This window comes from Carya illinoinensis, chromosome 7 (genome assembly GCF_018687715.1).
Source record: "Carya illinoinensis cultivar Pawnee chromosome 7, C.illinoinensisPawnee_v1, whole genome shotgun sequence".
Classification (NCBI taxonomy): domain Eukaryota; kingdom Viridiplantae; phylum Streptophyta; class Magnoliopsida; order Fagales; family Juglandaceae; genus Carya; species Carya illinoinensis.
Genome location: NC_056758.1, coordinates 38,525,667 through 38,666,779, shown reverse-complemented (window position 1 = coordinate 38,666,779; position 141,113 = coordinate 38,525,667). Strand labels below are relative to the sequence as shown.

The window sequence follows — 141,113 nt, the reverse complement described above, 5'->3', positions numbered from 1 at the left end:
AAAAGAAGAAACTGAAGGCTAGGATCTCATGTTGAAATCAGAATAATTAAACGACTCATGTGTTTTCTGATCAAATGCACTTTTATTTTTTCCATGAATATGCTAAAGTTGCCTCACTTGATTACGTAATTATTGACATCTAGATATTAATTGGTGAATTTATTACTTTTCGGTTCATAGAAATTTACAGAATATTTGACCGTACCACACAAAATCAGCCATTAACCTTCAAAAAGTGCAAGAATCAGCCGACAAAGTGAGAAAATAAATAAATAAATAAATAAAAATTCAGGCGGTAATTAACTGGATCAAAGAAAACACACGTGGCTATCTGAATCATATACCCTTTTCACCGGCCCATGATCAACTAGCCAGTACGCTCATTTTCAGTATATACTTCCCGAGAAATATGCTTTAATTTGCGGGAAAAAGATTAAAGAAGAATTAGTGAATGGAAAAAGAAGTGCTTTTGCTTTGCCATGTTTCAATGCCTGCATTTTATATCGAAGAATGGTTTTAAATTTAAAGTATTTATTTAAATTGAAATTATTTTTTATAAATACTTTTAATTTATAAATATATAAAATTGAAACTGGTTAAGATTGGAGTATTAGAAAGAGAATGTTCCCCCGTCATTAAACCCTAATTAAATTTTTATTATTTTTTTATATTTACATTCATGATGCTATGATAGCCTTCCGAGTATCTCTACTGGAAGGGGAGCCGCTGATGTATAAGAAAATCCACGGCCCCTTCAAGTTTAAAGCTTTATTCGGATTCTTCCTCACATGATGAAAGGAAGTATCAATTTAATAAAGGAAAATATTCTAATCACAAATAGATTAAATAAAAGTAAGAAAAACATTATTTTTCTAGAAATTTCCACCAAAATTTTATGCTGAATTTCATTTTATTTCATTTTTAATTATTTTTACTAATTAATGATTAATGAAGTATTTTTAAATGAATTTGTGATTTTTTTTATTTTTAAAAAATATTTAAGTAGTTTAAAAAATGTTTGAAAAAAAAGTAAAAAAAAAAAAAGTGAATTCTCTGTAAATGTAGCAATATTGCCCGGCCTAAAATTAATCGAACAAATTGATGTGGCATATTGAATTATTGATATAGTTTATCAAATTATAAAATTATTTTTATTATGTAGAAAATTTAACAGATTACTACATGAAACTCATTTAATTTATAAAATTATTTTTATGTAAGTTTTTTTTAAGCTGTAGTGTACTTTTTAACAAATGCATCTACCTACTTAAAGAGAACCCCCGGCTTTTTCCTTTTCGAGAACATGCAATACCATCCTAATACGATACCCAAAACCAACTTCTAGTACGTAGCTTGTCAGATTCCTTTTTCACGAAATTTTTTTGCTTGGGCGAAGAACGATGAAGAAGGATATGTTGTCCCAATAATAGAGAGGCGAAGAAAGTGTATGATGCGCTAGCTGCTATATAGAAAGTTGTTCGATCCCTTTTCCTGGGGTTGGGTTCTATGATCTTTCTTTTAGCTAGCAAGCCTAACTCTTCTCTTTTTTGACAAGTTTTAGCTAGCTAACTCGACTTTGAAATACCTCTCTATCACGTGGCATTGGCTTCGATCGATGCATCTCCCAGGCCCCTGGTTTCGACTGTATATGGTAAACCAATTATTCGTAGGAATTGAAAAGAGCAATCTAAGAAAAATCTTCTTTTGACCAAAAGGAAAGAGATGGTTATATATATATATACATATAAAACTTGGTCGGTCAATTAATTCGGTGGGTCTTAAGTCACTTGTGGTCTCAGGCCTCCCTTGGAGAAGAACAATCTCCATGCACGAAGCCAACTACAATTGATTTATAATTTTTCAATAAAATAATACATTTTTAAAATTTAAATACATCAAGTTAAAATCAAAATTAAAATAAATATTTTGAAAGAGTTGTTGTTTTGTCATTCCTCAAAGAAAAATTGCATGGAAGCTTCGGCTATATATCTTTGATTCTTTCTTCGTGCACCTAAAGCACTTTTCCCCCAACATAATCATGTGCAAAGCGTAAGAAAGATGAACGAAAACAAGTTAAAAAACTATTCTTAATAATTTTCAAACAGTAAGTATTCGCCCTTCATCTTTATGTGCAGAATCATTCATTTCAACAATGTCGACTCGCCGTTATTTATTTATATAGTTCAAAAGCTGTAATATTACACGAGCAAGTACTTGGACAACGACAAAAAGCTTGATTTAGTGAATCAATCAGTAAATAATTATTAATGCTTTAATGCCATTTAGTGAATCAACATGAAGTACTGCATCATGTCAAGGCAAGTACTTTGGTCCGTATGGCATAAAGTTTAATTGGCCGATCTTTAAATAAGAGAACCAAGTTCGAACTCGCACGCCCTATATATATAAAAAATAATAATTACCTTCCCTCCCTTGTTATTAATAAAATCATTTCAGAACATTCATTTCACGTATACCTACACGTACACTTCATCCCGAAATCTGTCACAGATACCTGTAAGTCATGAGGATCTGTTATTTTCATGTGATTATATATAAACTTGATTCAATCATGCATACACAATTAAACTCTATTTGCTGGCATTAATATATAAATATATAAATGGTAAAAGCTCGACATGCATGCCAAGAGGAAAAGGCTAGACTTTTCAGTAAACAATGCAGCCACGAAAGTTTAATGACAAAGCTATTAGACAAATTAAGCGAACGCTCCTGGTTTTGTTGCAGACTTTGTAAGGGTTAGGTTGGAGCTGCTAGTTTCACTGAACTTTACAAGGGGCGGTGTGGGAAGATTTTGCTATCATTGGCTTACTACCTGCATACCAACTCTTTTATTGCATGCATGGGGCCTCAATTCTAAAGATCACGTGCTTGTGAACGAGTCTTTTCTTGTCCAATAACACCTTCCTAGCTAGCTAGCTACGTTCTATATAGACATATATAAAAATTTTATATACAGTCATTTTAACATATTTTTTATACACTCTATTGATGTGATTGATTATTTATTCAAAAAAATTGATGCCGTCAATCACATCACTAGAGTGCGTAAAAAATACGCAAAAGTGACTGTATATAACATTATTCATACATATAACATCTACCTAGACCCAAAAATGGACCAGAAAAGAAAAAGAAAAGCCTAATGGATGTTTAAGGCTTCTTTGAACTATCAAATTTTAGCTCTTCCCCCCTCATTTTGATGGCTGATAGATTATTTTGCCACTGATCTGCTTCCTAATGCCGGCTTTACCAATGATATTCTATATCTATGTGCCCGTAAATGTGAGTGGTTAGTTTAATTGCACGTTAAATATTGATAGTCACTAAAATAAACAGTTGGTATAATGCAGTTGAGCTACAAACCATAAACAATTCTACACGTTTGCTTTTCCTCAAGAAGTGGTATTAGAGACAGTGAAGTACGGCAAATCGGTTAACAGTAGTTGTATTTTTTTTCCCGGTTGAAGTGAAACAGTACCCATAAACTTGAACTTTTAGACTAAGGATCCGAATTCAGTGAAAAAATAGCCTAAACTTGCAGAATAATAGATGCCTTTTACCTTCAAAACCACAGTATAACCTAAATTGACACGTCATTGAATCGTTAATGTGTGACAATTGGTAAAATGAATAAGCCCAACACATTAATTACCAAACATGTAGGAGTGGGGTTCAAGTAGTCATTTCCCATTCTACTTTTCAATGACGGCACCAGAACATCTTACCCCCCCAACAATGCAGAAAATTCACTTGGGTTTGGGTAGTAGGGGAATGGGGGATCTTGTATCAGATTTATTATTCCCATTGCATACTGCACTCTGTTTTCAAAATGACGGACTCACAAAAAGTGATCTCCTTTTCACCTCTTGCCTTGCTTCAAGAATAAATGCGTTGAGTGACAAAAAAAGGAAAATTAAAAAGAAAAACGAGAAAGGACATTGCGAGTGGGATTCAGAATATTTTACGAATCGGAAATTTGTCATTGGTTAAGATTGAATGAAAATATGCGTAGAACTATTATCCCGATAGTGATGATTTTGTCCGATATTAAGGATTAGTGACAAGTGTATACTAAATTATGGAAGCTCATTGCATAGGTTGGATCATAGTACAACATATTGGCAATAGCCACTGATAATATTCTGTCCAGTGAGTGTCACTGTGATCCCGAGTCTTCCATTTATATCAAAGAGTAATCTTAGATTTAATAATTAGTGTAATTATTGTTTATTTTTTTTAAATAAAAAGAATTATGAGATATATATAAATAAAAATTAATTTTTAATAATAGATATTACTCTTTTTATAAAAAAAAGTGCATGATGTTGGTACAATCCATATCAATATAACTATATATATATAAATATCATTAGTATTATATTGATGGGTCGAAAAGTACATGGTGGCAACGGAATGGAAGGGTGGGGGCCTGCATCGGTTAGTGCGTGAAAACAAGTTCTATATTGACTAGATAGCCTTTAAGTTGTGACTTGTGAGCGTGAGTGCGCGTGTGGATTTCAACTTTTTTGATTGATTTCTTTTTCTTATTGAGGCGATCTCTAGACTCTATATAAGATCTCTGTTTCACCTCAAGAACTCACACATTGGTATCTCTGTTTTTCCTCTGTTCCATTCTCTCTGTTAGCCTTTTCCTCCCCTACTCCGTTTTTCCTGAAACTGTTAAAAACCTCCAGGTATTTATCATAGCACTCTTCATTTGGTTTGGTCCAACCTTTTCAATGGGATTTTCCATTGATTTCTATATTCTGATTGTGCTCTGAAGATAACAGTGTTTTGGCGTTTATGCAGGGCTGAGGATAGAGGAAAAATGACTAAGCAGAATGTGGTGGTTTCTGATTGCACGTCGCCTATCGGAAAGGTTAGACTTGCCGCGTCGAATTCAGGACTGTTCTCACCCATCCCGGAAACTCTGGCTTCCCTTGATGGCCGGCTCATTGCCATATCCAAAAAGAAACCCATCAAGAGGCTTGAAACTGGAGGAGCCAGGGTCAATGCCTGGGTTGATTCCATGAGAGACTCCTCGCCTACCCGAACCAAATCCACGCCTTCTCTGCCTGAAAGAGAAGGAAAAAGCTCCTGGATTGTAAGTGTCAGCCTCTTTCTACATGCTCCTTAACTTTCTCTCATTAATAATGGTGTGTTATTTACGAATAATCTCTTCGGATTTTAACTGTTTGAACAACAGCTCCGGCATCCATCGGCGTTAGAAAATTTCGAGCAGATTATATCAGCTTCCAAGGGAAAGCAGATTGTGATGTTTCTGGATTATGATGGCACCCTCTCTCCTATTGTCGAAGATCCAGATCAAGCGTTCATGTCCATGGAGGTTCGTTATCCCTTGCACCAACTTCGTTTCCAACAATTTTATAACAAAAACTCTAGTTGTAACACAATTGCATACTAATATGTATATTAATTTAACGTGATTAGTTAAAAAGTAGATTTTATTAAAAATATTGTTAATTTAAATTTTGAAAATAAAGGCATCAATATCGATGCGTAGATTAATACGAGAGTTTACTTATACATAACAAAAACTCATTTTATAATAATGTTTTCCCTCAAGTTCATGCATCTTCTCTTAGGTTTCAGATTTTGGTAAACATGACTGTCATTCACATTTTTCTTCCATGCTTCTTTAAAGCAGATGAGAGAAGCTGTAAGAGATGTGGCTAGATACTTCCCCACAGCCATAGTGAGTGGGAGGTGCAGGGATAAGGTGCATTCCCAGAACCATAAAATTGCTACTACAGTACATTTGTTCCTTTTTTTTTTTAATATTTTTTTTTTGGTTATCAAATTTGCAGGTTTATAATTTTGTAAGGTTAGAAGAACTATTCTATGCGGGCAGCCACGGGATGGATATCAAGGGACCATCCAAACATCCAAAAAGCGACAAAGTGAGTCCTAGCTGCATGTACAAAAAAGGAAAAATAACAAACACTTCGTCAATTGATCTTCGTTTTGTTGCATGTTCTTAGAATTTTTTCTTCACTCTTCTGATGATTCAGGGAAATCAAGAACTCATCTTTGAAGCTGCTTCTGAGTTTCTAACCATGATCGATGAGGTTTTTTTTTTTTTTTTCCCATTTTAATTGCACTAAAAGTCAAACCAAATATCGGAAAGATGCATGTACGAGGGACTGACAGTGAACTCTCTTACCTTTTTATTTTCAGGTGTACAAAGCCTTGATAAACGAAATCAGTTCTATCCCAGGAGCAAAGGTGGAAAACAACAAGTTTTGCCTAGCCGTACACTTCCGCTGCGTCGATGAAAAGGTGACCGAAACCTCTTAATTTGTTCGATTGTTTTTCCTCGTATATAACATGGAAGACTAATATAAGCTTATTTTGTTTTTTCGGTTGTATTTTTGTGGATCAGAGATGGGCTGCATTAGCAAAGCAAGTAAGGGTGGTGATCAGTGTGTATCCAAAACTTAAACTGACACAAGGGAGGAAGGTACTTCCAGATCTTCTATCTACTTCACATGTTTCTATATCTGAAAGAAGAGGAAATTCAATATATCTAGAAGATTCTCGTGTGTATTTTAGTAATGGGTCAAAAGTTCTTTATTTAGTTTGTTAGTATGCTTGACCCATGCGTCGTTTGAAACAGGTTTTGGAGATCCGTCCAACCGTCAAATGGGACAAGGGCAAAGCCCTAGAATTCTTGTTGGAATCACTAGGTAAGTGTTGCTGCAATTTCTCTGCTCACAACAGCCTGGAATCTTCCTTTGTTGACTCAATAAAATAAGTGTCATATTTTTCACTTCTAATCATCGTCTTTTTATGATGTCTTTCCTCAGGATATGCCAATTCTAATGATGTTTTGCCGATCTATATTGGAGATGATCAGACTGATGAGGATGCGTTCAAGGTAGCTTGCTGATTTTCTTTACTGGCTAGCATCATCATCTAGATCTCCTCCTAATAATAATTAGTTGTCCAATATTTCTCTGAATTAGGAGTCAACAGATGTTAACGATTTTGTTACGTACCATAATTTAGGTTCTGCGCCATAACGGAAAAGGATTTGGGATCCTTGTCTCTAGAGTTGCAAAGGAAACAAACGCATCTTATTCTTTGCAAGAACCATCGGAGGTAGGATTTTTCACTCAAATTGATATATATATATATGATATCTAACATTATGGAAACATAATTATTTTGAATTTTGCATGCCAGGTTAATATAGATTTCGTTATGTTTTCAGGTTAAGGAATTTTTGCGGCTTTTGGTGGAGCATGAGAGAGGGTTACAGTAAGGACAGCCGGGGATCGAGAAGAGGAAAAAGAGAGAAGGGAGGGGGTGGTAGGGTGGTCGTAAACTATAAAACATATACAGCAATTATTGGCCCTATAGTTTTTGAATGGGATCTCAATTTTTGCTGTATGTTATCTTTTTGCCTATAGAATTATGTATGTGTTTTCTTGGTCAGGTTGTAATTAATCAAATATGAGAAAGATTTCTCCCCGTTTTGAAAATCTCTCTCTCTCTCTCTCTCTCTCTCTCTCTCTCTACATATATATATATATATATATATATATATATATATATATATATGTTTTGAAGTAGAGTTCTACCGCCTATGAATTAACGTGTAAACACGCTATTAATTATTACCAGATCCAATATAATTATAAATAAATTAAAATATAAACACTTTTACATACTAGTTGATGTTACTTCTATTTTAGCAATATATTTGCTATTTTAATAATGATAAATAATATTTATAATTTTAGAGTGTAGATTTTACACATTTCTTAATAAAAATAAATAAATAAGTTTGAGATCCACGTAAAAAATAAAATAAAAAAATTTCGAAGACGTGGATCGTACATTTTTTCAAATAGAATATGTAAAACTTGTCCATGCTAAAATTGTATTTAGCATTATTATTTAATAATGAAGCTTTAAAATAGATTTATTTTTTCAAGTGCATACACACCGGCACATATGCCATGCCCATTTTTTTAAAGTCGCTTTATGGTAGAAACACGTATCTGCAGATGCCCGCCTGCGTGCATTCGTTTTCTGCAAAGCAACCTAATGGTAATAATCGGGGCTTCTCTTAAAGCTCTCACGAGATGAAGTGTCATTTTTAACATAAAAAACAGATCTCTTGATTAATCTTAACGGCAATTAAGAACCAGTTGGAGTGTCCTAATTTCCGTTTTAAAAACGAAAGTTTTATATAAAGGAAAATGATAGTATAATTATTTAAATAGAACCGCTTTGTAGCGGTCATTACCGTTCTGACCTGTAGACCAGCATCCAATGACTTATGGACATTGTCAGCAAGTTATATTGTAAGACAATGTAGATGACTACATCAAAACATTTGAAAAATCCTGTCTTTCCCTTCATTTCCTGGAAAGTGTCCCGCGTGCACCCATTCTCCTGCAGCCCGCTGCTGCCCACCCACATCTCAACCTCGATGATACAACACCAGCAGCCTGACGCAGCCCCACATCTCAACCCTGACGTCGTGAGCGGTGACAATTTGTGCATTTCAGTCCATGACACCATTTTTTAGGCAAGCCTTCAAAAAGCTCGAGCTTGTTACAGTTTGTGCATTTTTTTTCATCTCAATATTTTATGATACCGTTAGATTGGATAATATTCGTTCCTACTGGCCAACTTTCTCAAGTCCTTATAGCCATTTCCTTCCACCTTTATTGTCTATTTCTAGTTATGTTGCTTAGATCTTTCATTTCTGGTAGTGGATGCGTCATAAAGGTTTAGGTTGCAAGTTAAATGGTTTCTTAATTTTTTTGTAAGTAGCTTATTATTATTATTATTATTATTATTTTAGCATCTCCAATGTCACATCACTTCCTACAAATTTCTAGAGTGAGGGAGTCGATGATGCTATGATGAGAGGGAGAAACTAGAGAGAGAGTGTCGATGGGTATTTGAAACCAGTGAGAGAGAACTTTTTTGCACCGATGCCAGAGAGAGGCCGGGAGTCGATGATGCTCTAATGAGAGGGAGAAACCAGAGAGGGAGTCGATGATGCTTTGATAAGAAGGAGAGACGAGTAATGAGTTTCTACTGATTTGACGAGAGAGAGACACACAGAGAGGAGAGTCTATGCTTCGGTGCAGTGGCATCTCATTCCTTCAATAATGGATGGGTTAGGTGGACTTATTTTATTGAAGGTTGTTCTCGGCCTTCCTTCGAAGGGACCTATAAGAAGATATTCTCTTATTTGAATATGTTCATTAAATGTATTTATTTATATATTTTTATTTTTTTAATAATTAAAAAAATAACTATTAGTAAATTTGTATTGTTTTAATAATTAAAAATATTTAATTCACACATTTAAAAGCTGATCTTCCGTGCCCTAATTAAAAAGAAAAGTCAATAAACTACTACGGTTTAGAGTCTATACTCATTTTGTTCTCACTGGTGGCTACCACCAAAAGGACACTTCAAGAAGGAAAACCAATTATTGAGCTCTCTCTTTGTCAAAAATAATTATTGAGCTCTATCATGGGTCTTGTCTTCTCCATTCGTACTTTTATCACTGTTATCAGTAACATGTTTTATTTTTCATTATAATAAGAAGAAGTGTTATATCAATTTTACATAAATAAATTAATAATTTTATAATTTAACGTTAAATTTATAAATTTCTTTTTATAAAAAACATTTATAATTAAAACATTTTTAAAAAAACAAATAGAAGTAATGAAACACTTTTCTTAAGCATTTTCACCTTTTCATACGAGCATCTTTGCACTCTAACTCATGAACTTTAAACATTAATTTACAATAATGTTGCGAGTAGTGCGATTCTTCAAATGAAGATGCTCTCGTATTAGTAATAACTGATTGCACTCTTACCTTATCAGCTTATAAAACTTGAGTGATAACACGGATTAGGAATGCTTCATTCCCTTGAATTTGCTCTCGATTTCTAATGTAACACTCCAATACAAAGCATAATTAGTTACATGACTTATATACTAAAATGATTAATTAATGGTATAATTAAATTTTTAATAGAATATTATAAAGAATAAAAACTTTTATTTCTCAAATAATATGAGATTTTATACACCGCTTATCTTTACCACTTATCATAATGAAATATCACATCTAAATTAAGTTTGATTTTTCCAGAAAATGATCAGAAGCGATCTATCTAATTAAGTTAGGGGCTCCAAATATGGTGCCCCGCCGTATTTCTTATCTCCGATAACTAACTTGCAGAATGTCCCGGGGTACTAGAAGTGAGTCTCTGTCCAAAATTGAGGCTATCCTCTCTCCATATCAGTGACTTCCAAAGTTGCCTGTAGAGCTGCACAAACAGTACTACTGTGTGCTTAAATTCATGGCCAAGTTTATGCCTTCATGTTTTTGTTCTTATCATAGAATATGGCACACGTGCACACTCTGTGTAGTATGTACGCACTGGCAGTCATCTTCTAGGAGGAAGCCATATGATTTCCCGATCGACCAGATTGGGGGGCATTAACTATTTCTTTACCAGTCAGCTTTTAGTAGTAAGGACACAATCTCCCAAAAGATGAAAGAAGATTAATTAGATTAAAACCTGAGGCTTGAGATACATTGAACAAACATTGATATTGCTTTCTTTCAATGATGTCATTTTTCTGTGGAGTTTCAATCTAAGTGCGTTGATGAATAACCCCCACGGGAAAAAAATGTCATGTTGAATTCAACGGCATTGGTAGTTCCAATTTGTGGCTATTTTTTCAAAAGACAAGCTCACGTGCATAGACTGAAAACATCTAAAATTGTGAAGTAATGGTAGACAATGTTGTTTTCCAAGAGAACAGACAATGCAACGAGAGTTATTCATAGCTTTCGTTTCTGGAAAGAGATCGTACAACAACCTGAGGTGATCAATTAATCATGCAAGTCGTGAACAGTGCAAGAACAGTATTTATTATTTGGCCTCCAATTTTTTTGATCTCCCGTGTGGATTTTCGATCCCATGTATCAAACATTTTTTAATCAATGTACCACTGAACTCTGCTTTCTTTATGGGAAAATCAACCAAGCCTAACGGACCTAAAAAAGCTATTCGGGTTCGCTATCAATTAGGTATCAGTGAGAGAAACATATCGATTAGGACCATTCATTACAAAGTACATAAAATGGGGGAACTGGTACCAAACTTATTTAAATCTTGCAAGAGGTAATAGATGTGCTCGATCTTCCTTTACGCTACTCGCTCCACTCATCTTCCAAACATGATAAGCATGTGTAAAAAGGTAACCAAAAACAAAGATTAGACAACAAAAAGATGCGTATCAATTCACAAGCAGTGGCTCGGGAAAAAGACACTAACTAGCAGAACTGATAATTTTGAAAAGGAAAAGATGGGATCAAGACACGAAACATCTGTTCAGATGAAAGAATCTGACCATTTAATAGTTCTTACAGGTATGACTTTTACCACATACAATTACAACTCGTACAAATGTGTCCTCTAGTGTTCCTAGTGCATTTGAATTTTTTTTACTTGTTTAAGTAAGTTAAGTTATCACTAATAAATCTTAAGTGTGTATGTGTTTTTTAACATTTAAAAAACAATCATAATGCACTGGGGCACTTTGGGGGCACATCTGGGGATAACCTAGCATCAACCTTTCTCTTTGCCTCTTTGGCAGCAATTTCTTTGGAGAGAGAGTTCATCAACAAGTGAAAAACCATGAAAAAGTACGTTGTTGATTGGGTCCCTGTGAAATCATTCTCTCCCATTGCAAAACCAACAGTGAACCAGGACTGTCTTCCATCGTACGTGTAGGATAAAATAGGGATGGGAAGGATCATCTGCCATGAAAGAAAATCATATTTACTCTAAAAGCATCGACATATACAGGTATATGCTAGCCAAGAAATCGGTTAATTGAGTGACAGTATTTCAATATGGTACTCCAAAGTCTTCCCATACAAGCAATATGGGGGTACCCGTACAAAACAAGCTCCTGAAATATGTCGATGCGCATTAGTCGTGAGGACAATATTTTCGTGCATTTCCTACTATTGAGGGAAAAATGAGCGTATTGGCATATTCTTGTGAAAACCTGTGTAAAATAATGTTGTAATAAGTGTTGTTGCGGAAAGGCTTGGAAATTGGTCAAAGAAGTCAACTTCGCTCGACCCTCGCTCGATGGAGCGCTCGAGCGAACTTGGGCAAATTGCACCGCTCGACCTTCGCTCGACATATAGCTCGAGTGAACTCAGGAAGATTCAACCGCTCGACCCTCGCTCGACATACAGCTCGAGCGAACTCAGGCAGGTTCAACCGCTCGACTCTCGCTCGACACTGAGCTCGAGCGAACTCAGGCGGAGTCGACCGCTCGATACTCGCTCGACAGGTCGCTCGAGCGAACTTTGGCAGATAGTTTCGCTCGACCTTCGCTCGAGCCAATGTTCCAGATCACTAGGGTTTTGAACGCCTCATTTGATGGGAACTATAAATAGAACATGTTAACTTCTGTTCTTGGGGGTGGAGAATCAGAGCAAAAACCCTAAAGGCCTCCAAGAACTTCTTAGTGCAACCTCTCCCCCATTTGGTTGATTCTTTCTTGAATAAATATTTCTCTATCACAACACATACAAAATCAACTCTTACTTGAGTCCATTGAAGTGGACATTTTTGTTGGCCGGAAGAGTCCGGAGCTGCCGTTGATGCAGAGATCGAGAGGTTCTCATGGGAAGCTATAGGAAGGGAGTTCCGACACTACATGCGTGTAGAGATCGAGTGGGTCACTCGTGGTGTTGCAAGCCAAGTTTAGCTACTACAAAGGTTTTGTGAGTGTTTCTAAATTGGTTGTAACAAACTAAAGTTTCTATAGTGGATTTGAGGTGGTGTCTTACACCCGGAGTGGTTTTAGATTTTGAAGATGTTCTTCAAATGAGTTTCCACTCCGTGAATAAAATCATGTGTTGATTATTTTTGTTATTTGATTTATTTATTAACTGCTTGTTTGATTAATTTTCAAAAGGCCATAAAAATTAGATTACACCTATTCATCCCCCCTCTAGGTGTAGTGTTGTGTAGAACCACTGCTTTTTCAATTGGTATCAGAGCGGGTTCACTCCGCTAGGATTTAGTTCCTGAGTGTGATCCTGCTGTAGTGGTTTAAATGGATAGGTCTCAATCACTCACATCTCCACCATTTTTTGATGGAAGTAACTATGCGTATTGGAAGGTTCGAATGAGAGCTTTCCTTAAGTCTGTGGATGAACGAGTGTGGACCTCCGTAACAAAGGGATGGAAACAACCGGTTGTATTCATTGAGGGAGTCGAAACCACTAAGGGTGTGGAAAGTTACTCTAGGGATGAAGTCAACGAGTGTAGTTGGAATAGCAGAGGCCTGAATGCGATATTCATGGCCGTGTCCCAGGAGGAGTTCAAGAGAATCTCCATGTGTGAAAATTGCAAAGAGGCATGGGACATTCTTGAGGTTACCCATGAAGGTACCAAGGCTGTAAAGAATTCTAAACTTCAAATGCTGACCACCAACTTTGAAGAACTTAGGATGAAGGATGATGAAACTTTTGATGACTTCTATAGCAAACTTAATGATATTGTCAATTCTCGTTTTAATTTAGGGAATAGAATTCCTGAGGACAGAATTGTGAGAAAAGTCCTTAGATCTCTTCCTGAGAGGTTTCGTCCCAAAGTCACTGCTATAGAAGAAAGCAAAGACTTGGACAACATGAGAATTGAAGAGTTGGTGGGTTCCTTACAAACCTATGAACATACTCTTCCTATGGATAAGAAAAACAAGTCCATAGCCCTCAAAGCTATTAGAGAAGAGTCTGGTGAATCTTCTGACAAACTTGCCATGAGTGACAAGGAGATAGCATTTTATGCTAAAAAATTCAGGAAGATGTTTGCCCAGAAAAACTCAAGACAAGAGAAGAGAAGGTTCAAGGGTATCAATGGAGGTTCTAGTTCAGAAAACCGAGAAGGGAGGTATAAGCGAGAAACTAGAGCTGTCAATGACAATATTCAGTGCCATGAATGTCATGGTTTTGGTCACATTCGACTTGAGTGTGCGAATTACAAAAAGGCCAAAGAGAAAGCTAATGCTACTTCCTTGACTGATAGTGAGTCTGAGTCAAGTGACTCACAAGAGAGTTCTCCCAAGAAGAAAAATTTCAACTACATGGCTTTCACTTCCTCTGTTGCAGGAAAAAGTCATAGCAGTGAATCTGTGGTTGAAATTGAGAGTGTTTCTGAAAATGAATCCGGGGATGAAGATGACTTGCAGGAAATCTATGAGAAGTTGTATAAGGAATGTGTGAAATTGAGGAAACTCAATAAAGCACATATTGAGGAAATAGATTTATGCAAAAGAGAAAATGAAGGACTTCAGGGCAAACTAAGAGAAGCCATTGGTCTAACAGATGAGTTGCAAAAGAGGAATGTGACTTTGGAAGATAAAGTGACAACTCATGAAAATGAGCTAACTTTGTTAAATACTAAGTTGCAGAAATTCTTCATTGAGACAAACCAGCTTGACAAACTCCTAAGTTTAGGAAAGTCTTCTAGTGATAAAAGTGGTTTAGGCTATTTTGAAGAGAATCCTGATGCTCCTTCAAGCTCAAAAGCCTTCGGTAAAAATGTGAGAACCACAGTGTTTGTTCCTGAAATGACTGAGAAAAGGAAGGCTCATCCATCTGAAAATGGTAAGAAGCCTGTGCAAGTGCAAAAGTCTGTTCCTCCTCTCAAAAGACAAGGAGCTCGCAACATGAGCCCCATATGTCATCATTGTGGGAAGCTAGGCCATATTAGACCAAACTGTTTTAAATTAATGAGTCACTTTGTGCATGCTCTTACATTTGTTAATAGTAGAACTGCTTATCCTTCTGGAAGGGGTAAGAATTACATGAATGACTCTAAGAATGTCTCAACCTTCTTGAGACAAAGAGCTCACAAAGCAAGCCCCGTGTGTCATCATTGTGGTAAGATTAGTCACATCCGACCAAACTGTTTTGAGCTTAAGAGGCACACCAAGAGAATTGAAAAGCCCTTCTCAAGAAAATGGATACCAAGGTGGATCATCCAAAAGGGACAGACTCGAGCCACACATGGTTTTGGTGCTGTAGACTAACAGGTATACATTACATGCATTACATACATTACATGCATTTTTGTTTTACTTTGTTGATTGTTTTCCATTCTTTTGGGTTATTAAGGCTCATATGGAGTCATTTTTGGGTGTTTAAGTGTAATTAGGAGGCTTTTGAAACTGCCATGGGTCTATACTCGAGTTTCACACTTGGATGCACTCCAAGTGTTCGGTAAAATGCCTCAATGAAGTGTCTTTTCTCTTTTTCATCATGCATTGGCTTAGTATTGTTCTCATATCTATTTCATGTCTATCCTAGGTTTTGGACATCGTTTAACTAGGATTGCATTATGTTTTGAAGGTGTTTTGGTTTAGAATTGGCATTGACTTGCCAATGGCTTGGCATTGTCTTTGCATAAGAGTCATGCACATGGGTCATGCATGAGGGTTGGCTTTCGCTTGCCGATGGGTTGGCATTGGCTTGTAAATGGCTTGGCATTGGCTTACATGTGGGTTGTTATTGCATATGTGTCATGCACATGAATTGGCTTGAAAATGGTTGACATTAGCATGCATATTTTGTCATACACATGAGTTGGCATTGGCATGCCTATGGGACACTTTGGTTGGCATTGTTGTGTCAGCATGCATGCATTCATCACGTTGTTTCATTTGCCTTAACCTTGTCTAACGTCGTTGACTCTGTCTACAGCTGAAACCATGTCTCGACGAGTTCGTCCTCGCCAAAACCCCCCTGCACCCACTCAAACTCACTTCTTTAGTGCCCGAGCCCAAGAGTTATACTCTCAGAACTTCTCGCATCGTACTCCCATAGTCGAGCGTGAAGTGACATTAGGTGAGCTTACCGAGACTATAATTTCCCGTATTTTTGAGTCTCGTCAGTGGCAGGCATTCACCACTAGTCATCCCGCTCCTTCTGTGGAGTTGGTTAGGGAGTTTTACTCCAATATTCATGACGTGTCTGTTGACGACTCGTTTGAAGTCAGTCTCAGGAACGTTGTTTTTCGAGTAACTCCGGGCATGATAGCGACTCTGCTAAATGCCCCTCGTGTGTCCTATCCTGAGTTTCCCTACTCATGGACATCTCCTCCAAGTCCACAAGTCATTGCTACTTGTCTTTGTGGTCGACCTAGTAGTTGGGAAGGGACAACCCCTATTTCAACTGCTCGTTTTACCCCCGATCACCTCATTCTTAGTAGGATTGTTCTTACGAACTTAGATCCTACTGGTCATAATAGTGATGTGGGTCTTGACCGTGCCCGTCTGCTGTATGCCTTGATCAATGGTGTCTCCATTGATCTAGGAAGTCTTTTGTGTCAGGTTATTATTGAGGCGTATCGGTCCTCCAAAACACGGACTGGTTTGCCCTTACCGTGTTTAATCACCCGACTAGCTCTCTCCCAATCTGTTGCTTTCCATCCTCAGGAGCCTAGAATTGCACTTAAGGCTCCTATTGGTCGTAGGACGGTCCAGCTGAGTCGTGCTCACACAACTCCACAGCCTATCCGTGTTGAGCACCCTCCTGCTCCCTCCTCTCAGCCTTCGAGCTCTCGACCATCTAGTTCTCAGCCGTCTACCTCGGCCCCATCCAGCTCTCAGCCATCTTCCTCAGCCTCCGGTTCGTCGGAGCCCAGTCTTCAGCAGGTACTTGAGTATCTAGCTCGCCTTGGCGCCCGGTTCGACAGCCTTGAGGTAAAAGTTGATAACCTGCAACAACTTGTGACTCAACGCTTCAACGACATCGAGAGGCAGCTCAATGAGGATGATGAGGATGCCGATGGTGATGATTGAGACCCTTGGCCTCTTGTGACAAAAAGGGCGAGATTGATTGTTGAAGGGGAGATATTGTTGAGGGGGAGTAGTACAGTATTAACTCAGGGGGAGTTTACTTGTACTAACATTTTTGTTTTGGGGGAACAGCAGCTTTTGGTTATGTCTGTTGATTTATATCTCTTGTTAGCTGCTGATTGTTTGACTAATGTTTCTTGAACTCAATCTATGATTTGTTGTTTAATGAAATATTTCTCTTCTAAAACCTGTACTTGACATGAATTATGATTTGAGAATTGCAAATACGTTTTTGTGCATATGTGAATGGGTGTGTTTAACCGTTTGCTAAGCGTGTGCAGAAATATTTCAACATGTTCAAGAATATGGATCTAGTTGGGTGTGCTAGGATTAAGTCATATGTATAGGTTAGAGGTTTTGTCACAGAAATGCCAAAGGGAGAGATTGTTGAGGGAAAAATGAGCGTATTGGCATATTCTTGTGAAAACCTGTGTAAAATAATGTTGTAATAAGTGTTGTTGCGGAAAGGCTTGGAAATTGGTCAAAGAAGTCAACTTCGCTCGACCCTCGCTCGATGGAGCGCTCGAGCAAACTTGGGCAGATTGCACCGCTCGACCTTCGCTCGACATACAGTTCGAGCGAACTCAGGCAGATTCAATCGCTCGACCCTCGCTCGACATACAGCTCGAGCGAACTCAGGCAGGTTCAACCGCTCGACCCTCGCTCGACACTGAGCTCGAGCGAACTCAGGCGGAGTCGACCGCTCGATACTCGCTCGAGCGAACTTTGGCAGATAGTTTCGCTCGACCTTTGCTCGACACTTCGCTCGAGCCAATGTTCCAGATCACTAGGGTTTTGAACGCCTCATTTGATGGGAACTATAAATAGAACATGTTAACTTCTGTTCTTGGGGGTGGAGAATCTGAGCAAAAACCCTAAAGGCCTCCAAGAGCTTCTTAGTGCAACCTCTCCCCCATTTGGTTGATTCTTTCTTGGATAAATATTTCTCCATCACAACACATACAAAATCAACTCTTACTTGAGTCCATTGAAGTGGACATTTTTGTTGGCCGGAAGAGTCCAGAACTGCCGTTGATGCAGAGATCGAGAGGTTCTCGTGGGAAGCTATAGGAAGGTCGGAGTTCCGACACTACATGCGTGTAGAGATCGAGTGGGTCACTCGTGGTGTTGCAAGCCAAGTTTAGCTACTACAAAGGTTTTGTGAGTATTTCTAAATTGGTTGTAACAAACTAAAGTTTCTATAGTGGATTTGAGGTGGTGTCTTACACCTGGAGTGGTTTTAGATTTTGAAGATGTTCTTCAAATGAGTTTCCACTCCGTGAACAAAATTATGTGTTGATTATTTTTGTTATTTGATTTATTTATTAACTGCTTGTTTGATTAATTTTTAAAAAGCCATAAAAATTAGATTACACCTATTTACCTTCTCTAGATATAGTGTTATATAGAACCACTACTTTTTCACCTACTATGGTTAGTCTTACAGTTTCTAAAAACGTGGATTGACTGTTTGCAGTCAAAGAACATGTTCTGTCTGCACTGTGTTAAAATCTCAATAATGGGAAAGCATCTCTAATAGTTTATGCAGAGGGACTTGAAGCATATATAAGATGCAATGCCACACACTGGTTTTTAATATATATATATATATATATATATATTCCCTCACTTGAAGGCTTTTGACTCTGTCCATCTGACTCTGTCCATCAATTAAAGAAGCAGGCTAAGGAACCGGTTCACATACAGTTAGCTGTACAAAATGAATAAAAAAAATTATAATTTTTTTTTATATTTAAGAAAATTTACATGAATTATAAAAAATTATAAAAATAATTTTTTTTTATGTAGCTCCTATATTAATTTTTTTTTACAACCGACTGCACGCCGACTGCATCTGTCGATTGCAAAAAGTATTTCTCTTACTACAAACACCGTTGATGTTACCCTCTCCGTATACAATCGCTTGGAGCTCGGTTAGGACATTTCTAAGTGTCTTTTTAAAAAAAAATTTATATGTATTTTTATAGTACTTTTAAATATATTTAAAAAAAATTACAACATCATTAAAAATTATTTTTTTAATCACAAAGTTATTAGAAAAAAAAAAATTCCCAGCGGGAAGCTAGCATTTTCTATACAATAAATATGCAGCATGCAGTTGTCTTTCTCAAGAAGCTGCTCGATCACCTAAATTTGGCACTTGTCTCTAAATTAAAAAGCAGTTCACCTAAATTTGGCAAGAATGCTTGGCGTGTATAATCCAACTGAATGCAAAAACTCCAAAGTCGTCTTAGCTGTAGTTCATGCACACTCGCGCCAACTTTTGACAAATATGCATCATATACATTATTTAATCGCAATCTTAAACGCTAAATCCTAGTTCCTGAGTTATCAAATACATTTGAGGTTTGGACTGAAAAAAAAAATTAAAATACGTAGTTGCATGGAATCCTTGATTATTGGTTAATTACCAACATATTCGATCAAGGTAATTAAGCTGACATTTTCACTTTATAGCACAGATTCCAGCTCAAATAATTGCTGAAATTAGGAACGTCTTAAAATTGATTGATCTGGTAACTCATAATTTATATATTTGCATATATTTTCATAATTTTTTAACTCCTAGCCCCATCTTAATGCTTCCTTCTTTGCATACCATAAATCTTCACCCTATTCTCAGACAAGAATAGAGACACCACCATGTGGGTTGCAATTAATAATGCTCAGAGAGAGAGTGTATGCAAGTGTGCGTGAAAGAGAGATGGGACCAATATAGAGTGCAGAGGACATTGATTAATATAAGTGCCGTACGAGATAGTGGCAGATCTAGATATCTCTTAAATTAATAAAAAGCTTCGGGAGTTTATAAGTGAGAATAAGACCATTGCCCACAAACGGATACGGAGGCTACTCCATTGGGCACCTGGATTTGAGAGAGCCCCCACTTTGAAAGATTTTAAAAAAATGGATCAGCTGCTTTTTAAAGGAATCAATTTCAAGATTAATCGAGTTATTTTTCAGATGGTTAGGTTGGTGAAAGAGAAAGAAACCCACTACTGGGTGAAGAGGAATGCATGCTTGTGTAGGAGTTGGAATCCACTTGAAGTGCTTGAATTAAAGTAGACAAGGGTTCTTTTAATTGGAACATCAACCATGCTTCAAATCCGTGGAAAATTCCTGCCTCCTTTAGACGTGTAAAGAAAGGTTCCACTGGATTCAATCCATCATTGGTTTGGTGCCCTGAAACAAAAATAAATTATCCCCCCAAACTCCAATGATTGGTCGTAAGGTGGGCACTTCCTAACTACATTTCACCCTCTCCCCACACTACTCAGATCTCGTTCAACTCCTCGAAAACTTATAGATGATATTGCAAAATTAATCTTCAGAATCGTCATAGACTCATACAAAATAACTCATGGATTAATGCCAAAACTACATTATCCTGAATATCATGAACCATGATACGAAGTTGATATTAATATCACCCTCAATGTTGTGTACCATCAATATTTGTAAGGAGCACTAGCGATATTTAATTCTATACCCATACCCATCATACAGTCTCTAAAATTACGTACAGTTTGTTTTATCTTTTTATTTTTTATTTTATTGTTTTTGAAATTTTCGATACTTCCAAGTAATCTGGTCGAATCTGCTGTAACGTACCCATTTATTGTACCCCCAGCTAGAGATGCTTCTGCGGCTAGCACATTTTCAGTGCTATGAAACTTGATAACGAATTAATGGTGATACACGTGTGTGTTGCTGGAGGAAACTAGTCTCAGCTGTAACCGGCCCCAATAAGACTACACTTGTTACCCTAGCTGTAACCGGCCCCCCAAGAGAGTCATGCACGTTCCATTTTCCTGGGGGTGGAACCCTGTCCAAGGAATTATGGAAGAAGCTGCGGCCTATTTGTTTTTGGAAATGGAAAAATATAATGGTAAGTATAATTATGTATTAATTTGTGTATTAATATAATATGATTGATTAAAAAGTAGATTTTATTAAAAATAATATTAATTTAAATTTTAAGTATAAATAAATCAATATTGATACATATATTAATGTGCGATTGTAGTTGTATCTAACAAAACTCTTTGAGAATTGCTTCTCCCATCGTTAGTGATGGAGCCTACCTATTGAATTATTTATTTATTTATTCATTATTATCTTTTTTTACCAGTAAAGTAAATATTTTTTAATGAATTTGAGATTTTTATTTTATTTTTTAAAATTAATGAGTTTAAAAAAATATTTGAAAAATAAAATAAAAAGAACACAACTTTTTTACCTATTCCGTGACTTTGTGGCCTACCTGCGTTGGAGTAGCACCACCCTTCGTTTTTATATGAGAGGCGGAGTCGAGTGAGTATACACCCGCCCATATGTTTCATTCTATTATTTCTAAAAATGCAGCTAAAAAAAAAATCCTAAATTTCAAAACTACAGCCGTCGAACAACAGAAATTCTTTCTCCTCTCCGCCCACCGCCAGGTTTATCTCCTTCTCCTCACAGACCCCATGACCACGACATCCCTTCCTAGTTCTGAAATTTAAGATTTTTTACTTTTATTGGGTGAACAAGACGGGTGGAGTACCCACCCAATCCCGGCCCCGCATATAAAAACATGAAATGGGCAGTCTGCCCGCCCGCTCGCTGGCATGAAGCGAGCTGGCCGGATGCGGGAGCCGCCCAACGGGCCAACAGGCCTCACTTATTTTCTTGTTATACGTTGCAGTTCTTATTTTTGCCGTGAAATTAGCGCGCTATTATTTCTGGAAATAAAAAACGAGGACGGTGACTTGCGAGACAGAATAGACGACTCCTTAATTTCAAATGTACTACAAGCTAACATTACGCTTGCAGATTTAAGAACTTGAAAATGCCAGCACATAATTAATTTAAAATCAAATAAGAATAATGAAAGTGTTATATCTTTTTACGGAAGACCTTTATTAGATATCTGGCACATACATATATATTATAATATATATATATGATAATATCATTATTGGTTAGTAGAATTTATTTTCCCCTTCATTCGTCTGTAGTACTTCACTATTAGCCATGTACAAAAAAAATGATCCCTGCAGGATTTAAAGCCGATCAAGAAAAATATGTACAAGTTCAAACCACAAATAGCCAATCCATGGACAAAAGGCAGCCACCAGGGTGAAAGATATATATTTCAGAACTCAGAAGTACTACATGGCACAAAAAAATAAATTAAAGTAAAACAAATTAACAAAACAAAAATGAGCTCCTCCAATCGAGCTAGGCATGCATGCAGTACTTCTTGTCACACTGCTGTGTGCGTATATTTCCGAACCAAACGAGCTAGATCAGGAGAACTTCTCCCAATGATGAAAAAGAAGAAATGGTTGATGTATCAATAATGATAATATGCTTGTAATTAGCAGAAGTAGTACTTCTACCACCACCGTACGTACTGCTATCACCGTCAACTCATTCCTATATATATACCAATGCCCTTTAGAGTCATCGTTGTGTATGACATTTCCAGGAAAGGATATGGGTATCCTTAGCCAATGTATCCACCGTGAAATAGCAAGCAACAACGAACTTGATGGTCCCCCTGTTCAATAAGCCAACATTCCCAAATCGTGCCGGGACATCCATCTTTAAAGAGAATGTAACCTGAACCTTCTGCATTTGGCTATTCATGCTTTTCTCAATCTCCGTAGGTAACCCGACGTTGTTAGAGCCGTGAAAAATGATGCCAAATACTGTTGAATCCGTATGGTCTTGGAAAAATGTGGGGTAATTTCCCGTACCTATTTCTCGTTGCCTAAAAGAAAGCGAGGCAACGCCACCTTCCTTGTACAAAATGCCCACGTTTCCATTCGGATTTTTGGCTCTTAACGTGATGTTGTACGCTGGATTGGAATGCAGTTGATTGCGAGAATGGGAATTATTCTTCACAGCAACCCGTTCGACATCAAACGTAGGATTCTTAGGGTTGATCAAGACAAGTTGAAATGTGGCAACTATCGCGCCAATAACAATTACAACAAGAAGGAACGAGATACAAACACACAAGCAACAAGAAGAACATTGCCACTGCTTCTTGTTACGGAGGTCCGGGTTTCGATAGCGTTCGGCTATAACAGCATTCTCGGGAGGTGGAATGCGGTAGATTTGGTCTTTAGGGACCTGAACGACGTAGGTGCCGGGGCCGAAAGCAGGTTGATCATCAGGTTGGGCTGATAATTGACTTTGTTCCGAAGGAGGTGGATCGTGATCATGATCAGAAGATGGGGCCCGCTCCGCCATGGAAAGATGGGGAGCGGCAGTGAGGAAATGGAGGGAGAGCTGTGTATCAATATTGTCCAATCAAATGAATCAGATCGAGAAGGCTTGCATGCATGCATGGGAAAAGTGGATGGCTCAAAGGGAGAGAAGGACACATTCAGAGAGAGAGAGAGAGAGAATGCCGTAAGTTTGGACGTCCAATACTGATAGATGATAGATCTCCAATATTAAAGGAGATTTACAGGGTCAAATATTGAATTCATGACCTAGCGGTTCTCAGAGTACTCTGATTTTAATTTATAATCAATATAATGGCACTTTGGAATTAGTATTCTTCGGACCAAACAGCACATACATCGATCATGCACTTCGAATTTCAGCTTCACTTCTTTCTCCTTTACTGATGATCAGATCAAATATATCCTTGCCATAAAATTTGTACGCGAGTGTTTCGTGATGATCTCTTCTCATCAAGCGTTACTATTGTCCACGGTCCAAGACCACAAATAATAAATTAATTTTATATATGCTATAAAACTAGCTAATAGGTATACGTTACCGGAAAACATGTAGATCAGAGAGTTTCAACGTAAAGAAATGATTTAAATAGATAAATTTCATAAAAGACTTTGTAAAAAAGTGAACCCCATCTTAAAAAATTATATATATATATAACTTTTTTTTTTTTGTGAAATCCAATTTTTTATAAAAATTTATACGAAACAAATATATTTAAGATTTATACCTAAGATTACCCATCAACATATGACCTCCCTCCTTTGCTCTTATGTACACTGGTCTTTAGGCTATGGGCTTGGATCCCAATATTTAGTTTAGCGTGGATACCCATCCGCGTCGAACTCCCTATACTCTCACATACTCTTTCAGAAACTCTACGGGTGCTTAGTGGACTTTTGGCATTCATTACATTGCTTCATTAAGGATCATTGATTCCAAGATGGCCCGTCAACTGGCCCTGACAATAAAGCAATCGACCATGGGCTCGTGTGCTGCAAACGTCCTTAAGGCTAAGTGCAATTTTCTCGACTGTACCGGTACTGCATCGTTCGCCATTTTTATTAGGAAAAAAAATTGGAATCATTATTGGTTAAATAAAACTGGGAACGTAGATGCCAATTATCAAGGCCTCATTAAATATTGAGACTAGATGAAAAATTTATGAATAATAATAAAATTAATTGTAAATAATAATAAAATATTTTGAATTAAGATGTTTGATTGAATTTTAAAATTAAATAAATCATCCAAAATGTACAACGGCTGTAAATATTCTAATTATTCTTTTTTTTATTATTATTATTATTATTTTTTGGCAACTGAGTTTAAGGGATTCAAACCTGGACGGTAGGACTGGTACACGACGACACGTACAAGTATGACAAGTCTTCCATTCCTCTCATTAGCAGGCTGCGTCCTAGTACTTTTGTGGCTCATAATTTTGTCCCATTTTTAGCCGACTGGCCTCTAATGAGTTATGGCAAAACGAGCTATACCATGCATGCACTACACACTAAATTTAATTTTTTTTTATTTTATTCTTGCTAAACTAAAGAAATTCTTCTACTTATTATACATACCACACATTTAGTAAGAAAAATAAAATAAAATAAAAAATCAGATGCGAGTGAGTGAATAAAAAGAAATGATATTTACAATCGTTGAGTGCATAAATACCGTGTAATTTTTTTATAAAGAGTGAATAAATATGAGATCCACATGAAAAAAAAATTAATTTTTCAATAGTATATTCTACTTTTTTTTAAAACGATTACACGGAATTTTATACACTCCATAACTGTATGTAACATTACTCAAAGATAAAATATCTCAAGTCCATAATGAGTTCTAGGCCTAACTCAAAGGGGAGGGTTTATTTAAAAGAGAAGAAAGAATGAATGAATGAGGAGACAAAAGACTGAAAATGAGAAAGGTGTATGGGAAAAAGTGAAGATGTGACATAAAAGAGAGGAGATGTGACGTATACTAAGCTAGGGGCAGAGAATAAAAAGAAGAGACCATACCACTTCATAGGGGACACGTGTAGATGATTTTTGGGGGGATTTCAATACCTTCGATTTCTTCAACCTCATGACAGAGACTCTATCGACGAGATCTTCACCTGAAGATAGAGCTCCAATCTCCATTGTATAGTAAAGAAGAGAGATAAAAAGAGATTGTAAAATAATCATATTTTAGTAGATTCTCCTCTTCCCAAAACCCATATGGACGTAGGTATTATGCTTAATCATGTAAATTTGTGTGTTACCGTCTCTTTATTTTTTATGCATTTATTTACGGCTCACTGTCATAGATGTATGTGCAGACACCGTACGTCACGCCAAACTATTATCAATGGCTCTACACAACACTGATAAAGGCTTGAATAGTCTCCACGGGTCGGGAATGAGTCTTTCTCCCATTCCGGCCTGTTGCACTATTTTTAAGCATTAGTATGTAATGTGCGGCCTGAACTCCAAAGGTAGCAAGACTGTTTGTTAAAACACTCATTTCCTTGCACACAATATATATACTAGAAGGAAAAACATTTTTGAGATGTAAAATATCATCCCATATATCATCATAAATTCAATGGGGTTTGAAATTATTATTAAACCAATTCATAGCAAGAAGAGAAACTATATCCACAATGAAGTCCTGAATACTAAGCTGGTAGCTCGATCTTGAGAGCTGAGAATTGTGCAAAATTGTCAGTATCTATACCAAGAAAATAGGAAAAATCAGTAATAATGGAACAATTATAGAACTGAATGATGCCTCCACATAAGGATTTCTTTTAGAAAGCACCATAAATATTGAGCTTAAGGGACCTTTAGAAGGGGCATTAATCCTCTGGGTGGAACAAACACGTTGGCATTAATTCTTGAAAACCATGCGATAGCTTAATTTAATGCTTCGCAGTCATGGACAAAATAGGAAAGTGCCGTGTTTACTTGTGTGATGAAGGGAGATCATGATTAAATATCAACAAAATTGACATTCGACGGTTGCTTCTACTACTTGCAGCTTGTTCAGTGCGTTTCGGTCTATGGGTTTTTTCTGATTTGGGGTCGGGTTTGAGGTTCTTAATTTTTGCTGTTTGGTCAAAGGTTCGCTGGTGGTTCTATGCGGCTAAAGACGTTCTATATGGTTTGTGATGTGGCGAATGTTATACAATATATTAATGGTCGTCCAAATGGGAACCGTAGTGGAGAAATTCGGGCGAATTCATGTGAACGATACCAGAGAGAGTGATTGCAGGATCGAGTAGAGGGATTAAAGTACTAAAGCGTTGAAATATAGAGGGAGTTATGAAGTGATCGAGACATGAGAATCGTGACGGAAACTCCGTTATGGATAGGATCATCCCTCACTTAAGTCAATGTCATAATTCTACCAAACCAACTTGGCTTAAAAAAACATCAAAATAATTTAAGAAAAAGATGTTCAATTATCAACTGTACCTAACATAACTTCAGAGAGAAAAGAAGAAGAAGAAGAATACTGTACCTAACATAAACTAATGATTTACTCAATGTAGAGGCATGCATTGCCAATATTCCCTCTTATATTGTGGAGTTTTTCCTTAATTAAAGAACGTGACGAAAGAAGTAAAAAACTTTGATTAAAGTTTGATTTTGTTAAAATATAAAATAAATAATAAAATTAACCTATTAAGATAAGTGATGATTTTATATAATATTTAAATAGAGGTTATGAGTTTGAATACTGACTATATATTTCATTTAATTAAATATTATACGTATTAAGTCCACTCAATAATTTGATCCGTCGTTAAGAGCTGCTCGAGTTTGAATCTTTTGTTTTTTCTCTCTCTTTCCTTTCGTTTTTGGCATATCTATATCACTGTATTATCGATCACGTTGGGTTAGAAATAGAATGTTGCATCTTTAAATTTTCAGTCCCGCTACAGGTACCTGTCATTGTGTACCTTTTGCGGAATCGGCCAATTTTCACGTTGGGTTATGCTACGTACAACCACCCTTGCGGAATCGTGTGTAATCGGATGATGTGGCTCTGACAGAATTTAAGATCTCAGCTAAATCACTGTCACTCTCTCTCTCCTCTCTCTATTCTCTAAGAAACCAGGGTATTTCTAGACTCAGGAAACGGAAATGGAAACGAACAGTAGTGAACCCACTATGTTATGTCTGAGACCAAACCATTCATTTTTTCTTCTTCTTTCTTTGTCTGTACATGCTATGTAGTCCAGGTGATTTTAATGGCAATTATTTCATTTTTTGTTTCCTGAAACTTGTATTTCTTCTTTACAACAATTTGTTTTGTAAAGGTGACTGTTTTTTGTATGTGCGTGGTTTTGGACGTTATAGAGATTTTTGTTGAGAAAGAATATGGTGGGGTGGTGCATTGGAACACAAAGAAGTTTGTTGCGGAGAAGAGTGCAGGGGTTTAACCGGATGCAATGCGTCGTTTGGTGAATATGAAATGCGTCGTTTCATTTGTACACGTGGATGGACGTGTAGGTGAGAGTTCCTCAACCCGGATGCAAATAGAGTTTTTGTTCATTTTTATACCATTTTATTTGTCAGACAGGACTGCTACAAGCAACTAAGGTTAGAGACCTTTGGGGGAATTGGCTGACATGGCTGATATATTAAAAAAAAAAAAATGCACAAAATGAGACAAAAAACACAAATCAAACCCAGAAGAAAAAGTCTCTTAAGAGTCGAGATTGCCGTTGCTCAAAAAACACAAAATCAAACTCAACTGAAGAAAGCTAGCGTGAGAGAGAGAGATAGAGAGAGAGAGCCATCGTTCGTGGAAGAAAGGTCAGACATTCTGATTAGGGCTTGAAGTGAATAAAAGGTGTAGTCTGGTGAAACCCCTAGTAATTTTTTGGCTGTCTCTATTTGTAGTCAATTAGTGACTATGGGTATCATTCATTAGTTTATATTATATGGGACATTCTTTCTGCTAGGATTTTCTTTCCACAAATTTGTCTGCAACTTGACTCTAAGGCCATGTTTATGAAGGGTCAACGATTACACCTTGTTCAAGCACTTTGGCTTTGGGAAATTTTTTATTTTAAATTGAAGTAAAAGCATTAGTTGATAGGCAGCTTGGGTGCATTCAAAATGGTGCTGAGTCAGATGTATGGTACCAAAAAATAAAACTGATCTGGTAAATAATCAACCTTGGTCTAAGAAAAAAAGTATACCGTGTTGGGAATTTGGACCTCCCAAATTCACCCCCCCTAGGATCTACCCTTTGTAGGAATAACAAGAAAAATAGAGAAATAATAACAACACAAGAAATTTATGTGGAAACTCCAAAACAGGAGAAAAACCACCGAACCCAGAGAAGAAAATTTACTATGTGAAAAATTGTTAAAATCACACAATTTTTCTCCTCACCACACCCACAAAGCTACCCCACTAGTAAATCTTTAACTCTACACCTCTTCCCCTATTATAAGGGGCTAATAGAGGAATTTAACTAAAGTCAAAAGTTATTAGATAAGCTTTCAACTGGTGCACTTAAACTAAGAGGTTAAGCCTCTTATTTATAACTCATGAGTCTTGTCTCTTCCTCACTCACTACCAATGTGGGACTCCAAAGAGCAAAACTCAACAATCTCCACCTTGCGACTTTGACTGGTCCCACAGCCAAGCTCCAGCTCAATGAATATCTTCATAGCTTCCGCTATCATGCTTCACCATAAAAGCATACCCACTCAATAAACCAATTCCAATCATTTCACTTCGGCTCATGTCGAAAAACAATCTTGTTGAAAATTATGGTGTAACTTCCACGTTTGGCTCTCCTGAAAGTTCATCAGCCATCGACATGAATTTCCACCACACACCCTGCATCAATGCCAAACCAATGCCTGTGTGCAAACTTGTGGACCAGCTAACATTAACACATCCTCTATCATGGCAACTTTGGGAATTAGCGACATGCCATGAGGATATACATGTCTCTTTTTTTATGGAGAGAGACACAACATTAGCATCAATACCAGTATCTCCATTTACTGACTTGGAGCCACTTGCCGAACCAGCTCCTTGTACTAGCCGTTTCACCAGTCGCTAGAATCACTGCTGACTTCAGGGGGTGATCTGCCCTTCCACACCTTGTGTAAACCAATTTCTCCACCTCAAATCTGACAAGATTTGAAGTCCTACTTCCTGATATTGCTTTGATGAATTTACCGTAGAAATGAATAGTACCTCACTAAGTTAGTTCCCAGAAAGATTGGAGGGTCACAATGGACACACTTAAAATTTCCAATCTCCTAGACAGAACCTCCTTAGACTGTACGTATCCACACTACCACACCAACGTTCCACCCCACAAAAAGAACCTAGTGGCTCTGATACCAATTGTTGGAAATTTGGACCTCCCAAATTCACCCCCCCTAGGATCTACCCTTTGCAGGAATAACAAGAAAAATAGAGAAATAATAACAACACAAGAAATTTATGTAGAAACTCCAAAACAGGAGAAAAACCACCAGACCCAGAGAAGAAAATTTACTATGTGAAAAATTGTTACAATCACACAATTTTTCTCCTCACCACACCCACAAAGCTACCCCACTAGTAAATCTTTAACTCTACACCTCTTCCCCTATTATAAGGGGCTAATAGAGGAATTTAACTAAAGTCAAAAGTTATTAGATAAGCTTTCAACTGGTGCACTTAAACTAAGAGGTTAAGCCTCTTATTTATAACCCATGAGTCTTGTCTCTTCCTCACTCACTACCAATGTGGGACTCCAAAGAGCAAAACTCAACAATCTCCACCTTGCGACTTTGACTGGTCCCACAGCCAAGCTCCAGCTCAATGAAGATCTTCATAGCTTCCGCTATCATGCTTCACCATAAAAGCATACCCACTCAATAAACCAATTCCAATCATTTCACTTCGGCTCATGTCGAAAAACAATCTTGTTGAAAATTATGGTGTAACTTCCACGTTTGGCTCTCCTGAAAGTTCATCAGCCATCGACATGAATTTCCACCACACACCCTGCATCAATGCCAAACCAATGCCTGTGTGCAAACTTGTAGACCCGCTAACATTAACACATCCTCTATCATGGCAACTTTGGGAATTAGCGATGTTGCCCAGATGACTAACACAAGAGGGGGGTGAATTGAGTTGTATTAAAAAAAAATAACAATTATAAATCAAATATATAATATAAAATATAAACAAAATATGAAATAACAATAAATATAAGGAGTAAGGGTAAGAGAGAAGCAAACTCAGTATGTTAACGAGGTTCGGCCCCACTGCCTACGTCCTCGCCTCAAGCTACCCCTTGAGGATTCCCAAATTCACTATTCAACCTCCTTCAGGTGGAGATAGAAACCTATTACACCTTTGAACAACACCGCTACAAAGGATCCGTGTAGAACACCCTCTACACTTGCAATCACCTTACACGTGGTGATTCAACTATTCCCTGTGTAGAATACTTTCTACACACACAAGGGTTATACACACCATTTTTCTGATACAAAAGCTGATAGTGGGTAGGTTATCAGAAAACACTCCTCAACGAGTGAAATAAGAACAATACAGCGCAAGCTATATCTCTCAAAATGAACAAGGATTAAGGCTCAATGTTTAGAGAAGAGAGAATGAAAGCTTTGAATGAATGTTGTATGCTCTTGGTGTTGTAAATGTGAAGCTCTCAAATGATCTATTTATAGGCATATGAGACTTCATATTCAAATTTAAAAAGATTCACATGTCAAAGACAACATCATTCACTTTTTCAAAAAATTCAAATAAAAGGTTCTTCTTTTTCAATTGTCAAAGACAACATCATTCACTTTTTCAAAGAATTCAAATAAAAGGTTCTTCTTTCTCAATTGTCAAAGACAACATCATTCACTTTTTCAAAAAAATCAAACCTAATCTTTTACTTTTGGCATATGACAAAATGAGCACACTTTCATTTTCAAAAAATTCAAACCTAATCTTTTACTTTTTGTATAAGTCTAAAAAAGCATCAATCACTTTTGAAAATATTCAAATAAAACATGCACATGTGAAAGATGACAATCAATCATCTTTAATATTTTCAAAGTTCAACCATTTAATCAAGGCATGCACATGCAAAAGATGACAATCAATCATCTTTCAAAATTTTCAAATTTAATTTTCAAAAATATTCATGCACATGTGGAAAATGTATTTTAATGCTTTATGATAAAATATTAATTTTGAGCATTAATCCTAATTTCGAATTTTGAAGAGATTTACAACATTACTCTATAATTTTAATGTGAACTTGTTCCCTTCTTGCTCATGCTTGTTTCCTTGATGTGCTTGACTCCATTGTGTAGACAACTTGAGCTTGAGACTTCTTTATTCTTTGAATTCATTTGTTATCATCAAAATCCATGTGTAGATTTATAATCACATGAAACTTGAAATCTTGAGTTCAACAATCTCCCCCTTTTTGATGATGACAAATATTTGATAGAACTTGAAACCTATATTAATACTTAAGCTCCCCCTGAAAATATGCGTTAGTTTTTCAAGCAAAAGTATAAATATAATTCCAAGCATATATAACAAGTTTAGCAATTTAAACAATGTTAATGTTCTAGTCTAACACTTCTCCCCCTTTTGGCATCATTAAAAAGGATCCGCAACAAGAAAATGGACTGAAGAAAACGATGCGTTTAATAGTCACTGTAGATAGTTGAAAAATGGAGCCGTCCGTGACCCGACAAGTGCTGCAAAGCCTCGAGGCCTAACTCTATGAATTTAATACGGCTGAAGATTTAAACAATCGCCTGATGTTGTTGACAAACGGGATTGAAGGCTCCGAGTTTCTATAAAAAAATGATCATTTTCATCTATCGGATGCCAAAAAAATAATCACTTTTTGACCTGAGTTCTGTTTTTCCACAACGATAGAATGGCTGAGCAATTCTCTTCCACTAATGTTCCAGACTTGAATCAGGAACCCTTGACGCATCAATCATCAATCTTCTCTCCTGAGGCCGTCAATACCATGATAGGAGCAGTGAACCGTTTTTCTAGTAAGGCTGATTCTGAGATTATTGCAGAATCAAGAATGCTCAGTAATCAATATGCTGCCTCTGTTACGATCATGTCTCGAAGGTTAATGGCGAGGGTGAGTGAGATTGATCATCTTAACATGCAAATATCTGAGTTACGACAGAAGCTTGCTAACAAGGATAGTGAGAATAAAAGGCTAAAGCAAGAAAACCAAGAGTTGAAAAAATTTGCAGATTGGTATGCTCATGATCTGCAACCACGAATAGAAGAGCTGGAACGAGAAAGGGTTCAGATACAAGGTCAACATCGGCAGATAACAGCAGAGGTTCACCGTTTACTAGAAAAATAGGGACAATCTACTGTTAATCTCGCTGGCTTAGTAAGAAAACTTTTGACAATGTGTGTCCAGCATATCTTGTATTTCTTTTGACTAAATAAGATTTGAAGAGAAAATAGTTTGTCTTATTCTTTATGCTATCTCTATAAAATCAGTCCTGAAGTTCATCTAATCCGCATCAAGTTTTCATCTCATCTCTATAACTCATCTGCATTCCTTCAGCATTCTCGTTTTAAGCCTTCTATTCTTTTCTCAATGGCTCATTCTTCTAACATTTCTTTAGATCCATCCATGAGGCATTCTGCATCCCAACCTCCTGTTCTTTCTGCAGCTACCATTGGTGCCATGTTGCAGCAAGAAAATAATAATCTGACTAATAAGTCAGATTCTGATGCTATTTATGACTTGGTGAGTCTTGGGACTCGCTACTCTTCCTCTATTGTGGCTTTTTCTCAGCGGCTACAAGCCAAAAATCACGAAGTTGAAAAGCTCAAAGAACAAATTGTTGTACTTCAACAAATTGTTCAAGAGTCTCACACAAGGGAAGGAATCATTCGGCAGAAGAATAAACAGTTGAAATCTTTATTAGATTCTTCATTCCGCTTGCCGGTTCCCATGAATAAGAATGACATGATATTGTATGAAGAGAATGAGCGTCTCAAACATGAGGCTAAGAATCTCAAATTTATGTAAAAGTATTAAAAAAAATCTATCTCTATTTTTATTGACTCTGGTCTATCTTTTAAGAGATATTCATAGCATGCATCATACCTATTTCTCTTCTGATCATACATAATCTATCTTCTGGTAAAGGTTTTGTGAAAATATCTGCTAACTGATCGTGTGTGTTTGTGAACTCTAACATTATATCACCTTTTTGCACATGATCTCGAAGAAAATGATACCTTATTTCAATATGCTTAGTTCTAGAATGTTGTATTGGGTTCTTTGAAAGATTTATAGCACTTGTATTATCACATTTGATTGGAATGTGATTATACATGAGTTTAAAATCTTCAAGTTGTTGCTTCATGTAGAGAACTTGAGCACAACAACTACCCGCAGCAACATATTCTGCCTCAGCAGTAGATAGTGCAACAGAATTTTGTTTTTTACTAAACCAGGAAACTAATGCATGACCTAAGAAATGGCATGCTCCACTAGTGCTTTTTCGATCTATTTTACAGCCAGCATAATCTGCATCTGTGTAGCTGATTAGATCGAAAGATGTGTGCTTAGGGTACCATAACCCTAGGTTAATTGTACCACTAAGATATCTAAGAATGCGCTTAACTGCAATTAAATGTGATTCTTTTGGAGATGATTGAAAACGTGCACATAAGCACACACTAAACATAATATCTGGTCTACTGGCTGTTAAATATAATAAGCTACCAATCATACCTCGATATATCTTCGAGTCAACTGGCTTACCGGATTCATCTTTATCAAGTTTAGTTGATGGGCTCATTGGTGTTCCAATTTCCTTAGCATTTTCCATCCCAAACTTCTTCAGTAATTCCTTAATATATTTTGATTGATTGATGAATGTCCCACTTTTTGCTTGCTTAATTTGCAATCCGAGAAAGAATGTAAGTTCACCCATCATGCTCATCTCAAATTCTTCCTGCATAGTCTTAGCAAAAACTTGACACATATTTTCATTAGTAGCACCGAATATTATATCATCAACATAAATCTGAATCAAAAGAATATCATCATTTTCATATTTAATGAAAAGAGTTGTGTCGATTTTTCCTCTTGAAAAACCTTTTTCAATCAAGAAACCACTGAGTCTCTCGTACCAAGCTCTAGGAGCTTGTTTAAGTCCATATAGTGCTTTTGTGAGTTTGAAAACATGATTTGGGGAAATATGATTTTCAAAACCTGGAGGTTGCTCAACATATACCTCTTCATTTATAAAACCATTTAAGAAAGCACTTTTAACATCCATTTGAAAAAGTTTGAAATCTTTATAACAAGCATATGCAAGTAGCATTCGAATAGCTTCTAATCTTGCGACAGGTGCATATGTCTCATCATAATCGATTCCTTCTTCTTGATTAAAACCTTGGGCTACAAGTCGAGCCTTATTTCTAGTAATGACTCCAGACTCATCTTTCTTGTTTCTAAAAACCCATTTTGTTCCAATAATAGTATAATTTTTGGGTCTAGGAACAAGTGTCCAAACATCATTTCTTTCAAATTGATTCAACTCTTCTTGCATAGCTAGAATCCAAGATTCATCAAGAAGTGCGTCATCAATATTTTTGGGTTCAATTTGAGATAGAAAAGCAGTATGATTACAAATATTTCTAAGAGATGATCGAGTACTTACACCTTGTGAAGGTTCTCCCAAAATTTGTTCCACTGGATGATCTTTCACAAATTTCCACTGTTTGGTTGCATCTTGTATTAAATTTTGATGATCTTTCCTGATGGCTCCATGTTGAACTTCCTCTATTGCTTTCTCTTTGTTGAGATTGAGACTTTCTGTGTTATTTATACCTTCTATTTCTTCATCAATAGATTTCTTGGAGAGTGGAGAATTAGATTCATCAAATACTACATGCATAGATTCTTGTACAGTTAAAGTCTTTTTGTTGAATACTCTATAAGCTTTACTATTAGTAGAATACCCGAGAAAAATACCTTCATCAGATTTTGCATCAAACTTGCCTAAATTATCTCTGTCATTCAAAATAAAACATTTGCATCCAAATACATGAAAGTAACCAATGTTGGGCTTTTTCTCATTCCAAAGCTCATAGGGGGTTTTATCTAATTTAGACCTTAACATAACTCTATTTATAACATAACATGCAGTACTTACCGCTTCGGCCCAAAAATAACTAGGCAAGTTGTTCTCATTGAGCATTGTTCTTGCCATCTCTTGAAGAGATCTATTTTTCCTCTCTACTACCCCATTTTGTTGAGGAGTTCGAGGAGCAGAAAAATTATGAATAAAACCGTTTTCATCACAAAATGTTTCAATATTTTTATTAACAAACTCTTTTCCCCTATCACTTCGGATACTTGAAATAGTATAGCCCTTTTCATTTTGAATTCTCTTGCATAACTTGGTAAAGGCATTATGTGCCTCATCTTTATGAGCAAGAAAGATGACCCAAGTATATCTAGAGAAATCATCAACAATAACAAATGCATAATATTTTCCTCCTAGACTTGCAACTCTATTTGGTCCAAAAAGATCCATGTGTATCAGTTGCAATGGTCTAGTAGTGGAAATATGTTTCTTAGTTTTAAAAGAAGTTTTTGTTTGTTTACCAAATTGACATGCATCACAAATTTTGTCTTTAAGAAAATATGTTTTTGGTAAACCTCTCACAAGATTATTTTTTGAAAGTTTGGAAATAAGTTCCATGTTGGCATGACCTAATCTTCTATGCCATAACCAACTAGTTTCATTTTGAGCTGACAAGCAAATAGCATCTTGTGAGGTAATTTCTTCAAAATCAATTGTATAAACATTATTGTTTCTAAAAGCAATAAAACAAATATTACAATCATGATCATTCAAAATAATGCATTTATCCATTTTAAAAGTAACTGTAAATCCTTTATCACATAATTGACTTATGCTCAAAAGATTATGTTTTAAACCTTCAACAAGTAGAACATCTTCAATTATGAGAGAAGATTCATTACCAATTTTACCTATTCCCACGATCTTCCCTTTCGAATTGTCTCCAAATGTCACGTGTCCTTCTTCTTTAGATCTAAGATCAAAGAACTTAGTCTTGTCTCCCGTCATGTGTCTTGAACATCCACTATCTAAAAACCACTTATTTTTGCTTGTGGATGACTTCATGCATACCTATAAAAACAATTAAAATGATTTTTCTTGGTACCCAAGTTCTTTGGGTCCTTTATTTATTAGTATTAGAAGAAACAAGATTTTTAGGTACCCATATGGCCCTAATAGTCATTGTATGATTTCTTCTAATAGGACAAGTATGATAATTATGACCATTTCTATTACAAAAATTACAAATAGCATGTGACATATATGAAAAACTTGAATGATTATAATAATATCCTTTTTTGACAAAATTATTTTTATGAAAAGAATTTTGAATATTAGTCTTTGAGGTAGAATGATTATCAAAGAAATTTTTATAAGGTTTGTATTTTTGTTTTGGCATATATCCCAAACCTGCCTTGTCAAAAACACATCTTTGACTACCAAGAAGTTTTTCAAAATTTCTTTTTCCATTCGTAAAGTTTTCAACAATATTTTCTAAATCGGTTTTCTTCTTATTCAATTCAAGATTTTCATCTTTCAAAATGATACTTTCTTTTCTTAAAATTTCAATTTCGTTTGTTAAAGAAGAATTTTTCTTTTTCAAAGCAGTATACTTTATACCCAATTTTTCAAATTCCTCATAAATCTCTTCTAAAACATTTTGCAATTCTTCATATGAAGGATTTTCAATATTATCAAGATTTGTTACCTCAATGTCATCTTTAGCCATAAGACAAAGATTTACTGATTCTTCATTGCTTGCTTCACTATTTGAGCTACTTGAATCATCATCCCATGTAGCTTTCATTGCTTTCTTGCCCTTGTTTCGATCTTTCTTTAGCAGAGGACAATCTGGCTTGATATGACCAGGTTTATTGCATTTATAACAAATTAAAGTGTCGTTTTTACCTGAATCTTTCTTGGAAAACTTTTTGAAAGATTTCCTCGGAGGAGTTCTATTTTTCTTCAAGAACCTCTGAATTCTTCTTGTTATCATCGCAACTTCTTCATCTTTATCGTCATTTTCCTCATCTTCATCACTTTCACTTTCATGAGGAACAGCTTTAAGTGCTAAGCTCTTCTTTGGCTTTCCTTCTTCTTCTCCTCTTTTCAATGTGTACTCATGGGTGATAAGTGACCCGATGAGTTCATTGACTTCGAGCTTCTTGAGGTCTCTAGCTTCAAGAATCGCTGTAACTTTTGATTCCCAACGTTTTGGTAAAGAGTTGAGAATTTTTCTTACTATCTCCACCTTGGAATAAACTTTGCCAAGAGCTGTCAAGCTGTTTATGATGTTAGTAAAACGAGTGTGCATACTAGAAATAGATTCATCATCATTCATCTTAAACATTTCATATTCATGAGTAAGAATATAAATTTTTGATTCCTTGACTTGCGAAGTTCCTTCATAAGTTACTTCCAAGTTATCCCAAATTTCCTTTGCCGTAGCGCAATTCATTATTCTATTAAACTCATTTCCATTAAGAGCATTATATAATAAATTCATAGCAGTTAAATTTAAAGTATAAAGTCTATCGTTTTCACGATCAAACTCTTCTTCTTCCTTTTTGACCTTTACTCCACCAACCACTTTTGTTGGAATATAAGGTCCATTTACAATACATTTCCATATTTCTCTACCTTGAGCTTGAAGAAATATTCTCATTCTAACTTTCCAGAATGAGTAATTATCTCCACAAAAGAGTGGAGGCCGACTACTAGATTGACCTTCACCAAATGAAGCTGCAATGTTAGCCATAAGATCTTAACTCAAAAGATAGTTAATCTTATAATAGAGCTCTTAGCTCTGATACCAATTGTTGCCCAGATGACTAACACAAGAGGGGGGTGAATTGAGTTGTATTAAAAAAAAATAACAATTATAAATCAAATATATAATATAAAATATAAACAAAATATGAAATAACAATAAATATAAGGAGTAAGGGTAAGAGAGAAGCAAACTCAGTATGTTAACGAGGTTCGGCCCCACTGCCTACGTCCTCGCCTCAAGCTACCCCTTGAGGATTCCCAAATTCACTATTCAACCTCCTTCAGGTGGAGATAGAAACCTATTACACCTTTGAACAACACCGCTACAAAGGATCCGTGTAGAACACCCTCTACACTTGCAATCACCTTACACGTGGTGATTCAACTATTCCCTGTGTAGAATACTTTCTACACACACAAGGGTTATACACACCCTTTTTCTGATACAAAAGCTGATAGTGGGTAGGTTATCAGAAAACACTCCTCAACGAGTGAAATAAGAACAATACAGCGCAAGCTATATCTCTCAAAATGAACAAGGATTAAGGCTCAATGTTTAGAGAAGAGAGAATGAAAGCTTTGAATGAATGTTGTATGCTCTTGGTGTTGTAAATGTGAAGCTCTCAAATGATCTATTTATAGGCATATGAGACTTCATATTCAAATTTAAAAAGATTCACATGTCAAAGACAACATCATTCACTTTTTCAAAAAATTCAAATAAAAGGTTCTTCTTTTTCAATTGTCAAAGACAACATCATTCACTTTTTCAAAGAATTCAAATAAAAGGTTCTTCTTTCTCAATTGTCAAAGACAACATCATTCACTTTTTCAAAAAAATCAAACCTAATCTTTTACTTTTGGCATATGACAAAATGAGCACACTTTCATTTTCAAAAAATTCAAACCTAATCTTTTACTTTTTGTATAAGTCTAAAAAAGCATCAATCACTTTTGAAAATATTCAAATAAAACATGCACATGTGAAAGATGACAATCAATCATCTTTAATATTTTCAAAGTTCAACCATTTAATCAAGGCATGCACATGCAAAAGATGACAATCAATCATCTTTCAAAATTTTCAAATTTAATTTTCAAAAATATTCATGCACATGTGGAAAATGTATTTTAATGCTTTATGATAAAATATTAATTTTGAGCATTAATCCTAATTTCGAATTTTGAAGAGATTTACAACATTACTCTATAATTTTAATGTGAACTTGTTCCCTTCTTGCTCATGCTTGTTTCCTTGATGTGCTTGACTCCATTGTGTAGACAACTTGAGCTTGAGACTTCTTTATTCTTTGAATTCATTTGTTATCATCAAAATCCATGTGTAGATTTATAATCACATGAAACTTGAAATCTTGAGTTCAACAAGCGACATGCCATGAGGATATACATGTCTCTTTTTTTCATGGAGAGAGACACAACATTAGCATCAATACCAGTATCTCCATTTACTGACTTGGAGCCACTTGCCGAACCAGCTCCTTGTACTAGCCGTTTCACCAGTCGCTAGAATCACTGCTGACTTCAGGGGGTGATCTGCCCTTCCACACCTTGTGTAAACCAATTTCTCCACCTCAAATCTGACAAGATTTGAAGTCCTACTTCCTGATATTGCTTTGATGAATTTACCGTAGAAATGAATAGTACCTCACTAAGTCAGTTCCCAGAAAGATTGGAGGGTCACAATGGACACACTTAAAATTTCCAATCTCCTAGACAGAACCTCCTTAGACTGTACGTATCCACACTACCACACCAAAGCTCCACCCCACAAAAAGAACATAGTGGCTCTGATACCAATTGTTGGAAATTTGGACCTCCCAAATTCACCCCCCCTATGATCTACCATTTGCAGGAATAACAAGAAAAATAGAGAAATAATAACAACACAAGAAATTTATGTGGAAACTCCAAAACAGGAGAAAAACCACCAGATCCAGAGAAGAAAATTTACTATGTGAAAAATTGTTACAATCACACAATTTTTCTCCTCACCACACCCACAAAGCTACCCCACTAGTAAATCTTTAACTCTACACCTCTTCCCCTATTATAAGGGCTAATAGAGGAATTTAACTAAAGTCAAAAGTTACTAGATAAGCTTTCAACTGGTGCACTTAAACTAAGAGGTTAAGCCTCTTATTTATAACCCATGAGTCTTGCCTCTTCCTCACTCACTACCAATGTGGGACTTCAAAGAGCAAAACTCAACATATCGTACCTTATTAACTTTTGTAGAAAAATTGGAGTTGTCAATAATCTCTGCTTGTTATTATTCCTTATGCAATCTACCATGAAAGCAGGCCTACAAAGTGTTCTTGTTGAAGTTGATATTTTTACCTGAATTGCAAAGCTTTTTGCAAATGTGAAGATGAATTTGCTCTATTCTATGGGTAGACGAAGGGAATGGAGGATTGCTCTGTTTTGTGATAGACGAAGGGAAGTGTGGGAGAGATGATATGTGGTCGTTTGGTATATGAAATGCACCGTTTCATTTGACTAATGTGGATGTCGGATATGTGTTGGTTCCCTAATCGGTTGCAGGTAGACTTCTTTTTACTCAAAATTCTACACTAACCGACATATGGGTTCCGATTAATTTTTTTAATTTAATGATTAAAGACATATTTTTTAGTGATGTTATGAATTTAAAAAAAAAAAATTAATATTTAAAAATATAAAAATTAAATAAATAATTCAAAAAAATTAAATAAACTTTTTATTCTTCTCCGGACCGAGATCTTGCTATCCACTGCTCTTTATTTATTAGAAAAGCCTCGCGTGGTCAAACTACCATATATGTACAATTTTCCCTTATTTTAATTTTCCTGACATTATTTTATATTTATGAAAGTCAGTGGATAAGCTTCAAGAATCTTGTCCAACATTATATTACGGACTGCACCTTCCTCGTGTTTCAGGAAATCAAGAGCCTCTCCAGGCTCCAATAATGCGATATGTAATTTATATCGAGTGTGTTTTGTATAATTATTTTTATATATTTTATTAATATAATTTATCTAAATATTTATTTATATTAAAAAATAACACAATTAATCAATAGATTTAGTAAAAAATACATAAAAGTCATTGCAATTAAAGTTTTTATATTTAAAAACATCCCACGTCGGATTAATGCGAAAAACGAAATGGTCCTAAATCGCCTTGGTCCAATGCCAACTCACCGTACTAACGTTTTAACATAAGGTTAATATTTTGGTACGAAAAGTTATATTTATTAGAAATAAAATTATTTAAATGACATAAATAATATACTCTACATACTAATTTAAGAATAAAATAACATAAAATACTAAGTTGCCCCATGTTGTTATCTCCTTAATTTGACCGTATATTTTATTTTACTAAATAGGTAAAAAAGTGATTACTAATAATTTTATTTACTTTTTAAAAAAAATGCTTAAAAATAGTTTAAAACATTTTTAAAAATATATATAATTGCACTAAAGATTAAACATTTAAAAGAAATCCCACTCTTATCAAGTAGATGGTCAATCCAACTTTTTGAATTTGCGTATTATTTATTGGTGTTATTTAGATCTTTAAATAGTATTAAATATTTAATAATTAAGATAAAATAATATTTAATAGATGTTATAAAAATTATTTTATAAGTCTTATTTTTTTCATTCTAGAATTCGGTCAAACTCTTGAAAAAAAATTGCAAAAAAAAGTTAGGTCTAATAGTAAAAATTAATTGTAAAATATTTAATAAATAAATAATATTTATTATTGTTAATATATAATCGTCGTATAATTATTTTAATAAAAATAATACATATAAAATTTATATAAAAAAAATTAAATTTTTTAATAATGTATCTCCATTTTAAGTGTTGCTCCACGTATTACTTTATCCGACATTACTCTGATTTCTCGTCTCCCAAGTCCTGCTACTTAAAGGCTAAAACAGAACACACAAACGTTTCTACGTTTCCAATCTCTATCCTTTGAGAGCAGCTTTCTGACCCATTTCATAAAATGGACGGATTCGATCGAATCCCCGATGCGCTCGTCCTCTTCATCTTCAACTCCGTCTCCGACATCAAGACCCTGATCCGCTGCCGGGCAGTCTCCAAACGATTCAATTCGCTCGTCCCTCATACCGAGTCGCTCCTGCTGAAAGTCGACCGTGTCGTTTCTTCTGAATCTGGCAACACCGACGCGGCTCTCCTCACCTTCCTCCGATCGATCCTCAAGTCCTTGCACAACCTCCTGTCGCCAAAGCCCCACCCGATCCAGACCCGTTCCCTTCCGAACTCGCCCGCCGAAATCCTCCGCGGGTTCGAGAAGATAAAAAACCTCGAGATCGAGCTTCCGTCCGGCGACCTCAAGCTGGAGAAAAAAGCCGTCGTCATGTGGAGGGCCGAGTTCGGGAGTACTCTCAGGAGCTGCATCATCTTCGGGTTTCGCGAAATACGAACTTCGCAGTCGCCGATGACGCGGATACCAGCTGACTTCTTCGACGTGGACTTCGCGGGAGGGCTTAAGCTGAGAGTGGTATGGACAATAAGCGCACTGATAGCGGCGTCGGTAAGGCACTATTTGCTGAGGGAGGTGGTTAAGGAGCACGACGAGTTGGAGAGGGTGGTTTTGAAAGACAGGGAAGGAGAGGGGATGGTGTTGATGGACAAGGAGGGGCTAAGAGAGTTTGCGGAAGGAGCGGAGCCGCAGGTAACCGACAACACGGAGGGAATGGCGGCGGCGCAGGATGGGTTGGTGGGCGGAGAGGCGGAGGGGGAGGGGATTTGGGAAAGAATTAATAGCGGCAGGACAACGGTGCCGAGCGTCAGGATGAGAATGAGACACATGCAGAAGCTGGAGCTGAAAGGAGGAGCATGGATGGACGGCGCGACACTTGTGATGGTAAGGCCCACGAATTCAAACAAAGCGGTGGAGGAGGATGAGGTGGACAAGATGGATGCCGAATTGGCTTTGGAGGCTTTCGGGGGAGGGGTGTATGGAGAAGCTGTACAATCTCTGCTCAATACTCGTGGCTACCTCTTGGAAATGAACTCCTTTTAATTTTTATATTTTAAGAGTTTTGAAACGAGCAATTTTTAATCGTCTTTGGTAATACGTTTTGTTAATTAACTAAATAAATAAAAATATTTAAAATATAACAAATTAAGTAGTACGACAGAGATGATAAATTGGGAAGGAAGATCATAGTCTTTAATTTGTTCGTTTCTTATATATGTTCGTTTCTTATTTTGTATATGCATTTGCATAAACAATGTGGATGCTTTTTATTATGTTTGAAATGAAGACGTCCCCAGTGCTATTCATCAAAATGGATTCAATCCCTCGCAATTTTTATCTGCGAAGTTTGCCCCAACAGGTGGTAGGAGTAGGACCCCACAAGGGTTTGAGAGTCTGAGACCCACCCACCCCACCCACGTCGCGCTTTCCTAATTTGAACGGGGAAGATTCCTACCAACTACCGAATGGATCACATGCCCAACGTTAATAATAGAATCTGAAGGAAGAGACACAGTTTACATTCAAGTTGACTGAGATTGGCTTGGTCAAACGAGGATGTTGATCAAAATTTAAATTATTTGTATAAAAATGACCTATATTAGATTGGATAAATTTAAAACATTTTAGATTTTTACTATATTGATTGGCTAAATATAGAAAATCACTTTTATTTATTAAAAATTAAAATATTATTTTCTCACTCCTATACTTTCATTTCACAAATTAAAATATTAAAATATTCTACACTTTCATTTCACTAATTAAATATTAAAATATTCTATACTTTCATTTCAAATGATTAAATGACCTTTGAAAATAGGTTTTTTTTAATATTAATTTATAATTATTAATAATATTAATTTGTAGCATTATAAAATGTGATAAAAATAAATTTTTTAAAAAAATATTAATCTAATAATATTTTATTATTATATAGAGAATGAATGACTGACTTAATGTAGGGATTGAATTTAAATGAAATAAGTAAATGTAAAAAGGTATTAATATTAATTAAATTTGAAGATGAATTTGACCAAGCCAATAAGGATGTTACGAAGGAGAAACCTTTTTTTCCCCTAACAAACCGACGAAGGAGCCAGTCCAAGGAGTTCAATACACTGCGTTTTACTTGCTTAACATCAAGGAAGCATTTGTTGACATACAAATGAAGTTATCTTGCACATGGGGACGATGAGGCTTTCATATCCCTGAACCAAAATCAGATAAACAAACATGTGGCGGCGATATCTTGTAAGACAAGAAGGCTATTAGCCACGTCCAAATGCATAATTTGGAATGTATGGTCTTCCAATTAGAGAAGGCAGTGATGTGTAAATAATTGAGATGAAACAATATGGATGAGCTGAGCTCCAAAGTACATGGAGTACACTACAACTAATGCTCTCGGACTCCATACACTACCTGTGAAGCCTTGGGACGACAAGCAGGAGAGATTAAGATGAAGGCTGCAAACATTTGGAGTTGAATCAGGAAACAAATAGCGAATCTAGTTGCTACTTAAGGAGGAAATATTGGTTCTGATATCGAACTGGATACCAAAATTAACTGAGTTCATCCCAATGAGAATTGATTTATACAAGGAATTTTATTTCTAGATTCATTATACACCATCTACCTATCCCCTCCAGCAGCGTAGATATTACTCCCAAAATTTGGTGCATATGGTCCCGATTGAATGCAGAGTCAAGGTTGTAAACTGTAATGGTAATAGCACACAAGTCATTTGAGATATCGATAAGGTAGTAAGATAATGATGGAAAGGGGCAAATGAAGGAACAATCCAACTTGTACGGAAGATGGATCACCTTTGAACAGAAACATAGAAGTATATCAAGACAGTAAGCTCACAGAGAACGACAACAATTTAGCAAAAGAATCATCCCTAGTTAGAGGAGATCTCATTCAGTACAAGGACAGTTCTCCTAGTTGCCAACTTGCCACGTTGTAATCCTCTATAATCCTACAAGAAAAAAGCATTAAATATCAAACAACTGAAAATTGCTCTTCCTCATGAAAGTGCCCAAATTGAAACTTCAAGACTAGAGTATTTTCTTAATTCTCGTGTGTTTGCTCATAATAAAGCCACAGCCTCTCAAAACAGCTCACCGAGTCACCAGCATCTATTCATACAGCGAATGATAATTACATTAATGGGCTTTCTAAATGTTTACACACCCTGTGCTTCAGTTAAATGCTCGCTATAGGGGTCGCATGAATAATGAGTGTTCTGTACCATACATATGGCATTATATAAATAAGAAAATTTTGCATCCTGCAGTACACATTTCATTTGGTGAAATTTGTTTATATAAAAATCATAGAGACAAATGCAAACAAAATAAAATGAAATAACGTATAAAGTAACCAACTATATAGATGCCCTCCTCGTGCAGCGATAGCTCTATTTGAACATAGGGCCCATATTGAAGAAATTGCAGAAAACTAAGCATCTATTTATAACTGAAATTGACCAAAAGAGATTATGAAAGTTATCTCGTCGTCTTTCAGCTTAAAATAAAATTATAGAGAACAAGGCAGAGATACTGCTTAAAAGAGGATACCTAATTACACATCATCATTCTAATCTTTGTTGTTTACCGATCAACAAAAAATTATTCTAATTTTTTTTATGGCTCTTCCAAAACTGAACTCGCCATGCATGCCAATTATAAGCATTACTAAATGAATTAGCCAAGACATCAAAGATCATACATTGATTTGAATAGCGCCCTCCTGAAGATGTTCATCACTGTAGGCATCCAATTGTGTATGAACCCCCACCAGCCTCATTTAGCTCCGCAAGTTCTTTTGAATAAGGAAGTACAAATTTGTTTAAGAAATTCTTCTCGGGGATTTTGCAGACTGTAGTTAAACGAGGTTTCCTTTTAAGCACATTTTTCTTTTCCAGAATCTCCAAAACTCGTAGACGGGGTTTTAACCTGCGCTCAACGCTGCAAATAAGCAATTCTGGATGGTCAACAATATACGAGATATCTACGTTCCGGGCGCTAAACAGGAGCCCAGTTACCTCCTTAATTTTCCTCTCGGATATGGCAAAAACCTGAGGCACCCTCCTAAACACATCAAGAATATCTTTTTCCGAAAACCCCAAACTTCGGAAAAGTTCCAGCTTGAGCTCCCAATTCTCTTCTGACATTGAACTCACTGTCCGAATGGCAGAAAGAAACATCTTAGATTTTCTATCAAACCCCATTCCATCAACCGTTTTAACGAAAGCCTGAATGCTCTCCGGCTTATGCAGAAAAAACCTCGGGAAATTAAACAAATATTTTACGATCTGCGAAGAACTAATTTCGCAATGCATCAGAAATTCAATATTGGGCATCATAGTCTTATCCAAATCATGCTTCAAAAACCACCCTGAAGACTTTAAGACCCTAACGATGTCTTCATTGGAACCCAGAATACTCTTCAACACCAAAATTGAGGGTCCAATCTGATTACCGGCACTCCGAGTGAGAATCCACGGGTCACCGTATACAATCTCGGCAATGTCATCGGGTGCAAAGCCCAAATCCTGGAAAATTTTGATTTTGGGTTTGATGGTAACGGCAAGTTTGGCAGAGAGAACCTTGGGTATTCTCTTAACCACATGCTCGATATGGGTCTGGGAGAAACCGCACTCCTTGAAGAACGAAAGAACGGAATCCGCCTTTTCTGGATTTCTCAGGTAAGTAAAGGCTGATGAAGCTTTCAGAGCAGCTTCAGGGGAGAATTGGTGCTGATTGATCAAGTAGTCCAGTACTGTTACAGTGGATGTTGATTTCTTGGGTTTAGAGGAGGAGAAATATAACACAGAGATTGAGCAGGAGAGAGTTGGGGTTTTGTGGAGATGCGGCAGAGGGTTTTGTAGAGAGAGTGAGACAAGGCTTTTGCAGATTCTTATTAGTCTCATCTCTACTCCTAACAATTCTTTAGTGAAGGGAGTGTTGAAGAAGAAATCATAGGCATCTGATAGTAAAATTGTAGTATTTAGAACTCGAACAATCCAAGCTCACCTCTTACACTTACAGCAATGCGAACCCCGATAAGCTTTTCCCTCCATACTAAGACGAACCACTTCGTTGACATTAGGGTTTTGGAGCCGACACCGCAGCGCCATTTTCAGAGCTGTTGTCTTTAACTCGAGCTGTTGTTGTGATGGGCGGTGCCTCAATCAACACGTTATCGATTCAAAATGGGGCTCCACAAGGCTTCGCCCCATCCCATGAATCCGCTCGAACAAAGGACCAAAATTAACGGGCCTAATTTACTGGGCCGAACATGACTTTTCTTCCTTCGGCTAACTGAATTGGGCCTAAATATCTACATCTTTTCGTATAGAAATATTGTGTTGGTGTATAAATTTATAAAAAAAAAATGATAATATGAATTGTAAATAGGTTTACTAAATGTGATCGGTTATAAATTTTTATTTTTTCAATATTTAAGAATGATTAAAAAAAGGAAAAACAAAAAAATTCTATAGCCTAGCACTGCTTCAATTCACTCAAAAGATTTTTCTTGATCGATGCTCAAGAGATCAAGCAATCAACGGTGAAAGAGTGTGAAGAGCTTACAAGGAAGATTCTTAGAAGCCGAGGTTGAATTTGGAAACTTAACCGAGGTTGAATTTGGAAACTTCCCCGATTGCTAAGAAAAGTATAAGGCAGTTGCCTGGTTTTAATTTCCTTTTAACAGTTTCATCTCTGATGATGATTCTATCCTATGAGCTATTGATTGTATTTGTTGATAGAAAATAACGTATTAAATAAAAGGAGACCGGGAAGGGAGAAAAATGAGATTTTGTGAGTTTGTGAAAATCAAACCAAAATAATAATAAAATTAAATTCTTGGTTTAATATTATTTTTAACAAATTTTCTATTATGTAGTTTTACAATTAGTACCTATTTTTATTTATTTTTTATTTTTTTATCTCGACAAGTGTATAATGTTAGACTAATGAACAAAAGAATTCTACTTCTTTTCAAACCTAAGCACTGTTGGGGTTATTACACATCGGTTGTGGAAGAGATTAGTAGTCATTGGTCAGTTTATAAGTATGAGATAAAGTCTCATCTCTTGAGTTTTGTATTTGGGGTTGAGAAAGACCCAAGACCACCTAACACTGGTATTAAAGTTTAAATTTATTAAAAACCTCAGGCTAACTCAACAGTCTATAGGAGAAACAGATTATAACTGCTCCAATCCGGTGCTTAATGTGTAAGGGGGAGATTGTTGAAGTTATTCCATATTCGTTATGGAAATGGCTGGTGGTCAGTTTATAAATGTGAGAAAAAGTCTCACCTCTTGAACTACTTTTTTCGATTAAGAAAAGTTCAAGACCACCGACAGACACTTCACATAATAGATATAGATAAAATAAAAATTATTATCATTATTAAATTATGGAGGCATGCAGTATCTTTTTTTTTTTTTTTTTAGGCATGCAGTAACTTAATTCATTAAAAAAAAATGATCTCAAGAAACCGTACTATAACTAAGATTTAAAAAGGAAAATGATGGGACATTTAGCATCTGGGTCTCGAAATCATATGTTAACAATGGGCTGCATAAAGAGGCAATGAGCAAAGAATATTGGTTCCTTTAATTGTGGATGATCAATGCAAAATGGGTAAAGCTGGGATTGTCGATGTTATACGTTAGGATAATTGAAACACGTTATTTCCTTTAATTATTACTTTTTCCTATTAATTTCTTCAACGCCACCAAGAGTCCAAGACATCATCAGCTTTATGCAACGGTTAGGCAAAGTGTATTGTTTTTGGTGTGTAGGTGGGAGCTTTTGACCATATTTGCAAACTGATTCCCATCATTTTATATTTAGCTGAAAGAAATTTGATTGAAATTCAAATGAATTAGGCCCTGTTAATTTCAGCTACTTTTCTTTAAGGACTATTGAGTGCATTGGGCAGATTCACTTTTGACAAAATGGTCCCATGAACCTAATAGTGAAGAGACTAGGAATAGGGCTGCAGCGCCAAATCATAGAATGGAATCCTTTGTCTTTGATGTCATCTACTCAGCTTCATATACTATAACACTTCTATTATTTAAAACTGAACTTGTCGTTTCATTGGCAGGGCTTCTCCCCGCCCAACGTATCTCTTATATATAATCGTAAAATTATAAATATCATCCAATCACTTTAAAAAATAATAAAATTTATAATTAAAAAATTAATTTTTTTATAAAATAAAATAAATAATTTAATTTTTTAAAATTTTAATATAAAAAAATATTAAAATAATATATTTTAATATATTTATTCAATTTTTAATTTTAATCTCAATTCATCTTATCTCATTTTTAAAACTAAACAAGATGCAGTGCAAGTACAAACTTACATTTCATTCTATAAAAATATATGGAACAAAATAAATAAACAAATAAACAATAGATTAATGGTCCATGCCATCCATATTTCTTGACGAAGTCAAGGAGGAACAGTTAAATAAAATGACTTAAGCATAGCAAATTAAGCAGAAAAAATTGATATTTGTAAATTTAAAGTGTGTAAGTTTTGTTAACTCTATTTAAAAATAAATAAATAAATTTAAAACTAATATGAAAAAATTATTTTTTTTACAAAAAATAAAAATAAAACTTAAAACTTGTGTAATGTAAGATTATATCTAATATTCCTTCAAAGTAGAGTTGTGGTTGGTAGCGACAACAGTAAAGAATGTTGTTGTCGACAATTTTTGCTGTTTTAATGAAGTTATTCACTTTTACTGCCTTCAGATCCATATTTTGGCATGATCAGAGGATGGAAGCTTTGTTGGCACACGAACTTAAATGTATCAGCTGTGCCAATGCGCATTAATGGCATTGAAGGGTGCAGTATTTTTTTTTTTTTTTTAGTAAAGCATTTTATAGATAAATTAAGGGGTTATAAAATTAAGTGAGATGGAAGTCTCTGGCAGTCATACCAAAATAAGCAGGAGTATAACTAAAAAAAAGAACAACAAAATAAATTATCTCGTCAAAAGATTGGCTCTAACTTATTCTCACATAGAAAAGCCGCTTAAAAGTGGTTTTAATATAGCTTGAAAACACAAACTATATATCTTTAATTATCGCAGTCAAGAAGGGAGCACTACATTTTGTTGATCTGGTTCAATTGTAGAAGACTATCACAATTACTTCGTCTTGATCGCCGGTTAAAGAAAGGAAGAAAATAGAAAAATAACAACTCAAAAATAATCCAATACACTGGCGAAGAACCACTACCAATGGTGGTGGCGCGTGTGGCTGCAGATTGGATCTAAAACATCTGAGACTAGAAAGTTTATTAGAGTTATGCGTTAGCTATATATAGCAGAGTCATACCATACCGACATTTGAGCTTAATTTACGAGCCAATCAAATTGCAGTGCTGCTTATTTAGCTTGAATATCAATGACAAGGGAACCTACGCACGTTTATTGACTATAAGGTTCGCCTAACTATGTTTTAGACCCTGGCTACTATGGAAGAGGGCTATAAAAAAACTGTACATATATATATAGCGACTGCAATGGCTTGTACTTTCAACAATTTGAGCAAACCCCATCAATTTACAATTATCTTTGAGGGTTTTCTAAACGTTTTAGGGAAATTTACAAGCAATTGTATATGTACATATGTGATCAAAGGCTTAGCAGAAGTTTAGTTTAAATTAATTTCTGCCTTAGTTTCTTGTAGTTATATGGCAATTTAACATCAAACTCGATTTCCATACATTAAAATTTAAACAAAAGAGAAACTACGTAGAAATTTTTGATGCTATGTGTGTGTGTGTGTGTGTATATTTATATTATAGGTCCCCAGAAAGCAATATCTCTCGCAATCTCTTACACAAACATAATCCATCATATGATAATAACGAATATAAATCATAGACAAGAGAGTGGGAGTACCCAATGAGACTTCCCTCGTGGAAGGTCCCAAACAAAAGTAAAGAAGTTTAATCCTAAAGCAACGTGTAGTGGAGGTCTTGGGGGGTGGGGGGCCCATATCTCCCGTGCTCTCGAGTGCATTACTCCCCCCCCTTTCATTATGGCATCCTTACACTTTAGTTACGAGTTTTCCCCTTTCAGGACTTTCGGTGTGCCTTTTATGTCCTTGTATTCGCATCTACATTTATTAAATAGTCTCCAACTTTTACCCATCTTATAATTTAGGATTATACCCTCTCATCAATTACAGAAAAACTTAATGTATTATTTCGCTAATAATATGATTAAAAATAACAAAAATTTACTACGAAGAGTAATATTGCTTTATCAATTATGCTAGCTCTGATATTCCAATCGATAGGCATTGACCTCAGCACTCCCCCCCGGCTAGCCCAATTTTTTGCTAACTCAGGAAGCAAATATGGTGGGTTCCATACGAGGGACGATTCGATCGGTAGTTGCAGCCCGCAGGCATACATGTGGGTACCAGGAATAGGGCATGAGCATCACTGGCATGGGCTCCCAACTTGAGAGTATGATTGGATTATGAAACATGGCTCGTGGTTCAACTTTCCCCCTACTCCTTTCTTTATATATTTTTTAGTATGTTTCAGCAAGCATTTCAGAAGAAAGTATAGGGAAGAAAGCTAGCCCTCCTGTGACCCCATTTTAAAGGAGAGCGAAAAGGAGTGCTAGAAAAATGAACAGACAGATGGTAAAGAGAAGCACACAACATAAAGGCAAAAGCAAAAGAAAGCTGTCAGCCTCTCTTCCCCTGTCCCTTCTTTCTTTTAAAAGCCATTTCACCCTCGATACAAAAATACCCAAAAGACATATGCAGTTCATCAAGCTGGAGGTCTAATTACAAAAGAAAGAGACAGCTAGGGGACAGAAAAGAAAGAAGAAGAAGAAACGAAGAAAGAAGGAAAAGAAGAAAGGAGTTGCCATGAAGGGGAGAGAAGCCAAAGCAGCTCCTTCGGCAGATCTTTTAGTATGTTTTCCTTCTCGTGCCCATCTAACCCTAATGCCCAAGCCACTATGCAGCCCAGCAAGACATTCAGAGCCGAACAAGCGCCACCACAGCCACCATCATCACCACCACCATCACGTTAAGAAAGCGAGCACCAGAGGTGGTGGCCAAGCTAGTCCTCTGCTATGGGCCAAAACAAAGCCAATGGGCTCGGAGATCTCCGAACCTACTTCCCCGAAAGTCACCTGTGCCGGGCAGATCAAGGTCAGGCCCAAGACGAGTTCATGCAAAAGCTGGCAATCAGTCATGGAAGAAATTGAAAGAATTCACAACAATAGAAAACATAAAAAGCGACCCGGTTGGCTTGAAGCTCTTGGGTTAAAGAAAGATATTATGCAATTCTTGACGTGTTTACGAAGCATAAGATTTGATTTTCGGTGCTTTGGGAGCTTTCCTGAGTCAGATATCACTACCGAGGATGAAGATGATGAAGAAGAGATTGGAGAATGCCAAGACAATCACTTGGGCACTGAGGGAAGTGATGGCAATGAGACTTCGAGAACTGCCTTCTCGAAATGGTTCATGGTTTTACAGGAAAATCAAAACAATAAGTTGTGCAAACAAGTGAAAAGAGAGACAAAGAGGACGTATGATGATGAATCTATTGCTGCATCTGCTGTTCCTCCGCCAAATGCTCTGATGCTTATGCGCTGTAGATCTGCTCCAGAAAAAGGCTGGTTGGTAGAGAAAGAAAACGAGGAGGAGGAGGAAGATGAAGATGAAGATGAAGAAGGTACTGGAAAAGAAGTAAGAAAAGCAAAGAGTTTAAAGTGTTTAATGGAGGAAGAGAAGAGAACGAAGAAAGAAAACACGGTTGTGATGAAATACGATACCGATTTCTACAAAATTTCGTCCGATATAGCAAAGGAGACATGGGTTGGTGGTGGAATGAGAGATCCATTTTCAAGGAGTCGAAGTTGGAAAAGATGATAATCTTGGTGACTTAATTATCTATTTTAGCTATAGTTCTTTCCCAAGTTTTATTCTATCCTGCTCAATATTAATATTTGTGTGGGTTGTTTTTACTTCTTTATTTTTTTCCTGTTCCTATGAGATCATGTGTGGGAACTTGGAAAATCCAACGACCAGTCCCCATTTGCAGTAACCTTTGTTATCTTTATTCCTGCTGTGATATATGAAACTTGTATCAGATTTGTACAGCTTTTTCTTTCCTCTTTCCCAGAGAAGATTTTGCTTCCTTGTACATTCTCTGTCACTTTGTGTTTAAATTCTCTTTACAGAGTAAGAATATTTTTATTATAAATCTTCAAGCTGTAGTGCTTTTCTAGTCTCAGAGTTGATTAATTTTGTTAGCTTCGCTATGAAGTGCATAAATTAGGGTTTTTATTTTTAGTTTTTGAGTATATAACTTAGGATTCTTAAGACTTCGAAAAAAAAAAATGGAAATGAAAGACCTAAAGTTTTGTTATTTATGTTTCTAATTGGCGTCCGGTAGCAATGTGAACCCGTCATTTCAAGTCCATTCGAGCCCAACATAGGTCTTACCCAGAACCCAATGGTTCATAATATTGGCCTTTAAGCCCAAAAACGTTGAACCCGTCCTTTCAAGCCCATTCGAGTCTAATGAAGGTCTTACCTAGCAGCAAATTGTTCTGAATGTCGGCCTCCAAGCCCATAGCTGCGAAATGGACACTATAATCGACTGCTTTACATTGGATAATGGAGTCTCTCTTGTAAATTGGAATTCTATACAACCATAGAATGGAAATAAAGAAATTATGTTTATTTTAAATCTCAAAGTTTGGATCAAAATAAAAGAATCGTCCAATATTATTATAGGGATGATGCTCCGTTGATCTTCAAAAGTTATTAGATAATTTGAAGGTATGGACGACAGAGGTTTACATTCATAAATATGAAAAATAATATTTACAATCATAAGTGCATAAGTATCGTGTAATCATTTTGAAAAAAGTAAATTCTTGTAGGACTCATATGAAAGAAAAAAATTTAACTTTTTAATATAATAGACCCTACTCTTTTTAAAATATTGTATATAGCATTACTCATCATTTATCTTCATGCATATGCTAGGAGTATAATAATATAATAATTGCCAAGCTCCATCAAACCACTAATTACTAGCAAATTAGCAATATTTATTTTCACACGTGAATAGAAATTTAATTGGCCAAAGAAAATCTCATTTGCTATGGGGCGAAACATATGGGGGTAGGGAGAGTATATATAGGGCTGCATACACATGATTCAAAAGCGAGAAGATAAAATAACTGAAATTCGAAGAATGCTCTTAAATTTTCTCCTCCATGCATCTTAGTTTATCGCCGAGCCGATTCCCTAATTTTACTTTGTGTGCAATGCCCAGCAAAATAATGCTATGTTTCATGTCCCAATTTATTTCAACACGATGGGGGTCTCGGCTTTCCTTCCTTCATTGTAAAATGCTATGTTTCATGTCCCATGCATGCCTGTCCACAAAATTATATATCTTCAACTGCTGTACAATTTGACTGAAGTTTCTAACATTTCGCGGTCATTGCCTGGAACTTCTTTCACCTTTGCTCCATTCTTATATATTCTAAAAGCCGGAATGGAGACCACACACTCTAATTTTGCTAGATAGGGATGGTCTTCGATCTCAACCTGGATTTATCAACAAACGCATATATAATTGAGTTGAAAATCAGAAAGAAGAAAAAAAAAATAAAAGGGAAAAGAGGAGTTGGGCTATCTTGGACAAACCTTGAGGAAATGAATAGATGGGAATTTCTTGCAAACTTCCTCCAGGACATGCAACACTTGCTTGTGGTTTGTTTTCTTGCAAAACAGCACCACGGACATCCCTGTCATTTACATGACAGGTCTACTTTTATGGTCTAGAACGCTTATATCTCCAAAACCAAATAAAGCTATATTTAATGGAAAATAAACAAGACCAGATGCTTTACCGGGTGAGGTTATGAAGTGTCTGAACCGTTCATTACTTGTGATGAAAATCAAATTTGAACCAAATTTTAGGTCTTTAATGTCTTCACCTCTTCGCTTCTTAAGCTGAACCTGTGCCTCGAACAGAGCCCTGCCCACCTCCTCATTCCCAGGAGTCTCTCTTATCAACATCTCATAGTCTTGAACCGAAACTTCCCATCTTTCCAACTAATTTCACAGACAAGAAAAGATCACAGCAAGTTCTAGCTAGTAAGTATTGATCCAGCAAGCAAGCATGGCTAGCAAAACAGCATGAACTCTTCTTATATATGAGAGAGAATAAGTCACCTTGGCATTGCAGTCTGCCCTTCGTAGCCTGGCCTTTATGTAAGAAGGCCACACGTTAAGAGCTGATGTGCAATCTTCAACGGCTTTCTCGTATTGACCTAGCTTGGATCGACAGGCTGCTCGGTTACATAGCAGAATCGAGTTATACGGATCATTTTCTAGTCCTTCACTGTATACGAGACATGCTTCTGAGAATTTTGATGCTCTGAAGAGCAGGTTACCACTCAATCGAGCTGATGTCACTGCTCTAGCCCTCTTTACCACGGCATTCACCTCCTTGCTGCTTGGATCAAGTCTAGCTGCATGTTGAGATGCTGCCACAGCATCCTCAAACCTGTCAATACATAAACTTACACTTTAGATTAATATAGATTCTGTGTTGTTTAGATTATGATTGGTGCTCGTGCAATTTTGACTGAGTTGAGGTTCAGCCAAATTGTTTGGACGTGGCTCATTACATTTTCAATAGATTTACTTTAAAACCAAACTACAATCATTCTTCCTTGATCAGAGAAGTGTCTCCGAGAATTCTCTTACTACAACAGTAATTTACATAACCTTGATAAGAAAAACAAACCAAGCATTTCAATGGTGCATATAAGTAGAGAGGAAAACTCGCGTTGCCGTAATCAGGTTCACATCATATATGAGTCAACACTGATCGACTAATTTAATTACAATGGTTGAGGCGTCAACGACTACCCCCTAATTTTGTATTTAATTCTTGTTAAGTTGGCTCATTGAGTAAAAAATTATTGATTTTGAATGCGGCGTGTTAAGTTTAGGTTGTGTCAACTTGAATTCGAATTGTAAATAGGTAAATCCAAATCCAAGTAATGTAATTAAATGGGTCAAACGCCTCAATCTTACTTTGCTAATTTTAAATTGGGTTTGTACCACGTGTCAAATATTGCCCGGGGAACATATAAGACTTATAAATATTCCCAATCTAAAGGGAACAAGTTGATATCATTTCCTTTGCGTATTCTTTACTTGGTAATTAAGACGTACCACTGTAAAGAAAAGATGGAACAGCTTGTGTCCCTGGTCAGGTTAAAGGCACAAGTTCAACCCTTCAAAGGCGGGCAGATTTCTCGCACTAATTGCACAGTTAATTAAAATGCCCGGGAGAAAAGGTAAAGAAAAAGAGAAAGAAAAAGATGTATCTAGCAACATTAAGATTCCATTAGAACCAATTTCTCAGTGTAATTTACTTCAACTAACCTGCCAGCTGCCAAGAAAACCCGTGCCTCAATCATCATGATGTAAGCACTGTACGAGGGCCCGAATAATTTGATACAAAAATCAGTCTTGAAGTTCGGTCCTTTCTGGTAGGTAGCCTGGGCCTCTTCGTGTCTACAGAGGCTTAGCAATGCCTCTGCTTGTAGAGCGTAGACCTTCGTGCGTATTTTGATAATAAATTAGAATACCAAAGGTGGGGATTATAGCATTTATATTAGCAAAAATATCATCCAAATTTTGGGAAATAATGATCTCCAGGAAGAGAGCTAACCTGTGGTGCTGAGTCAGCACCGTAAGATATTGCAGACCGGGTGCCGTTTAGCAGAGTACTCCACTCTTTTAACTCGGCAGCCTCCGTGCACCTGCTGAGGTGCTTTCGAACAGTCTCAGCTTGGGCCATGTCTTCTAAGTCAGCATAGGCGCCTGAATGTTTGTAGTGATGTATCGCTTTCTCTGTTTCTCCTACTCTGCATGACGCACAAATTCATATTCTTTTCTATTTGATGAATTCTCTTACAGGATTTTTTACACTTACACTCGTAAAAAATGGTGCCCTCAATTAATATCCATTGAATACCTGAGATATAGTTTTGCCAGACGATGATGAGCTCTGTGATATGAAGGCTCGATTAGAATAGCTTCTTTGCATTCGAAGATGGCCTCCACAATCCGGCCTAGACCTATCAAAGCGGCACTCCTGTTGCAATGATAGGATGACTTGTTTGAATCGAGAGCGATTGCTCGATCATATAAAGCTAACGCCTCTTCAAATCTGCCCAGCTTATATGCCTCGTTTCCAATGGCCTTGAACGCCTCAGGATCGAATTTATTCACCACACCTCCAAACTGTCTAAATTCGTCACTATTCTTCCTTACAATGTTGCCCATAATTGCATTGCCGCCGATTTTCCCGAACCCATTTTTGGGGTTAGTCATGGAGCTTCTCTCTTGAAGATTTCTAGAAAGGTAACCCTCGGTCTTGGCAGTGGCATTCGATTTGGGACTGTTATTTCCTTGCGACTTCAATGGCCCTGTTTGCCTCAAGTTGCCCACGTGGCCTAAAAGCATTACATTGCTTGAGGTTGCTCGAACGAGGGCTTTGCTTTCACATAATTGCAGGGAATCAGTTGTGATCATCCTAGTAATCTCCGTAGAGTTGCCAGAGGACTCTCTCGTTGGCTTTCTTTCATCGCCCGAGTCCGGGGACTTGGACATCTTTCTCTGGCTTAAACTAGTGGAAGATGATGTCGAACTTCTTGCAGCATCGGAAAGTCTTCGACCTTGAACTCTTCTGTGAGAAGTTGAAGGCCTGGGATGGACCGAGACACAGTTCGTCGAGGCTTTTTCATTGATTTTTGGTGCAGTGTCGCTTGAATTGGATGCTATGCGAGCAGACTCGCCGGAGCTGCTTCTCTGCCTCTTGGAATTATCAGTACTTGGAACCCTCAATATATCGTTGCCACTGATCGGCGGTAATGAATGCACAGAAGTTCTTCTCGGCCAGAAGCTCAGGCGTTGGAAGATCCCTCCCATAAAACCACAACCGACTTCACCATTCACCCTGTGCTTTGCCATTTCTGCCATGGCGCTCTAGAATTGGCTAACAAACTCGTAAACACAAGCAGGAATCAAGATACTGTAAAATTCATTAATCTAACATGAAGGTTGTACACAAGTGAAAGAAGAATCATTGAAGAATGGATAATCACAAAAGAAATCGATGGAATCCGGAAAGAATGATAAAACAGAGAAGATAATCAAAAGAAGGCTTGTATGGGAAGGATGGTTTATGGAAGGCAGAGTCTGAATAACGTGTATATATATAAATTCACAGCCTCATGGAGTGGCTTCCAAGAAACCAACTTGATAACTTTGGGATTTTTGAGAGGGAAAGGGAGGTTCAAGATTTTAAAGGAAGAGTAACAAAAACATAATAATAATAATACTCCCTCTATAAATAAAAAGATGCATAAAGCATAATCTCAAGGAATTTTATAATGTCCACATCATATAGAAGGAAAAATTGGAAGTTTTACAGCTAAGAGTGATATATGTAAAAGACTACAATATTATGTGGTCAGTAGTAATAAGATGCCTCACTGCGCCTACTGATGGGTGCCATTTGCTTGTTTTGCTGGGTTTTTATTAATAGAAGTAGACTTTGTTTGAAAAAAAAAAAAAAAAAAAAAAAAAAAGCCTCTCAAGCCTTATGGTGTCTTCAATAACTTGCATAGGTTCGTTAATGCATGCCAATTCTTCCACATACAAGATTACTTGGATTAAACAAATGATAAATACTTTAGTTATGAAGAAATTCTATAAAAGTAAACTCAGCATGACTTCGTATGATACGTTATTTATAATTTAACATGTCACGTTAAGTAATATATTAATTAAGTCATGGCAATTTGTGAGGTCGACGTCACTTTTCAAAAGAAAATCGCCCACCCAAAGAAGAAAAGCATGCATTTGTCAATTGTCATTGATTATGAATTTTGTTTTTGACATAGCCGACCTGCCTACAGACATCATACAAGAGTTGGTGCTTAGCAAAAATATAGAAAACGATGGTGTTTTTAGTTGTCTATAGTGGCGGTCTCTTTCAGAAAAACTTGTCACAGCCATTCATTTGAAAGAAGAAAATTTGCTGAGAAAAAGTTGGAAGAAAACTACGTATAGACTTTATAGCAGATATATTCTCCAAAACTCGGAAACTTCTAAGCCCCGAAGATTAAAAAAACGATGAATGATAGCTGATAACAATTGGTTTTTACCAAGTATATGGGTAATTCCGGGCATGCAATATTTAATTTATCCATGAACTGACGGTCACCCAGATTCCAGTCTAGTCGGAGGACATCATTCATGCATATGGTAGTTCCATTACCCAAAACACCAAAAACTCAAAAACAGTAAAACGGTATACAGTCTTGTCCCCCAAGAGGATAATTTATCTTCTTGATGAGCACTTTTTTGTGAAAGATGAAAACAGCTTTTTCCTATTGGTTTGAAGGGGTAAATATTCGGAAAACTCCGGATTACGAGGCTATTATTAGCAACAGTTAAGAGTCTAAGACACCGCTTTTAAGGGGCTGTTTGACCTGGACCCCAACGGAACAATGACCACCAGCTGTATGCCATAATGTACCAGTTTCTTCCCCTGCTTCCCCCATCACCTTACGTTTTCCCTCAACCGCCGCATTGCTCAAGTCCCCAACTAAACATGAGCTAGCCCTCCCCATTGGAAATTAGGAACAAAGAGACACCTAAAATTATTAGCATCGATAATGACTTTAATTAGGTGATAAAATAATTGATTACACAATATGCATCGATCAAACATTGCTTTTGATGTAGGTACATGACTCGTTTGGAAACACAACTATTCTATTTTCTCAAAATATTTCACTATTAAGTCAGCTTTTTCACATGGATATTGAAGCTGCTGCATGATTCTGGAATTTTTGTATAAGACAGTGTCGGCTTCCGAATTGAACAGGCCTTACCCACACCTCTTCTGCTCTGTTATATATGGGGGTTGTTAGCAGTTCTTTTATTTGTTCTTGTAGTACTAAAGTGAGAAGTCTATGGGTTGGTAGCAGTTTTTTTAGGTGTCGTTTTGTGCGGTAGGATTGTGCTTTACATTATAGTTTTGCGAATGATGGACAACAAAATACAATGTTTTAGGACTACTGACGCAAAAGATGTTCGATCGAACTGTTTAGTAGACTATTTGTCCATGGATCTGCCTACATGCAGTACGTCCGGTTCGCTGTTAGTCGGTGCCGGATTGTAACGTCCCCCAACTCACAATTAACTCTTGAATTCTAAAACCATATATCCAGCTCCAGATGGCACCATGCATAAATTTCATCTTCTTCAATTATCAGGTTTAAGGTACGAAGCACGCATGCTCTGATTCGGTGATCGGCTGCATGTATCTCATTCCATGAGCTAGTTTGGCCTTCCAGGCTATAACATATATATTACACGATAACGAGGAAAGATGAGTTAAAATTAAATAAAAGTTAAAAATTAAATAAAATATTATTATAATATTATTTTTATTTTTAAAATTTTAAAAAGTTAAATTCTTTATTATATTTTATTTAGTAATTTAAAAAAATTATAAAAATTAAATAAGATAAAATTAGTTGAAATACTTTCTAAACCCAACCAAACCCTCTTATTTAATTTCTATAAATCGCACTCTACTGACTATGAATATAAGTTATCACACTCTTCTGAAAAATAAAAACTAATTTAATGATTAATAGATTTTTTATTTTTTAATATAATATGACAGCGTGCTTTCTCATTATTTTGAATGCGAACGCTTATGAAATAATTGAAAAATAATCTTTACAGTACGTAAATGTCACGTACTCTTTTTTAAAAAATTAATAAATTTAAAATCTACATAAAAAGTAATTTGTGTTCATAATGAACGTTATATTTTAAAATAAATACACAAAATATAGTCATTAATATTGTATCTAGTATTTACTTTATCAATATCGCATGCAATCAGAATTTGGTTGCAGAAATACGGACGGGCTGAGCAACTTGGTGCCAACTGGCAAATCTCCAGCAGAATCATATATTATGTATGCTCACCTTGCTAAAAGCTAAAAATTAGTCAAAGTTTACAACTTGCAGAGAGAGAGAGAGAGAGAGAGTATCTAATCAGATTTTTTTCTTTTTTTCCTAACTTTTAATTATGGGGTGTTGGCCTTTGTTTTTCTAGGAAATTGGACAAGACAGTTGCAGATTGATTTCTTAAATCTCGCATCGTCGGTTGTTTGCACTCAGAAGCCTGACCTCCCATTTAGGTTAATGATCAGAAAAATAACGCAGTAAATTAAGGAGACCCATTTCCACTTCAATTGGAAATTTTTGTCCGCACAGAAAATGTAGAGAATAGGTTCTCAAGTATCTAAACCAAACTTGTCACATCTATACTTGAAAAAATAAAAAAGAAAAAGAAAAAAAATTCCATACATGAATTCTTTGCATCCAGTCAGTTTCTCATAGGGACCCGTTCACCCTGCCTCTACATGGGTGGGGCAGGCAACCCGTCCCCATACTCACTTATATATTCATATATATAAATATATTCTTTTATATATATATATATATATATATATATATATATTACAAATTGTATATATAATAAAAATATATATTACAATTTATTAGATTTATTCATAAGATTTTACATGTATTGCATTAGGAGTCTCATTTTATTCAAGTAAGACTCTTGTATTGTCTTAACCTCTTATATAAAAATTGGTCTAAGAGAAGAATGCAATACATATACAATCATATGAACAAGTCTACCACTCTTGTAAAAAAATATAATAAATTTAAAAATTAATTTTAAATTATTTTAATATTTATAATTTAAATTATATAATAATTTGAGTCCACATAAATAATTTTTAGGTCTAATAAAGTATCAATAACACCCTTGAAGTGGGCGAAAGGTGGGGCAGATAAGATGTCTGCCCTGCCTCCCTCTAGCACTGGGGCTGGAAAAGGGTGACCCTGCTTCCGCATGTGCAAATATCACCCTTCTCAATGATTTTGTATATTCACTTTCTAACTAAAATATTTCTCATAAAACTTTGCTTCCTATATAAGACGAAGTCAGGAGCGAAAGTGCCCAGATAAATTAAGGTGTCATGGATGCAGGAAACTCATCCCCTCTACTATGATTGTACGTTGACCAAAATGACAGATGCTTTCGGTATTAATTGCACTGTCTATATATATAGAATGCACGTGAATATTGAGCACATGAAGCAAGAGCCAGTACCTGAGACATGTTTCAGTCACAAGTAGTCCTGATCTTCTATGAAATATGATTATTATGTGTCTTCACAAGCTTTGATATCACGCAACTCTCTAATCTTCATTCATATTATATATTAACCATTGGACTGAAAATTTGCATCCACGAATCGATTTTACCGCAAATTTATTCTTCTATCCCCAGAAAACTTGCACATGTAAGTTTATAGAGATCAACCTTCTCTTGCATCTAATTAATATAATGATAACCCAATTCAATCCACAGCGAGCAGTGCATGCATGGCAAAAAAAGCACAAATTATATTGATATATGGTTGTTCTAGATGGCAATATTGTATCAGCTAGCAGTACAATCATAAGCACCAATGCAGAATAACCAAGAGAGGAAGATAATAATATCTCCGTAAGCCAACAAATTAAAGAAGAGAAAAATCGATCTCTATGGTTATTATTATACTAGAACGCGTTGAAATTTTTCTTGGAGGAGCTTCATATATACGCCGGAATCGGGGAAAAAGGATCACAAAGAACGTGCATGGAAATGCATGTGGGCAGGCTTGAGGATGAAAGGCGTAAATAAAGAGGGGCAAGTGCAAGCAATACGCATATCATGATGTGCAAAGTGAGGCACATGAAACCGTGTGGCCGGGGGCAAGGCTGCTTGGGACTCAAGGCTTAAGGGGGAGAAAAGTGATAATTAGCATGTATCACGGGAAAGGATCGCACGTGCATTTTACGTAAAGGAAAAAAAAAAAAAAAAAGGGTGCTCACTTGATCCAAGGCCCCTTGAAAGCTGCATCCCCTGCCAAGCTTCAGTTCCAAGCTTTGTGTCTTTTGTATTGGTTTTTGGTATTCACATCTGGGGATCAACCTCAACAAGACATTCTTAGCCTGCCATCACTGATCCTAGCTCCTCCCAATAATTCCCTCAAATCGGTAACAAAGATCATCGTACAATTAACCATGACAAACAAACCAAAGGCAACAAACATCATCTTACATGTGAGAGACTTATTGAAAGTAATGCAATTATCTTCAATCATATTATAATGCTCATGTGGAGCATAGGTTGCAAAATTCAGTCTTATCTCCTCGGGCTCTCGGCCATTATATATCCTAGAGTCCAGGGTGATATATATATATTTAAGATGTGTCCTACGTACTCAAAACAGAATAATGAAGCAGGAGAACTAGGTGGAGCTGTGTCCATGTGCTTCCACATTTCTAGTTGATTTAACTTGTCGGAGAATACTAAGAACAAAGTACAAACACCTTGAGGTCACCATGGGTAAATTTATATATGCCTTATCCACAGCTAGTTGTTTGGGTTGATTTTGATTCGCTAGTTAATTTGTGATTCGTAAAAGTTTTTCTTTGACCACCCATCTGTTAGCTGGTATTATATATAGGATGGTGCTCGCGAATAGTTGGGTGTAGGGTATACCGCTAGCACAAATGTAGAGCTTAATTTTTTTTTTTTATAAGTATTTTTTTAACATCCTTTATTATTAAGAAAAAAATAAAAATATATATAATTTTACTAATAATCACTTTCTTATAGGGTTGTAAATGAACCAGTCTATTCGATAGCTCGCTCGGTACTCGTTCGGTTAAACTCGAATTGAACTCGACTTGTGAAAAAAAAAAAATTGTTCGTTAAAGCAAATACTCGCTTGATTTATAAATGATACATACTCGACAAAAATCGACTCGACTCGACTAAGGCTCGCTCATTTATACTTGAGTTGACTCGTTAGCTCGACTCGTTAGCTCGACTTGATTAAAACTTATTCATATATTAATAAATATATACATACACCTATGCATATATATATGTATTAACTAATAATATAAGCATATCACTTTTATAATTAAATATATAATATGTATTCTAATTACTTATGTCTATATAGTAAATATACTTCATAGGTATATTTTATAATTTGTATAATAATTAGTTGATAAAATTTAATAATTTCATATACTAGTATGTGGAAATCATATATAAAATAAATATATTATATCATATTAAGTATATGTATTAATAATATATGTAGGCATATAATATATTGTTATTTTGGATAAATATCAACTAGTTAGATATTAATTATTTATAAATTTTTTAAAATTTTATAATTTAATATAGGTTCTACTTGTTAGTTGTATAAATTTAATATTAGTTATTTTTTATTTATTTATTTAATTTATTAATTATTAAATCTTATTAAAAAATAATAATTCAAGCTCGAGCTCGACTCGACTTGAACTTTTTTGTGGGACGAGTTCGAACTCGAGCTCGAGTCGAGATTTTAGCTTATCGAGTCGAACTCGAACAAAAAATTAAAAAAAATCTCGAACTCGAGCTCGAGCTCGAGCTCGAGTATTTTGAGTCGAGCCGAGCTCGGCAAGCCAAAACTCGACTCGGCTCGGCTCGGCTCGATTACAGCCTTACTTTCTTAATTATTAAGTAAAATTAGATAAATTAAAAAAATTAAAATACATAAGCGGTAACATTCAAGGGCTCCACTAGTATTTTCCATATATATATATATATATCTTAATTTCTTCCTTCCCACGTACGGGATCGAGCGAGTACGTACCTTAATGTTCTTTAATGGATCGCCATTGATATGGGAATGAAAACGATGATACCTTTAATAAAATACTAACTACAGATATTAACCATATGGCTAAGAAGATACATCTGCTGCTTTGAATACCAATTAATTATTCAGAAAGATTATCGAGGGATCGGATCCTTGCAAGTGAAGAGACCTCCAGACGGCATTTATGATTAACGAGACCTTAGAGAGCAGAATGCAAACTCCGTATACCCATAAACACCGCCCAGCCCATTGGGCCTTCTAAAAGCCCCAAATGTTCACTGGGGCTAAAAATGCAAAAGAAAGAAAAAAAATAACTAGAAAAATGATTTTTGTATCTAATGCTGATGGGCCCTAATGAGCACCCATGGACATGGACTTTGTGTTTGGGCTGGCGTCTAATTCGGGATAAGTATTTGTGCTCTTTCAAATTCCGTATCCAAATCTTCAACTACCCCTAGCAGCGGGCTGCTTCTTCAGATGCTAGCCCTATTTTTCTACTAATCTTTTGTGCATATGATTTTTCTTGAAAAAAGAAAAAAGAAAAAAAAAATTAGGATAATTCAAAAAAAAAAAAAATTGATATTATATAAAAAAGAGAGACTAAGAACCGAGAATATGGTGTAAAAAGGGGATTTACACCCTCTAATAATAGGAAGGCACATTACTAATCTAGGAAGCTTAGAATGTAACTGGCCTCATCTAATCCAGTCTCCAGCCCATCCCATCGCTTTCTTCCTTCTCTCTCTCTCAAGTGATCACGTACAACATCTCCAAAACCAAAAGGCTTGAAATTAACAAAAACAAAAAATCTTAAAAACCTAAGAATTGAAATTTCCAGAAAGCCAGAAGAAATGAATTTTGATAACCCAGAACTTCAAACAACAGTTATATTCTAACACTATTTTTGACAAGGCTTGCAGTCCGACACATAACAGTTGAAGGATTTGTGGTATTCAAAAATTAAGGACATTTTGGCCCAATAATTATATCCCAACCAAAAAATACAAGCAAAGTATAAACCAAAATTAAATAAACAAGAAAACAAACATATCGGACTAAAAGAGAGTAGCATGAATAATAGAAGCAGACTTTTGGCTTGAGAGAGAGTAGGATTATAAATGAACCAGTCTGTTTGATAGCTTGCTCAGTACTCGCTCGGTTAAACTCGATTTGAATTCGACTAGTGGAAAAAAAAAAAAAAAAAAAAAAAAAAAAAAAAAAAAAAACCTCGCTCGTGAAAGTAGATACCCGCTCGATTTGTAAATGATATATATCCGACAAAACTCAACTCAACTTGACTAAGGCTCATTTAAACTCACTCGTTTATACTCGAGTCGACTCGTTAGCTCGACTCGATTAAAAATCATTTATATATTGATAAATATACACATACACCTATGCATGTATATATATATTAGCTAATAATATAAGCATACCACTTTTATAATTAAATATATAATATGTATTCTAATTACTTATATTTATATGGTGAATATACTCCATAGGTATATTTTATAATTTGTATAATAATTAGTCGATAAAATTTAATAATTTCATATACTAGCATGTGGAAACCATATATGAAATAGATATATGTTATCATATTAAGTGTATGTATTTATAATATATGCAAGCATATAATATATTGTTATTTTAGATAAATATTAACTAATTAGATATTAATTATTTATAAATTTTTTAAAATTTTATAATTTAATAGAGGTTGTACTTGTTAGTTGTATAAATTCAATATTAGTTCTTTTATTTATTTACTTAATTTATTAATTATTAAATCTTATTAAAAAAAACAATTTAAGTTCGAGCTCGATTCGAACTCGTTTGTACGACAAGCTCGAGTTGAGATTTTAACTTATCGAGTCAAACTCGAATAAAGATTTAAAAAAAATCTCGAACTCGAACTCGAGTATTTTGAGTCGAGCTAAGTCAAAAATTGGCTTGGCTCGACTCAATTACAACCCTGAGAGAGAGACAGAGAGGAGAAAAAGAGAGTGAAACAGAATGTGCTGAATTAGATGAAATCAATTGTATTCTAAATTTTTTTAATTGATGACATGTTGTCGATTTATTGGAGGGTTTAAACCCCCACCTAACACCACAACCTATTTGAAGTTAAACTCTATATAAAATAAGAGAAATAATATATGTAGTCATAGAATGTGCATGTATCATGTATTTTTTTAGAAAAAATGAGTAAATATGAGTTTTACATGAAAAAATTAATTTTTTAATAATAAATCACATTCTTTTAAAATAAATAAATATTCAATATTTACGCAATTCATATTGTATAAGAAGTACTCATAAAATAAAGTTTTTAAATACATGTTACTAGTCAACGTGTATAGAGAAACGACAAGCAGTCACTCTTTTGTGCTACAAATTAACATTTAAGTTGGCCAGCTGTTTTTTGTTGTTGTTGTTGTGTGCATGCATATAAATAGTCATGTAAGAACATATCTTAAAAGTATAAATTTTTTATAAAAAAGCATATCCATTATAAAAAATAAAATAAAATTTTCATTTTTTTTATAATATTCTTTATATATATATATAAATCATGTTCTTTTAAAATTATATATATCATTATTCGTATGCATTGATAGTTAGAATAATAATACCCATGTAATTATTTTTACAACCCAATATCGATTTAAATTTGGTCTGCGGTGGTGCTGGACGTTTTGTTTACATCATGTTTGGGCCCAATTTTGCTGTAAGCTAGCCCACTTTTATATTCACTTTATACTATTCTACTTTTACGATTCTTTCCTTCCCCCTCCATCTTTCGTTGTTGTTAGGTACTGCTTTAAATCTCACATCCTTTTCTTCGTTTCCTACTCCTAACGTATATCAGCCGGCCCGCTCTCTCTCTCTCTCTCTCTCTCTCAAACACAGAGACACTTTGAGTTTGACCCGTTGCCAGCCACCGGCACCTATCTTCTCTCTACTCAAATGGCGACCCCACCCTGCACTCTCTAGAGGATCTTTCCTTTGTTGAGCCCTCTTTTTCTGAGCATAAAGGTTAAATAACATTTCCTCTCCTTTCATTTCTCTCTCTTTCCTACTCTGGAACCCTAGTTCAGAACATCGGGCAAAGAAAGCGAGAAGAATCACAGAACAAACTGAGGGATCATCTCATGTCTCCATACCTTCACCCTAGCTTCACCTTCGTCCGTCATAATTAACATCTACCCGCATATTCTCTCGTCTTTTTATGGAAACTTTTGCTGCATGTGAAAGACAAGGAAAAGATCTGCTTCCATTGCAGATCCGGGATTCAAAGATATGGGCTTTCATGTAAAGCTGGTTCAGAAGATGTCTCTATTCATTCACTTCATCGATTCTTTTGCAGCACACTCATAATTTGCTGTCTCTCTCTCTCTCTCTCTCTCTCTCTCTCTCTGTGCAGCTTTCCCAACATCAATCACCTTCTCCTTCCAGGTTTCTTTATTTGTAAGCTTTCACATTGATTTTCTTTGCCATTTACTACCCTACTTTGTCTTTCTTTAATTTTCAAGTTAGTTATGGATTCTGGTAGTAGTGGAAGTATGCAATCTTCTAGTGGTGGTGATGATCAAGAGTATGATTCACGGGCAGGGTCAGCCCCGGTCTTCATGAATCCTCCAAGTCACTATGGTTCTATGTCAAATCTACAGCCTTTGATTTTTTCTCCCCACCAAAACCACCAATCCAATTTGTTGGATCTTTCATCTAATTATACCCATGCTTTCTCTCAATCTCAAGCAAACTCCCATCCCAATTCTATGCTACATAATATTGATGCGGTTCAATCTAGAGGCCCCAGATCTGAAGCCAATTGCACTGGCCTTGGAAACGTACCACCCTCATCATCATCATCAAGCCAATCCATCTTAGCGGCTCGTGGACTTGACCGGGGTTCAAGTCCATCATCGATGCAAATACGACCTGTTCATGACAATGGCGCACGAGCTACAGCACAACCCAACGTAGTCCGCAACTCCAAGAAGCGAACTAGAGCTACAAGGAGAGCACCCACCACTGTTCTCTCCACCGACACCTCGAATTTCAGGGCAATGGTGCAAGAATTCACTGGGATTCCCTCACCACCCTTTTCAGGTTCATCAGTACCCTACTTTCGCCGGTTTGATCTCTTCGGCAATAGCTCGGCCTTGCGGCCTGGTAATTTGGAACCGGCTGGAGTTCTTCACCCTTTACGTCCTTCTGCCCAAAAGGTCCACTCATCACCATTTGTGTCTTCTTCTCCTTCTTCTTCAGCGTTCAACAATACCATGGGCGATATTGCTACCAACACCAATACCTTAAATAATTTATACCCGCAAGTCCCGTCCAATCTAGGCTTTCCAAGACAGACTCGAAATATGCTGAATGTGCAAAACCCAATTCTCACATTCCAGTCTCTCCCCCAGCCATCTGTTCACCCTTCATTCAATGTGTCAGGATTTGGTGCACCCCCTCCAGGAAGTGTAGGAATACCATCCCTTGAGGAGTTGGGTATGAGCCATGGACATGTCAATGTAAACCTTAGTGGGCTCCCAAATCATGAAGCTGGATCGAACGATGGGAACGAAGATCGTCATTTTAGGTCTTTGGATGGGAATTATGGAAGTAATTCGGCGCGTGTTGGTGGCTGTAAGTTGAACTACTCAACATCTTCATCATCGGATTTCAACCATGAGAAAGCTTTAGGGAATGTGTCTACGAGGGGGAGTACTGAAGGTACATTTGATTCGTGGATTTGTCCGTCAGATTAATTTAGGATCTATAATACTACACGAATCACAGTAGTGTTTAAGTACGATATGAATAGGGTTTTGGTGCTGCGATAAATGAAACTAGTATTGGTGGTGTTGATTATTGAATAATTTATGATATTGTGATATAAAGCTGATGAATTAGCCACCACGCCATAGCCAGTAGTTTAATTGGGGCATCATGTTATCTTTTCTTTTAATGTTTTTTTCTCTTTTCTTTTTCTATTTAAACAATCATGAATAAGTAATTTGGTCAAAGATGTGAGGCATGCATCATTTGATTTCAATTTTGTGTAGATATCAAGATAGATATTATTTCTTTTATTTTATGTATTAATTTAGATTAGACTTCCGAATAGGATGAATATAAAACTTGGTTAATTTCCTTTATCGCTCTGTTTTGTTTTTTCCACTTTTCTTGGCTTTACTGCATGCTATATATAGATGCTCGCTGGCTATGCTATCAACAAATGATCATATGCGACTTAAGAACCGCAATGATCACTGCTGGAAGGGATTGAGATATTGATCTTGTGAATATATATATTAAGTGGGATTTGGGAGGTGCCGTGCATTAAAAGACTTCATGATGTAAATTTTTATGTCAGTCACTCAAAATGTCCCTATCTCATGTTGGCCTGAAAAGAGTTGCTAATTAAACATCAAGAGTACTGGTCGACCAACGTGAGTTTTTCTTGCACGGCTCTTGAGTTTATGGCTCGGGGTTATATATATGAGTGTTGTGCCCATGTCCCTACGTGCTCTTTTTTTCTTTTTCTTTTTTTCTTTTTTTAATTTTCTTTGATTTGAGATAGAACAAGAGTCTTGCCGGCCACAACCCTAGCTAGCTATACATCCGGTGCAGATTTTTCTTTTTTGCACAAATTTGAGCTTCTTGTTCCCATTCATGTACATGATGTCGTTATTGCATGAATATGTAATGTCAATATACTGCATGGGTCGATATATAGTTCCATGGTTGGAGTACTGAGTTGTTCATGCTTTAATAAGTACTTAATTAGGTCCGAACTAGTTTAAGGACGCGTCGAGGCAGCATGGATTCTTATTTTGAACTCGTTCTTGCAATTGAAGATCATTTTCCATTAGAGATTTAAAATATTTGACCATCACAAACTGCATGCCCATTATATCACACAATAAATAAATATCGATATGTCACACGTGTATACACACACACACACACACATATATATCTCACTGAACTTGAGACAAAAACCTCAGTTTTCTAGGTTTTTCTGCATTCTGCACCACAGCACACGGTTGTTTACTATTTGGATAAAATTAACTAATCAATAGGAAACTTAATACCTACTCTATATATATATATTAATATATCAAAAGACTAAATGGGCATAAAATCATTATATTATCTGTGTACGGAGTCTCTAAATTATGTTTATATTAGCTTGTCATCCACACGCAAACCAGTCAATTGATCAATGAAGAGTAGAATCTCTTCGATCTGTGAATGTATGATCGATTCAATTATAATATAGGTGCTACGCATTGGTAGACCAAACATATTTCAAGAGATGCTTCATGTCATTAAGTGTACGGATCAGTAATTTTCTAATACAACAATTGACAAAATATCAAGCTACTAGCTTAACCCAGAAGTCAATGATCGATTGATGATCTTTTTCTTTCTTTCTTTTAGAAATATTGATTGGGGTATCGATCGAGAAAAAGAGGGAGGCTGCAAGGAGATAGGCTGGAGACGTTATGTTGATAACCTTTCACGATTTTTTTCCCCAAAAGATTTGAAGATTTAAGCATGAAAATTAGGGAAAATTATATTAACTTGAGTAAGAGGAAAGAGATGTTAACTATATCCGAGAAACATTATGATGATGATGATGAGGAGGGACTATTGGGCCATGGAATTTTGGTAGATGAGGACGCATTGAGAGGATGTGGGACATGTGAATAATCTTTGGAATCGTACTGGTGGCCCCATGCCAGGGAATAATCTGGTTTTTAGCAATGATGGATTTTATCGCTATGCATCTCTCTATCTATCTTGCTCGTTCGATTGTCCCGTCTCCCCGGGGCTGAGGCTCGTATCAGGACAAGAGAGACACAGCCCACAAACTTAACATTATTCTTGCACTGAAAATGCAGCCCTAGCTAAGTACTCTCTGTTCCTTTGCATGTGTCTCCAAACGATAAATATATATATATATATATATATATGATCTTGAGCCAACCCCGGCCTAAATATAGAAGAAAGCCCTTGTCCAGTTGTCCTCGATCGCTCGCTCCCTGATCCCTCAAAGGAAGCACTTATATTCTTATGCATATAGAAATCTCTCTCTCTCTCTCTCTCTCTCTCTCTCTCTCTCTCTCTCTCTCTATATATATATATATAAATATATATCCCATGATGTTATAGTTAAGGATGCGTAGAATATGAATACTTGGTTCTATATATAGATGATACATATGTAGCTGAGCTGAGGTTGAAACTGGAAATAAAAAAATGGGAGATTCATACATGATCATGATCATTTGTAAGCTGTAATATTAGCTCGGCTGTCATTAAGTAGGTAACAGTTTGATATTATTTTATAATTCTTCAAATTCGATTATATATCCTCTCAACTTATGAGCCGTTGATTGGCTTTTTCCCCCCCACTTGTACGCACTATTCTTTTCCTTTTACATTTTCGTCGTTTTAAATCATATGGCTTTCGTAAGCGATGATGAAAGTAGAGTGCAAGCTGACGCATGCAAAGCTGTGTCTTCGAAACCAAAAACACCGCGGCTTTTGGACTGCTGCTGCGTTAATGTTAGACCACTGGCGGCGCGTCCAAAGAGAATATAAACACCGCGGTTTATATATATAGAGAATTTGCTGCTCATTATTTCAAGATTTTTCCGAATTGGCCTAGTCCCTTTTTTTTGGAGAAAGAGGAGGCGGGGGGTGGTGGTGGTGTGTAAAAAGCCAGCAAAGTAGAGTTAGGTACTCTATCCCTTTGGATGAAAAGCTCTAGCTACATAAAGAGCTAGCATACCCACCATTCCAGTACTGGAAAATCTTCATTAATAATCACCGAATTTTTTGGTTATATTCCTAGCTAGCTAAGATTTTCTGATCGAGTGGACAAAAAGTGTCACGTTTTAAGATTCATTTATCAAAACTGTTAGAAATTCATTGCTGGCTAGCTTGCCTAGCTATCTTTTAATTTCTTTTTTCCTGGCCCATTGCTTACCTATCAATACACAGTTTATATATCCTCGTTTTCATCGCCTAGATTGCTCCCATGTAGCGCTATGGACAGATGAGTCGATAGAAGATATCACTTTCATCGATTCTCCTTCCTTTATAGGAGAAGTTTGTCTCTACGTTTAATTTGGAAAGAGATTGCATGATACAATACGGGATAGATATTTTTTTAAACAAAACAAAACAAAAAAATAAAAAATAAAAAACTCTTTTTTGAGCTAAATGACGTGATTTCGTGGTGTTCATGAGCCTAGCTACATAAATATTAATATTTTATATTGTTCTCTTCGAATTAAATCATTTAAATATTGTATCGATTTTCCTTCATCATATGAGATAAAATAATATAACTTAATTCAAATACCACCCTCATGATGATTTGATATCAATTCATCCATTCACAATTTTCTTGGTCAGAAAGTAAAAGCTTGTTATGAATAACTAAAGAATCCAATAAACAAGCTGTATGTAACAAATTTCTAATATTTAAAAAATACTGAGGAAAAATAATGTGTCATACTGATGAAACCTTGGCCCTAAGATCACCTTTTTCATCCAAATATTTTGGTATTTATGTTTGTAAATAATCTTAAAAAAAGAAACTAAGGTTCGGTTTGGTAGTGTACAATTTTAAGATAAGAATTTGAATTTTAAGATAAAATATATTTTATTTTAATATTATTATTATTTAAAAAATTAAAATAAATTAAATTATTTATTATATTTTATATAAAAATTTTAAAAAATTATAATAATGTGATAACATCGTAGTTACGTGCGAAATCGAAACTAAAGTGATGTAGCTTCGATCTCAATCGGTAACGCTTCACATGACTTGATTATAAAAAGTATAGGATTGATGTCTTGACCAACAATAGAGCGTGAAATAAGGATGGAAAGTCCACGTGGACGAAATAGGAGGACAACCACGTGTTAAGCGATCAGCTAGCTAGCTAGGTGTTAGATGGTGGTTGGGTCCACGTCAAGTAAATGATCAGGAATGTGATTCTCCGTCAATACTCATGCAAAGAGATGATGAGTAGTGTCTGATAGCTACCAACGGTAGCTGTGGCATTTCATTAATATTAATGAGTACCATCACTCATGAGTTACAAGCCTTCAATACAAAAAAAATTTGTACAATTATTATTATTATTATTTTTTTAAATTAGGTTTTACTAATAGTAACGGATACCATCTATTCCTCTTTAACTGACTTGACTGTATTTTGATTGCAATATTATTAGTTTTATAACTACAATAATAATTGCATTTATGTGATTTATTATTGGATGAAAGGGGTGATGATGCTGTCTGAATCATGAGTGACTATTAGGTAGGTCCGAAGACATAATAATAATAATAACAATTTTTCAAATAATAAATTATATAAAGAAAGTAGGAGTTGTGTGGGTGATAATTCATAAAAGTCGGTGACCAATGCTTGGGAGGGAGGGAGCATAAAGTAAATGATTATTATCATAGTAATAATAAGGGCAATATCTAGTTTGGCAGTGACTGACTATATATAAATATACTAGAGAGAATTTTTCAGATAATTTTTCACTCCACCATATTATATATATATATATTGCTAAGACCTGATTTGGTGCGAGGTTAGGAAGGAGCTCCATAAATTAATCTCTCTCTCTCTCTAGACATGCTGACGTGTATATTTTAAGTGATTTTGATATTTGACCTACAAAATATCCAAATGAAACTCTTGAGGCATTGTTTTTGGGCCCCGGCATAAAATTTTTTTTATAGAAAAATATAGTTATAAGTATAATTATGTACTCATCTGTGTATTAATATAATGTGATTAGTTAAAAAATAGATTTTATTAAAAATAATATTAATTTAAATTTTAAATATAAATAAATTAATATTAATATACAAATTAATACACAGCTACATTTATATATAGCAAAACTCTTTTTTCATTAGCCCTTTTACTCCTTGTTTAAGCTCACTCTTACCAATTGGACGTGAATTATCTGAGTCTGATCAAAACTATTTCCCGCTTGAGCCGCCTAACTTGACTTTTGACATAAACAACGTTGTGTTAAGTATACTACTATTCCACGTGTACGACTCTTTACTATTCTTTTCTTTTTTCCTCTGCTATTAAAATATCACTGCACTGTTTTTAAACTACTTATACTATTCGAATTTATACCCTCGTTTACCTAACCTTGTACGAATAATTAAACTTTATCAGCAATGACTGCCGACTGGTATTAAAAAACAAAACCTCTCTAATTAACTTCATGGAATATGAGACAAAGACTAGTCGTGATTTGTTGGCTACCCTTAAACCTTAATACTACACACGATTTGTTTAGGCATGGTCATGGACATTGCGACCCAACAAATATTGGGCTTGGCCCATGATCTTCAACAGGTTTGATTACAGCACAAACCCGTTTAGTTTAGGCTTCGGCTCTCTTCTGCGAGCCCGGGTCCATACTTCTCAGTTGAGCCTAATCTTTGAATATCGAAGAGTGACCCATCTCCCGATTTATTGCACTCGTCAACCGTTTTGAGAGAATTGAGGCCACAAAGTTGCAGTCTCTAGTAAGGCTCCAAGCACCCATTAAGACCCTTCTTCAGAGTTTCATGGACATTTTTTATTAAAAAAAAAAATTATACTCACCATATATAATTTTTTATTTTTTAAAAATTTTCTTTTGTTAAATATGTAGTGTATAAAAAATGAGCAGAATAATTCAAATAGTTTAGAAAGAATTAAAAAATAAATAAATTATGGTATGGTGTGTGAAGATGGTAAATAGCTGAACTTTTTTTTTTTTGAAGATAATATAAGTTAACATCAACGCCACGGATTTAAAAATATATTATATTAAAAATCCAATTCGAGTACAAGCTACAATGAATTGAAAGTTTTAATGCATAAAATAATAATGCCCTGATTGAGAAGTTATAAGCAGCTTACTCTATCACAAAGTAGACTTAAAATATTCGATAAGACAAAGATCCTTTACCCTTCACGATCGCGGGAGGATATGATAAAATATATATCTTCTATATATAAAAAAATATCTAGGAAACGGGAAATTGTTGTTTTAATAAAAAATCTTGTTTTTCCTTTAATTTCTTTATTTCCCGTTAAGTCCCCGTTTAGTCTCCATTTGTATTCTATTATAGTTCGCTTTCCCCAGATCAAACCAGTTCCGTTTGAAGTCCTTGCCGCCAGCAACCGTTGCAAGCCTTTCTGTTCTGATGAAAATGAAACGAAAATAAACTCATTATGTTCCGATTTGGTCATTAGCCAGAGTTAGAAGAAAGAAAAAAATATGGTGAGAAACTTCGCAAGTGAAGTCCAGTGAAAGAACTTAGGCTAAACCCCACTTAAGACCCACATATCTAATTTCCAAGACAAAAAAAATAAATAAATGAATAAAAAATAAAAAAAAAACACCTTTTAGAACATGTATGGACGATTTTTTTTTTAAAAGATCATGAATAAATACCAGATCAGTCTTGTTCTTAATCTACTCGATAAAATTATAAGAAACTAAGAAAATGAGGGTCTTAGAAAGAAATATTTGTGTAAAGATAAAACCAACGCTGCAGAAAATCACAACATGCAAGGGGAAAACAAATCTAAACTCATTTATTAAACTGATTTTAGTGGGAAACTGCATATAACTTTGCACCAAAAAAAGATTAACTTGAATAAATTAACACATAAAAAAGGGAAAGAGAAACTAAGTCAGAGCTAGGCTTCTCTAGCCATGAACGGTGGAGAGAGAGAGAGAGAGAGAGAGAGAGAGCTACTATAACCACTATTTTATAAAGTGCATGGAGGAAATTGAGAAGAGAAGCAGTAGATCTGGCTGGAAATTACACAGGTTGAGGTTGAGATGAAGTTGGAAATGAGAGATCATGTGGTCTAAAATTCTTTGGAAAAAATTTTACTGATACAATGTCATATCACAGGATGTAAAGACTAAAATACCTGCATATAAACGGATACAAAACTGAAAACAGAAGGATATAGAAGATAAAATACACAAAACGCCTATGGTCAGACGAATGAAAAACACAATAATATTTTTTTTGTCAAATATCAAGTAGACCAGTAGAAGAATGCCAAGTGTCAGACTCAACGTTCACCCATACTGCTGTAAATTGTAATGCATCGATAAATATTAGGGAAATCTACACCCTTCTTTTCATCAAGGCTTGCAAGGTGTTAATAAAGTTAGTTTCCTTAGTTAGTAAGCATTATTCCCGATTGTTATTGTAAGGATGCCCTTGTTCCCTTTTTCATTCTAAACTTTTGAAGGGTCCAATTTGAAAAAGAAGATCCAATAAAATAAAAAAGCACAATAAAATAGATAAAAGATCAATAAAAACATTACAATTGAATATTAATAAAATAGAACTATAAAATCTAACAATGAAATAATTTAAACTATAGAGTAATTTAAAAAATGAACAATAATTAATATAAAAAAAATGAAGAAATCAAGAAAGAGAGGAGAAGAAGCTTTTGAAATGTGTTTTTTAGAAGAGAGAGAGAGAGGTGAGGAGGGCTAATTTCGGGCCTTGGTGACTTGGACAATTTTTTTTTTATTTCTTAGTGGTTTCAAATGAGAAAAAAATACATTGTTATGTGTTTGTGGATCTCGCTTCTAGTACATGGTTAATTTAAATTTTTTCACTTTGTATATGAATTGTACATAAAATTTTAATAAGAATTTAAAATATAAAAAAAAATAAAATTTACATTACGCTCAAATATTTGCTAGAATTTATATATTTTTTTTCCTATGTCTTAAAATATTAATTGAAATCATCTTTTTTTATGAAATATATATTATTTTTTTAAAAATAATTATTTTATCCAACTAGTCAAATGTATATTGCATGTTAATCCTGTCTTAGTGTATATATATATATATATATATATCGAATTGCTCTTCAAAAGTTTGGTCCTCAACTGCAAACGATGGAGCGAAAAATGTGACACGAGAACCGATGCATTGCCACGAATTTCCAAATACGATAAATGCAAAAAATCAATTTTACAAGATTCAATTAGGACCATGGCTCAGATAACGCGAGATCCATTCTTTATAAATGAAATCCTGATTGCATCTCCTTTTCCAAATCTTTGAATATAAAAAAAATAAAAATTTTATGTGCAGTCATTTTTGTGCATTCCAGTGATATGATTAGTTGGATATTAAAAAAAATTAATATAGTCAATTATATTAATAGAGTGTATAAAAAATATGTAAAAGTAACTGTATGGATCAATTGAGGTTGGAAGTTTCGATTCAAAGTCAAGCCCACCGCATTACGCCATCCACACGGCACACCCCCAGCACCCATCGATGATCGAACACGTTCCAAGCGCGGCCTTTCTTGCTGGGAAAGGCCCTTCCCACTTTGAATCCAAGCCACTTGTCTAAGCGCCTCACTTTGACTCCTTCCTCATAGTCGACTCGGAAAAACCCGTAGAAAAATTCCTAGTACAACACCAAACTCGATATAGGAACAGTGGAAGGAAACAAACGTGTGTTGTGAGTGCTAACCCAGAAGAGAGGAAGAGATGAAGGCGGAGATGTGGACTCTGATTCTTGTGAATCTGGCGGGGATCATGGAGAGGGCCGACGAGTCTTTGCTGCCGGGTGTTTACATAGAGGTGGGTGCGGCTTTGCACACCGATCCCACGGGTCTCGGCTCCCTCACTCTTTTTAGGTCCATTGTACAGGCCTCTTGCTACCCAGTAGCCGCCTACCTGGCTACCCGCCACAATCGTGCCCACGTCATTGCCCTCGGTGCCTTCCTCTGGGCCGCCGCTACTTTCCTCGTCGCCTTTTCCTCCACTTTCTCTCAGGTATTTAAAACACACCACAAAATTACCTCTTTTCTCATTTCTCTTTCTTATTTTGTTAATTTTCCATCATTCGATTGGCTTGTAAGTATGGTCAGCAAATTATTTGCGAGGGATGCAATGTGATATGGGGACTTTCTTTCGCAATAAAAGTCGAGGTGGTCAATCAAATAATGTAAAGTTTTGTAGGGTTTCAGCTAATACTGGAAATAAATTTTTGAGAGGAAAACGTTGGTTAAATTTTTTTTAAAAAGGGAATTTGAAATATGCCTTTCTCGAATAGCATATTCTATTCTAGTGTCTGGGACTCTGGGTCCTATCGGATTGAAATTTTGATATTTCACTAGCAATTAAAGTAGTTGCAACACTATAGTGGATGAGTTGGTGATGGGGGCGGGGCATTTTCCTCCATCGAAGGGCTGCTATTGTTTGAAAGCTTAAGAATGATTTCACTTTCTCCGACTCACGAGATAAATATGGACAGCAGAAGAAAATAGAGTTGTGGATTTGGTTTCTATGAACGATATACTTGTATCTAATACGCCAACTTGTTTTCTGAATGTGGCTTTTGCGTTCTGGGGCCCGAAAGAATGGAAAACTTTCATCATGGAAGGCTTGGAAACTTGTTTCTCTGTTTCTGTGTCTGTCTTATTCATGATTTATTAGCAAAATAGCTCATTGAGATATGAATCTAAGTTTTTTCTCACACATAGATGCAAGAGGTTGTTGGCGGAAATGTGAACGGAGTAGGAATCTTTGAACAACAGGAAAGTGAAATAAGTTTTCCCGAGCAATTTATAACATAAGCTTTGGGTTAGTCTGAGGTTCTGAACAAAAATTGCAAAAAATCTGAATAAACAGTTTTTTTCCTAATCTTCTTGATAATTTTGAAGTTTTAAATTATCATCTTGCTGTCATGCATAGCAGACCAATGGTTCCCTCTCGTCCAACCGTTGACGGCTTATCAAATCAAACATGAAGAGCAGCAGTGATGAAATAATGAATGAGAACGAGATTCACCACTTTTTATAGCTGTTGAGGCTTGTGCCATAGTATATAAATTCTGCTGTGAAATGGAGTTTCAACAAGTTCATGATACCACAAGTCCAAGTTTAAAACATATTCTACGTCTACTTCCCAATTATTGTTTGAATGTTATATTAACAGAATAAAATTTTTAGTGTATTTGGCAGATAGTTTTTGAGCTAATCAAGTAAAAGTAATATCATGCTTTGCATGCCAACTGATTGTATCCACTTTAAAAGGCATTTCTCATCTGTTAAACAGGTGGCCATATCCAGAGGTTTGAATGGGATTGGCCTGGCACTAGTTGCACCTGCAATCCAGTCCCTTGTGGCTGACTCAACTAATGATAGCAACCGTGGTATGGCCTTTGGATGGCTTCAACTAACAGGCAACCTTGGTTCAATTATTGGTGGACTCTTTTCAGTATTGATAGCTCCGATAACCTTCATGGGAATCCCTGGTTGGAGAATTTCCTTTCACCTAGTTGGGATAATCAGTGTCATAGTAGGTGTTTTGGTCGCTCTTTTTGCTCATGATCCACACTTTTCAGAGAGTTTTACAGAAGCTAGAGATCCAGTTCCAAGTAAATCTTTTTTTTCAAAAGTGAAGGACCTGATTCAGGAAGCAAGGTCAGTTATCAATATTCCATCTTTCCAGATTATTGTGGCACAAGGTGTCACTGGTTCATTCCCTTGGTCAGCTTTATCATTTTCAGCCATGTGGTTAGAGCTTACTGGCTTCTCCCATGAGAAAACTGCATTCCTCATTGCCCTGTTTGTGATTGCAAGTTCCCTTGGAGGCTTATTTGGTGGTGGTATGGGAGATGTCCTTTCTACTCGCCTTCCAAATTCTGGAAGGATAATTCTAGCACAAATAAGTTCGGCATCAGCTATTCCTCTAACAGCAATTCTTCTACTGGGTTTACCCAATGATCCGTCAACAGGAGTAGTCCATGGTTTCCTCTTGTTCATTGTAGGCTTCTTCATATCCTGGAATGCTCCAGCTACCAACAAGTAAAGTCTTTTGAACTCGTGACCTTTTCCTTTCACCTGCTAAAATCAACTCATAAGTTCAGCGTTTATACAAGTAAATAAGCCAATAATGTTAAGAAATTTGGGTTTTTGGTCAATGAGATGCACCTGTGAGGATTTATTGGGGCAAAGCCCTGGATTTCCTCATCTAACAAAAAAATGTTATTTGGAAGCCCACTATATTATTTTTCTTCTAATGTTACAGACTTTCATGGAGGGATGAAACTTAATAACTGTTATCACCCCTAGTGAGTTGTGAATTTCATTATAAAGATGTTTTCATTACTCATAAGCTGCTGATTTTGATTGGATGGTATACACAGTCCAATTTTTGCAGAGATAGTTCCTGAGAAATCCCGAACAAGTGTCTATGCTCTGGACCGATCTTTTGAGTCCATACTATCGTCATTTGCTCCTCCTGTAGTTGGGATATTGGCTCAGCATGTTTTTGGCTATAAGCCAGTTGCCACAGGATCCAGCAAATCCGACGAGATTGCCACAGATAGAAGGAATGCTGCATCATTGGCCAAGGCACTGTACACAGCAATAGGAATTCCAATGGCGTTGTGTTGTCTTATCTATTCATTTCTCTATCGTACCTACCCAAGAGACCGGGAACGTGCCAAGATGGAAGCTCTGATAGAATCAGAGATGCAGCAAATAGAATTGGATAATTCGCCTACGGGGGGAATATTTTCTCAAGTTCAGGTCTTTGAGTCAAGAGAACCATACGATCAGGAAAGAATTATTATTGACGTGGATTACGAAGAGGAGAATGGCTTTGATCTTGATGACGACGACAAAACATTGCTTCACCACCAGTTGACATTCTCCAATATAGCTAAATAGAAATCCCAGCTAGCAGAAGCAGAAGCAGAAGCAGTTGGAATTTCGAAAGGCTGCACTCCACTGGAGAAACTCGACTCATGGGTGAATTTAAACTTTTTTGGTGACGTTCTCCTTCTTTCAGCGTTGTGATGAGAGATGCATGTACCATTCACGCACATGAATACTACAAATACCAAAAAACCACGTAACAGTATTGTTCTGATATTCTTCAACCAAAGTGCACCTTGAAAGAAAGGTATTTGACTGTGAAAAACCCTCATTCTTGGGTAAGACGAATGATATTCATAGGTGACAATTTATTTTATTTTTGGGTTCTGTATAATTCCCCTTTTTGTACACAACAACAGATTATAGTTTTTTGTTATTTGTTATTTGTTTTATATGGGAAACATACTTCATTCACGAATGAAAGAGAAGTTACATTTTGACCCGATACATATAAGGAAAATTTTATATTACAAACCAATTTCTATGTTTAGAGCTATCCAGCATATAAATTTCTGTGATTAATATGGTCTTAATAACTGTTGTAGCTCTCTACAAACATACTACCTGAGAGACAGCACTCTACCTAAAATAGAGATTTCAAACCCCACCCTCTATAGGAGAAGACAATATAAACTCTATGGATAAAATTTTCAAGAGACTTTCATTTTTATTTTTACCTAAACAAAAGGAAATAACAGTAAATATAAAGATAGATGTCAAAATGATGAATTACCACTTAGATCTACTCCGGTAGATTTTGAAATTAGCCATACAGCCTAGGATGCCTCTAGTGTATTGAAAAACTATAGATTCACATTTTCAACTTGCGTGAGGGGCGCTCCACGTCAGGAGTGTGACAAACAATTAAGTGTAAAGAAACTGAGGTCCCTGGTCCAAGAAATGCCGCGTGTAGCGACAACAGGAACTTTCCAATGCGGTGGAGTAGGAACTTCCCAATGCGGTGGCGCATGGATCTTATGCGCACTTTGACTTGCGCAAGTGACTCAGGCGTCGCAACATTCAATGAAAATCTTCAACCGTCTGAAGAATAGGCGGCTTGGGAGTTTTGGAGTGGGGCGCGTGTTCGTTGCTAGGCTCTGAAAAACAGTGGATTAGCATTTCTTCATACTTTGGACCCAAAAAAAAACCTCCCCCCCCCCTCAAAAAAAAAAAACTCAAAAAAAGGGGTGAGTTTTATTGGATGGATTTTGGTTGAGGGAAGGCGCTGGAGAGCTCTAGAAACGGCTCGTGGGAGATGAGATTTAACCTTAACAACAAAGTATAGTTTGTAGAAAAAGATTTCAATGAATAGCTTCTTTGTTGTTCTATCATTCAGTATATGATATATATATATATATATCTTCTTTTTTTATCATGCAAATTGCCATATACAGTTGTGAAATACATAAACGTCATGAAATTTTTTTAAAAAAGAATATGGTTTACTATTAAAATATTAAGGGTTTGTTTAAAAGTTTTCATCCCAAAATTCTTATCTCATCACATCTTCCTAAACATTACTTAAATATAAATATTTTCAAACTAACCATTTCACATTTCCCAAACTTTTAAACAAAAAATAAAAAACAATTCAACTGTTTCAAATTTTCAAATAAAAAATATATTAAAAAACTATATTATAACAATATTTTTAATTTTATAATATTTTTTATTCAACTTTTTCTCCCATTTCCCAAAACCTATAAAACATTATCATTTATTTTTGCAAGTGAGATGAGACAGTTGAGATAAAAATTAAAAATTGAATAAAATATTGTTAGAATAAATTTTTTTAATATTATTATTATTTTAAAATTTGAAAAAGTTTAATTGTATATTTTATTTTATATAAAAATTTAAAAAATTTGTAATAATTAAATAAGATGAGTTTAGATAAAAGTTTAAAATTAAATAAAATATTGTTAGAATATATTTTTTAATATTATTATTGTTTTGAAATTTGAAAAAGTTAAACTATTTATTTTATTTTATGTGAAAATTTGAAAAAATTATAATAATTAGATAAAATAAGATAAGATGTATTCTGTAAACAAACAAACGAGGCTAACTCAAACCATCTCACTACTATTCACAAATTATGTTATTACTATTTACAAAATTCACATCTCATCTCACTCCCCAAGTATGCCCTAATTTTTTTTTTTATTATTATTATTTTTTCACATGGATACCGTATTTACTTATTTTTTTTCAAAAGAATTGCAAAGCACTTGTACACTACACAATTGTAAATATCATTTCTCATTTTGAAATGTTAAAATTAGATTGCACGTTATCTTGAAGCCGACCAAGTAGTTAAAAGAAATATCATTATACAGTTAAAATATCAGAATAGAATTATTGAACAGTCTAATGAACACTTTTTATTTGATCGACCTTCGATCATCATATAAAAATTAAACACAAGTTATAAGCTCTATCCAAATGTTGCACCTTTTAAAAATATTTCATTTACAGGAGTAACAAGGCAAAGATACCTTAGGTAGACCTATTATTATATCTGAACTTTGGCAACATCATTTTGTGTAAATGTACAGAGAAATAATTTGAGAGGACATGATGAAGATCAGCACATGCCCATTTCTTAGCTGGGTTTTGAAGCAGAGATCATCACAAAAGGTCCATTCCTTATACATGTAAACCCAACCAGACCACATGCTCTGCACAGATCTGCTAGTTCTCGTTCAGATACGAAGATGCAGCTGCCTGATATTTCCCTTATATTCTATAATTCGAAATAGATTGCCCACCATCAGCACCAAATCAAAGACAGATATCATGATGACTGAGAGTATAGTCCCTTTCATAAAGCTCTTTAGGAAAATTTTCAAAGCCTTCCTTAATTTGTAAATAATAACTTTCCTAATGGAAGGATGGAAAAGTCTTTCTTGCTGCTACTGAGCACACAAGTAAGGCCATATCTGGCAACAATGGAAGAAACCATATTGCAGAAAATAAAACTGAATCAAGTTCCTTCGATTAAACCATAATAATTGTCACTCCAAAGGAACATTTCGAATCTAATCTCAGGACAACAGGCACGACATATTCAAAGTTGAAGAAGTATACCTGGCGTAGGGTCCTCAGAAGTGGAATAAAAGCATAAGGCCCATCAAGTATGTAGGTGGTAGCAACAAACACTCCTCCAGGTCGCAGAACTCGACTTATTTCAGCTACCTACAAAACCCCAGGGACCGAAGTTATGTGGGCGTAAGGAATGTAGGGATCTGAGGTGTTATGGTAGTATTAGATGAAGGGGCTATAAAACAAAAGATGCCAAGATCTGTAACCTACGTTCCAAGGAAATTAGATAGGATTCCTTGAGGTTAAAGAGATGGGCATGTGAATGAATCTTCAGATATAGACTAAACCAAAATCTGACACAAGATTTTTTACCCTTAACAAAATATACAGAATAAAAACTAAGACACAATTTCCCTAGGCTTGCATAATGCGTGTGGCAATTACTTAAGGTTTGCCTATTAATAAGTTCAACTGCTCTCGTGTTTCGGTTAATGTTTTTGACACGGTAAATGCACAAGAAAGATGTGTGAGGAGATGTAGCCAAGGAAATTCCAGAAACAAAAAATAAAAATAAAACCATAGAGACAAAAAAGTGAGTTTTCCTTCCATTTGTTCAATTAGGATCCATTTGGTTGACACAGTTTTTTCCAGTGAAGAACAGCGATGAAAAAGTATCTACACTGCAATTTTTTCCAGTTTTCATGGTATAATATGTTGAATAAATTTTTGTGTTCAATTTTCCTTTCTGATAAGTAAATTTTTGCCTTTATAATTTGTAAAGCCAAAATCCTCCAATTTTTCTCAGAAACAAAGCAATGCAACGGTGGACCATGAGTTGCTAGTGAGATTCAACTACATAAATATAAAACTATTAGCAGATTTTGAGCTGAAAAAACAAGGCAGGGGTTAATAGTTTTCTGGTCCTGTGAGGCACCATTAAGGCATTCTATGTTTTTGCTGCCTATCTTTCAATTTTTTTCTCATCATGGAATTTTCCTTAACCCACTTTGGTATGTCAGCTTACATGCCTTTATTCCTCCCCCACCACCTAAACCATCACCGCCCATGAGTTGAGCCTCAGACCATTCCCTTCCTAAAGGTGGGGAGGTACCACTTGGCTTCAAAGGCCAGCTGTCCTCTTATGAGTTATGGGAATGCTATGCAAGAGGAACAATCACCTTCAAACACTGTATATAGAAGAAATACTCACAGCTGCTGATGGTGAAGGCCAACAGTGTAGAGCAGCACCAGCATGCACAGCATCAACAGAACTAGAAACAAAAGGAAGCCTAGAGATATCAGCTCTGACCAAGCTTAAGCTCCTAATAGACAACAGAATCAATCAGATTAGAAACTCAGATAGACTTATGAAAATTAACCCGTCTTATGATTTGCATCTAAATTTGAAAGTTCAAACTCTTTACCCTTTTGGAAAGTTTTCCTCCTGCTTAACAAATTCATAGCATTGCTGCAACATGTTCTCTGAGTAGTCTAAAGCAACAACAAGAGAAAACAATCCACTCTTGGCAAATAGTCTTGAAAATAACCCACTCCCACAACTAGCATCAACAATATTTCCACCTAAAACTGGCTTCAAGAAATCCTTCATCAATTCGAACTGCACCCACGTCACTATGCTATTAGTAGCTTATCAACCTTAAGCCTATGCATTAGCCAAAAAAAATCCACTACTTTCTGCCTCTATATTACATCACCTCAATAGTACTTGACAAATATGATGAAATAAATACCACTTCTAAATTACTAGCATTTCAAATGAGTCCTTGTGTATTTGGAAGCATTAATTTGAATTATTAGTGTTCTTCACACATCCAGTAAAGGACATCTTGAAATACTTGCTTCCATTTAAAAACATAAGTTACTCTTGTAACTTCAGGGCTTCCACTTTTTTTCTATGGATTTCCACTTCAAATACAAACCAAGCAAGATGGATTGATTTAATGTCAACAGTACGCCCAATAACCTCTTCATGTCTTAAATATATGTGAACGTGCCTTTTAATGGCATTGCTCAAAGCTGAAGCCCCTTCTGGCGTTGTATAAGATTTACATGCCACCAACTACATAAAGATAACTGAAACGCACTAAAGAAAATTGCGGTGAAAATATAACTTATAATTTTAGGACTTATAACTTATAACTTAAATAACAAGCTCTACTATTAAAAAGTTATTTACTGTTTGGTAACCATATCTCTAAACTACTTTTAAAGTTAGTTAAGTTAATTTTTTAAAATATACAGTAATCTGCAAGAGCTTTTCGATAAAAACTTCAAGTTGGTGCTTTTTTAAAAAGTAGATTTTTAGCTTTTTTATATGATTAAAGCACTTTTTATAAATTTATCAAATATATCATTTTTTTTTAAAAGAGCTTTTAAACAATTAAAAGTACTTTTGAAGCTTTCAAACTCAATCCTAATCAGGCTCTTAGTAAATGTTTCTGCAAGAGATACCTATCAAAAAAAAAAAAAAATGTTTCTGCAAGAGATGCAATTAAGAAATAGATACGGTAGCACTTCACCTCTTTCTCTGGGCCTGGAAAACCACCCCAGACGGAAAAGCTTTGACGCCACCCTCTCTCATATAGAAATGATACCAAAGGAAACCTGATCCATCCAATAACCCATACACATGATGAGAGATATCAATGAAGTCAACACTTGCATATGATTCCTCTATAACAATCGGACTAATGTGTTACAAGTCAGTTATGCGGATTGTGCATGAAAGCATCTAAAGCAGCAGTGACAACAACATTTGATCTATCCGTGCCATAGAAGCCATAAATCAATGTTTCCACCTGAAAAGCTCCGTGGAAGCCGGCATTGGTTCACCATAGTCCTTGGCCCCACTAGCCACCGTCAGGTCAAGATGTGTTCCGTTGCCAGAGTAAGACTTCTTACACGTTCTACATTGCAAATTAGACCCCGTGGCAAACTCTCTGTGGAAAACTCAACCAATGCAAATATAAATAAACTAGTGAAGCAAAACGAGTTGAAACTTTGCAATTAATTTTCAAACAGGAAACCAAGAACCATTCCGCAAGTGGAATTACTTACAAAGATATGCCTGGATTACCAATAGACGTTAACAATTCATAGCATATGGGACAAGCTAAAATATTCTCTCTGGTACTAGCCTCCTTTTCAACCAAAATAGGATCCTGAACGAAAATAAATAAATGAACCAATATAGGAACAGTTGTTTTTAAAAACTTAACGGTCATATAGATAATTTCTGTTATAGATTTGTACGATTTCTAGTAATTGTAATAATCATCTCTTTCACTTTCTCGGCGACCAAACAGAAATAGTGGGCGTGGGTTCGGAGGCATCGCTTCTAGAAGCGAGAAAAAATAGTATTGAAATTTTTTTGGGGGGGGGGGGGGGGGGGGGGGGGGGGGGGGGGCGTTGATTTAATTTAAGACTTCGACAGACAGCGGATAAGCAAAATCAAAAGGAGAGGCATTACTTACAGTTGGAGGCTTGGTTTCGACAAAGGCGGTTGACGAAGAAGCAGCTCGAGCTTTTACCGCGGAAACGAGCTTATCAAAGATTCGTGCACCGCGGGGTTCGAAGAAACAATGCCTCGAGTTGCGGAGTCGACTCGGGAGGAACGCCAACGATGGGTTGCTCATGATAAGTGTCGCCATAATCCCCTCTTTTCTCTCCCTGTATGTGTTTGTTCTGTGAAATTTAGGATGTCATTACATAGATGAAGGAGCAGCGAACAACATTTAAAAAGAAAAGCAAAAACATTTTTTATTTTTTTTATGTTTTTATTTACTTAATATAATAATATTTTGGAAAAATAGAAAGCCGCTTTCCTTTTGCCGGGACCATTCAGATACTATCGTTATTCCTTAATAATTTTTGTGTTTTTTTCAACTATATATTAGTTTTTGTCTTTGAAATTAAATATGAATTATCTTAAACTATTAATATTAATCATCTAAAATTTTATTAAAATTTCCAGTATAGGATGTAAGTCAAAAATAATATTTACAGTCATATAGCTTGGAAGGGTTACGCACTCATTTTTAAAAAAATAAATAAATATAAAATTTATATAAAAATAATAATTTTTAAATGGTGTACCCCATTCTATTTTAAAATGAGTACTCGACATTTACATAATTTATAATTATATCTAATATTACTTGTTATGGTGAGGGACAGTTAATTCAAATTCTCAAAATTCTAAAGAAAAAATGTTAAATTAGATGCTCTAAATTAACAAGTTTTTCCAAGGCGACAAGATGCACTAATGGGCTAAAATGTTGAAAATATTTATTTTTTAATTAAATATTAATCTATCAATTATACGAATAAGACCGCATATTATTATCATATTATGTGTTCATAATTATTGTCGACGTTTGAATAAATACAGAGGAGACAGCGGGTTACCATACATTAGCATTTGGTTCTTTTTTATTTTTGAAAGTGACTTAATTTCATTCACTGGAACTGAAGTTACATCTGTAACTAATCAATATAGAAAAATCTAGATAATCAGCCAAACTACACATCTATTAGAGACTCCCCTAACAAATTTCTTTGTGACGGATATTGTCTAAAATTATATACCTTCTTTCCTGACTGAAAGCACTCTGTTAAAGTAAAGCTAAAACGACTTTTCTTCCAAAGAAAAGAGGTACACCGACGCTCTATCCTCTCAAAGAGAAGGATTACAACCACACTCTCTCCTCCCAAAGAGGAAGAGTACAAACACCTATCTTCCTCCAAATGAAGAGTATGACTAACACCCACTTTCCTCCAAAAGAGGAGTGGGACACTAACCCATTTCTTTTTTATTTATAAAAACTAAATCAAACCAACAATTGCAAATTCATAAAAAAAAAAAAAAAAAAAAAAAAAAAAAAAAAAAAAGACACACACACACAAAAATAAAAACTGGCTATGAGCTATAAAACCAATTGGGCCCATCTTGAGCCAAATGGCCCAGCTTGTGTGCTTGTGGGGGTCTAACCCTTTAGGGTTTCCAAAACTTCCTTATGTTGCTGACACGCATTTTTCTCTTTTCTTCCTCTGCATCTTCTCCCGCCGAGTCCCCTGCACCAACACACGAGTACAGGCCCCCTTCTCACAAAGTTCACTGAAGTTTCGCCCTGGCCCTCGTCCTCATGCCGTTGTCTCTTGCCCAGCCTTATCCCAGTCCGGCGTACATGCATAGCATGCTTCGATTGGAGTTCACTCCACTCGCAAGCAACTTCGGATCCACTTGCAAGTGACCTCGGATTGACTGGTAGCATGCTTCGGAATGGCTAGTAGCAAGCTACGGTTTGGCTAGGTCAATCTGCTCATGCCGCATATCTCAACCATTCTAGACGTGAACAACCCTCTGTTTTTCAAGATGAGAACAGAGCTCATGAGTTCATGCCGATACCCAGTTTCGGAGGCCAAACAAACACCAACACAGAAACACCACCCCAAAGCATAGGTGGTTATTAGAACCATTGCGTGAGACATACACTAAAAAAGCCCTTAAGCCACTATTAAAATAACCACCTCAAGCCTTATTATTAGTGCTTAACGAACCTAAAACAAGGACAAAAGTAACCGGAGAGATGGGAGGACTATCTTTCCACATTAGCATTTGGTTCTTAGATGATAATATATGTTTTGCATTTGGTATTTCTTTATTGTATCATGTGCACTACATTTTCTGTTTCTCAGTGTAGAGCCCACATGCACTTACAACAGGCATTAATGGTGAACACGTTAGCTCCTATAGTTGTGTTAATTCGAGCTACCTTTCAAGAATTAGTTACGAGTGATTATTGGATATTCAAAAATTACGAATCCATGGGTTAACGTCCTATCACAATATGCCATGTTAAATAAAATTAATGCTTACATAACATGTCGTGATAAGAAAAAACACACGTATCACCTGTACTTTAAAAGTATTTAATAATTTTTTATTAATTATAAGCTACCATTCGACCCTGACCCTAGAGAAGGTACGTACACAAGCGACCCAACAACTATAAAAGCATTCAGGAATCAGGATTAATGGAAAACTTTCATGATAATGTAAATATGTCCATAGTACTGTGAAAAATATAGCACCCAACGGGCCAAGAGTTTGGCGAGTATGGTCCATCAAAAGGTCGAAGTAAGCCTCAAAACAAAAATAAACAAACTATTTAATAAAACATTCTTGCTTTGTGTCGGATGCCCGTCTAGCTCAGTCGGTAGAGCGCAAGGCTCTTAACCTTGTGGTCGTGGGTTCGAGCCCCACGGTGGGCGCTTTCGGTTGTTTTATTTTTGCTTCTTCTGCGTGCGCGCATTTGATGAGGCATTGATGACCAGAGTTTGATATTGGGCCAAATGGCGCAATGACGGTTCACTCGTCATCCAAAATACCAGTAAAAAAAAAAAAACAAGTACTAGGATTTGGTCAAGGTTGTTGGTACTGTGTCGTCATCATCCTCCTGCCGACATAATTCCCTTGGCCCCAGTATCAGCATTAATTCAAGTCACCCCCCGTCAATTAAATTAATCATTAGTTGGTTAATTACATTAATTGATGTTTAGTTATTAAACTATTCTCATCGGCCTGTAAATATTTTCTTGCCTTCGACTATTAACAACGTTGATGTTCATAGTTTCGCTTGAAAATGGATGAGGAACAACTCCTTGACAATGACCATCTGTTAATCTTAACATTAGCACTTCAAATTTCCTGTTATATCCTTTTGCGATGGAGATGTTTAAGTAACATGATTGTATGGGAAATTAAACACCACGTGGCATCAAGTTATGCATCTTATTAATTGGCATTGAATTAAATTGGTGGGAGTAATAATGGGCGATATAATCTGCAAAAAATGGGATCAATTAATTGATTCCATAACTTTGTTTTGTATTTTAAGTTCGGATAAGAGTGTTTTGTTGAGGTCCCCACCATTTAATGTCGAAAATTGCTCAACATCTTTCCTTGATAATTGATTGTTCTCAAAACATCATATAGATGTTCTATAATTATTGATGAGAAATTATATATATAGTCTTAGACTAAGCAAGTTTTATGAAATCTCTTTTAAAAAAATTAGATAATTAAGAGATAAGCTATCCAACATTCTACCGTGATCCTCTCTCCTATGATTTTCTCCCATAATTTACTCTCATTTTATTTTCTATATATCTGGTACTTTCCATGTATAGCATAATAGACAACCATAATGTTAGTTGTATATAGTTGTTAATCACTCCTATAATCTCTATTTAAGATGAATACAATATCAAATAACAAGTAGGTTAGCTTTTCTATATGGTATGAGTGCCCCAGAGGTATTAACTACGTAGTCTTCTACCTCTTCGATCTTATTTGTCTTCACTTCTCATTCTCTTGAATTTTTATATTCTAATCAATGACTCACATAAAAAAAAATATATATTTATTTTTAATGATAAACTTCACTTTTTGTATACTCTAAGACTATATATAGCATTATCTATTATTTATTTGAATAATTTGTCATGATTCAAAATAGATACATACTATAAGTGGAATCTGTACTATATAATGCTATGTGCAAAATCATGTGATCATAACATCGAGTGCTTTAGGATTTACATATTATATACATGTTCGAATGATAAAAAGTTATTAAATAGATTTATAAAAGGACCCTAATCATTCTTGGGACCATCACTAGTAAGAATATCTAACATGGTTGTAGTTTAGCAGCAATTATTTTAACAAGTATTGGATCTAAAATAATTACAAGTTATTTGTATTATAGCATCACTCATTAATTATAAAGTTTAAAGTGTTTTATTATTAAAAATATTTGTTGAATCGGGTGATTCGTTAGATTTTGAATATAACATAAAGTGTAATACCCGCTTAACATCATTGTAATATCATGTCGATTATAATTTTCTTTTTATTGATAATGAGTGTCAAAAATAACATCCTGACTAATTTTAAGAATGTAATTATTAAAAAAAATTGGTTCAACTATTTACCATGTCAATCACATTAGGCTCGTGTTGTGCCTAAGATGTTACCAAGCAAAATCTTTGTTTTTAGTTTATTAATTTGGTATGATTCAAACTTATTAAGATAGAAGAAATGAGATAAAGAAAAATAAAGAGAAACAGGAGCAAAAGATGGTGGCCGTTTTGTAAAAAAATAATTTTTTATGTTAGTGTCGAATTTATTTATTTTTTTAAAAGCGTACTCAAAACCTGCAAACATTAAAATTTTAAATATAATTTTTCTTTATAAAATATAAGAACACTTTGATTAGAAAAGTAAAATAAATAAAGAGAGCTGTGATACTTTAGTGTCAGTGTACGTGACTTAGCAACTAATGACCATGACGGTAGCCATAGTCGCATGGTAACACTAGCATTATTTAATTGGGAAGATGACATATAGAAATCATATAAACCTAGTAAAGACTGACGTCACAGCTTCTCGCAACCTCGTTGGGTATGTTTCAAGTTAGGTTGCATTACAGAGTGTCACGTATCAGTAACTTTTTACATTTAGGTCGGTCCATTTTTGTTGTTACATACTTAAAACCCACTAATATATCTGGACCGGATATGGGGTCCTTAATATGCTGATGATGAAAAAAAGATAAGTTATTATTATTTTTAAAAATGTGAATATCAAAATTACCTTCAATTTATACGTAAAAGAATAATTCGATATATAATTATAAAGTGTGCGTGTAACTTTTTTTTAAAAAATACAGTCTGTTATTAAAAAATTATTTATTTATTTTAATATGAGTATGATGTTTACTTATATTTAAAAAAAAAAAAAATCGCTCGAGAATTCCACAAGGGAATTATCAATCTCTCTAACGGATACCTTCAACAACAAATCGTCAAAAAGTAATACTCACTCACTCGCATTACATGCATTATGTTACAGAACGGAAATAAGGTTAACAAAATGACAATCATAACCCTCTCGAAGTTGGTTTTTTATTATTATAATTATTATTTTTTATTTTTAAAGTCGAGTACCCAAATTAAAAATTTAAGATCATAAATAAAATAAAAAAATTAACTACTTCACAACTATAAATCAAGATCGATGCTTCATACTTTCACGACTGTAACTATCATACTCATATTAAAATCAAGATTTATTTATTTTTTTAAATTATTACACAATACTTTCACGACTGTAATTATTATTTTTTTAAAATTAATTGACTTAAAATTTGTTCTTTACATTATATTAAAAAGCGAATGAACAAAATTAAAAAAATTAATAGAGAAGTTAACATATTAGATACATGATCATGGTATATAATTTTTTATGTGCTGATTTTGTAGCATGTCCGACTTTTTTCCGGCAAGAATATTTCTGGAAGCGGAGAATGAGGAGTCGAAGCATATATAAGCGTAAATAAAACGTGAACAAAGCATAAAAGGAGCAGAAATATGATGAATGACCGATACCCATGCGCAACACGTGAAGCTTTGGTTGACATGCCCCACCGAATGAAGTCTCATCAGACTCAGAGCTCACATGGTGGGTTGGAGAATGGAGTACTGCTGAAGACGATTTGCTTTGTTTCAGAAGCCGTGGCAAAGAGCGCAGCAATTCCTTCGACTTTCAGCTTGAAAATGTAATAGTCACGTCAGGATGCAAATGCAATGCAATTATGCAACATGGTTTTTGACAACTTCGAGTCACACTTCCATGTTGGATAAATTGAGATTCAAATTTTATTTTATTTGTTTAAAAATGAAAAAAAGATTCCATCATTATTCCTACCATAACGAGAAGATAAAACCATGATCACATCTTATTAACATAGATGAGTGGCGTACACGAGGACGACTTTCTTCTTTATTTCTCGAGGGCTTGAGGGTCATTTCGCTTCAACTAAAATTTGAATTATTCTCGTGTGAATGGGGACATCATAGTTATAAGGAAAACAGCCTTTAAATGACGGGCACGTGGAGGCACATTCGGTGCACATGCTGCTGGCTGCAAAATATTAGAGACGCGGTTCGAAATTCAAATTCAGAGAGAGAAACGACGGTTATATAAAAAGGCTCTGTGACATATAGTCGGTAAATACAAACAGAAAATAAACGACTGTACAGAATGAATAAAAAAATTATAAAAATAATTTTTTTTTATAGTTGTACGGAATGACTAAAAAAATTATAAATTTTTTTTTTATATAAGTTTTATATTAATTTATTTTTTTAAAACGACTGCATGCCATTTGTATTTACCAACTGCACAAATCATTTCTCTATATAAAAATTGAATATACTACCCTCCGTTTCCTTTTTTGTAATTTCATTTAATTTATGGGGAAGAAGAAGAAAGAGTGGATGGTACTCATAGTCCTATAAATTTAAAAAACTGCCTTCTAATCCACTACATTAGAAAGACCGTGAAGAAACGGAAGCAAGCAAAGAGGGTGTAAAAGCAAAGCAAAAGGAGAAAAAAAAAAAAAAAAAGGAAAAGGAAAACAAAGTAGAGAAAGTTCCAGATCGGGGGTACTTCGTCATTTCACAGCGACCCCATCTCTCTGCCTGAACTGAGAGCGAGAGAGAGCACAGTGCTTTTTTTAGAGGGTCTTGGGGACGAGGAGAAAGAGTGAAAGACAAATCTCCCCACCTTCCCTGCTCCTATTTCCATCTCTCTCTCTCTCTGTTTGTGACTGTTGGGTTTGCATTACTTTCTAATTCGGGCAAGTGGTTGTTGCTGTTGGTGAAAGCAGAAGAACGAAGGGGATAAGAAGCCAAGAATGGAGAGGAGCACTCCGGTGAGGAAGCCACACACATCCACCGCAGATCTGCTCACTTGGTCCGAGAACCCTCCCACCGATTCACCGGTTGTTGGCTCCGCCGTGCGCTCTCACCAGGTAACGATTCTCATGTTTCCTTTCTTTTCTTCCGTTCCGGGAATCTTAGGTTGCTGATTTTAGAAGCTGAGTTTATTTGTTTTTGGGGAAAATGGTCTTAGCCTTCGGATGGGATCAGTAAGGTGGTGTTTGGAGGTCAGGTGACGGATGAGGAGGTCGAGAGCTTAAACAAACGGTGAGATCTGCTTCTGTTTATTCTTCTCCTAATTTGCAAGTCGTGCTTGCATTTCTGCTTTATGTTCAGGTTTCGTTTCCCATTTTTTGGAATATTTTTTTTTTTGGACCACAATGGAGTGAAATTATAAGAGAGCGGATTTAAAAAAAACAAAATTTAGATTTTAGTTTTAGCTCTGCTTTTCATCGGCTTTTCATCGGCGTTTTTTACGTTTTTCATTATGTTTGCATGCCTTTCTCTATCTCTTTTACTTACAGTTCTCAGTTTCAGAGTTTTTACTCACGGTTGACTGTGTGTTTTCCGCTTAAGGTGCTTTCGTTTTGGTTTTCTTAGACAAACTTTTTCTTTTTTTCGTAGCTTCAGTTAATTCGTGGAGGCCGGTCAATTCGATGATTTGTGATTGATCTACGTAGTCACTGGGTGAATTTCAACGAACTAATTTTAATATATATATATATATTTTATCTCTCCGAAGATTGCTGCGTATGATTTCAAATCTCGGAGGTATCCCAACATTTTTCATGTATCGAATTAAAACACATAATCTTTCGGACCCCAAATGTTCGGATCTAAGGTTGGCTTTTACGTCTTAATCGTGACCACATTATTCTGAATTCCTTCCATGAATATAGTTGGGCCTGATTGCTCTTTGCAATCCATCTATCCCTTGGGTCGCATTTTGTTCCCTCCCATTGAGAGTGATCTTGGTCTAATCTTCGGTATTGCTGCTCATTCTTGTTAGTTTGAGACGGATGCATGGGTTCTGTACGGGCGGCAATTTTAAAATTTTTATCAAAATCCTTATCCATGGCTAAATGATGTGTTACACACACACATACTAGTTTTTAAATATGTTACCAAGCAAAGTCCATATCTGGATTTATGAGTTAATTCATCTACTGTCTTTTAGTTTTCAATGCTTTACTTGTATACGAAAAAAGAAATGAATTCTCATTGCTTTACAAAACATGTGTAGTCCAAGGATTTTTTCTTCATTTTATTTTCTTTGGGGAAAGGTGGGGGGCGGTTGCAGCAAACTCGTCGCTAGAAATTTTGATCCCTCATGCCCTAGACAGCTTTAGCACCTGATGCATGCCATTGTTTCGTACCATGCAATTTTGCTTAATTATGGCAGTACTATCGTCAAAACACAAATGACTTTTATGACATGTTTCAACGTTCCATTAATTTGAATAGTATTAATATTTGAAGGCATCTTATTGTGTTTGCACCATCAGAATAAATCGGAGTCATCGTCTCTGGCCACGGAAACATGCCAATGGAACAACTGATGAGCAAAATTAAATGGCACCATTCCCTTTAACATATTATTACTGCAATGTTTGTAAAAGAGAAGTAAGATTTTAAGGAACGGCAAAAGAATGAGGCAGAATACTCATAACATATTTTTGGTGCCAGTTCATTTTTGCCACTGCTTTTTGCCGTGTTGTGCTGTACTAATGTTTCTTTACTGATGCCACAATGTTTGATGCAAATGGAAGATGATATGTAATGAAGCCTTCTATCAAATGATGCACTAAAAGGAAACCTCTAGTGTCCAATATGATTATTATGCACCTTCTTGGTGTCTATGCTATTTATCCAAGGTTTTCTGAAATAGTTTACCTTGCAATTTTCAGGAAGCCTTGTTCAGGGTATAAAATGAAGGAGATGACCGGTAGTGGCATATTTAATGGAGAAAAGGATGAGGAAGAATCTGAGAGCGCCAAACCTACTCCATCTAACAAAACGGGAATACGCATGTACCAGGTATATTTTAATATCTTTTTGAAAAATTCTGTGGAAATAAGGATCTCTGTATCCATGTTAACTATTGGTTGGACTTTCCAGCAAGCGGTCGCAGGAATTAGCCATATCTCATTTGGTGATGAAGAGAGTGTTTCTCCAAAAAAACCTACAACTCTGCCTGAGGTTGCAAAGCAGCGCGAGCTAAGTGGGACCCTGGATAGTGAGGATGCGAAGTTGAAGAAGCAGCTTTCTGATGCGAAGTGCAAGGAGCTTTCTGGACATGACATCTTTGCACCCCCTCCTGAAATTTTACCTCGACCGGTAACGGCTCGCATATTGGACTTGAAAGGAAGCATAGAAATAGGGGAACCTGCTTCTCATAATGTCAGCACATCGGTCAAAGTTTCTAATGTGAGTGAACTTCGTTGGATGCACAAGTTTTCTGATCTCTCTCTCTCTCTCTCTCTCTGTGTGAGCGCGCGGTATATTGTCTAATTTATAGGTATATTTTATGGGTGGGTCCGAAGGGTCTTGTCTGGGCGAGGTTCTCTGGCATTAAAAAAATACAAAAATATAGGTATATTTCATGGATATACTCATATATTGGCTTGTAGAAACTGTACAATTAAGATTGGAATAAGTTTTAAAGCCTTTTCTCCGCGGTTGACAGTATAGCAGGTTTCAAGTTTGATGCATTAGGAAGTTAATAAATAGGTTTTTCAAAATTGTCTATGTAGTGTAGTATTTTTCTGATGGTTAAGACAGCATATCACGAGGTCATAGGATCAAAACTTTTTAATATATGCGTTGCCCAAATAGATATTGTACATCACAGGCTTGCCATATACAATTTTCTTTTCCTTCGTTCTTTCTCACCCTCAAGCTGCTGCTCTTTGTATATATACTTGTCTTTTGTTCTGTTCTTTATTGTCTACATAATCCAAGTATCTAACTGTTCCTAATTCGGGTTTATTCATAGCCTCCTGGAGGTCAGAGCAGTATTATGTCCAATGAGGAGCCTCTGGTCAAGACAGCCAAGAAAATATATAACCAGAAATTTGCCGAGCTGTCGGGAAATGACATATTCAAAGGCGATGTACTTCCATCATCCTCCGAGAAACCACTGAGTACAGCAAAATTGCGAGAGATAAGTGGCAACGACATCTTTGCTGACGGGAAGGTAGAATCTAGAGACTATCTAGGTGGTGTACGCAAGCCCCCTGGCGGCGAGAGCAGCATTGCGTTGGTTTAACTTGTTAGGTCTAACATTGCTTGTTTTATTGCTTGGGTGTTTGGTTTTGTCCTAGTCCTAGTGGGGATGTGTTATTATATATTATTTGACATTTCATTCTGGGGTCTTGGGAATGGTCATAGGTTTTTAGCAAAAGTCGACCAGAACTATGGACTATGTACTAATTAATTGGGGGTTTGTATGTTCATAATCTCTCTCGTGCATTTTGCTGCCTGTCTTAAGTGAAAGTGCTTGGGCTGTTGTTACCGGGATAAAAATCTCAGTCATTTACCTCTTTTATTTCTTGAATGTGATGCTTGAACGCCGTCTATCCGGGATTATTTATTTTATTTAATTTTATTCCTCCTTTTTTTAAACTTTGCGTTTTGGTCCGTACACCCAGTCCAGTTTGTTTCTGAGAAAGTGGGGAAGTGAGAGAGATTTGTGCAGCATTTGCAGGGGGGAGAGAGGAGAAAACCTGGGTCATTGCGGAACGGTGAAAGTACAGGTGTCGGACTGGCGCTTGTAGTAGGTGCGCTCTTAAAGGCTGAGCTGTTGAAACTGTCGAAGCCGACGGCTGGGAGTGGGGGAGTGTGGTGGGTATCTTGTACCATCTATTTGTCCCAATCAAAAACGTAACAGGAAAAAAAGAAAAAAAGAAAAAGAAATTAATGATAATAACAAAAGAGGGATTTGAGCTGGCAGACCGAAAGAACAGGTTTCTTTCTTTGATACTCTTATCAATGTAGTTGAATGAGAGGGGAATTAACACAAGGAATTGCATTTCTCATTTGAAAACCAATGTGGATGTTGGGTATCATCAGCAATGAGAAGGAGAACCAAAATGGCATCTTATCTCCTCTCCCAAATGGATACACTACAAACCAAAGGCGGCTCCTTTTTGGACCCAAAATTGGGTATTGCGTCCTTCCCATTATCCTACGGAAGCCATCTCATTCTCCTATTGCTGCTAAACCGTTATCAACATGTAAACTCGTTTATTATTTAGAATTGTGTTAAAATGTTACTGAATTTTAAACCCATGGTTGATGAAACTCGGCTTGGTTGGACCCATTGGATTTCTGCCATGTGTTGTATATCTCCGATCATGAGACACGTGGCATTCATCCTTTGGATCTATCTTGTTCCCAAGTCATGAAATGAAAAATTACTAAATAAATTTGGACTGATTTACGAGATTAGGACAGGTGACGATGATGATTATTCCAAAAGAGGATTCGACATTTTGTTAGTAGATTAAGATGTTTGTGAATATGTTTGAAGTCTCAGATGAAAAATCTTATTCTTTGTATATCAATTTGAATGGAGTTTGTTGAGATGCCATAGAAAAATAAATTGTCTCTCAAAGGTAACCAATTAGATAGTGTTTTGAGTGCATAATTATCAATGACCGGAGGAGAGTCATAAAAATCAAATATTAATAGAGATTAGGAAGAAAATATATAACGAAATCTACATTAAGATTAGTATTGAATTATCATCCAATTAGTAAATGAAATAATATTCCATTTTTTTTTTAAGATATTTAAATTGTAACAGAATATTTAAAATATGAAGATTTGAGAATCCCTGAAGTAAAGGCATGGAAGTTACCAGGATCTGAAGGATAATCATATAACAGAACCAACCAATCAAAATGAAGCTTAAATATAATAAATTAATTTTAAAAAAAATTAGAAATTTACCGGGTCTGACTCTCTCTCTCTCTCTCTCTCTCTCTCTCTCTCTCTCTCTGTGATTTTTCATTGTAGTGAGTGCGGCGCCCTCTTCACACTTCAGTGTGTTCATTTTAATGGTGTGAGCGTTAAGGGTGACAGAACCGTATACTCCGCACCCAAACAAACTATCAGAAACAGAAAAACCCCCCAGTGTCTCGTTCTTTCACTAAAATCGCATTACCGAATCGAATCGAATCGAATATGAGATTCAAATAAATAAAACCATCATTTCGCGAACGAGTCGTCGCATTCGCAGTCGATTGCAATTTACGGCCTTTTATATGATCAACTTCTAGCGTCTCTGAACCCGTCCCTGGTGCGGCTTTTGGGATATTGAGTCCTTTGGTTCTCTTTGTTTCCTGGGATTTACATATACTTTCCTCGTTTCTTTTGTTTGTCCGTCCTTTATTAGTACGTCCAAAACAATGGCCGAGAAAGATAGGAACGTCACAGAGAACATGAAGAGGAACGGAGAGCTTGAAATGTTGATGAATGAGATCCCCAATCCAAATGCTCCGTACCTCAATCATTCTAATCGTCACCACCATCATCAGTTTGGGAATGGTTCACCTATTAGCAGAGTTTCTCTGCGGTCAGGGTCGTCTTCTTCGAGTTCTTTCTCTAATGGGTTTTGCTCCTCTGAGGACGGTTCGCCATATCCTATTTCATTTGAGGAGGCTAAGCATCAAACACCCAGTACCCGTTACTCGAGCATTAATGGGAAGCCGGGGGATGGCATGGGGTTGTCTGAGACTTTTCATAGAATGCATATCAGTGATGAACAGAGGGATGGTACTAATATGAGGGGATTTGAGGTGGATTCCGATGGGTTTGGGTTTGGTCATCCTTATTTAGGTGCGACTATCCCATGGAATGCGGAAAAATATGGGGAAGGTTTTAGCAATGGTGCTTTTGATTTTGAGGGTTTTCAATCCTCTCGTCTTGGAGTTCCGGCCAGTTTTAACGATAATAGGAGGTTGAATTTGCTTGGTTTGCGGGGTGGATATAGAGAGAGTGATTCAATGGGGTCTTATCTCGCTCATCATCCGTTTAATGCTTTGTGTTCTGGCCCCAATTCTAACACAAACCATATGAATGTTTTACCGGAGAAAAGAAATGAACGTGGAACTGGAAGTGGCTGTTACTATGGAGGCGTTCAAAGACAGAACCTAACTACAGTTTGGCCTTACCTTAATGATGCTTCTATTAGCACTCCATGGTGTGAGACGGATTCTAATGGAGTGGGGGGTCTTATGGAACCACTGAGTTCCCCTCGGTCGATACACCACCCCAAGCTGGCTTTGAATGTGGATGATTCCTTAAGCAGTCGTTCCATGATCAACGAAAGGACTCGAGCAATCCCAAATAACGTGGTTCCTCAATCTGTATCTCTGAGAGGTGCAAGGGACGTCGAGGCTTTTACTTGTGAGGATAGTTTCATCATAAAAGGGAACACTATGAATTATGCCATCAACAGTAAACCCAACGCTTCAAGGAGTCTTAAGAAGAATTGCTACAACGAGATGGCAGGAACAAACCATAGAGGGAAAAACTCTGAATGGGATAGTTACTATAATTTTGGGAAAATTTGTGAAAATGGTCCGCGTCCGAGTAGTGATTGTCCATTATTCTTGCAACGACCCTTTAGTTCTTTGGCTGAGATCCAGGGTTATATATATTTCTTAGCAAAGGATCAACATGGATGTCGCTTCTTACAAAGGCTGTTTGATAAGGGAACGTGTCAAGACGTGCAGATCATATTTAAGGAAATCATCGGTCACCTTGTTGAGTTTATGACGGACCCATTTGGAAATTATCTTGTACAGAAGTTGCTGGACGTGTGCAACGAAGAACAGAGAATGCAGACCGTGCTCATGGCGACCAACCAACCAGGACAACTCATCAGAATATCTATAGATCCACATGGGTAAATTCTTCATCGATGATTTATCATTGCTGTTTTCCCAGTATAATTTCGATTTTTTTATACAATTTCTGTTGTTTTTTTAATGAAATTGGTACTGTGGTATCAGCACGCGTGTGGTACAGAAGTTGATAGAGACGGTCCGAGCTAAGAAACAGATTTCGCTGGTTAACTCTGCACTTGAACCAGGTTTTCTTGCTCTTGTTAAGGATCCGAATGGCAACCATGTGATACAACGTTGCTTGCAATGCTTTAGCAATGATGATAATAAGGTATAGATTTTTTTGTCACTTTTCTTTTAATTTTGACTGTCGGGATTTGGCTCTTTAGGTTGAATGCATGTTTTCCCTAATGCTCTTTTAATTCATGTTATACCTTCGATGTTCTTCATGAGATTTTTTTTTTTTTTTAAAATTGCTATGTACAAGTCTAAGTGTCCTGAAAAATTGTTTTCTTTTTTTAAATCAATAGCACTTCATATCGGTCGTTCTCCTGTAGACTGCAGTTTCGTGCCACGTATCCTTAAAAATGACATGTTCTGATCTAATATTTTTCTTTTTTCTTCTTCTTTTAATCTTGTGGATTTCAATGCAATGATGCCAACTCAACTCTACAGACTTTATTCCAGTTTCTTGGCTCAAGCTACATGTGTCCTTCCTCACCATTCTGCTATATGCCACGTTGTGCATATAAGAGGAAGGCCATATACTCCGGAACTTTTTCTTTTTATTCGTTCATGGAAGATTAGATTTTCACCTTCGAGTCCTATCAAATCGTTATCAGTTAGTGGTTTACAAAAGTATTTAGTTTGTGCTCTCAGACTCTTTGGGATGATGCTTTTTGGTGTAGTGGGCATGCCAATTCAGTTTTTTGATTTCCAAAAGAAATCAGATTTTGTTGTATTGATAACATGATGAATTGGAAGGCTTTAGTAATAATAATGCCCATCCTTCTCTTCTTGTAATTTCTTTTTTTCTTCTGTGCTGGGGTGGATGCCAGTAAGCGCACTTGTATACTTGTTCTAATGCAGGAGTGTCAATAGTAGGGGCTAAGGTGATACTTCTTCAAGAACAAGAAAATTAAGCAAATTATCAAAATTTCAAGGTCTTTGAAACTGTAGTTTTTATTCAAATCACATAAAAGGGGTGAAATTACTTATGTAATCAACTCATACATTATAGATTATCCCTATCCCTGATCTGTTTCATGCAGGCAACATATTATTATATGCATGTTCTTAAATTCTTAAGCTTTGCACCTTCAATGGGAGAATCTATACGAAAGTAGGGCCTGTTTGGTTTCCCCTTGAGTGCAGCTACAATTGAGCAAGTAGAAAAGGATAATTATCACAACAAAGAGCATGGCATGATTCATCATAATGACTTTTCCCTCTGTTGCGATTCCTCCTTTAACAATGATGACTTGAACAATGGAGTTCAACTTATAATGTGGTTCTATGCTATTTCATGATCATTAAAGAAATTTACCTTGTTAGATTATATGCTTTCCTAAGATCTTGATAGTGATTTTTGATATCCGACTGCCAGTTTTGTTTCTCAAAACAGATTTTAAACTTTCATGTTCTTGTTTCCTTTGCAGTTTATCTTTGTTGCTGCTACAAAGTTTTGTGTCGACATGGCAACTCATAGGCATGGATGTTGTGTATTGCAACGCTGCATTGCACGTTCAGTTGCAGAACATCGAGATAAGTTGGCGGGTGAAGTTTCTAGAAATGGGATTCTCCTTGCTCAAGACCCCTACGGGTAATCCTTTGCAAACATTCACAAGCATATCAGTTTTTTTTTTTTTTCCTTTGTTTGCCGACCATAAATCCCAGCTTGACATGATTATCCATACGACCATATTTGGCATGTGGATTCTTATTGCCAGTTTTGATGAAATAAAACATTGTACTCACCAAAATTCTCTTCATTCCACCTTGAGATGCAAGTGTAAACTTGGATCTGTAATTATGGAGCTGTTCACATGTTTTTCTTGTAATTTTTAGGCGAAAAAATTATTGCATTACAGACCATATTGATGGAGTGTTTCACCGATGCGATATGAGTTAAAATTTCTAATACCTGTTCACAATCACAGAACGTTTGATCAGCATATGATCCTTCAATGCTATGTAAGTTGAGTGCCGCACTGACAGGGTGCATATCCCTGAAATGGCTAAACTATGACCTATATGCTACACCCTTAGAGCTTGAAATGGTGTCTCCGCATGCTAATATAGAGATGTATTCAACGCTAAAGAAAAAATGATATATCGCATAGCATTCTTCTTACCATATTCAAGCTAAATACATATTATTTGCATATTTTTTATCTACTACTATTCTATTCAATAATTAAACCATAATGCCAACTAACTGGGTTCCTTTTTTGTAAGCTTTTAGGATATGAGCATTAAGTTCTAATGTTATATTTTAGGAATACGAACCTTTTGTTGCTCATGTTTTCTATTGCCCTTCGTTCTTCTCCTTTTGCACCCAATATAATGGGATCTTATCTTTCCACATTTTCTCTTGAGCATCGTCATAAGGTATGTGACATTTGGTAAGGGTATGTGCAACTGGGTTGGTTTACTTGTGAGGCTACATTCAGTTGAGATATCACAATTAGGACACCCTTTTCTAAAAAGTATTTTAAGAACTAGATACTAGCTCATTCTGCCCTTGCTCATATCACAAGATGCTTTTGATAAGAACCTTAACACTTATAATATGCTTTGGCTGTCTTATCTGTTTTCTCCATCTATTTTGACATTCATATGATTTGATTTCAGAATCCACATTCCAGTTTAGCTGTTGTTATCTTAAGCCTCTCTCTCTCTCTCTCTCTCTCTCTCTCTCTCTCTCTCTCTCAACTAATAAGGCTAAATTATTTGTTCTTTCTGAGATGCAGAAATTATGTTGTTCAGTATATTATAGAGCTAAAGATCCCATCTGCAAGTGCTAAATTGTTTTCTCAGTTCAAAGGAAACTTCGTACAGCTCTCTAAGCAGAAGTTTAGTAGCCATGTGGTGGAAAAATGCCTTACGCATTTTGAAGAACATAGGCCTAGAATCATCCGTGAGCTGCTCTCAGAGTCTCACTTTGACCAGTTATTGCAGGACCGCTTTGCCAACTATGTCATTCAATGTGCTTTAGCAGTTACCAAGGTAAGAGAAGTAGGATTCCCACTCAAAATTGCTTTTATACATCCATCATATTATTGATTGTTTAGTGCTGGAGAATCTGTCTGTCTATCTCTCTCACATACGCTTTAATTTGGTTCACTCAAGGGCCCTCTTCATGCTTCACTGGTCGAAGAAGTGGAGGCTCACAAAATTTTAAGTACCAGCCCATATTGCAAGAGGATTTTCTCACGGAAACTCTTGAAGAAGTGATGTGTATTAGCCTTTGGTAAGATTATGGTTATTCTCTAAAGAATACCAAGATTTTGAATAACAATGAGTACTCTTATCTATCTAGGGCACTAGTATATTACCTATCCTTCCTGAGTCTAAGAAGTGTAAAAATCAAGTTTTGCTTATACTGGCTCATCACAAGGATGTGTCTATGTTGTTCTGTTGTCTTGTTGTTGACCTAAACTTAGTAATTTATGATGTATGATATTTCATATGATCGGAGGAACGGTCAGCTGTCTAATTATGTCTCATGCCTGGATTTCTTATTGCTATAGTTCTTCGTGATTTTGAGAAGCTTATTTGATCAAATCTCCTGGTTTTGGGACTTCAAGTCTTATGGCATGACTGCTAATTTATATATACATAAATAAGCTTAATGCGGACATTAGAAAAATATATTAGAAATCTTATCATGTGGAGCCTTTTGTGATAGCTACTCCAAAGCCCTTTTTAACAAATATCATATATCTAAGTTTCTTTAATTCAGATCATATTGAGGAACCTTAATGGTTTTAGAAACCTTACTTCAAAGACACATCATGAGATTACAGATAGATATTTAGGATGAAAAGAAAGAAAACATAATCATTAATTATCCTAAATCAACACAATTTTAAGCCTTATTAGTCTCGATACTCGAAACGCTTCTGACCCATGACTTTCCTTGTGTCACTGCCTACATAGATGGCCGCTCTAGAAATGCATGCCTTGCATGTGCTGATAAGACTTTAGAAATCATATGCATGGTTGGCCTAGATTGTGGATGGACATTTAAGCAGTCGGTTGCAAGCTTTACAACTACCATTAGTTCATCCTCCACCCGAAGTGTTGGAGATGGAAGGCGCTGGTCCAACACATCCATCAGCTGTATTTTTTCTTTATCTGAAGAAGATTGTAGTATGGATATGAAATCACCTAGATGCTTTCCCTTTATGACTTCTAATGCCAACACTCCAAAGCTATATACATCACATTTCTCTGTTGGCTTCATCGTGTAAGCAAGCTCTGCCATGAAAATATAAGAAAAAAATCAACATAGATAGTTGCTTATTATAACAATCTTAATTTAAGATAACAACAATATAACGTTACCGGGTGCTATATATCCGTATGTGCCAGCAAGGGAAGTCCAATTAGAAGAGTCTAGCTTCAAAAGTTTAGCACAGCCAAAGTCCGAAACACGAGCTTCATATTGAGAATCCAACAAAATGTTGCTACTCGAGATGTCTCGATGAATAATTGGTGGTGTGCAATCATGGTGCAAGTAGGACAAAGCATAAGCCACTCCTTTAATAATGATTAATCTCTTGCTCCAGTCCAGTACTTTGGCAGAATCTTCATTCTCCAAGATTGCAGCCAAATTACCTCTTTCGAGGTATTGATAAACCAAAAACGAATACTGTGCACTTGAACAGAAACCATGAAATTTAATGATATTTCGATGTCGTATTTCTGTTAATGCTCTTATCTCATTCAAGAACTCCTTTTGGAATTCGTTCTCACTATCCCTTAGTGTGTGGAGTTTTTTCACAGCTACGATCTCACCAGAAGGCAACTTTACTTTATAGACACTTCCATATCCTCCCTTCCCAATGCAATATATCCCATCAAAATCGTTGGTTGCTTTTATGATATCTTGGTACATTGTTCTTCCATTGAAAGTTGATACCGAAACAACTTCTTTATACAGGTTGACCTTTTCTGATTGTGGACCTTTGTTTCTTCTTCGCACAATGAAAAAAATTCGAAAGCAAACAAGGAGAACCATAAGTGCTCCAAGAATAGGGAAAGTGACCAAAAAAATGAATTTTTGGTTTTTCTTGGAACTATGTTTGTGTATCATGGAAGGATTGCAAGGTTGCAATCCTGTAATGTTACCGCACAACTCCTTGTTCCCTTGCAATGCTTCTATAGGAGCAATTTGGAACGCTTTGCAATCAGGAATGGGACCCTTCAATTCATTGTAGGATATGTCAACTTGTAACAAGCCATGCATTTTTTCGAAAGCAGGTGGAATGAAACCAGAAAGATCATTGTGGGAGAGATTCAAAGTCTCCAAGCTTTGCATTTTGTCAATTTCTGATGGTATCTCTCCATCTAGAGAGTTGAAACTCATATCTAATGTGGTGATCTGAGATAAGCTCAAAAGTTGAATTGGAAGCGCCCCGCTAAAATTGTTGTAGCTTAAATTGAAGAAGTTCAAGTGCACGAAGTTTCCAAAATTATTTGGAATTGACTTGCTCAGTTTGTTGGTGGACATGTCAATATATTCAAGACGAGTCAATGATCCAAATTCTGAAGGAATGGTACCAGAGAGTTGATTCCCATTCAACATCAATTTCACTATAGAACTCAACCTTCCAATCTCTTTTGGAATCACTCCAACTATATGATTCAAAGAAAGATCAAGTACACGTAGCTGTGTCGAGTTTCCAATCGTGAGTGGTAAAGTATTACTTACGTTGTTTCCACTGATTCGCAGGGTTTGTAATTGTTGACATTGTCCCCAATTACTTGAGATTCTGCCAAAAAATCTATTGTTGCTTAGATCTATGAATCGCAAGTTTGGATAGACACCAAAATCGTCGGATATATCTCCAATGAGTTGGTTACTGTCCAAACGGACTCTGATTAAGCTGGTGCAATTTTTCAAGCTACTGGGGACTCGGCCAGTGAAATGGTTATTGTTTGCAGTAATATTTTGAAGTGATCCACCACGACAAATGTTCTCGGGCAAATAACCAGTAAACTGGTTTGTGTCCAGCTGCAAGTTAAGTAAGTTCATGGTATCTCCAAATCCTTTAGGAATTTGACCAGAAAGTTGATTGTCACGAAGAAATAAAATTTCCAAGTTGCTCAACTTAGCAAATGAAGTTGGAATAGAACCATGGAGTTGGTTTTCGCTCAATTCCATATCATTGATATTCTTCAAATTTCCCATCTCTTTAGGAATGGTACCAGAAAGGTTATTACCGTAAAGATGAAGAAGGGAAAGATTTCCCAGATCACCTAATGATGCCGGAATTGAACCGTGAAGATGGTTTCCAAAAAAACTAAGTTCTTTGAGGGACTTTAAGTCTCCAACTTCTGGAGGGATAGAACCAGAAAAGGAATTGTCGTACATATACAAGTAGGTTAGCCTTTTCAAGTTTCCAAGAGTTGAAGGAATTGGACCCGTCAGGTGGTTTGTATCAACGAAGAGTTCAACCAGATTAGAGAGATTTCCAATTTCTTGTGGAATGAAACCGGAAAGTTCATTTTCATAGAGATGCATGAAAGCAAGGTTGCTCAAGTTACATAAAGAAATAGGAATGAAACCGTCTAAACTGTTTGTGGCAAGATGGAGCTCAATTAGAGACACTAGGCGACCTATTTCCTTAGGAATTGAGCCATTTAACTGATTTTCAGAAAGGTGAAGGACTTGTAGATTGGTTAGGAGGCCAATTTCTGGTGGGATTTTTCCTGACAACTGGTTGATGGACAAATCAAGATAAATGAGCTTGGACAGGGAGCTAATTTGAGATGGAATCCTGCCAAGGAGATTATTCATACTGAGATCAACATATGCAACATTTGGCAAAGAAGAAAAAGAAAACCCATGAAGCGTACCTTGCAAACTAGAGTTGGGGAGGTTTATTCTGATGACACTTCCAATAGAGTTGCAAGCAATACCAAACCAAGTGCATGGGCTCGCACTGTGGTTTGGATTGGCAGAAGAATTGCGTGGACTATTGGGAATGGAAGTCCAAGTGGGTAGGTTATTGTGGGTATCATTTTGAAGACTGTTTTTCCATTTTAGAAGTGCAGCAGCTTCTTCGGAAGAAGCAGAAGCAAAAGCAGCATTTGGTGACGAAACCAACCCAACAAACAAGACAAAGGAGACTAGAGTGCATACTTTCTCTAAGGCTGATGCTCCCATAGTGTTTGTTTGTAGAGTATCAGGCAGTTAAGGGCTTTATTTATAACCACCTACGTGCATATGACAACTTCACAGCAATCAAGCTTGGAAAGTCTCAACTTCTGAGTTTTCATGGTCTTGTTCGATCGTTATCACAACAAGACAAGGAAAAGAAAATGCATTCTTTTCTAATGCCTTTTCGGCATCTTTGGTCAAAGAAAGTATTGGACAAGGTTGAAGGGGTCATGTAAACTAAGTTTAGAGCTATGGCTATGGTTGAGTCTAAAATTTGGCTAAAAATTGAGATTTTGATTAAAATTAAAATTAATGGAGATCTTAATCCACATAGAATATCTATCTCAGAGTTAAAATAATAATATAATATTCTATATTTTAATAATAATTTTTATTACTTTTTTTAATATTTTGTAAATACACTCCATATATTAATTAATAACTTAATTTTTCCTAAAAATTATTGTTTTTAAACTTTTTTTTTTCTCAACCTAATTATCTAACAAAAACACTTGGGAATATTTTTAGAGTAAAATATTATTTTGGAGATGAATAATGACTAACCAAATTTAGAGAAAGTTTTAAAATTATTGTAACTCAAAACTCAAGCCATGAAGTTTTGACTACTCCAATGCATACTAATTTTACTCAAGTTAGCCAAGATTTGACTAGACAGGCATTTGGCTAAGCCAATACCAATGCTCTAAGACTCTGATCTAGGCATAACTAGTTAGACAAGTATCTTTTTACTCTTTCACCATTGCGATCTTCTTCTACACTCTGATGCTGTAAGTTTAACTATAAGCAAAGAGAGTGACAATAATTTGAATGAGTATTTTGACTATGAATCATTACGAAGCTATAAAAACCATGAATCGAATAATGGTTAACTCGCTTCTTTGGCAGGCCCCTCCAACTTAGAGGTTTTCATTTGGTTACACAATTAAGAGATTTTCGTTTGGTTATACAGTTCAGATGAGATGAGATGAGATGTTTTATTGAAAGTTGAATAAAATATTATTTTAATATAATTTTTTATTATATTTAGTATAAAAATTTAAAAAAATTATAATGATTAAATGAAATGAAATAATTTGATATTTAATAACCAAAACAGACATATTGGACTATTGATAGTGGTTTGGACTGTTAATAGTTGTCTGTAAGACTTTGGGACCTATTGGACTATTAATAGTTGTTTGGACTATTAATAGTTGTCTTATGTTATTGGACTGTTAATAGTTGTCTGTAGGACTTTGGGAGGTTCAAAGCGCGTAATCATATTCCATCTAGAAACGAGACTCCCTGGATTCCATTTCTTGCGTTTTCACTTTCTCCATGCAGTTTGGGTCAAATGTGAAATAGTTAAAACATCATTCAGGCATGATATGCTAAGTTAGGATTTATTACGACCAGTACACTGGGTGAACACTTTTTTTCTAGTCCTGGTAACCATTTTCTTACAGGGATTTATTATCTGACAATGACATTTCTCGTGTCCTAATCTTCTCCTTTCTGGGTCCAATGAGGAAAAGATTATTCATGCATGGAATTTAAGACAGTGTGTTACGAGAACGGAGAAACTAGATTAACACTTTTTTCTAGCTTCGTAGCGGTTTTCTGGCTTTGAGACTTTTGCTCGCCTACCAATTTGGAATCAGACTTGAAAGTGCAGCATACATAATTACAGGAAATATGGTTTTCTTTTCTTCTTAAAAAATGCAACAACAATAGCATACCCAATTACTAAAACCCATTGGGGAGACCACAAAACTCGTTGCAAAGAGTCCAAAACACAATAGTGACCAAACTTTCGTTGCCATAGCTAGGTGCCAACATTCCACAGTGAAAAAGGATCCTATCACAAAACATTTCATTATTCTTATAATTATTTTTTAAACCTTCAAAGTATTTAAATGTTTTAAAGATGTATAAAATGTTTTAGATTTATTTTATACTATTTACCGTAGAAAATCAAGAAAAGAGTTGGGGATACAACTTAGTTATGGTCTATATTTTTTCTCAGATTTATCTTTCCTTTAAAACAGCAAGCAACTTGACTAGATATATTATTTTTTCTTCAGCAATTTTATTTTAAATACAAACTATTGATATATTAGATGTATTATTGCTCATATAATAAGTTCAACTTAATTACATATATTATTTACTTTTCATTTAACAATAACATAATTGGAGGGATGGTGCGAATTCATAAAATAATTTGCATTTAATAATAATAAAATGAGATAGTAGATTATGTGGCTTCATAAAAACCCCAAGAATCGCGAGATTTCTGCTGTTGGTAGGAAACGCTACATCGAAACCGACCCGTGGGATCAACCACACCGAGCCGGAGGATCAGGAATTGGAAGGACCGAAATTGACCTTTGGTCCAAGTCAACCAAACTGAAATATTTGGTTAAAAATTATAATTTTTTAATATTAATTTTATTTTAAAATTAAAAAAATAAAATTATTTATTATATTTTATATAAAAATTATAATAATTATACGAGATAAGATAAAGATGAGATGAGATTGAGATAATTTAAGTTTGAATATTCAAACCAGCCTAAAATGGGTTGAGCTCCTTCGGCCTCATCCATACCTCCCAGTCAGGATAGAACTTCTTCGTCTTCAACCAACAGAGCAGACCAGTCAAAATTCCCGACTTTACGGCTTAATTTAGGACGGGAATTTGAACAGCCCTATCAAAATAAAGGCATCTAATAGGGGAAATAAAACACAACGAAAGCAGCGTTTCAAGTCCACGTTACATTGAAAGAACAGGTCACAAAAAAATTGCAATTTAATGGGAGGGGTAAGCACACACCAAAAAAACTGGAAAATAAATTTGCAGTACTTTGATCCGTTCACTCGACAATACTTCCGCCAAATTTAATGCATATTGGTGTAAATAGATCATTCACTAATAGATGACACGATGAAATGGTGATCCAATAATATCACATCTTTCGATGAATGTATACCAAGAATATAAAGATATTGGAAGCTAGACGCAACAAATTTAATAAAAAAAAAAAAAAAAACCAACTTGAGGTTGGCTAATAATAACACTACAATCAACAGAACAACTATGAGTATGAGCTATTGTAGGAAGTAGAACCATTTAGAAAAAAATACAAAGCATTGGGAAAAGAGAATCATTCACATGTATGAACATGTCCTAATGACAATATCTAACTATAATAATACTGCACCACAGGCTGCATTCACCAACACGAACCCATTCCTATCAATGCAGTCATTGCCACAAAGAGCTACTTGAAACTTTAGACCAAGAAGTAATCAAGGAGCATTCATATGAACCTGAGCCAGCTACATGTAAATGCATTCGAATCGGATCCATCTTTAGGCAACCACAGCTACTCAAATTCCTTGGTAGGCCAAAACTTTGGATGTCAGCAATGTTGAGAAGTATGGTCAGGTTACAAATCACAATCCCCATGGTTGTAGGACTTTAAAGAGAAAATGAGTTTTAACTCTTACCACTCATGACATTATCAAAAAGAAAATGGTAGGAGACAGTGGATTGCAAACAGCATGAACATGATATCCACCATCTGTGAACCAAAATCAGCACCACAGCTAGCACATCTCAGCAAACAGCAAAATTCACCCTTCCCGTACACAACTATATAAGGACAATATGTGATTCACAATGAGAAAAAATCAAAATTGCAGATTCATGTAAAAATTTAAAAATGATCACAGAGAAGGAAAGAAAGCAACAGATGAAAAAAATAAGTAAAACAACATCTAAGGAAACCAAAAATATGGAATGACCCATTGGCAGAAACTCTTAAACAAAGTAACAAAAAGTATTCTCGAACACTTGAAACAGTACAAACCTATAGATATCAGATTACATGAACTACCATCAAACTGGAGTCAAGGAAGGAATTGGATCCAACAAGCTAATGTTCAACCTCCAAAAGGTTCATGCCAATAAAACCTAGCAATCAGGGTGTTGATCCGAGCATGCTTAACATAACATGCCCTTTCCAAGATCAAAGCAGAGATAATGCTTCAAGCCAAAGATATCTCCACATCTTATGTTGCTCCTTCATTCCTACAAAATATAATTACCACAAACAGTTAAGCCACAAATAAGTTAGTCCAATAAAAAATCCTATGGCTTAAAAGGGGAAAAATAGACCTAGATTTATTTTTTTATCAGTGCAAAAAATAAGCCCAGAAATGCATTGCAGAGACTCACATCAGCATCAGATCTTTGTGGAGTTGGGCTTTGAGAATCAACACGGGTATGTGGCAAAACAGTTTTTGGAACAGAAGCTCCATTACTAGTCTGGGCATCAGGACTGTCAACACCAGGTGTCCTACGTGGAGATAGAGTCCTCCGAGGATGAGGACTGCACCCAGCAGGGGAAGCACTAACAAAATTCTCATATACCATCGGATAATAAGACAAGAATACACATTTTTTATTATTAAAAAGCACTAATACATGAGTGATTGAATACCTATCATTGGAACGGCTTCGACTTCGCCGGTCATCTTCATGTCTGCCTCTCCAACGATCTTTGTGATGATCAGGACTTGCACTACGGCTCCTGCTACGGCGACGACGATCCCTTTCCCTCCTGCGGTACCTGTCATGATCATATCGCTCCCTACTTCTGCTGCGACTTCTCCTTCTATAATCCCTGTCCCTGTTTTCATCCCGATACCTAAAATGGTTTTCAATCAGTCACTGAAGAGGGATCATGAAGCACTGAATTGCAAGAATGGAGCCTGAAGAATCCATTCCAAAAACTTATATGTGCGATTAGTCAAATCTTCTGCAATTTTCACATGCACAAGTTACCAAGAGCATCATTAGCTGCACAAGTGTCAAACCAGCACAAACTCCTGATATTACATTTGATGAAGATTGAAAGAAGTGTACGTTCATTAATGAAAATTGCAGAACAAACAGTATAGATAATAGCAGAACAACAGCACATACACACAGAGACGATCCTGGCATCAGTAGTTTATATAACATGTCTTCCGTTAGTAGTCACATCAGATTTTCAAAACTGGTAATGTGCACTAACTCGGACTAGCTACATTAAATCAGGATAACATCATCTCTCTGATTATTCATTTGCAAACAAATTATCCTATGAATTCCACAGAAATTAAAATGCTGGACAATACATCCAGTTTTGCACTTATGCAGGGAAAGATCCGCACCTAGGACGAGGGCTACGACTTCTTGACCTCCCACTTGTCTTTGAAGTTGTCTCTATTATCCTTCCCTTGTGGCTGAAAAAAAAAATCCAACGTAAATAAATTGATTAGACGGAAAAAATATCAAACAAACATGATACGATGTAACAAAAACAAACACTAAACATATTGTTTTGAATCAGAATGTTACTTGTCTCGTAGCTGTAACTGTAAAGACCATCCAATCAGTAAACGTTTGGTTCCATAACCAAAAATTCAAGATTCATCATACAAAAAGACCAAAACCATCAACGTTGCCACCTCACAAGTCACAACACCCTTTTCTATCAAACAAGTTTTGGAGGTGCCAGAGGAACGCGTACGCCATAGTTTGAGCTTGAAAGTGCAGCAATTAACATCAGAACTATGATTTTAAAAAAGGCAAAACCAGAATCCCACAGTTAGCGACTTACATTCGCTCGGCATTTGGGCCGTACTTGGCAAACTGGACCATAATCTCTCTGCCATCGACAATTTTCCCTGCAAAAAAAAAAAACAAAAAAAGATAGAAAAACGAATAAGACTGGCTGACGGTAAGCTTTTAGATGTCGAGTTTGCGGAAGTAGTAACTAACCATCGAGTTTCTCCACCGCTTTCTGTGCCTCGTCCGCATACTTGTATCGAACAAATGCGAAACCTCGCGACTCTCCGGTCCTATAACCAATCAGAAACACCAAATTGGAGGCAGGAACTACCAAATTGAAAGCAGAAACTACCAAATTGATAGCAGATAGTCTGAGAGAGAGAGAGAGAGAGAGAGAGAGAGAGAGAGAGAGAGAGAGAGAGAGACCTTCGGTCTCGGGGAATAAATACGTCGACGACCTTGCCGTACTTATCGAAGAGAGGAAAAAGATCATCAGCGGTTGTTCCTAGCAAAAGAGAAAAATAGTAGAATTAGGGCTTGAGAGAGGTAGGGGAAGGGAAAAGATGGAAAAGGAAGACGGGTAAAATACGGAAAGTGATGTTGAGGACGAGTAGGGAGAAGGTGTCTCTGATGTCAGGAGGGCCTGCTCTCCCAAAGTGCGACATCTCGCAGCTCTGCAACTGCAACTGCAAATCCAAATGCGAGACTCGAACAGACGAATCTGACGGGCTAGTAGATTACGTTAGGGTTTTGAATTTGAGACCCAGAAAAATTTTACATGGGAAAAGAGTTCATGTTACCTTTTCGGTTTAGATCCGTATCAAGATAAGGTGAGATGATAAATTTTAAATAATAATAAATAAAATATTATTAAAATATAATTTTAATATTAATTTTATATTAAAATTTAAAAAATTATAATGATTCGATTATTTAATTTATGATAACCAATCCAGGTTGTGTCCCCATTTTTTTAATTAATTATTAAGTAAATATTTTTAATGATATTATATATTTTTTAAAATATTTAAGAGTATTAAAAACATAATGAAAAACAAAAACAAAAACTAATAAAATACACTTCTCAAGACACATAATCGGTGTTGTAGTGCCACCCAATATGAGTAATACTATAGTATCATACTAACATTTTATTTATATTCTACTATATATGATATGGTATATGTATGACAATTTAATGATAAATAAATATGTAATAAATAATTATTTAATAATAATAAATGTGTTACATCTTATTTAATAAGATGTAAGTAGGATGATAGTATGGTGTATAGAATTTTCTAAATATATATATTGGTGCTAAAGTTTTTAAATGCAAAATAGTCCCAATGGCAATTTTCCGATAAAATACAATTATGCAAAATAGGTTTTGCAAATTGAAAATAATATTTTTCATCATATAAAATATAATAAATAATTCAATTTTTTAATTTTCAAATAATAAAAATATTAAAAAATATATTTTATTTAACTCTCAACTCAATTCACTATCTAAACCTCCCATTAACGTATTATTTCACAATCCAATCTAGCTAAGTTAAATAAATGATATCTTTTAATTTTTTTACCTTTTCTTAAATTAAAATTAATTTTACGTTGTCAAGTGAACCATGCAATTTACTTGGTTGATTTGAGGAATTTCTGCAATTAAATATTAAAAATACTGTTTCTATATTTAATTTTATTAATTTTAACTTTATCTTAGATCGCATGAAATGGTATATGATAGAATATAATCTAAAATAAAGAACGGCATTATTAGTAACAGAATGAACTTAACACTAAACCCATTTCTTGAGTTTACAAAATTTCAAATGTTTAATGCAAAGACTATCCTAAAACAAAAAAGTTTTTAGATTGTACAAGAAGTTGCTAATTTCTTTTTTCTTTTTTTTAGTTGGCTAGTTAATTATGGTCTTTAAATTCGTTTGGACGTTAAAGGCATTTCAAATTATATATGAATAGTAGTAAAATAATAATAAATACTAGTAAATTGTTTGTGACTAGTAATAAAATAGTCTGAAAATAATTGTATTCCAAAACATACCTACTTCTCTTTTGAGTCTTTCCCAACTAAGTTCAATTTGGTTGTTGAACTCAACAGTTTAGTTTAATTTTAAACTGAGTTTAAGATCTAAACATCCAACTCTCAATTTATTAAATTAATCTCAATTCAAAACTTTATTACACATAAGACCTATAATCTTTTTCAACTCAACACATCTTTATAAGTAGGGTCCACAATTTTTTTTAATTTTTTATAAATAGTACTAAACTTATCTTAACATCTAAATATATTTAAACTCATTTTAGATAGGTTTCACATAATTGACTCTACAAGATCAACTCACTATTATTTATAAAGAATTTAGATCAATTCAACTCAAATTAACATCTTAATGTAATCTTAAATTATAAATTTTTATAACTAATATTGACATAAGAGCATCCACATCGGTCTCGCCAATGCCACATGCAAGTTTAAAATAGCCAGCATTTTAACCATTTATCATCTGCAATGGCCTAGTCAAACTTTAAAAGTTTGACATAAACTGTACAGTAATTGTAAGCTGCTCGCCAACATTGGCGAGCTACTGTACCGAGTCCATGCATTATTTTATAATTTTTTTTTCACCTGCAACCTCCCCTTTCCCTCGGAATAGCCAGTGTTTTTGTGTTACTCGTTTCCTGCAGTTGTTTACAATAACCCATTTCCTTTTTTTTTTTTTTCTACGCCGGAGCTCCATCGCATGGAATTGTTTTCGTTTTCAATAATTGGAGAACCTCAAAACAGAGTAGAATATTGTGCTCTCGCCCATTGCACAACCGTACGCCGTCGTGTACGCTGCTGCACCTCCACATCGCCTCAGAAAATGCCACCGAGTACTTGACCAACGAGCTCTATTTTTAGGAAAGAAAAAGCAGAGCTGCCAACCGGAGCCTCTCTTACGCTGCTGCACCTCCACATCGCCTCAGAAGATGCCGCCGAGTACTGCACGTTAGCCGCACTAACGGCCACGTCTCACAGTGAGGTTCTTCCCCTCAATGCCGTGTGATCTGTTTTTCAAATTCATCTTCATTCTCTCTCTGATGATCACTCTATCTCTCTCTCAGTCACGAGGCCATGCAGATCGACGGCGTTTTCTTCTGGCGCAGCTGACCTCCGCCGAGCCACTTGTGGGCCGTCCAGCTCCGTCGTCACTTGTGGGCTGCTCAGCTCCGTCGCTTGCCTTTGTCTCTATTTTCGTTTTCATTTTTGTTTCTATTTTCGCATGCCTCCGTTGAGCCTGAGCATAAACCGATATTTTGTGTTGTATAGCCAAATTATTATTTAAATATATAAATATTATATTATTATTTTTACTTCAAAATAACTAGTTTAATGTGAGAGACTTAATTAAAAATTTTAATTATAGCTAAAATTTACAATTCTAACCAAAATTTAGACTTGACACTAGGCCATTGCTAATGCCCTAATAGCTTCAAAGGACTCCAGCAGGTCTATCGAGCCCCGGAAGATGGAATCATTGTTTAGGCATGTTCGGTGCAGAACCCGAGAGAAAGATCTCAATTACCTTCCTTTTGGAGAGCCCTATGTCATTAATGAAACTCTCAAGAATATGACTTACAGATATACTTACACAGTGACGGGTTTGGACTATGGATTTTGGAAACATCAAATTCCAAAAGGAAAATCCTAAACTCATCTGAGTGTAGTTCACTATTCGACTGCATTCAACGTCCAAACACACTTTTAAGGCTGCGGTTAGTGTATTTCATCTTGAGATGCTGGGACCCACAATTGATAGTTAAAACCATCCGATCCATACCACTTTCTCTTTTCTTTCAAAAAGTCAAAAGTGCAAAAAGACAAAAACATCTGCCCCATTTCTTATAATAAAATTCTTATTATAAACGAGTTTGTGCGCTAAATTGCGCGACGTTAACGTGTAAGATTCATAATTTTTATAAAATAGAGAATATTTTCTTTTCTTTATTTTCTTTTTTTCAATTAAAAAAGTCATTGATATACGATTTAGTGTACCAAATTACTTGTATCCAAGACTCGTTAGACAATTTAAAATTGTTTTTCTTTCACGTTACATGTATATTTTTATGTTAATTAAATAATATATAAATAAATAATAAAATAAAATTTGGATATAATATTATTGTAATTTTATTGATAATTATTTTATTTTATTTTTATAAATTTTGAGTAAGAAAGTTTTGTTTTCATAACACTAGGCATATTTTATTTTTATTTTGTTGTAATTCTGTTTTTTATGTTATTTATTAATAAAATATTTAATAAATTAATTATTCAATCATTACAAAATTAGTCTCATATTTTTTTTAACTTTTTATAAATAATATTAAATTCATCTTAATATTTAAATATATCTAAATTTATCTTAAATGAGTCTCATAAAACTCATTCTATCATTTCAATACATTACTATTTATAAAAAATTAAATTTTACTCAATATCTAAATACAACCTTATCCTCGTAAATAGTAAGTGCTGATAATACAATTTTTTTTTTATTTAATAGTTAAAGAATTGTTTTTTTAATAATTTTGTGATTTTTAAAAAATTAGATGATGAAAATTCTCGGTCAGGATGCATGGGAGAATCCTCGTCAAAAAGTTGGCTACTTCTTGTTTATAGCTTCGGCAATTTTTACCCCCAACGCTATACAATTCCTCATCGGGTCACTGGTGTCGGTAAGAAAAACGGGGGCATGAATAGTGACACTCTGTTCATGCCGATTCGGCCGTGAGATCCCATACAATAGGAGCGTTTTCCGTATATTTTACTGTTTTCATACACTGTTCATACGCGCGTGCTAGCTTCTGAAAATCATGTATAAAAAAAAAAAAATTTTTACAAAAACAACTGTATATTAATATATATATTAATTTAATGTGATTGATTAAAAAATTATATTAATTTAAATTTTAAATATAAATAAATCAGTATTAATATGTAGATTAGTATGTGATTATACTTATACGTAGTAAAACTCTTTACAAAATCATTCCATGGTTCTAGAATTTTGCTTAGCTTGTGGCGTGAGCGACTTTGTTTGAATAGTGAAATAATATAAAATGAATTGAGATGGTTTATGAATAATAATAAGATTAATGAATTGAGATGAAGTAAAAATCGAATAGTTTTTCAAAATTTATGTGTTTGGATTAAAAAATAAGATAAGATGATTGTAACTTTTTGAAAATTTAATAAATGTGAATCTCACTAATTATTACATAATATTTATAATGGTTTTGTTTTATTTATAAATAATAATAATAATTTATAAATTACCTACTTAAATTTAATTTTTTATAATATGTTTCATAATAATATTATAATTTGATAATATTTTTATTAAAAAGCGGTTCTACAACTACACATGGGAGATCCTGATGGTGCAAAAGTTTTTTTTCATATATTTTTTTAATATTTTTAAATATATATTTTTTGAAAAATTCACAATATTATTAAAAAGTACTTTCTTAATTATTAAGTAAAAAAATCAATGTCAAATTCTCCATTCTCCATATGTGACTTTAGTATTTCTATTTTATTAAATTTTATTAATCTAAAATAAATCAAATCAAAATATTTTTGAAATCCAATACAATACATAAATGAGTAAAGCTACAGAGAAGCCACTGTAGCAGTGCACACACTGCACTCACGACGTGGCTTCTCCTAGTTTTAGTTTTTTTTTTTTTTTTTTTTTTTTTTTCATTTTGACCAAAACGGTGCGTTTTGACCCAATTTGAAATACGGTTTCCTGCCTTCATCCCCATTCGAAATGAACCCGCGAAGCACCTCTCGTTTGACAGCAACCCCCCGCGTACTGGTCCGTCTACCCAGGCCTCCCGGCGACGGCGTCTCTGTCGTCAGCCACTTCCTCTTGCTTCGGCCCGCCATCTACCCCTCGCCGCCGCTCCCCACGAGGCCGTTGAACGGAGCGAAGGAGGGCTGAATGCCCTGAAACTCCTTTCTGCCTGGGGACAAACCCGAATCTGCCTTCCTCTTCCCAGCGCCACCTGGCGACGGCGATGCACTGATCAGCGCCACCTACAAATGTCCCCTGAACCGGCGCATCCACTCCCCTTGAAACGACTGTGAACCGAGGAAACCATAACTCATTCCAAGTTGCTCTGTTTCGGGTAAATGCACTGAGAAGTTATACAGGTGAATATTTTCAATTTTATACGTGTTGTAATATTATATTCTTCATGTGTACATCAAGATTCGATTTTTATGTTTTTCGAAATTGGTATGATAGCTTAGGGCACGGAGAAAAACCTCAGCTTTCTGTTAGTTTTGAATGGGTTGGAAAAATGAGATAAAAATGTCAGCTTTTACTTGTATTCTGTGAGGTTTGAATGGTTGTGGATTGTGAGATAAAAATATTAGCTTTCTCGATGGGTACTCTAAGTTTGGAATATGGAGGAATGAAATGCTTGTTAGGTTTATGTAACAAGACTTGTACGTACATACATTTAGCTGTGATGTGGTTCAACCTATTGCGTAAGAAAGGGCAATGTGTTTGAAGATTACTGAGTTTAGTTAAGATTACAGAAACCACATAAGTGAGCAAGTTTTCCATTATTTTTACAGAGTAGGTAATTGGAGACACACTGGAAACATGCGTGAGCAAGTTTTCAAATTTATTTGCAGAATGTCTATAGCCAAAATGATAGAATGATATAATGACGTTTTTAGAGTTTGAATAAAGTTTTATAATTTTATTTTTTATTAACTTTAATGAGTAACATACTCCAAAAAAATTGGCTAACAAATTGTTTTATTTTCTACACTCTCTTAAATGGTTGATAAATCATAAGAACAAATTGTTATTATGATTTAGTGAATATAATTGGAGATGAATTATTAGTGAATATAATTGCTTCATGAAATATGATGTTTATGGCAATCAGTTTGGGTAGGTGAGTTGAATATGATTTTCTTCATAGCTCCTCTGTAGCATCGTAGTCATTCTCACACGGTTCTTTTATTATTTCTTATTCTTATTCCCATTCCCACTCTTCAAAGATTAGAGAAAAAACCAGTATACTATTTCCATAACATAGTAATTTCTTCTCATTACCGCCGTTCAATCATAACCTATGATTTAATTTGCTGAAAGCAATTAACAGCATAATTGCTGCTTGCTGCTGACTTGTAGATTTAAATCATGGCCAACCCATTTGATGAAGACTTTAACCCATTTGAAAATCCATTTGAGGTATATTGATTTGGGTTCCAGTTTAAAAGGCTCTATTTTGTTTAGTTTATTGAGAAACTAACATGGGTTGCCTAACAATGTCCTACTTAAATAGCATATGCCACCTTATATGCCATACACTCCACCAAGTAATCCGGAAGACCTGACACCTACAGCGCCCCCTGAGTCAACTGCTGCTGAATTTGAAAAAAATGTTGGGTGTTCATCACGAATTATTGATGAGGATGTTCATGACGCCCATGGTATTTATAGTTTCCATTATATTGATTATAGTACTTGAGCTTTCTTTTTATGCTAATCCATTCATATTTGAATAAATGTAGAAATGGTATTCGACATAAATGAAGATTTAGAGGGTACCACTGATGTCCAGGAAGATGAGGTACCAGTTGATGCACCCAGATCCGGTATGGAATTTGCAAGTGTGAAAGACCTGACAGCCTACTATAAGCATTATGCGAAACAACAGGGTTTTGGTGTACGGATACAGAGGACTAGGAGAGATGATGATGGGAGGCCAGTTTATGTGACAGTTGGTTGTGCCCGTGGCGGAAAGTACCAACCTAAGAACAGTGATATGTCGAAACCACGGCCAACAACTAGGACGGATTGTAAGGCCAGAGTAAATGCGACATTGAGTAAGACTGACAAGTGGGTTTTCACCACTGTAGAAAATATACACAACCATGTAACTGTAAGCCCCAAGAAGACTAGGCTATTGCGATCTCACAAGGTTCTAGATGAATACAGCCAAAGGGTCCTTGACTTGAATGATCGAGCGGGTATACGGATGAATAAGAACTTTTTTTCTCTTGTTGTTGATGCGGGAGGTTATGACAATCTTCAGTTTCAGGAGAAAGATTGTCGGAATTATATTGATAAAGCCAGATATTTACGGTTGGGTAAAGGAGGTGGAGATGCACTTAATCAGTATTTCAAAAGAATGAGAGACAAGAATGATGGGTTCGTTTCTGTCATGGACGTGGATGATGAGGGGAGGTTACGGAATGTCTTTTGGGCTGATGCTCGTAGTCGAGCGGCCTATGAGTATTTTGGCGATGTAGTAACCTTCGATACTACGTACCTAACAAATAGGTACGGGATGCCTTTCGCTCCATTCGTTGGTGTTAACCATCATGGGCAATCCATATTACTAGGGGCAGGATTGCTTTCGAGTGAGGACACAACCACTTTTGTGTGGTTATTTCAAATGTGGTTGGATTGCATGAATGGTCGGGCCCCCTGTTCCATCATAACCGACCAAGATCGGGCCATGAAGAGTGCTATTGCCATTGTTTTCCCCAACACTCGTCATAGATTTTGTTTATGGCATATCTTGCGCAAACTTCCAGAGAAGTTGGGGTCTCACGCACTGTTCAATGCGGGGTTGAAGACTGACATTCAGACAACATTATATGATTCACAGACCATCCCCGAATTTGAGGAGAGTTGGGGTGAACTACTTGAGAAGTATGATCTGGTCAGCAATAAATGGCTCGAAGCCTTATATGAGGAAAGATCTTTTTGGGTTCCAGTTTACTTGAAAGGTGAATTTTGGGCTGGTATGAGCACGACCCAAAGGTCAGAAAGCATGAATGCATTTTTCGATGGCTATGTGCATTCCGGAACGACATTGAAGGAATTTGTTGATCAGTTTGATAATGCACTTAGAAAGAAGGTCGAGGTCGAGACACTTGCTGATTTCAAATCTATCAACCAGACTATTCCCTGCGTATCTCACTTCAACATAGAGAAGCAATTCCAATCCGTATATACAAATGCAAAATTCAAAGAGCTCCAAAGGGAGTTGCTAGGCTTAATGGCTTGTAATTGTTCGTTGGTAAGCACAGAAGGGTCAATTTTAAAATACGATGTGTTGGATGAAATTAGTATTGACGAGCTCATTAAAACAGTCAATTACTCAGTATACTTTAATGAAAAGGAGGTGGAGGTGCGATGCACGTGTGGACTATTTGAAACTAGGGGGATTCTATGTCGGCATGCACTTAGAGTTTGTCAATTGAAGAAGATTAAAGAGCTGCCAAGTGTATATGTCTTGGATCGCTGGAGAAAGGACGTAAAGAGGAGATACACCTTACTCAGAAGTAGCTACGATGACCATGGTGACAGAGAGGATAGTCGGAATTATGAGCTTGTTGTTAAGAGATGTTTGAAATTAGCAACCAAAATAGCCTCAAATAATGAAAAAGTCCATGCATTCCTAAGTGTTGTTGATGACTTTGAGAAAAAATGTGAAGACTCAACAGTAGACTCGACACTCATTCATACGAAGGAGAAAGCAGATGTGGTATTGGATAAGGGGAAAAAGATATTAAGCCCAAATGTGGTACGAGGAAAAGGGAGACCCCCAAGTAAGAGGAGGGTTCCACCTGTGGAAAAGATGGTCACAAAGAAAAGCAAACGGGTAATTTTTAAACCTTGTTTTAACCTGCAATATAATACTTTTTCATCATGAGTTTAACATATGTCATATATTGTTTGGCAACATAGACATGCAGGAAAATCTTGGCAGATGAATCAGGATTGGATGACAACCCGGGATCTCAACACCCCCAATTTTCTGATGGGGTATATGTTGGGACACAAAACAGCATTATTACACAATCCACACCACCAGGAAATGAGGTTAACCATGACTTCATTTTGTAAATATATGTGATATGTTCAGAAATATCAATGAATAAGTTTTAATATACTGTTTTTTGAATAACAGAATTTGTGAAGCCATGGTCATCATGATGGGTTCGTTTTTTAAACCATTTGGAGAGGGTATTTTTGCCTTGTGAGGTAGCTTTTTTGGTAAGCTCTCTCTATGTTCAAATGTATATTTAATGGTTTGGAATACTCTTAAAGTGAGCACCTGGGAAAATCTGTTGTTATAAGTTGAGTGTTGGAGTGGGGAGGTTTATGGTCCGTGTATACTTGCCTAAGATGTTGTAATGGTTTGTTTTTGTCATATTTGAATACCCGAGTATGTACATTTGTATTTGTCAAACTTAATAGGTTGATTTTTTTTGGCAAGAATTTCATTGTTTATTTGTCTACCTAGCTAAAGACAAGTTGAACTCAACTATATTGTCACCTGATTGATAGTTTGGACATTTTTCTATTTGGGATGAAGGTGCAAACATTTTTAATTACCAATATTAAGGTCAGAAAATATTGGTTCATTTTCTCTAGGAAGGGGTCCTTTGCATTTTCAATTTTGTGGTTTGCATGTTTAGACTAGTAAATTGTTAAGAGATGAGAAATCCCAAGTTTACATACAATACGCTCCATGGTTTCTAGTTTCCTTGGTTTTTTATATTAGTTCTGACAGAGATGAAATATTTATATTTCATACACGTCCTCATGCCCCATTTGTGCAGTGAAGGAAGTCTTAAAGCTTTGCCCAGCCAGACTGTTGGTAACACTGTCCAAGCTTTCAAGTTTTGACTCGGTTGAAAACTTTCTGCAAAAGGTGGCTATTGTTAGGGGTACGCTGAAAAAGGGTGGCATTGTGGATGTGGAAGCTGCTGCAAGAATTGATGTATTGATGTATTGATGTATATGAGTTGGACGTAAAATTCGGGCCCCAAGTTGACATTTACAGTTAGTATGATCTGGTCAGAATTTTTTGTCACATTTTGGGATAGGGCTGGTTGGATTTATGACAAATAGGGAAACTAATGTACATACTCGGGTGATGCTATTACAATTTCATCTAATGAAATCTTGGATGTTAATTATTTCCATTGATGGCCTGTGCACCCTGAAGCCTTTCGGGTAAAACTAGTTTGACAATACAATGTCTTAGCATTTTGATTTCAGGTAAGAAAAAAGGCCCTAACACTCTGAAACCAGCATAGAGAGAAGCACTGGAAATATATAACCTGCGTATTTACATTGTTTTACTTCAGTCAACTACAAGAAATGACTAGCTAGCTAGTACATAATCTGTCAACTACTTAAATAGCTGCCACTGTTAATAATTACACAGAATGGTCAACAAGAAATTACAATGACTATATCCCCAACATGGGGTTAACAAGCTGTCACAAAAAAAAAAAAAAAACTACACCCAGACAGCTCCAAAATTAACTTACAAGCTACATGGTATTTATCCAAACCAAGCAAAGACAACTACAAATGTCAAAACCCAGTACATCATTAGTAACTTTTGTTTCTGTTTTTTCAGATTCTTCACAGCGTCTCGGACTTTTTCTTCCCTTTTCCTAACGTCATAGTCGCGCTGTAATACGTCCTCCCAGCAACAAGAAGCCTTATTCTCTCTGACACGAAAATTCTCCTCTAGTAGAGTTAGTATATCCAACCAAACGAAAAATTCACACCGAGCATCTCCCTGCACACAGTGGCAAACTCCTAATTAACATGATTAAAATACCGCCTTGCGGGTAAAAAACTAACAAAAAATTAATATTTTTGGGGTATTACCGTATTATAATTTGGGCATGCAAAAAACCTCCTTCCGGGATTTTTTTTGGTGTGGGATGTTTTTAGTGGTGTTTTTAAACCACACCAACAAGTTGGTGACTCCATCACAAAATCATTAACTATAGATGATGATTCGGATGGTGCCATGCATGATTCTGAAAAACCAAATACAAATTCAAAGACATAAAATAAAAAACCTATTAACATGCTGGAATTAATAACCACCCAACTTAGTGACCAAAATCTGCCTTTCCATATGACTCAACAAAGCCAATAAACTGTACAAATTCCACAAGAAACCATAGGACTATGGCTTACGTGGTAATAGGTTTGGTCTTTAGTTTTAAGGTTCAAACTTCTCTAGACCATGGTCATTACCAGCTCAAGGCAAGAGTATATAAGTAAAAATGTAATTGGAGATGTAAATAGACTTTTTCTTTTAGCACTCACATGAAAACTTGTAAAAATCCAAGGCCAACAACCGGGACCAAAATCTGCCCTTCCATATGACATAAGTAAGCCAATAAACTGTTGAAATCCCACAAGTCCATATTATTTCTCACTTTGCCTTTTTTAAAAGCCCCATTGTGGTATATAAGCAGGATGTGTATATAATAACCATATATTAAATGGAAATAATAAGCAGTCAGTGGTATACAAATGCTCTTCGACCAAACGAGATGCCCCAACGATGTGTATACATTTCATATGAAGAGTATTACAAATGAGCATGACGCCTACATAAGGTGTATCATATGAACTCAAAGACAAAATCATTTGAACAACCCCTAAAATAGCCTAAAATTCATAAAACCAAAGAGTAAAAATCAGCACACAAATAAGTAAATGGCAACCAAACATTACATAACAAGATTCAATAATTTTTACCTAGCTCCCTTTGTTTTGTACCATTTTTTAAGATTACCACTTAGCACTGTAAAGCAAATAAATTAGGAAAAAGTAACCTGGACTAGCGTTGGACCGGATCAAGTGGGGTTTCCTCCCTATGTACACAAATATATATTGTTATTACAATGGATTTTAACTCATAATGCAGATCAACAAGGAAGCTATCTATACAAAATCAATAATAAATATATTTACTTACCCATTTCGGTCAACAATGTTTTCTCAACCCAAATCGAAATAGAGAGTGTGTGATGGAGAAAAACAGTAGCAGTGCACGGAGGGAAAACGTTGAAGAGAAGCCACCAGGAACAAAGCTTCAATCGGAGTGACCGGACTCTAGGGTTTCTGCAAGACAGAGAGAGAAATAGATGCCGATTAGAAGACCACAATGATAACCTATGCAGAGGAAGACGACCATGAACCGAGGAGAGAGAGAGAGAGTGTGAGAGAGAGAGATGAAACCGTGAGGGCTGAGGGTCCTCGGCACCCTCAGTCCTTTCTACGCTCGGGAGGAGTGGGGGGGGGGGGAATGAAATGAGGGAAGGGGGGAAATGAGTGCAGAATGGGAATTAGGGATTCGAAATGAGGGATCCGGTTCTGTCGCGTTAGTGAACCCGGTCCGGTCTACACGTCATGTGTGCATTGTGTGCACCGAACAGTGGCTGCTGAGTGGATTTATTCATACATAAATTGAACGCTTTCTTTTTTAAGCGGGGCTACTAAGGCAGTGGAGTAGTACCGCTTATTATTATCATTAGATACTTTTAAACTTTGTTTTTTTTTTATTATATAAATTTAATATATTTAAAAAATAAAAAATATTTATATATTTAAAATGATTTTTATAATTATTAAATAAAAAAAATTTAGCCGACAGTCAATTAGAGCAGCAAGCCTTGGGCGTTAGCTTTTTTTTTTTTTTTCCCGACAAGTTCTTTTGAAAAAGTTGATGTTTCTTTTCGTAAAGTGACCCTTTTTGGCGAGATCTCTGTATCCAAGGGCTCCCTATTCTTCTTGTTGAATGAGATTCAGAAATTCGTATGGTTAAAACATCATGATGACAGGCTTGCACCTACGGCAAGACAGATATAAAAAAAAAAAATTAGCGTAAATTTAGATTTCAAATCAAGGCCTCCAGTACTACACCTCAATACAGGACAGCTAATTCCGTAGTCTACTTGACAATCTTTTAGACCCATTTTTAAAATTTTAATTTATTTAAACAAAAAATAATAATATCTCTATTCAATCAAAGAGGATTGTCAACTGTCAATGTATCATCTTTCATGCTGAGACATTTAGCTCCTTCCTAACATGCACTTGGTAGATAATAGCCTTATGAGAGGGCTCACTACCCACCTGAAAACTGGTAAGGTGAAGAAGGTGTGCACCTTTTGTCCTCATGACCAACTACCAGTCTTCCAGCTGCCTATCGTCCATCAAATGTGCAGCATATCGGGCGCTCTTGGGTCGTCGATGCCTTTGAGATTCTAATTTGGTCACTAGGGGTGAAGACTTTTCGCTTTTGAGAATAATTTATTCATCAATAATTGCAAACAGGGAAGAGATAGTACAACTTTTTTCACAACAAAGACGAAAGACTTTTAACGCTTAAAGTAAGAAAAATATGGTTCTGACTCTCTATTCCCTCCAATCACTAGCTTAAGTAGCGGTAGCCCACAAATATTAACATTTTTTATCCAAGTTTTGGGGAAATATCTGATTTAATTGTATTTCTTTCTTTTCCGTTACGATATTTACCGTTTGGGTGGAACTGAAGGAAACAGGCTTTTTGTATGTTTGTCTATTGCAAGGAGACGCAACCCCAATAGTTTATTTTGCTTTAAATTGGTGCTTTCGACCAGGGAACGCTCCACTTCCTTGTCTCTTTTGATTCAATTTCTATATATTTGGGTCTCAGGAGGAGGAGGAAGGAAAATAAGAAACAAAATGGCCGTGGGAGCTTTCGCCGTGGACGGACCGGGCACGGGTACCGGATTCCAAGGCAAGATAACAGCTTCAGTGGTAATCACATGCATCGTTGCTGCTTCCAGTGGCCTTATATTCGGATATGACATCGGAATTTCAGGTATGTCTGACTCACGATTTCAGTTTAGTTTAACGCTTTCAAGTATGGTGGTGGGGGCTCTGTTTCTATTGCATGAAAGTGCTGTTCCGAAATGGATATGCTTAGATGCGAGGTTTTTAGCCATTTGTTTTCGGTAAAAGGAATAATTCTTCTGATAAGTCACTATTTATAATTTATATTTTTATAAAAAAACATTTTTACATTTTATGAAAAGTTATAAATGTGAGATGTGTGATGTGAATAGTGACTGATTTGTAAAATTTTTTAAAAAAATTACATTTTCTATAATGATAAGATGAGATGAATTTAAAATCCTCTTTATCTAAATTTAATATAGAATATATATTTTTTATTTTAAGATTTGAAAAAATTAAAATTATTTATTTTATTTTATATAATAATTAAAAAAATTATAATAATTAAACGAGAAAGATAAATCGGCTGTGAAAACAAAAGAGGGCTGCTGGTGGGGTACTAATAATTTGTTATGCTGGTTTTCTATTAGGGCTTTGCTAGATGCAGTCGGTAAATACAGTCGGCATGCAGTCGGCTGTACGGAATAAATAAAAAAATTATAAAATTTTTTTTTTCATAGTTGTACAGAATGAATAAAAAAAAATTATAAAAATAATTTTTTTTATATAAGTCTTATATTAATTTATTTTTTTTAAAATAACTATATACCGACTATATTTATCGACTGTACAAATCATTTATTGATAAAAAAAATAAAGAGGGCTGCTGAATTTATGAAAGCATACTCGATAGCTTCCAAAACAGGGGAATTTACTTGTCTAATCCAGAAAATGACGAAAGTCCCAATAAAATCCGACATAGCCAGAGTATTTCCTGTTCCTTACCTGGGAATGATAAACCTTGGTACGGACAAAACGTTAGTTTTCTCGTATCGATTCATCTGTTCCATTCGTTTCGCTTTGTTGAAAGAACGATAACATAACATTATGTCATTGTGCATGCCGCTAATTGTATAGGATATTATACATTACAAAATGCTTCTAAATACGTTTCCATATCTTTTTGTATAGGAGAAGAATTGAGTTAAAAATTAAAAATTGGATAAAATATTATTAGAATATATTTTTTAATATTATTTTTATTTTAAGATTTGAAAAAGTTAAATTATTTATTTTATTTTATTTAAAATTTTAAAAAAATTATAATAATTAAATGAGAAGAGATATATTTTTTTTTTTAAAAGTGAACGAAATACAATTTTTTATCCTGTTGATAATGATCCTTTTAATCTTTCATTTTTTTTTTAAAAAAAAAAATTTCCTTTATTTTCTCTCTTTTTCTTTTTTTGAGAAATTTCATTACAAAACGATAACCCATCATACCCTTCTGCGTAAACATCAAAAGGATCAAAGTTTCTACTTGATGTAAGAGCCTAATCCTGCAGGATGAATTTGAACACATACCTAAAACACAACATATCTCAAAAGTCTCTGCCTTTTCAACTTTCCGTAGGCAGAAATTTCCAAGACAAAATAAATCTATGAACACCAGCAAGCATATAAGGATACTTTTGTTAGTTACTTGGTTGGCCTAAATTGTGAAAATTTGCTTGCATGAAATTAGGCTTATAATAGATCCCACTCTTAGATTCTTGTTTTAATCACAACTAACGATTTTCCTGCCACTTTCATTAATTGACTTTTCAGGAGGCGTAACAACAATGGTACCATTTTTGAGAAAATTCTTCCCATCAATACTGAGAAAGGCAGCAGGAGCCAAGACAAACATATATTGCGTGTTTGATAGCCAGGTTTTAACATCATTCACATCTTCACTCTACATAGCAGGGCTGGCATCGTCCCTTGTAGCCAGCCGACTCACAGCAGCAATTGGCCGCAAAAATACCATGGTGCTTGGTGGCTGCACCTTTCTTACCGGTGCTGCCATCAATGGCGGGGCGGCCAATATTGCCATGCTCATCTTGGGCCGTATCTTGCTAGGTTTCGGGGTTGGTTTCACAAACCAGGTAAGTAATGCATGTAGTTATTTCTGTGTTGTTTTGCACCTTGTAGAATTGTAACCCAATTGTAAGCGAGGTGAGGGCTAGCTAGCGAGGGGTGCCATTTCTTCTCTGTTACATTTTTCTATGGTCTTCACAAAATTGTCATTTCTTCTGATGCCACCACAAAGGCAACTCCGGTGTACCTCTCGGAGGTGGCACCACCCAAATGGCGAGGTGCATTCAACACAGGTTTCCAATTCTTTATCGGTATTGGGGTGGTTACAGCCAACTGTATAAACTACGGCACTGCCAAGCACAGCTGGGGGTGGCGTCTCTCCCTCGGCCTTGCCATGGTACCCGCTGCTATTATGACAGTAGGGGCACTTATTATCACAGACACGCCCAGTAGCCTCGTGGAACGAGGCAAGCTCACGCAAGCTAAGCAATCCCTTGTCAAAGTTCGAGGTACTGATGCAGAAGTGGAAGCTGAACTGGCTGATCTCATCAAGTCGAGTGAAGTTTCTAAAGCGGCTAAAAGGGAGCCATTTTTCACTATATTCGACAGGCAATACCGACCACACCTTGTAATGTCGATTGCGATACCATTTTTTCAGCAGGTGACTGGGATCAATATTATTGCGTTCTATGCACCAGTTCTTTTCCAATCGGTGGGTTTTGGTAGCGACTCTGCCTTAATAGCAGCCATTATACTCGGGCTGGTCAACTTGTGCTCAATCCTTGTGTCCACGTTCGTCGTTGATCGGTATGGCCGAAGATTTCTGTTCTTGGTGGGTGGGATTCAAATGTTTTTGTGCCAGGTATGAGTCAAATTCGCCTTACTTATCTCACCTGATTATCCTTTTCTTTCTAGATAGTATCATTGAAGTGGTCCATATTTTGTGAAAGGTCGCCGTGGCTGCTGTGCTAGCAGCTACAACAGGTGTTTCGGGCACGAAGCATATCTCAAAGGGCTACGCTATATTGGTACTGGTTCTAATGTGCACCTACGCTGCCGGTTTTGGGTGGTCATGGGGTCCTCTGAGCTGGCTCATTCCGAGCGAAATATTTCCAATGAAAATCCGGCCCACAGGACAAAGCATTAGCGTTGCTGTGAACTTCGGAACCACGTTTGTGCTATCTCAAACATTTTTATCCATGCTGTGCCACTTCAAATATGGCACTTTCCTGTTTTATGCCGGCTGGATCGCGGCTATGACTATTTTTGTTGCACTTTTCTTGCCGGAGACAAAAGGAATACATTTAGATTCGATGTATGAAGTGTGGGAGCAGCACTGGTATTGGCGCCGCTTTGTGCGGAGGCAGCCTTAGGTCACGCCGCAAATGCTATTTAAAAATTTGGGTCTCTGTTGCTGCTTTGCTGGGTGCAGAAATCCTAGCTTGGCATTTACGAATACACCAATGTTGCTTGGCAACATACAATTCTGTGAGAACATATGTATGATGGATTATTTTTACTTTTTTTTTTTAATAGATAAATGTTGTTCTTCATTTTGAATGATGTCGTTTCTAATCAGCTAATGTGTCATGTTTTAGGTGATTTTTATTTTAGTGATTTACTTAAAAATTTATTTAAATTATGTCATATTAGTTTGTATGATTAAAACTGATAAAATTTAGAATAAATAGTTCCATAAAAAAAATAGTTGGATTGCCTTTTTTTTTTTTTTGGTTTAATTTGTTTGTTTAGAGGGAATTTTAGGCTCTTGGTTTTAGGCACCCTATTCTGAGTAATTTATCTTCCCTCTGTTGATCAAGCTTTTGCAAAAATCTCAAGGCATAGTATCTATTGATTTCTCGCACTCCAATAACTCAAATTCAAGATTTTATAGTGGAGCATCCACAAGTGTCCTATATGCTTCAAGCAGAAGAAACAGTGTTACACTAGTACTTGCAATTTGGGACTTTGAATCAACAAAAGATGTAGGGGGAAAGTGTTCTAAGAGGATCCAAAAGAGTCATTTCCCTCGTAGGATTTTTTTTTTTTTTTGAGCTGATAGAGGCAATGTAGATTACATTGGATCTTGAAGTGATGCAGAAAGTAGCAGTGGTTGCTAGGAGAATTTGGCTGAGAATGAATGAGTTCATTTTCAATGCAAAATTTAAACATCCCAACAAAGTGGTGAGGTATTTGCAACAAATCCTAGAAAACCAGTACCACAGGCCCAAGGAGGAGTACAACAGTTAGTTAGGAACCACCACCTTTGAACACCTATCAATTAAACTAGGATGCTGCTGTAGACAAGACTCCGTGCAAGATTGGCATAAGAGTTATTGCTCGAGATTGTGAAGGGAAGGTTATAGCTACTCTGAGAGGGAATAAAAGTTTATTCCCAGATCTTTTACTGGTTGAATCGTATGGGGCACTTCAAGCAACAATTTTTGCCTTAGAGTTGGGTCTCAGAAATTTGATTCTAGAGGATGATTCTCTTTAGATCATTAAGGCCATTAAAAATGCAGAGAATTCTTGAACCAGTGCAGGTATGTATGCGAGTGAAGCCAGGGAAAAACTAAGGAATTTTGCTAAGTGGGATGTTAGCCAATGTTAAAAGGGTACAAATGTTGTTGCCCATGTTTTGGCAAAAGTTCCTTAACTATCTCTGATGCAAGGGTCAATAAAGTTTCCTTTCAAAAAAAATTTGAAAAAAAAAAAAAGATTTTATAGAGCTAACTAATTCTTATAGGGGCCCAAAGTTGAAAAGAAACAACTCGTTGGAAAAATATATTTGAAATATATTGGGCTCCCCATATGGCCCAAAGTTCAACTAATTAAATGGTTTGCATTGATGATGCTTGCCAGCCAACTTAGAATCTCAGATTTGTTAATGGAAAACAAATGAGACTGGCCCATAGCTCATTGTTGGGCCAGAGATCAGGGGAGAACGAACGGTCTTATTTGGGTCAGCCTTTTGAGGATCTAGTCTGGAGTCGGTTATAATCGGCTACAGTTTCTGAGCTAAATATAATTTTATTTTTCCAAGCATGCTAGCATATAATAAAAATATTATTATATGATAGGATCCACCTTATGATCTGTTTTTAGAGCTTTTAAGTCAAACGCATTATGGTGCGTTATAATGATTTGTTTTTTCTTTTTTAGGAGCCTGATCATGAAGATTTGATGGAGCCTTCCATGTTAAATAAGGGTGGCTCTACAGAGTTGGAATCTCCCGCTAGTTCATTTTGTGTAGTTTTTTTTTTCATTTTTTTACATGTATTTTTGAATATATATTTTTTTAAATAAAAAAATTTACAATATTATTAAAAAAGCACTTACTTAATTATTAAGTAAATAATAATAATAAAAAATAGATAAATAAAAAATCTCAGCAATAACTTCCTGTGGGAGCTACCAAGTAGCATTTTATTAAGTAATATGTATGAATAAATGGGGCTGATCTTCAATGGATAGATGTTCTTTAAGGTGAATATTGAAATTAATTAAAGTGATACAGATTGGATTCTAGATCCAAATGCAATAAATTTTGTGAAAATACATCAATTTGCACATTAGCTAGCATATACATACAAAAGTGCGGACTCAAACATTTATATGCAATATGCATAAAATTTAAAGATCCGAGTGCCTCATGTCCAGCTTATCCACACAGTCAATGATCGAGGACTGCAGCTAGCTAGCATATATGCATGCAGTTTTAAATGTATAAAAACGAGGGCCACGTAGGTAGAGTACTTATGAAATATACGTCCTGATCATCTCCAATCTGGGTCGGCAACCGGCCTACCTAATAAACTGGCACCACCAACCGAGTATGACTATCAGCAGTATCCACGAAACCAGCTCTCTCGGCCACTACGTACTGCTCTCTATATATATAGTTTGCTCAGTGAGGTACGACGACGTAGGACCCCATAATAGATCTTACGCACCGAAATTGGACCACCATCCAACACAACTACTTTCCTAATATAAGTAATTGAATCATTGCGCGCATTCATTCATTCTTTCGTTTAGATGATGATCGTGATCAACAGCTAGCGGATGTTCCAAAGTTGGTCCTACCACCTCATACAGGAGTCGCGGTTTTGTGACTATCATATAATCTTAGACTTAAAAGACTTTCTATATATAATTCACTCGTCGTGCCATTGCCCAAACGTGTTATATGTTCAAATGGACCCTCACCAAATGAAGCTCGGCCCACTAATATAATACATCATATATACAGTGGAAATTCTAAGGCTAGCTAGGCTGAAGATCAGAATTATGCCGATCTAGATTCATTACTGATCTAGATCAATTAAAATGACAGTAGAGTTTCTCCAATAGGATGGTCCAATTCATGAGTCATGTGTAATTATTCATCCAGCTACCAAATTGTCGGCTCATCAACGAACTTTTCCCACATTTTTTTCATGCACTTCTTCTATTGATGATTTCATTTGTATCCATAATTTGTAGTGTATATATATATATTTTATAATTTTATAATTAATTGCCATATATACGGGAGGAGTGGTTGAAACTTTGAGGCCATGAATGAAAACTAGTTTTTGAGAGAGAGAGAGAGAGAAGCATAAATGAAGGGAAGGAGAGGTGGGTTGGGAGCATTAAACAGGAGGAAACAGGTGATGAGAAATGGTCATCCTTGAATTCTGCATTAAAGTGAATTCAAGATGAGTTACTGAAGGCAGGTGGACCTATACTTGTAGTGAACCCTCTGTCTCTCCTTCTCAAAGCCTTTAATGGCTTGGGTCCCTAGCTTGTTTTCCAATATTTTTTAATTTCTCTTAATTTTCCTCTTTTACATTTTTAAAATTTTAAATTAATTAGCATCGATCGATCATTCCCCAATATATATTTGCTGAAATTTGGCTCATACCGGCCTTTATCACGGCTAATGTTGTGAAATATGAAATGGTACTACTATTTTAGTTGGCAAAACGTGCGCATGGTTTGATGGCTGCCAAGAAGATGATAAATAAAAGGGAAAAATAACAATTATTAATTATGTCTTTTTTTCTTGTAAAAGTCGTCCTTATCCAGATTTTAGAATAACCTCGCGGGATCGATCCAGTATATGCATAATTAATTCATCACTTGGAACTTTGTATTTAAAACTTATTTTTAAATATGGGGAATCGGTTGGTTTATAATTTAACCACCATGCATGCATTTACTATCTTATTATAAAGAAGAGGACGAGGTCGTGAGTTCTATTAACTTCACAGAGGTATCATTTTATATATATATATATATATATATATAAATAAACAAAAGAGAGAAAAAATATATATATATACATGATATAATCATTACGTTTGATGCGTACATACTACAGAATGATAGAATGTGTTAGCTAGAGGTAAGAACAAAAAATATATGCCTAATTACTACATGTTACAGTTCTTGATATGTTATTAATAAGATTGTAGGTTCCAATTTTCATTTTTTTTTTTTAAGAAAAAGGTAGGTTAATTGGGCGAGAGTGTACATTGATTGTTGAGAGCTTTTTATCGGAATAATGTTGTACACCACATTACTATTTTACTTTCTTCTCAGTACGTAAGATATCATATATTTATCATAATTTAAATGATGATTATTTAATAGTGATAAATATATTATATTTTATGTAATAAAATGAAAATATAACATTAGGGGGTTATATAGAATTTTCCTTTTACTGCTGAGTAATGGAGTGAATAATAATAAAGACAGTCCATGGGTGTAGTTCTGCTTTAAAGTTCATTAGTTGTTTTCCAAGAGTGCCAAATTGTGGAAGTCGGAGTTATTGTCTACATTAAAGAATCCATATAGCATTCAAAGCCTTACTTCCTTCAACTGTCTACAGAGTCATCACATTTAATGAACCTTCCGCACCTCTACCTCTACCTGATCTACCTCTTCCATCCCCTCCGCACCGCCTCTCATTAAACCAAAAATCGGCCTTTCGGATTTTTTGGCTTTCGGCTTTTAACTTTACCATTCCATTCATTTGGAATCTGATCTCATACCTCCGAATTCACTGTAATATATATATATATATATATCAGCAAGTTTTGGGTGGCATCAAAATCAGGTGGTGGCAGTTTAGTAAGATCAGGAAGAGGTTGGGAATTTGACCAATCGAGAGATCAGAGGGGTAGTAACCTGATCTCGTTCAAAGTTGGTTAGGCTTTCACATCCTAGAATTTAAGAGCAGGCTTGGAGCTGCCCGAGTAATTGACGAAGCTGAGCCAACTTGGAGGCACGTCATGCATAGGTAGGCGGCCCAACCCTTCCATCCATTTATCTCTCTTCCAGTTTATACTTCAACTCAGCCTATATAACCAGCAAAATATTTTCACCGTTCCATCACCACTACTCTTTGTGTTTGTGTGTGTGTGTGTGTGAGAGAGAGAGAGAGAGAGAGAGCTTTGGATTAATGAAGCTAGCTATGGTTTCCTTGCAACCAGCCCTTTCTCCTAACGGAAGGAAGTCGATCCAAGAGTTTGAGAACTTATCGAAGAAGAGAAAGTTAACTTTGGAAGGTTCCCAAGAAGAACAATTTTTCGAGAAACGATCAAAACGGGTAAGCACGAATTCCATACTTGATATCGAGCTACACCTCGAGACTCCATTACCTCTAGAGTGGCAACGATGCCTAGATATCCAGGTATTACCCTATATATATACATACACGCCACGTTATTGATCTTTCAATTTACAATATTGGAAGACTTATACTCGATCCTTACGATATTAATTAAAACTTCCTTACTTCACATATAGGTACTTAATTCACGTAAATTACAATAATAATTTACGTACGATCCGGGTTAACTTTTATTTCGCCATTCTTCACATATATATGCAGTCAGGTCAGATACACTTTTACAACACGAGGACCCATAAGAGGACGTCTAGGGATCCAAGGAGAAGCCCAGAGCCAGAGCCAGCCAGTCCAGACGAGAATATGAGCTTGGAGCTCCAGTTGACCCTACCCTACGAGTCGCTCAGAAAGAGCCAAGCGAACGACGACAATTTGATCAAGAGGCCCGCACTTGGTTCGAGTACTACTGATCATCATCAGTTAATGGAATCCAACGCACAAGTAGAGAATAAAGGCTTGGGAGGCTCCGCGCGTAGTACTCCATCGTGGTTGGCATTCGATATTGGGGATGATCAGCACGAGATGGTAGCAACTGTCTGCACGCAATGTCACATGTTAGTCATGCTGTGCAAGTCCTCTCCTTCTTGTCCTAACTGCAAATTCATTCACCCACCAGACCAGGGCACTCCAACCCTATTCAAGAGAAGGTGTACCCTCTTTTGCTAGTACAAAACAAATTAAACTATGTTTAATTTGTCTTCTTAAGGTTTGGTACGTACTTATCTGCACCAAACCACGTATGTTAGGCCTTCAAATCCATCTTTAAAAGAAAATTATCTTGGTAGGGAGGCACCTGATCTATTGGAAAGAAATGTCTGCTCTGAGAGAAGATCAGAGATCAGAGAGAGAGAGAGAGAGAGTTTAACTAATTAATATGTAAACAGTGTCAATATACAAGTGCTAGCTTTCTCTTCCTGAGTTTGTCGAAGAATCGCCAAATTCCGTTGTCGACAGTACTCTATATTTACGTCGATAAATGCCTGAAGTAGAGTAACTCCTCCAGGATGAGAATACATTATCCAGCCCCAGATACGACGTACGTGCACACACGTTCCAAATATCCTGCATGAGAATCCGAACCATGAAGATCATGTAGTATATAATTAATTCCATGTTTCCTATATATATGCAACCCATATAAATCTATGGCTTAATTTATTTATCAAATCGAAGTAACAATTAAATTGTGGGCCATGCTTATGTTTCCTCTTATAAGTTGGAAATACGGCACGGCCTGCAGGTGTAGCATGGCTGCTGCATGCTTTCTTTTAGAGCAAAATATTTTGACGACATCGGATCAGAAGATGATCAGTGTAGCTCATTAATTCTAACTGATCACCTCATTAAGTTTACACATGACCATTAAGGCTATACATGATGATCACCGCGAGGTAATTTATCAGATGAATTTTCAGTTTAATTTTTGAAAATTTTCTCGGATGCCAAATAGAGATCAATGTCCAAGATATTTAATCATCTTACGGGAAAATGAATCAACCAAAAAATAGAGAACTGAACCCTAAATGGTCCATTTATGCCTTGTTTGGTTGTAACCAAACGGGGCCTTAATTTCAAGATCGATCCCGGTCGGTTCAGGAAGCATATTATATAAACCGTCGACTCAAGTCTACCCACAACGTACACCAGCTGCTTCTCGTTAATCCTTTCCCATTTTCTTCTAAGCAGTCAAACAAACAGTTACGCACTCGCGAACGTTCTAATAAAATCAGTGTCCAATTTCAAATATCATATAAATACGCAAAGCACGAGAAAAGACGCAGACGACTGGGGTGCTCCACCGCCGAGTTCGGTAGTTTCGGATTCTTGGGGACCCATTTGAGCGAGAACACTTCAACTGGGCTTTACAAACATATATGAAATTACTAGCAACGGGAAAGGGATTTGATCCTCAATCCGAGGGCTTCTCTGCCGATGACGAATTATGATAATTTGAGGGTACATATTTGGGATTTAGAGCGGTTTTGGGTTTGTCCTTGTTCGCAAGCGTATGTTAAATGAGTTTTGCTATATACAAATATAGTCGTGCATTAATCTGTATATCAATACTGATTTATTCATATTTAAAATTTAAATTAACACTGTTTTCAATAAAATTTACTTTTTGACCAATCACATCACATTGGTGCACAGATTA

The 141,113-nt window shown here is 35.9% G+C and overlaps 17 protein-coding genes and 1 non-coding gene across 32 annotated transcripts; 11 read left to right on the top strand and 7 right to left on the bottom strand.

The window, feature by feature from the left end:
* Positions 1–4,511: 4,511 nt before the first annotated feature.
* Positions 4,512–7,529, top strand: LOC122316709 (probable trehalose-phosphate phosphatase D). 2 transcript variants are annotated; one of them, XM_043133440.1, is made up of 13 exons: positions 4,512–4,718; positions 4,834–5,128; positions 5,231–5,371; positions 5,693–5,764; positions 5,853–5,945; positions 6,057–6,113; positions 6,223–6,324; positions 6,428–6,505; positions 6,662–6,731; positions 6,852–6,922; positions 7,054–7,146; positions 7,259–7,301; positions 7,368–7,529. In XM_043133440.1, the coding sequence occupies exons 2-13, from the start codon at positions 4,853–4,855 to the stop codon at positions 7,376–7,378; spliced, it is 1,107 nt and encodes a 368-aa protein (XP_042989374.1). In that variant the 5' UTR covers positions 4,512–4,718; positions 4,834–4,852; the 3' UTR covers positions 7,379–7,529. The 2 variants fall into 2 exon arrangements, with proteins under 2 accessions (XP_042989374.1, XP_042989375.1); XM_043133441.1 differs by having other exon boundaries at positions 4,513–4,718; positions 7,259–7,529.
* Positions 7,530–22,102: 14,573 nt separating this feature from the next.
* On the bottom strand, positions 22,103–23,410 carry LOC122317349 (NDR1/HIN1-like protein 13). The gene has a single exon (XM_043134383.1). It carries the CDS (start codon positions 23,244–23,246, stop codon positions 22,452–22,454), a length of 795 nt encoding a protein of 264 aa, XP_042990317.1. The 5' UTR covers positions 23,247–23,410; the 3' UTR covers positions 22,103–22,451.
* Positions 23,411–42,067: 18,657 nt separating this feature from the next.
* On the top strand, positions 42,068–43,322 carry LOC122314821 (F-box protein AUF2). The gene has a single exon (XM_043130433.1). It carries the CDS (start codon positions 42,169–42,171, stop codon positions 43,210–43,212), a length of 1,044 nt encoding a protein of 347 aa, XP_042986367.1. The 5' UTR covers positions 42,068–42,168; the 3' UTR covers positions 43,213–43,322.
* Positions 43,323–44,482: 1,160 nt separating this feature from the next.
* On the bottom strand, positions 44,483–47,365 carry LOC122316918 (transcription termination factor MTERF6, chloroplastic/mitochondrial-like). 3 transcript variants are annotated; one of them, XR_006244322.1, is made up of 3 exons: positions 45,904–47,365; positions 44,997–45,151; positions 44,483–44,887 (listed from the first exon to the last, which is right to left on the bottom strand). XR_006244322.1 is itself a non-coding variant. In XM_043133765.1 (2 exons), the coding sequence occupies exon 1, from the start codon at positions 47,105–47,107 to the stop codon at positions 45,938–45,940; it is 1,170 nt and encodes a 389-aa protein (XP_042989699.1). In that variant the 5' UTR covers positions 47,108–47,365; the 3' UTR covers positions 44,483–45,151; positions 45,904–45,937. The 3 variants fall into 3 exon arrangements, 2 of the variants coding, with proteins under 2 accessions (XP_042989699.1, XP_042989700.1); XM_043133765.1 differs by having other exon boundaries at positions 44,483–45,151; XM_043133766.1 differs by lacking the exon at positions 44,997–45,151.
* A 4,443-nt stretch (positions 47,366–51,808) lies between these two features.
* Positions 51,809–53,343, top strand: LOC122314902. The gene has a single exon (XM_043130548.1). It carries the CDS (start codon positions 52,100–52,102, stop codon positions 53,111–53,113), a length of 1,014 nt encoding a protein of 337 aa, XP_042986482.1. The 5' UTR covers positions 51,809–52,099; the 3' UTR covers positions 53,114–53,343.
* Positions 53,344–54,266: 923 nt separating this feature from the next.
* Positions 54,267–58,688, bottom strand: LOC122315085 (TPR repeat-containing thioredoxin TTL1-like). Its single transcript, XM_043130837.1, has 7 exons — positions 57,258–58,688; positions 56,952–57,147; positions 56,663–56,835; positions 55,439–55,772; positions 55,114–55,318; positions 54,908–55,008; positions 54,267–54,808 (listed from the first exon to the last, which is right to left on the bottom strand). The coding sequence occupies exons 1-7, from the start codon at positions 58,262–58,264 to the stop codon at positions 54,656–54,658; spliced, it is 2,169 nt and encodes a 722-aa protein (XP_042986771.1). The 5' UTR covers positions 58,265–58,688; the 3' UTR covers positions 54,267–54,655.
* A 9,267-nt stretch (positions 58,689–67,955) lies between these two features.
* On the top strand, positions 67,956–70,162 carry LOC122314797. The gene has a single exon (XM_043130394.1). It carries the CDS (start codon positions 68,646–68,648, stop codon positions 69,873–69,875), a length of 1,230 nt encoding a protein of 409 aa, XP_042986328.1. The 5' UTR covers positions 67,956–68,645; the 3' UTR covers positions 69,876–70,162.
* Positions 70,163–78,466: 8,304 nt separating this feature from the next.
* On the top strand, positions 78,467–82,332 carry LOC122316848 (probable hexose phosphate transport protein). The gene is made up of 3 exons (XM_043133667.1): positions 78,467–78,994; positions 80,279–81,030; positions 81,372–82,332. The coding sequence occupies exons 1-3, from the start codon at positions 78,707–78,709 to the stop codon at positions 81,895–81,897; spliced, it is 1,566 nt and encodes a 521-aa protein (XP_042989601.1). The 5' UTR covers positions 78,467–78,706; the 3' UTR covers positions 81,898–82,332.
* A 1,911-nt stretch (positions 82,333–84,243) lies between these two features.
* LOC122314741 (uncharacterized methyltransferase At1g78140, chloroplastic) lies at positions 84,244–88,668 on the bottom strand. Of its 2 annotated transcripts, none has more exons than XM_043130309.1 (8): positions 88,425–88,668; positions 88,009–88,112; positions 87,750–87,890; positions 87,471–87,555; positions 86,355–86,548; positions 86,141–86,252; positions 84,976–85,083; positions 84,244–84,631 (listed from the first exon to the last, which is right to left on the bottom strand). In XM_043130309.1, exons 1-8 carry the CDS (start codon positions 88,599–88,601, stop codon positions 84,491–84,493), a joined length of 1,062 nt encoding a protein of 353 aa, XP_042986243.1. In that variant the 5' UTR covers positions 88,602–88,668; the 3' UTR covers positions 84,244–84,490. The 2 variants fall into 2 exon arrangements, with proteins under 2 accessions (XP_042986243.1, XP_042986244.1); XM_043130310.1 differs by having other exon boundaries at positions 86,141–86,201.
* Positions 88,669–91,151: 2,483 nt separating this feature from the next.
* On the top strand, positions 91,152–91,224 carry TRNAK-CUU. The gene has a single exon. It is a non-coding gene; the product is annotated as a tRNA-Lys (tRNA).
* Positions 91,225–95,418: 4,194 nt separating this feature from the next.
* LOC122316773 lies at positions 95,419–99,264 on the top strand. The gene is made up of 5 exons (XM_043133548.1): positions 95,419–95,831; positions 95,933–96,006; positions 97,647–97,776; positions 97,858–98,166; positions 98,735–99,264. The coding sequence occupies exons 1-5, from the start codon at positions 95,715–95,717 to the stop codon at positions 99,005–99,007; spliced, it is 903 nt and encodes a 300-aa protein (XP_042989482.1). The 5' UTR covers positions 95,419–95,714; the 3' UTR covers positions 99,008–99,264.
* A 1,445-nt stretch (positions 99,265–100,709) lies between these two features.
* Positions 100,710–106,311, top strand: LOC122317270 (putative pumilio homolog 8, chloroplastic). The gene is made up of 5 exons (XM_043134259.1): positions 100,710–102,652; positions 102,759–102,921; positions 104,249–104,412; positions 105,563–105,818; positions 105,942–106,311. The coding sequence occupies exons 1-5, from the start codon at positions 101,151–101,153 to the stop codon at positions 106,044–106,046; spliced, it is 2,190 nt and encodes a 729-aa protein (XP_042990193.1). The 5' UTR covers positions 100,710–101,150; the 3' UTR covers positions 106,047–106,311.
* A 221-nt stretch (positions 106,312–106,532) lies between these two features.
* On the bottom strand, positions 106,533–110,169 carry LOC122317269 (MDIS1-interacting receptor like kinase 2-like). 2 transcript variants are annotated; one of them, XM_043134258.1, is made up of 3 exons: positions 109,677–109,809; positions 107,160–109,597; positions 106,533–107,072 (listed from the first exon to the last, which is right to left on the bottom strand). In XM_043134258.1, exons 2-3 carry the CDS (start codon positions 109,339–109,341, stop codon positions 106,744–106,746), a joined length of 2,511 nt encoding a protein of 836 aa, XP_042990192.1. In that variant the 5' UTR covers positions 109,342–109,597; positions 109,677–109,809; the 3' UTR covers positions 106,533–106,743. The 2 variants fall into 2 exon arrangements, with proteins under 2 accessions (XP_042990192.1, XP_042990191.1); XM_043134257.1 differs by having other exon boundaries at positions 107,160–110,169.
* A 2,899-nt stretch (positions 110,170–113,068) lies between these two features.
* Positions 113,069–116,411, bottom strand: LOC122316949 (serine/arginine-rich splicing factor SC35-like). Of its 7 annotated transcripts, none has more exons than XR_006244331.1 (10): positions 116,193–116,411; positions 116,030–116,108; positions 115,814–115,893; positions 115,653–115,719; positions 115,204–115,275; positions 114,489–114,695; positions 114,224–114,344; positions 113,856–114,076; positions 113,494–113,638; positions 113,069–113,396 (listed from the first exon to the last, which is right to left on the bottom strand). XR_006244331.1 is itself a non-coding variant. In XM_043133817.1 (8 exons), the coding sequence occupies exons 1-8, from the start codon at positions 116,266–116,268 to the stop codon at positions 114,071–114,073; spliced, it is 762 nt and encodes a 253-aa protein (XP_042989751.1). In that variant the 5' UTR covers positions 116,269–116,409; the 3' UTR covers positions 113,769–114,070. The 7 variants fall into 7 exon arrangements, 1 of the variants encoding a protein (XP_042989751.1); XR_006244326.1 differs by having other exon boundaries at positions 114,224–114,398; positions 116,193–116,409; XR_006244327.1 differs by having other exon boundaries at positions 113,069–113,381; positions 114,224–114,398; positions 116,193–116,409.
* Positions 116,412–121,287: 4,876 nt separating this feature from the next.
* On the top strand, positions 121,288–126,387 carry LOC122315063 (protein FAR1-RELATED SEQUENCE 5-like). The gene is made up of 7 exons (XM_043130768.1): positions 121,288–121,835; positions 122,833–122,892; positions 122,987–123,134; positions 123,216–125,317; positions 125,404–125,538; positions 125,627–125,712; positions 126,282–126,387. Exons 2-6 carry the CDS (start codon positions 122,842–122,844, stop codon positions 125,633–125,635), a joined length of 2,445 nt encoding a protein of 814 aa, XP_042986702.1. The 5' UTR covers positions 121,288–121,835; positions 122,833–122,841; the 3' UTR covers positions 125,636–125,712; positions 126,282–126,387.
* A 373-nt stretch (positions 126,388–126,760) lies between these two features.
* On the bottom strand, positions 126,761–128,933 carry LOC122315064. Its single transcript, XM_043130769.1, has 4 exons — positions 128,456–128,933; positions 128,313–128,351; positions 127,348–127,502; positions 126,761–127,255 (listed from the first exon to the last, which is right to left on the bottom strand). Exons 1-4 carry the CDS (start codon positions 128,457–128,459, stop codon positions 127,013–127,015), a joined length of 441 nt encoding a protein of 146 aa, XP_042986703.1. The 5' UTR covers positions 128,460–128,933; the 3' UTR covers positions 126,761–127,012.
* Positions 128,934–129,631: 698 nt separating this feature from the next.
* LOC122317170 (sugar transport protein 5) lies at positions 129,632–133,881 on the top strand. Of its 3 annotated transcripts, none has more exons than XM_043134123.1 (5): positions 129,632–129,764; positions 130,178–130,345; positions 132,028–132,347; positions 132,512–133,141; positions 133,230–133,881. In XM_043134123.1, the coding sequence occupies exons 2-5, from the start codon at positions 130,207–130,209 to the stop codon at positions 133,650–133,652; spliced, it is 1,512 nt and encodes a 503-aa protein (XP_042990057.1). In that variant the 5' UTR covers positions 129,632–129,764; positions 130,178–130,206; the 3' UTR covers positions 133,653–133,881. The 3 variants fall into 3 exon arrangements, with proteins under 3 accessions (XP_042990057.1, XP_042990056.1, XP_042990055.1); XM_043134122.1 differs by having other exon boundaries at positions 129,727–129,872; XM_043134121.1 differs by lacking the exon at positions 129,632–129,764 and adding an exon at positions 129,893–130,050.
* Positions 133,882–138,364: 4,483 nt separating this feature from the next.
* LOC122315113 lies at positions 138,365–139,871 on the top strand. Of its 2 annotated transcripts, none has more exons than XM_043130881.1 (2): positions 138,365–138,877; positions 139,163–139,871. In XM_043130881.1, the coding sequence occupies exons 1-2, from the start codon at positions 138,731–138,733 to the stop codon at positions 139,622–139,624; spliced, it is 609 nt and encodes a 202-aa protein (XP_042986815.1). In that variant the 5' UTR covers positions 138,365–138,730; the 3' UTR covers positions 139,625–139,871. The 2 variants fall into 2 exon arrangements, with proteins under 2 accessions (XP_042986815.1, XP_042986814.1); XM_043130880.1 differs by having other exon boundaries at positions 138,371–138,961.
* The last annotated feature ends 1,242 nt before the right edge of the window (positions 139,872–141,113 follow it).

Bases quoted from the DNA above. Each gene is read 5' to 3' on its own strand.
- LOC122317270 (XM_043134259.1), top strand. From the start codon at position 101,151: ATGGCCGAGAAAGATAGGAACGTCACAGAGAACATGAAGAGGAACGGA. The intron at 102,922-104,248 runs GTATAGATTTTT...TTTCCTTTGCAG, and splicing joins TTAGCAATGATGATAATAAG to TTTATCTTTGTTGCTGCTAC. The intron at 105,819-105,941 runs GTAAGAGAAGTA...GGTTCACTCAAG, and splicing joins GTGCTTTAGCAGTTACCAAG to GGCCCTCTTCATGCTTCACT.
- LOC122314797 (XM_043130394.1), top strand. From the start codon at position 68,646: ATGGATTCTGGTAGTAGTGGAAGTATGCAATCTTCTAGTGGTGGTGAT.
- LOC122314902 (XM_043130548.1), top strand. From the start codon at position 52,100: ATGAAGGGGAGAGAAGCCAAAGCAGCTCCTTCGGCAGATCTTTTAGTA.
- LOC122317170 (XM_043134123.1), top strand. From the start codon at position 130,207: ATGGCCGTGGGAGCTTTCGCCGTGGACGGACCGGGCACGGGTACCGGA. The intron at 130,346-132,027 runs GTATGTCTGACT...TTGACTTTTCAG, and splicing joins ATATGACATCGGAATTTCAG to GAGGCGTAACAACAATGGTA. The intron at 132,348-132,511 runs GTAAGTAATGCA...GCCACCACAAAG, and splicing joins GGGTTGGTTTCACAAACCAG to GCAACTCCGGTGTACCTCTC.
- LOC122316848 (XM_043133667.1), top strand. From the start codon at position 78,707: ATGAAGGCGGAGATGTGGACTCTGATTCTTGTGAATCTGGCGGGGATC. The intron at 78,995-80,278 runs GTATTTAAAACA...TCTGTTAAACAG, and splicing joins TTTCCTCCACTTTCTCTCAG to GTGGCCATATCCAGAGGTTT. The intron at 81,031-81,371 runs GTAAAGTCTTTT...TGGTATACACAG, and splicing joins AATGCTCCAGCTACCAACAA to TCCAATTTTTGCAGAGATAG.
- LOC122317269 (XM_043134257.1), bottom strand. From the start codon at position 109,986: ATGGGAGCATCAGCCTTAGAGAAAGTATGCACTCTAGTCTCCTTTGTC. The intron at 107,073-107,159 runs GTAACGTTATAT...TTTTCATGGCAG, and splicing joins ATACGGATATATAGCACCCG to AGCTTGCTTACACGATGAAG.
- LOC122314741 (XM_043130309.1), bottom strand. From the start codon at position 88,601: ATGGCGACACTTATCATGAGCAACCCATCGTTGGCGTTCCTCCCGAGT. The intron at 87,891-88,008 runs GTAAGTAATTCC...AGTTTTCCACAG, and splicing joins GGTAATCCAGGCATATCTTT to AGAGTTTGCCACGGGGTCTA. The intron at 87,556-87,749 runs GTGGAAACATTG...TGGATGGATCAG, and splicing joins GCTTCCACGGAGCTTTTCAG to GTTTCCTTTGGTATCATTTC.
- LOC122315064 (XM_043130769.1), bottom strand. The intron at 127,503-128,312 runs GTTACTTTTTCC...TTGGTTTTTCAG, and splicing joins CCGGTCCAACGCTAGTCCAG to AATCATGCATGGCACCATCC. The intron at 127,256-127,347 runs GTAATACCCCAA...CACTGTGTGCAG, and splicing joins CATGCCCAAATTATAATACG to GGAGATGCTCGGTGTGAATT.
- LOC122316709 (XM_043133440.1), top strand. From the start codon at position 4,853: ATGACTAAGCAGAATGTGGTGGTTTCTGATTGCACGTCGCCTATCGGA. The intron at 5,129-5,230 runs GTAAGTGTCAGC...TTTGAACAACAG, and splicing joins AAGGAAAAAGCTCCTGGATT to CTCCGGCATCCATCGGCGTT. The intron at 5,372-5,692 runs GTTCGTTATCCC...TCTTTAAAGCAG, and splicing joins AAGCGTTCATGTCCATGGAG to ATGAGAGAAGCTGTAAGAGA.
- LOC122315063 (XM_043130768.1), top strand. From the start codon at position 122,842: ATGGCCAACCCATTTGATGAAGACTTTAACCCATTTGAAAATCCATTT. The intron at 123,135-123,215 runs GTATTTATAGTT...GAATAAATGTAG, and splicing joins GGATGTTCATGACGCCCATG to AAATGGTATTCGACATAAAT. The intron at 125,318-125,403 runs GTAATTTTTAAA...TTGGCAACATAG, and splicing joins TCACAAAGAAAAGCAAACGG to ACATGCAGGAAAATCTTGGC.
- LOC122317349 (XM_043134383.1), bottom strand. From the start codon at position 23,246: ATGGCGGAGCGGGCCCCATCTTCTGATCATGATCACGATCCACCTCCT.
- LOC122316949 (XM_043133817.1), bottom strand. From the start codon at position 116,268: ATGTCGCACTTTGGGAGAGCAGGCCCTCCTGACATCAGAGACACCTTC. The intron at 115,720-115,813 runs GTTAGTTACTAC...TTTTTTTTGCAG, and splicing joins AGCGGTGGAGAAACTCGATG to GGAAAATTGTCGATGGCAGA. The intron at 115,276-115,652 runs GTAAGTCGCTAA...TTTTTTTTTCAG, and splicing joins GGCCCAAATGCCGAGCGAAT to CCACAAGGGAAGGATAATAG.
- LOC122314821 (XM_043130433.1), top strand. From the start codon at position 42,169: ATGGACGGATTCGATCGAATCCCCGATGCGCTCGTCCTCTTCATCTTC.
- LOC122316773 (XM_043133548.1), top strand. From the start codon at position 95,715: ATGGAGAGGAGCACTCCGGTGAGGAAGCCACACACATCCACCGCAGAT. The intron at 95,832-95,932 runs GTAACGATTCTC...AAATGGTCTTAG, and splicing joins CCGCCGTGCGCTCTCACCAG to CCTTCGGATGGGATCAGTAA. The intron at 98,167-98,734 runs GTGAGTGAACTT...GTTTATTCATAG, and splicing joins CATCGGTCAAAGTTTCTAAT to CCTCCTGGAGGTCAGAGCAG.
- LOC122315113 (XM_043130880.1), top strand. From the start codon at position 138,731: ATGAAGCTAGCTATGGTTTCCTTGCAACCAGCCCTTTCTCCTAACGGA. The intron at 138,962-139,162 runs GTATTACCCTAT...ATATATATGCAG, and splicing joins AACGATGCCTAGATATCCAG to TCAGGTCAGATACACTTTTA.
- LOC122315085 (XM_043130837.1), bottom strand. From the start codon at position 58,264: ATGGCAGAAATGGCAAAGCACAGGGTGAATGGTGAAGTCGGTTGTGGT. The intron at 55,773-56,662 runs GTTAGTTGAAGT...ATGTATTGACAG, and splicing joins GTTTTCTTGGCAGCTGGCAG to GTTTGAGGATGCTGTGGCAG. The intron at 54,809-54,907 runs GTTTGTCCAAGA...TGATAAATCCAG, and splicing joins CATCTATTCATTTCCTCAAG to GTTGAGATCGAAGACCATCC.
- LOC122316918 (XM_043133765.1), bottom strand. From the start codon at position 47,107: ATGAGACTAATAAGAATCTGCAAAAGCCTTGTCTCACTCTCTCTACAA.